The sequence below is a fragment of the Nannobrachium achirus genome (assembly GCF_963921795.1).
Source record: "Nannobrachium achirus genome assembly, chromosome: 19".
In the NCBI taxonomy this organism is placed as follows: domain Eukaryota; kingdom Metazoa; phylum Chordata; class Actinopteri; order Myctophiformes; family Myctophidae; genus Nannobrachium; species Nannobrachium achirus.
Genome location: NC_137826.1, coordinates 8,665,821 through 8,771,665, shown reverse-complemented (window position 1 = coordinate 8,771,665; position 105,845 = coordinate 8,665,821). Strand labels below are relative to the sequence as shown.

The 105,845-nt window shown below is 43.5% G+C and overlaps 2 protein-coding genes and 1 pseudogene across 3 annotated transcripts; all 3 read left to right on the top strand.

The window, feature by feature from the left end:
- Positions 1-6,427: 6,427 nt before the first annotated feature.
- Positions 6,428-48,261, top strand: ssh2b (slingshot protein phosphatase 2b; the record flags this gene model as incomplete). The annotated part of the gene is made up of 15 exons (XM_080749203.1): positions 6,428-6,490; positions 15,672-15,715; positions 35,029-35,141; positions 36,079-36,143; positions 36,617-36,738; positions 37,456-37,521; positions 38,068-38,133; positions 38,906-39,100; positions 40,302-40,395; positions 40,782-40,910; positions 41,737-41,783; positions 42,449-42,595; positions 42,793-42,993; positions 45,137-46,247; positions 46,733-48,261. The coding sequence occupies 15 exons, from the start codon at positions 6,428-6,430 to the stop codon at positions 48,131-48,133; spliced, it is 3,864 nt and encodes a 1,287-aa protein (XP_080605329.1). The 3' UTR covers positions 48,134-48,261.
- A 14,676-nt stretch (positions 48,262-62,937) lies between these two features.
- On the top strand, positions 62,938-102,850 carry coro6 (coronin 6; the record flags this gene model as incomplete). Its single annotated transcript, XM_080749628.1, has 10 exons — positions 62,938-63,135; positions 69,969-70,091; positions 87,663-87,792; positions 89,008-89,186; positions 89,481-89,600; positions 91,585-91,689; positions 93,509-93,654; positions 95,381-95,438; positions 101,208-101,435; positions 102,728-102,850. 10 exons carry the CDS (start codon positions 62,938-62,940, stop codon positions 102,848-102,850), a joined length of 1,410 nt encoding a protein of 469 aa, XP_080605754.1.
- On the top strand, positions 77,620-80,022 carry LOC308304052 (von Willebrand factor A domain-containing protein 5A-like; annotated as a pseudogene). The gene is made up of 3 exons: positions 77,620-79,180; positions 79,733-79,834; positions 79,945-80,022. The product of its transcript is annotated as a von Willebrand factor A domain-containing protein 5A-like (transcript).
- Positions 102,851-105,845: the final 2,995 nt, after the last annotated feature.

Below are 105,845 nucleotides of genomic sequence, written 5' to 3'. Positions count from 1 at the left end.
TAGCTCTGTAAGCAAATGGAACTTTGAGCATCAGAAAGTCACTTGAGCGTGTCTGATAGGGACTAGGGTTCACATTCAACAGTGAACAAATATAAGAGGGGAGCAGTCCCGAGATTGCTTTAAAAATAAATAAAAATACCAGTGCTCATCACGCCTCTCAGACTAGATGGAGCACATGACAGTGCTCTCCCCCCCATTGCAGAGCTCAAGGACAGAGAGATATAAAAGAGGCTTTATGATCACTGAGCGTAAAAAAATGCAGGGAAAATCACACATCCAAACAGAGCACACAATCCAGACACTCTTCCTTCTGGCAAGAGTAGCTAGGCTGGAAGCACAACAATGCCTCAACCATTGAAACACATAACCACTTAAACACAAACATTTCTAAATTATTTAACCTCTCCCATTCCCTGCTGCTTTACATTTCCACCATTAATTTGTTCTGGTGACAGGAAAAAGCAAGGTAACATGCATTGAGAATGCTAAAAATACAGACGAATTCGGACATTTGTGTTTTTTTGTTTCTCAACAAACACTTGTCTGACTGAATCCTCAGAACTGGATCATCATCTGTGACACGCAAACCAAGTTTGAGGTCAAATGATCATCAGATGGTGCCAGAGTAAGTTATGCCCTAGCTGTTGCCCTCACTTGGCAGTGGTTGAGGGGTAGAGAAACCGTCATTAGAACACAGAGGGTTCCCGAAGTGTTTGATCCTGGGCTCCCCCAGAGTTAGTGTCGAGGAGTCCTTGAGCAAGACTCTGAACCCCAAGTTGCTCCCGGTGAGCAAGTTGGTGCCTTGCATGGCCATCGGTGTATGAATGTGTATGTGAATGGGTGAATCTCTGTAAAGCGCCTTGGATAAAGGTGCTACAGTATATAAATGCACCATTTACCACTCATGTAGGGGGTAAATATTTTGAGAAGCATGTTAAGGACCTAATCTGCAGAATGTTAATGCCCCCCCTCACCAATATGCTTGCCATTACCACAACACTGCACTACACTGCTTTCACCCACTTGGAGAAGAGGAATACTGTTTATAGACTAACAGCTCAGCATTCATACCATAGTCCCCTCCACTCGACACCAAGCTCAGGGTCCAATAGGGACTCAATAGGGCTGTCACGATTATGGCATTTTACATGGCGATTAATTTTCTCTCAAATAATTGTGTTTTTGTCGTTGACAATTACGTTTCTGTTTCAAACAGAAACGTAATTGTCAAACAGACTGTTTGGCTTTTAGGCTTTGAAGTTGCACATGGTAGATATGACACATAACCTAAATATACAAAGTATACAAAATTACTGACATATTTGACAACTTTATACTTAAAAAAGAACATTGATAGTGGAAATAGCCGATCTACAAGCTCACAACGCGTCGCGATGCGACGCGTTGTGAGCTTGTAGATCTGCTATTTCCACTATGTTTTACATGGAAACGATTATGACGATTATGAAAAATAATCACGATTATGTCAAATATTCACGATTAGACGATTATGTAATAATTGTGACAGCCCTAGGACTCAACCTCAGCCTGCAGCAGTAAGCTGGATCCTGGACTGCCTGTCGGGTCGACGGAACCCGGTGTCTTGCACTCTCTACTCTCTGTACAGCCATGACTGCGTTTTCATGCAAAGCTCCAACTTGGTTTGACGACAAAATGACAGTGATAGGCCCCCTGATCATCAACAACGAACGACAAGAGGGCCTACAGGAGGTCAACAACTTGACAGAGTGGTGCAAAGAGAGAACAATCTCAGCATTGGTGGGGGGAGGAATGAGACTCTAGAAGACAAAAGCAGTGGAGGAGGAATTAAGAAAGAGAATTCCATGCTGTAAAACTGACCTAACAGGCTACATGGGGCTAGAAACAGAATGCCAAAAGATGCAGGTGATGACAACAATGAGAAAAATTAGATCACTGCCCTTCTGCATGGCAAGTGTCAGCGTTCAGAGAGAGGAACGTAGGCGAGAAAGATACCAGCAAACAAGAGTAGCATGGCTGAGAAAGAGATCGGCAAACAAGAGGAACATGGCTGAGAAAGATACCAGCAAACAAGAGTAGCATGGCTGAGAAAGAGATCGGCAAACAAGAGGAACATGGCTGAGAAAGATACCGGCAAACAAGAGGAGTGCGGCTGAGAAAGAGATCTGCAAATAAGAGGAACATGGCTGAGAAAGGGACCGGCAAACGAAAGGAGTGTGGTTGAGAAAGCGATCGGCAAACAAGTGGGAGACCAATAGAAAGAAGATTGTAATGATAGAGAAGAGGCTGTAACAGGCAATCCGGCAGGGAGACAAGAGGAAGGTGTGCGATTACCTGACCGTCTTCATTTCACATCTAATAGTGGAGGACAATGCAGGTGTCCTCAGACTCCTCGCCCAGGCCGGGCAAGAGAGAAAGTGAATCAAAGGAGAGAAGGACGGTGTGTTCTCTCCGCCGCGTCATCAGTGCCCACACCTTAGGTGGGGTTGGTGAAAGGGCCTTTCTGTGTGGAGTTTGCATGTTCTCCCCTGTGTCCCCTAGGGTAGGTACCCTCACAAAAACATGCAGTAATCCAGGTCTCTATAATGCCTCCCCCTGGCCAGCCGGGGCGCCTGATGGAGGGGAATGGAACTAGTTGGAATAACATGTTCCTTCCACACGCTATGTCCAACCCCTGTCAGGTGATAAGAAGTGGCCTACACACTCCTCATGCACTGAAGGAAGCATGAGCTCAGTTTGGGGCTCTCCCTAGGTTGACAGAGGGAGAGCAGTGCCCAGGATTACAGCCTAGGCAATTGGCACTGGGTGAAAAATGGGTTACAAAATCATGGGATAAAAATGTTAAGAAAAAAAAAGAAAAAAAAGGAGAGAAGGACATCTGTAAGGAAATGAACCGAAAGAAACTGAAGATGTTATGCAGGAGAGAGGTGGATGGAAAAGGAAGGACAGCTTTTACTACATGAACCCTAGCACATAATAGACGAACATTTGTAGAAAATAGGCAAACATGAAGATAGCGGATCTACAAGCTCACAACGCCTCGCAACACAATGCCTTGTGAGCTTGTAGATCTGCTATTCTTGCAGAAGAGATTTTGTTTACAGGGAAAATAAAGACCCCTGGGTAATTCATTACACCAAAGTATAGGGTTTGAAATAAAAACGGTTCAAGAAAGAAAGTTAATTATATAGAGAACACACACACTGGTGAAAGGAGAACAAACGACAGCCATAGCCTGTTTCCACTTCCTGCTGTTAAAGTGACATCATTCAACAGGATGGCCACTAGAATGTGCAACAATGCTCATTGATACCTAAAAAACAACAGCAGGCCAAGCAACATGAATCATGAAGATACCACCTTTTGTAGACAATTTGTATAATTTCAAAGTTTGTCTCTGTTACTATCTTTTGGAAGAAAAACCCTCAGTCTTCTCTTTAAATGATAACACACAGGGCATGATCATAATACTGTCGCAAGTATTTTGGGTGCATAGCAGACCTCCAATCTCACAACGCGTTGCAGCGGTATGAAGGTTCTTGATAGACAGGGTCTGGGGAATCAGGGGGAGATCTGTCTTGTTACAGCTTGTTATCATAGTTCCAATTGTGTATCAGTAGGTGGTGGCATTGTATTGTGCAATGGAGCTTTAAATGCTATTAAAATCAGGCCAAAGGCCATGTCCAACAACACAAGTAAAGAAACGGCTGCCGATCTCACATCTTGATCGTTTGCCATGACGTTGCTTTTCCAAGTAGTTTGTCAGATTGTACTGTCTTAAACCTGCAATCAGAATTTGAATCACTTCATTTGCCAAGAGCTGACATTTAGGGGTGAAATGTAGAGTGATTTCAAGAGCACTAAATCTAATTGAGAACACACACATCTATTGTGCTCATAATCATCATTCGAGTGTCCTCGAGATCTGCGACACAAGCTGCTTCCACTGGTCTCTGTTGCTCATTGCCACACCAAGTTCATTCAAGTATTGTGCTAAACCTGCTAAAGGCCATTCTCTCAGATGAGATGGGAGAGCCATGGTGACTCACCTGTGATTAAAGCCACTACTGTTGAACTGCCCATACAATCAAACACCATTATCTCTCCTGTCTCTCACAATCTTCATCTCATCTCTAATCGGATGCAGCACTCTTGATGTAGAGATGGACAGATGTAGAACATGGGCGGAAATTAGAATGCAACTGGTTCCATAAATAGTTGGATACTTAGGATGATTGATTGATTAATAGAGTGTGTGTGTGTGTGTGTGTGTGTGTGTGTGTGTGTGTGTGTGTGTGTGTGTGTGTGTGTGTGTGTGTGTGTGTGTGTGTGTTGATTGAATACTTTATTAACAGTTTGCAAAAAAGGGCACAGTGGCACAGATTCAAACAAAAATAATTCTAAAAGGAAAACCCAAAAGGCCCAGGGCTCATTTCCTTTGAGGTTGCGCTTGTGTGTGTGTGCGTGTGTGTGTGTGTGTGTGTGTGTGTGTGTGTGTGTGCCAGCATGTGTGAGTGTGTGTAAAGATGATGAAGCGTATTATTGCACAGTTCACAATCACATCTGAGTGCATGCAGGTGGGTGAGGTTGCCCCATATCTGATCTTTGCCTACAGGCAGAGAATGTGTGTACAGTAGCAGACAGTGCAAGTGCAGGTTCAGACAGGCATGTGACACCACAGGTCTCACTGAATATCCTCTGACTTTCTCCCATCATCATCGATACTACACCCACTTCAATCAATGACTCCCAGACAGTCCCAGTAATTAATCCTAGATCCTCAAACTGACCATAGAAAATGGCTGGGCAACGCTTTTCTTAAATGGACAGACAGACTTTAAAGTGAACATTCATTGCCAAAGTGACAGACTGACAGACTGCTGGGATTGTCATAAAACATTATGCAAATACTGTCACTCCTAGTAATTGGGTCCAAAGGGTCAGAACTAACAGTACACTGCAAAATCCTCAGTGTTGTATGTATCCATTTGCAGTCCTCAGACTGTGACTGTGTACAAATACCTGTATAACCAAAGGGATCCTCGTTCCATTTGGTAATTTTGGCTACATGATACATCTATATAGCCTAGTTCCAGACCCTGAATCGCTAGCCACACCCCTTTAAATTTTTTGTTTTGGCGATTCAGGTCTAGCATCGCTCTCATAAGAAGAGGCCTGCCTCGGTTGAAAATCCGATCGGCGAATCAGCGTCGTGAATCAGCGTCTTGTGATCAGCGTGGGTGGGGGTTTCCCAGAACTCATGTGTGTTTCCAAGTACACCAGCGCCGCCGCCGTACCGTACCGCGCATCGCGATAAAATGCGGTAAAATGCGATCGTATCGATCTCGCTATGAAACACCAGTAGCAGGCATGTTATGTTGTGTTTGATAACTAGTTCGTATTACTTACTCCTATTCTGACTGTTTCTTTGGTTAGCAAGTAGCACTAGCAAGCAACAGGCTAGCCACTAGCCAGCCACAGTGAACCAATCGCTGAAGACTGCCTTTTTTTTTGGCAACGCCCATCCCTGCAATCGCCTTCGGTGGAAGTGAGTTCAGACTGAATAATGGAGTGAAACGAAATGTCAATTCAGGCTGAGTGTCAGGCTAGTGACTGTGTACAAATACCTGTATAACCAAAGGGATCCTCGTTCCATTTGGTAATTTTGGCTACATGATACATCTATACACTGTCAGAGAAAAATGACCAGAGTATTTGACTGTGCAATAGAGGCCCTAGTATGCTTCCTTGTGGAACTGCACAGTTTACTGGGGGGGGAAGGGGGGGACAGGGTTCCGCTCACCTCCACTATCTGTTCTCTCCCCACCAAGTAAGACTGCATCAATCTCACTGCTGTGCTGTCAAGACCGATAGCTTTTGTCAATCAGAATAGAGTGATCTACGGTGTCAATACGGGTCCAGCATGACCATGCCGCATTATTTGCCCGAGTCGACCTCAGGTTTGATGCAGTCATTCAAATAGAGGAGGCATGTGTCTGTGGAATGGGATTCTCTGGTTGGTTCCTCACGACTTGGGTGCTGAGAAAAATGTACAGAGCTGAGCCTGAGCAGCCCTAGACCCGTCACCCTATCTGCTGCCCGGCAATGACAGATATTAGTCTAGCTAAGCTGGGCTACAGTCTTTGCCCCTTGTCTCCGGCACACACACGGTTAATGGGAACTGACAGCGAGGGCACCGTTGCGCACGCGCAGACGGCTCGGCAGAGAGAGAGAGAGCGGAACCAGCCGGGGAGGAGAGAGAGAGAGAGAGAGAGAGGCAGAGAGAGAGTAGACAGTTTTTTTTGACGGAGAGAAGAAGCGTTCCAACCCGCGCCGCCGGGGCTTCCTAAAACACAAACCATTATGTCCGTCTCTTGGTCGTCGCTTTCTCTCAGGTACCCGTCGTGGTTTCCCGGCCGCTGAATGAATGGCGCTGGTTACCGTGCAGCGTTCGCCGACCCCCAGCACCAGCTCCAGCCCCTGCGTCTCGGTAAGCAAAGAAGCGCCTATCATAATAATAGCCGACATTCAAGTCAACGTCAACCGGCGTCAACCCCCACCCTTCAGCCCCGGGTGGTGTAGGGCCCCAGTCCGTCCGTCCGTCTGTCTCTTCGACGGACGGACGGACAGACGGACGGACGGACGGACGGGCTTTTTTGGGGGGTTTGATTTCCGCTGTTTTCGCTTTGCTGTCATAAAGCTGTTGCCTTTCTTTTGCCTTTGTACTCTTTGCGCATGCGTGTTCGTTTTTGAGTTTTTTTTGACAGTTGCAACTGTTAAAACACGTATATCAGTGCTTCTCAATTCCTTTTTTATATTTCAAGGACCCCCGTATTCTCAGTGGTACCATTGTGTACACTCTATGAGTTACAGACTAGTATAGGGTCCATTTGGTTCCATTTGTAGGCCTACACTCTTGAGTGACTGACCGGTATAGGGTCCATTTGGTTCCATTTGTACACTCAGTGTTACACACCTTTTTTTAGGGGACATTTAGAAACCTCCTCAAGGAACCATGAGGGTCCCTGGACCCCCATTTGAGACCCACTGATGTATGTAATATGGTCCAAAGTTCAGCTACATTGTAACCAGTCCGTTGTTATGTCTGTCTGTCTGTCTTCCTGCTGGGGAGGACAATAGACACTTGTCACTAGTATTCATATCCTCAAGGTGGTCAGGGGGTTATTTTTTTTATTGTGGTATGATCTTCATATGACACATACTGTGCATATTTTATACCCGGCGCACGAGGAGGTTGAACTGGAAATGCACCCTCTCCAAGAGAGTGAGAAACACTTGGTATTTGTATGCACAGATGGTCAGAGGGATGGGACGATAAGAGATATTATCGTTTGTCGTGATAAAAAAACACTCACGATAATCGCACTGTGGAGTCTGAGATTTACTTTATCGTGATATCGTCCTCTGTCATGCACTGGGATCAAGTCACCTTTTATTTGCTGAGCTGCATATCCAGTACCATTTAAACCCTTTATTCGGCTTTTTTTAATACCTTTATTGGATAGGACAGTAGACTGACAGGAAATGGGGAGAGATGGGGAGAGACACGCGGCAAAGGTCGTCCGGATCGGGAATCGAACAAGCGACAAGCCAGGCATCCATGCCTGGCTTGTGGTATGCGCCTGGACCAATAGGCCAGTGGGCGCCCCATTTAAACCCTCTATTTGGTAAAACATACGTAGGCCTACTTGATACAATCTTTTTTAGGCTATTTTTGATAATGTATGTTGGGGATATTTTGATTATCGCGATAATATTGTAAATCGCTATTTCTTTGGTCACAATATTCGTGATATGACATTTTCATATCGTCCCATGCTCCCATCCTTTACATATAACGTGCATATTTATACCCTGGGCACGAAGAGCTGAATTGGAAATGCACCCTCTCCAAGAGTGAGAAACACTTGGTATTTGTATGCACAGCGCGATCATAATGGTTATTATAATGTAAATCAATTCAATGTAGGGGTGGGTGATATGGTGATAATTATCGTGGAGACGATACAATGCCTTTTCAGAGATATCGTATATATCGTGATACAATTGAGGGAGCCTTTTAACTTTGGTAGCCGCGGCAGAACCCCCTGAACAGAGGTACTGCCGAAGAAATAAGCTATTTATTTACAAACATGTTTTAAAAAAACAAAGCCCACATGATAACAACACGTAATGGAGTGCTCGGTACAGCGTGTATATTCATCCTGGAGAGGCCGACGTTCTTACTTTGAGGACGCGGCGGGGAGACCTCTTCCATTCGTTTCCGTGCGGCGAAGCAGGGAAAGGAGCGATAGGGAAGCAGCGCCCGAGCGTGATTGAGACCGCGATCAGAAACATAAACGCTTGTAATCCAGCCATGTTGTTTCTACTTCTTGTTGATTTTCAACACCGTGGAGTGGAGGAGGGGCTCCAGAGCCAACCATCCAGCTAGTTAGTAAGTGAACGGCGCGGCCTGCTGGATGCTACGAGTAGCACACCCACGTCCAGAAAATGATTGAGAGAGGATGTTAACCGTTTCAGATGGCTCCAAAAAGACACAGAGAAGAACGGCCGATCATTTTTTTTTGGATAATTATCATTTATATCAAAAGTCCGAGAATGTACGTGCTGGCGCACTGGGTGGTCCGGACAAGTACGGGCAAGTACGGCCAGGCTAACAAAGTGTTAAAAAAGTCCTGTTTAATCGTTAATACATTGCAGAATTCAATTTAAAAAAGTGCATTTTGGTCTAAATCAGCAGTTCTGAAACTTTAAAATGTCAAGGTCTCCACTTAACTCTGACAGTAAGGTTTCATTTGTATACCGTCAGAGTTACATACTTGTAAAGTTCAATTTAGACCTCCCAAAAGGAACCCAGAGAGTGGTGTTTTTGTCAAGTAACTTGAAAAATAACCATAAAAACCAACGTGAAAAAGAATCGTGATAAAATCGTGTATCGTGATACAGCTTGGGAAAATATCGTGATATTGTATTTTTCCATATCGCCCACCCCTAATTCAATGGCTATGTTGTTGCAAGCACTGACCTGAAGGCATGTGTTTTCATAACCTAAACAGGCTTCTAGTGTGGCTAAAAGTTCTGTACAGTAAAGATGCTGCCAAGAAACATTTCCTGCTCCTCCACTAGTAATAAGCACCTTGTGACTGAATGCGGGTGTCTGCTGGTCCTTCCTTGCGTTATTGTAGGTATTGTTGTCTTTCGTTGGTATGTAAACAACTTATGTACCGGTACTAAACTGTGTGTGTGCGACTGTGCGTGCGTGTGTGTGAGAGAGAGAGATGTCGACATCTGTACCTTTTTATCTTTGAACTGAATCGGTCTCTCTCTGAAATGGAGGGGACTGGGAGGTGTGTCTGTGGTGTGTGTGTGTGAATGCAAAACAGGCGCAGGTGGCAGTCCTGTTGTGACTTTGTCCATGTTCTACAACAGAAACACCCCAGGGCAGTGAAAATAATGAACAGACACTGTGTGTGTGTGTGTGTGTGTGTGTGTGTGTGTGTGTGTGTGTGTGTGTGTGTGTGTGTGTGTGTGTGTGTGTGTGTGTGTGTGTGTGTGTGTGTGTGTGTGTGTGTGTGTGTGTGTGTGTGTGTGTGTGTGTTTCCCCCCACACAACTTCTTCCACTTCCTGTTAGTTGTCCCATGTGTGACGTTGAATGTCTGTCTGTCTGTCTGTCTGTCTGTCTGTCTGTCTTTTTATAGGTCACTCTGACAGCATAGTTTATCGCTTCTTGTTAACGAGGACCAAAGTGCCGTGTACGAAACGATATGGACCGACCTGAAGCCAGCCTATCTTCTGTTATAAGCAGAAGTCCTGTATTCAAAATGTACTTGAGTAAAAGTGCAAAAGTATCGGCATCGGAATATACTTAGTACCAAAAGTAAAAGGAATCATTGTGCAGAATGTCTGAAAATAGCTGATCTACAATCTCACAATGTGCCACATAGCGATGCATTGCTCATATGGCCAAAACACTGTATACAGTATATTAAAAGTTAGTAAGTGACTAAAGTTAAGTAAAGTTTTATATAATTGTAGTGGAGTACAACGTTTTCCTCAGAGATGTCCTGGGGAAGAAGTAAAAGTACTGAAAATTGTAAATACTGAAGAAAGTAAAAAAATACCTCAAAAGTAAAGAAAATACCTCAATTGTACTTAAGTACGGTACTTGAGTACATTCACTTAGTCACTTTCCGCCCCTGTCCAAGTCCAATATGTCACAACATGTTGTGTGTTATCATCTTCATGGATGGCATCCTGTCATTGACATGTCGCGGCATTCTTAGAGCCAAACGGGTTCCACCAGTTTGTTTCTTTCTTGGTGACTATTTTGCGCTTGACCTTACAGCCGCGCATTTGACAGATGCTTATTAGCGATGGAGAGACGACGGAGGGCAGGCAGAGCGGCAGGATGGGATTCTTGGGGGTAGTGGGCGGCTTTCTTGGAAGTGAACTTAAGGCTTTACCGGTTACTAGTTACGCCACATGATTATGAACATTACAGTACACAAGTACACAGGCCAAATGTTTTCCTGGGTGGTGGTGTTGTGTAATGTCATGATGTATGGTTGAGGTCTCTCTCGTGAGGTGTCTCATGTGATGTCTGCTCTGGCTGATTAGTTTACCTTGTGCTGAACCTGTCTAACAACACTGGTATGTGTGACTGTCAGCTTGACAAGAAGGCCCTTCTTTAGCCACTTGAACTCCAGGATGGAAGAATGCTAACCTGGTGAATGTTAACCTGCAGACACTGGTGAATGCTAACCTGGTGAATGTTAGCCTCGGAAAGCCAGGCTTATTTTGGCAATCGGAAGAAAAATAACTATAACTGTCCTGGTTCATGACATTTTAATTGTATATAAAATAAATGTAGCCGTTCAGATATCTTATATTACATCAGTATTGTTCATGTGAACTGTTTTGTTTAGGCATATCCATTATAATTATAAAATTGCTATGATTTATCACTCGTTTTCCACCGCGAATCACTTCCTCATTTACTCAAAACGGACAGTAGCAGGAGTCATGTCCCCCTCCGTGTCATTTCGAGACGCCGGAGGACCCGGTGAGATCTGCCGGGCCGCTTAGAATGTCTGCGTTAGGTTAGACTAGGTGAATGTTAACGTGGTGAATGCTACTATGCCTAAAGCTAACCCTAAAACCTAACCCTAACCCTAACCAATGTAGGACTAATGAGATGTCGGACTTATGGGCAGTCCCCCAATGGGAACAAATAGGACTTTTTGGAGGGGGGTTTTCTGCTTTTGGTGATAGTACTACACAGTGGAGAGAGAGAAAGGAAACAGGGTGAGACACACAGCAAAGATCGTCGGAATTGGGATTCGAACCTGCAACGCTCTCGTCAGGCTGCTTCAGAGCTCGTATGCGCCCTGAACCGCTAGGTCAGCAGGGGCCCATTTCGGACTAATAAAGTAATCAATCAGTCAATCAAGTGTCCCTATTCTGGGGGATAACTTGCAGTGAAAATAGCCGATCTACAAGCTTGCAATGCATTGTGAGCTTGTAGGGGCCCTGGTATAGATCCCTAGGGGTCACCAGTCTACACATTTAATATATAAAGCCTACGGTTTAAATGGTTAAAAACACACACACACACACACACACACACACACACACACACACACACACACACACACACACACACACACACACACACACACACACACACACACACACACACACACAGTGAGAGAGAGAGTTTTGGCCTGAAGGGGAGAATCTTGGCTAGTCTTAACCTGATGTTCCTTCATATTCTGGAGAACTTGTGACTACAACAAGTGCAGGGCTGACTAATCTCCACACCTCAGGCTGGCCTGCAGGATGCTGCCGTTCCCTTGCCAGTTCCATGAACCCTCATATTATTTCCATAAAGTTTGTAAAAAGCCCTTTCAGATATTTTGCATGCAATGCAAAAATCTGTCCACCCGAAGAATCACTGGCTCTTCTCGGCTACGCCTAATACTATCTGAGCTACAGTAGCACGATGGGGATCGTAGCCTACTAGTACCACGTTTTAAGGTAGACTTCTATTGAGGATGGAATACACAAATATTCACTGACCCAGCCCGCTGTTTGTAGGCCTACCGATGCAAAACAAGAGCCCATGTCTGAACAGAACGAAACATGGCATCGTGTCAGACAGCTCAACATCATTGCTTCATCACGATCAGCCTTTCAGCCCGCAAGCTTCCTTTCTGTAGGGCAGGTGATTGGTTTGGTAAAAAAAAAAAAAAAGAAGAAGAAAGAAACCGTTAAATCATGCCAATTTACAGCACACCCACTAAAAGTAGTAGTTCTCTAAACAATCTGCCAGTAACCCTACACAGTAAATCCTCAGTGTTTGCTTATCCATTTGTAACTCAGAGAGTGTACAAACGTTACGAATGTGTGGTTACATTTTGTACACTCTCTGAGAAATCAACGCTCAAGATTTTACTGCCTGCGACGTGTGAATCTGAGAGAGGCCTTTATTTTGCAGTTTCCTGAAATGCGGTCATATCTTGTTCTCTCTGTCTGTCTCCTCTTGCACATTCCCTCCCTCTCCCCCTTTTTTGTTTTGTTTGTGTGTGTGTGTGTGTGTGTGTGTGTGTGTGCATGTGTGAATATATTTTTCTCTGAACGGCCACACCTTAAAAACAGACTGAGGTCATTTTCCTGGAGAGAGTGAGTGCACTAAGTTGTGTTGCTCTTCTCTTTGTGGCCCTCCTCTTCCACTGGTGCCCTCTGCTCTGGCCCATTTAGACCTGCTATTATTTTATACTTTAGTTCAGGGGTCTTCAACGTTTTCAGGGCAAGGACCCCTTAGTGGAGAGAGAGATGAAGCAGGGACCCCCACAACCTTTTCATAGATTCCATATAGTTTCATTGTTAGACAGCACGATCATCAGTGTATTTTGGATTCATGTCAGTTTGTGTTATCAGATATTGAACCACTTGAACCATCAATACTTAATAAACATGACCTTAACTCTGTACTGGTCTGCTCTTTCCCCCCTCTACACCAAACATTTTTGCCGAAAATGGCCGATCACGCCTCGCGCTGCGAGCTTGTAGATCTGCGATTTTCTTTTTGACACTAAATATAGAAAATAATTTAGAAAAGGAGAAAGTTTCTACCACACAAAGATTTGGAGGACCCCCTGTAGTAACTCTGAGGACCCCCTAGGGATCCCGCACCCACCTGTTTAAGACCTTTGCTTTAGCTATTGAAAAATAGCAGATCTACAGCGTGGCACTCGGTGCCGCGCTGCGAGCTTGCAGATCTGCTATTTCTTACAAAAAACGTGAAAATGTGTGCAAATCTTGAAATATATATATTTTTTAAGGCTGGGACTTTAACTGATTAATTGCGATTAATTAATTACAGAAAATTAACGCGATGGAATAACATATTTTGAGACTGGGTCCAAATACATGTAATTTTGGGGGTCCTTGACATGAAAAGGTTTGAGAACCACTAATTTAGAAGACATTTATAGAATCGGGTCAATTTGCACACATTTTCATGAGTGACACAGATTTGCGTTCCCGGTCTAAATGGGCCTCGGTGCACTGTGCTCTGTAGTTAGTAGAGATCTGCTTGCTTCCACCTCGGTGTGCAGTCTGTGCACGTATACCTGCATGTGTCTCTGTCTGTGTGTAGACTTGTTTTGTTTTGATGGGATGATTATTTTGCTGTAAGACCAGGTTCCAAACTCACAACAAGAACCCCTTTATCTAATTTGTTGAAATCAAATGAGTGTTCACATGAATAGTTTCTGACCGGTTATATGAATGATTATATGAATGATTATATATACTTTTTGTTTCACAAGTTAATGTATTGGGTCTGATTTTTATGATAATAATTATTACTAGTGTATATATATATGTATTCAGTTTTTGAACTTGATTGGGGTTTAGACTAGTGTTATTCTATTTTAGAAAAACCTCCTGTGGACAGGTGTTGAAAACTAGAACTTGAGCTAAATGCATCTGGTTCTTCCAATCATGTGATTGTAACATCCACGTCAGATAAATAATACATTTAAAACATGTGGCCTACGGTAGAATCCTCAATCAAAGAGAATGCCAACCCACGCAGAAATGTCCTTTAAGGCACTTTGATTTAGTTGGCACGGGCAGCAGCAGCATACATGTAAATATACGCGTTCCAGCACTAAAGCCTTCCTTAGCATTTGCTGGCTTTTGTGCCAAAATGTGTACAATTATTGTACATATATGCTGCCCATGCCAACTGAATAACATTGCCGTAAGGACATTCTTGTCTGTGCTGGCATCACGTGAACCTTTCACCCGGTAAGAAACTATTAAATTAAGTTAAAAGAAAGGAGTTGTGTTCGCATTATCTTCCAACTAAAGTCAAATCCTGTCATTGTGCTGTAAAATTGTGAGTGTTCATTTACCTCTTGAAACTAAAGACCTCTTGAAACTACAAATGTAACCAAAGTGATCCCTAACGGGTCCATTTGGTTACATTTGTACACTCTTAAAGTAAAATGTGCACAGAGGGTTTTACTGTGTGGCTTCCTTCTGGACTTCCCCTTTCTAAAACGAAACCATTCATTAGACTACAGTATTTGAAGTTGTCAAACTAGCAATATGTTCACACCCATATTCCATAAAATCTTAATCTGATATTTCATACGAAAGCCAAAGGTTAAAGCAGGTTACTGCAGGAACAATATTACTAAAATATATTTTTACACATTATTCAGTTAATTGTTGATTTAACGTTGCCGGTCTGGGGGTTCCTTTCATAGTGTTTCAGAAATCACACATTGGGACTGTGAATATTTCAGCTGTGAGATTTTATTTTGCTTTAATTCATGCGCTTGGTCGAGGGAAACATGTTCAGGTTATGGGCACATTTTGTGTGCTTGGTGAGAAGTTGAAGACTTAAACCCTATATACTGTATTTTGTGCTAGGATGCTAGGCCTTATGCCAGTGGTGTATGTAATAGCATTGCGTTTACCAATACCCATCATGATGGCTGAGCATCCACTGCAAATAAAGTGTCTTTATTTCTGTGTAGCTTTCCCCTGCAACCATCAATACTGGGGTTGGTTATATTTTGAGGAAGGGTGAGCTTCCAGAGTGTCGTCGACCGCACACTGCAGACGTGTCCGCCCGCAGATTAGTCTCCGCGGACGGGATTAGACGTGTCTTCTCCGCGGACGGAACGCGGATTAGACGCGGCCTCTCCGCGGATGAGACGCTACACTCCATGGACTTGTACACAGTGGCGTACTGGCTAAGTCCCCGACTCCCAGTTTAACATCCCGTACGGGAGGACATACCACCTAAACCTAACCTTAACCCTAACCTCAGTAAAACTAACGTTCACGGGAGGACGGAGCGACGCTGGTGATGCTAACCGCTCCGTCCTCCTGTCCTAGCGTCCTCATGGGAAGACGGTGTGACACTGGTGAGATGCTGCGTGCGTGTTTTTCCCATTGAGTTTGAGCACAACGGTGGGGGCAAGGGGGTGTGGGGGGAGGACGCGTCTGCGGTCGTGGACACTATGGGAGCTCGCCCTTGCTGTATATTTTATGCTCCTATATTATAATATATATTTTGTAAAGTGTTTCTCTCTGATTGGTGTTTCTCTCTCTCCCTTGCTCTCCCCAGGAGTCCGGCAGTGGGGACGATGACCGCCGATCCCATCCAAGGAGGTAAGAGTTGTCCCTCACTGTGACATCACTGTGACATCACTGCTGAACAGGTGTTCGTCTGTGACATCACTATTGATCACTCTTTCTGACCGTCAACACAGAGCTCTGACCATTTCAAAATACCTCTGTCAACTAGGGATGTGACGATAAGCGATATTATCGTTTAATTATCGTGATAAAAAAACACAAACGATAATCGTATTGTGGAGATTTTATTTATCGTGATATCGTCCTCCGTCGTGCACTGGGATCAATTCACCTTTTATTTGCCGAGCTGCATATCCGGTACCACTTAAACCCTCTATAATTGGTAAAAGGTACTTGATACTTTTTTTTCACTCTTATCAAATGTCTTTGCCAAAAAATAGCCCATCTACAAGCTCACAGCGTGTTGTGAGCTTGTAGATCCGCTATTTTTTGGCAAATATCCCCCCCCCCCCCCCCCAGGCTAATGGATATTGATTATCGCGATAATATCGTAAATCGCAATTTCTTTTCACAATCATCGCGATATGAAATGTTCATATCGTCCCATCCCTACCCCAAACTGTTAACAAAAAAGAAAAAAGGAAGGAAACATACATTTTGACATGGCAAATGCCAGTGGTTAGTCGTGACATCCCGTCACATGACACCCACCCGGGTATCGATGTGTGGCGCCCGCACAGCGCTTGCGTTGACGGTACAAAGGGCCATCGCCGTGGCCATTGTGAAGGCCTAGGGGCTGTGGGAGCTGGCTGTGTGTGCTGAAAATCAGGTTCGTCCTGTTTCCAGTCAGCCACAGTTGCAAACCGAGTGCCGGCTCATCATCGGGCTATCAAATAACAGTTTCCTGCTGCTGCTGCACATTGTGTTTATTTGTTCTAGATACGCGTGAATCCAGTCTTTAACTCTAACGCTGCAGTCATCCTGCACTCCCATTGTTTTATTTGGCCCTGGACAACCTCATCCCGAATGCCTGCCTAACCCTTGAATGTAGGGAGTGTATTGTGTACAGTGTGACAAACCTGCAGTGCTTCCGGCTGTCCACTGGAGAGCAGCACAACCCTGTTTGTGTCAGTGATTTGATAATTGGGTCAGGGGAGTTATTGCACTGCTGATCGTGGGTCAGGGATTTGCTGGCAACGCCCTGGTTTAGAGCGGTGTCTGTCTGGCCATTGGAGCTGTTTGCTATCGAACTGAGAGAGCTTTCTGTATTTGTGCAGCTGGGAGTGAAATCCATATTCAAACAGTGGAGCTGTGTGTGTGTGCACACGGGAATGAGAAGTGAATTGGATTTCATCTTGATTTACGTTTATTCGAAATGATTGTTCTGCACTGGGCTCCTGTGTCCCTTATGATTTATATTTGGTTGCGTGCCGTGTCACACCCTGTAAATAGACGAAAATGCATTACACAAGGTCACAACGCATCGCAATGCGGGCTTGTAGATCAGCTGTTTCCGGATTGTGACACTGCACTGGTGCACAAGTATAAATCAAGCTTGTCACTGTATGTCCAGGGTCTTGTCTCTCATTGTTCAGTGTCATTTTCTCAGGTCATTATAAAATAAAACAATTTTTAAAATAACTCTTTTCATGTGTTCACGGAACAAATGTTCCTGTCCGGGGGAGATCACTACACCGTCAGAGAGGGTTCACCACTTCACAGTCACGCCTCGATTAACACTCCCCAGAGTCCACACATTTTATACACAAGCATGGGCAATACATTTTGCCTGTGTTAGTGTATATGTGATGTGTTAGGTTACATTTTGTGCATTCTTTGAGGTGCAACTGGATAAATTAACACCATTTTATTGTGAGCAATGACTTTTGAATTTACATTGATAGGGAGTGAATACGTTATTGTTATGTTATTGTATTTCCCTAATGGGAAGGTTTAGATTTTATTTTGTATACTCTTCCAGTTTATGAAGGATGAATATTAAAGAAGGTCAGTTTGCCACACAAAGTCTGGACTCTGGAGTGTCGATTTACTCTCGCCAGTGAAAAAATGGACACTGACGGGTTTTTGCACTTTCAGAGTTAAACGCACACTCCGGATTTTATGGTGTAGTTGTCAGCACATTTTGCGATGGGCATTCAGTTGCAAAGAATGTAGTTTCACATGTACGGCCTGGGGTACGTATGGAATGTACGTATAGTGTGTGTGTGTGTGTGTGTGTGTGTGTGTGTGTGTGTGTGTGTGTGTGTGTGTGTGTGTGTGTGTGTGTGTGTGTGTGTGTGTGTGTGTGTGTGTGTGTGTGTGTGTGTGTGTGTGTGTGTGTGTGTGTGTGTGTACGTGTGTGTGTACGTGTGTGTGTGTGTGTACGCATGTGGGCGAGGTGTTGCGAAGCAGACAGGCAGACACATGGCTCCAGGTGATTCAGCTGTGCCGTCGTTCTTGGAGAGCTGTAGTTTGGTGTCATTTCAAGTCAGGATCACTGACTGACACACATGCTGCTGCTGTCACCTGTAGTCAGTCACCCACACGGGTCATGGACAGGAGGACTACAGGCATGACCAATAACGACTGTTTGGCAAAGTCATGATCCAGTCATTTTTTATGATATTTATATTGGGTAACAAGTGTAATCAAATGGAACAGGCCCATTTGGTTACAGTTACACTATCAGAGTGAAATCAACACTGAAGATGTTAATGTGTGCGGCCTTTAACCCTTTTAAACCTGGTGCCACCTATCCTATATCTTGTTTTACCTTTCAAACAGGATGCTACCTCTGTGTCTCATTAGTATTTGTATAGTAGTATACAGTAATTAAACCCATTTAGAACGGGTACACAGTATTGTGTATCATTATTTTATGCTTTAACTATTGAATACATAATAGCAGATATACAAGCTCACAGCGCGGCACCGAGTGCCGCGCTGCGAGCTTGTAGATCTGCTATTTTAGAAAAATCGTGAAAATTAGAATTTTGACCCGTGTCTTTTGAATCCTTCTAAGATTTTTTGAAAAACCTGTGTTTCTATGTCAGCAATCTGGCCGGCCATCGTCAAAGAAAAGGTCCTTTTCACTTAACTGGAGCTCAGTTAGTCTGTTCTTGAGAGACTACTATGTCAGTGGTTCTCAAACTTTTCCATGTGAAGGACCCCCAAAATGATATTTATTTGGCCACGGACCCCCATCTCAAAATATTTAGTTCCAGGGACCCCCCAGAAGCAGAGATTTGAGTTACAAACGTTCGCTTTGAAAATACATATATTCAAAGATTTGCACACATTTTCATGACTTTTAGCAGAAAAAAATTAGCAGATCTACTACAAGCTCGCAGCGCTGCACTCGGACTCTCTCGTTTTTAGAATCGGCCTCGGGACTACAGTAAATGGGTTAATGGATATAAACTGTAACCACGCTGTAATCATATAATTCTGGGGAACAGGTTTGTTTACTGTGAATGACTATGATGACACACAACTCTGGAACAAGCTTGTGTGACACAAGCTGCATGATCCTAGGGAAGCTGTACGAGTCATGACCAAGTATAGAAATAATCAAACCTGGATCTTGCTAATGCTTTAGTTTGAGTATATCATTACAGCTTCATATAACAATGTTTGGGTGAAGAAATGTCACCACATAATAAATCTTGTATATATCAGGCATTGACACTAAGGCTTGCCCACCTGCCCCCGGCAGGTAGATAAAACGTCAGGGCAGGTGAAGTTGGCTTTCAGGTTGCCCGACAGGGCAAGTGCTCATTTGAGAGGGGACACAAATGTCTATAAACATGAGATATCTGTCTAAACACCTGAACGTGGCCAGTGCGCTGTGTCTTCTGGTCTGTGGAATGTAAAATAAGAGCACTATTTACCTATAATGTGCTGTTTTTACTGTTGCTACATTTAAAAATAAAAAATAACAAGTGTGAACCCATAGACATATTCAATCATAGCTAAAGTATTTGGTATTTGGATTTGGAGGTATTGAGGTATGACATTTTATCGCACAGGCCCAGAAAGTAAAGAAATAAGTGTTAAATTGAGCGGTAATTAAAATCGTACCTATCATTTTATAAAGGACGATTTACTTTTCGGGCAAGTGGGCATTACCTTCGGGCAAGTAGAACATGACCTGTACTTGCCCGATGGGCAAGTGCCTCTGAGACCATAGTGTCAACCCCTGTATATGTAAAGCGTATGCAGAATTACAGCACACCCTGTCAATGCAAAAACTCGCTATACGTTAGTAAGAAATTGCTTAGCACTGTGAAACTACGACTCTTATGTATCTACAATCCAATCTCTAATATTATGTGAGATTAGAGGATAACAGTTGGAGTGTTATTGGTGTTTGCCAATAAATAACGTGGAAATGTGAGTACTTTGTCCTCTTGATTAGAAATTTTGGGCATTTCTTTCAATTCCTATTTGTGATGTGTTTAGAGGAGAACAGTATATGCAAGATTTATGATTGTAGAGCAATATGAAAAGCAGGTGCAAAAAATGCTAAAATGTCCTACTCCAGTAAAGTAGTTACTTGACTAATATATTACTTAAATAAGAAACAAGCTAGAAAAGTAGCTTTTTTCAAGACTACTCTTTCCGTTACCTAAGTGCCTTCCCCCCAATGATTGCAACGCAACGACTTGCAACTTACGACTACTTGCAACAGAATCCTAAAACCGTGGTTTGTAACAGGACAGTTTCGGTTTGCGATTGGACAAGCTGAATCACTTGTGACGGCTGCAGCCTGCAATGTGGTAATCCAGACCTCTGTAATGGTTTTGTCGCATTGCGAATCATTGATGTGGAGATTGTGGACTGGGCTTTACAGTTACAGTAGTTACATAATGTAAACTGTGTACACAGTCAAATCCTCAGTGTTTATTATTTATCCATTTCCAAACTGATATTTGGTCTTGACTCGTTAGATTTGTAAGCTATCACACTTTTGCTGTGTAAGGGCCAATATGGCATCCTTTCCTGAGTGTCTTTTCCAATATGAATGGCTTACCATTCAACAGTCCATTCAACAGTGACCATTTGTTTATAAGAATGCTTTCTCAAATATTGACCGCAAACTTCAGAGTTATCCTACTGTACTGATTGTGCCATAACAGCATAACTGTAGGCTTCTCTGTAAGTATTAAAAGAGATGGGATATGCGCGTCCCCACAGTTCTTGATACAACTGGTGCTGAACCAAATTAAAAGTCAAAGTAAAGTAACTTTATTTTTAATAAAGCACAGGACAGCATCACTTTATGTACTGTGTTTAGACATCATTTCCTTTATTTACTGTTTAACCAAATGAACCCCAGCATCCCTATTCTAGGCATGTCATATAAGTAAAATATTGTCGATCTACGGTACATGCTCACAATGTGTTGCAAAGTGACACGTGAGCTTGTAGATAGCTATGTTCCGTGAAGTCAAGTGAGTGTGTGTGTGTGTGTGTGACAGTTTCTGTGTGTGAGACAATGAGTTAAAGGTATATTTGACATGATAAATATTCTGGCCAATGACGTGGGCACTTTGAGAACATCAGAGCACATTTCTCACTTCCACTGAGGACTGTCAGTCCATCTCTCCCACAGTGGTCAGCTTCATGTTGCAGCTTGTTGAGAGATTTACTGCTGGTTGATTTCACTTTTCCCTTTCAAGAATGAATGAAGCCATTGAGAAATAAAAGCAAATGCATAATGGATGAATAGAGGACAACAGGCCAAGAACTTTGTGCTAAACCAGTTGGAACTTAGAAGTGTGGATATTACAAGGACCCGGTTTTAAGATTTTGTTTTGACATTGCCACTCCCTTTTATTTTTATTTTTTACAAATGTCTTTATTACATTTTTGGCAGATGTACAAAAAAACAAAACATAAAACAAGTCATTCTAAAAAGTGTCTGCATTTTCAAATCGTAATAGAATAATAGAAGACAGTATGTTATAAAGATTAAACAAAACAAAACATAAAACAAGAGACAAAAACCAGCACTCCCTGTGGAGTGCCTAAGACGTCCCCCCCCCCCCCCCCCTCAGTTTCCCATGATGCCTTGCAAAATACACTTCCGCCGACATCCGGCCGTCCATTGAATTGTATTCATCCTGGCTGCAGAAAAATTTATATATCTCGGCTTCTTTTCCCATGTTGAGCGTTTGATCAAAACTGCCTGTTTTCTATGGACCTAAACGGGGCTAAACACTGAGACTGTAATCAAACATTGCAAACAAACCAGATTTAATATGGGTTCATTTTCTTAAACCTGTCATTTCATTTGCTTTGTCTTTCAATGGTGTCACGCGGCAGACATACTGTAGCCAGTGTACAAACTCGCAATGCGTCAGGCTTCACTGAAAAGAGGACATCAGTCTCACTAATGTACTGTGGCCACCACGGCTGAAGTAACACATGCCGTGTTTAAATATTGGGTTAAAGTGATCCCATGTGATTTGTACTGGACGTTCCAGCCCTTGTGAGACTGTAATCAGACATGGACAATACAGTGTAAGATATGGTTTAAATTCAGACAGGCAACCACTAATGGGATGAGATTGTTATAGGCTTTTCCTTTTTGTCTTTAGGTTGATCTCACTCTAATTTAACACGGAATGTAAATTGCACACATGTAGTTATAGGTAGTTATGTTTGTTTTTTACAGAGCATAAAATATTATAGTTTTATATTTTCCTTTAATTTTAAATGTTTTTTTTTCTTTTTATATATAATGTGGGTAATTTTTTCACGAGCAAGATTTAAGAAGTTAGTTATACAGTGTATGTAAAACAAATATCCCTTTTATGAAGGCAATTGACTCGCATTCATGTAGACATGCCAGTCTCAATGGAAATGTTCACCAATGCCTCCTCAATGCATGTATACAGACATTTTCTGTATATTTGTATTACTTTATTTTGGTAAAGTTTTACCTAACGTAGTTTCAGTTAAAAATATTATGTTTAATCTGCTGAGAGAATTGTTGACGCCAAAAGAGCTTTGTGATTAAGAATCTCACTGGCGTTATCCTATGTAGGTACTGTAGGTGTACTACAGTAGCTGTGGCAGGGTAGTGGGGAGTAGGGATGGGACGATATGAAAATTTCATATCACGATTATTGTTAGAAAATAAATCGCGATTTACGATATTATCGCGATAATCAAAATCCATTTTATCCTTGGGCGGAACATTTTGCCAAAAAATTGCAGATCTACAAGCTCACAACGTGTCGCGACACATTGTGAGCTTGTAGATCGGCAATTTTTTGGCAAAGACGTTTGATAGAGAGTGAAAGAAAAAAAGACTGTATCAAGTACGTAAATTATAAGTACCTTTTACCAATTGTAGAGGGTTGGAATGGTACCGGATATGCAGTTGGGCAAATAAGAGGTGAATTGAACCCAGTGCATGATGGAGGACGATATCACAATAAATTAAATCTCCACGATACGATTTTGTGTTTTTTATCACGATAAACGATAATATCGCTTATCGTCCCATCCCTACTCTGCGCTGACGGCAGCAGGGCCTGGCTGTCTTGTCATAGAGGTCGGTGGATTGAGCATCACCAGCGCTCAGTCAGTCACACGTCTGCAGCACTGCTGCTGTCCTGCGTAAGTGCAGAGACACTGCAGTGCATACCGATTAACATGGGTGACGTCAGAGGAACGGTGGCGTCAGCCGGAGCAGTGACGTAGTGACACTCAGTGGAGCCACTAAAGGGCAGCGGGGGAGACAGAATTAAGAAAAATAGAGTCGAGTTAACTAAAACTGAAAATGTCTTCTTCATGAGGTGCGGTGCACTGCATACAGTATGTTAATCGAGAGGATGTCTAGACTAACGGGACTTTCCAAATGGGAAGTGGTTTATTGCAGTGTTTCTCAGATACAGGAACCGAGAGGGTACCTTGATTGGTTTTCAAATGGACCCTTCAAGGTCTGTAACTCTGGTTCCATTTGTATACATGTCAGAGTTATGGGAAGTTAAAACTTTTGAAATCGATGGTGTATTTTATCGATTGCTGTACCTCGGCAGAATACAGAAGAAGGAAAAGGCTGCAAAATTGTTCTTCTTCCCTGCTGGTCTTTCTCCCAGTATTCCCTGTGGTAACCTAATGTACTGTATGTACACATTGTACAGTATGTATGCAGTCAGCATAACAATGAACACAACGTAATTTGTCACGCCACAGGGCAGCTTGATTAGGCTGTAAATAATCAAATCGAATTGACTTCCTGCTTGACTTCCAGCATGCGGCACTGTTAGCATAATTAATAGGATAGTTATTGTGTGTGTGTGTGTGTGTGTGTGTGTGCGCGTGTGTGTGTGTGTGTGTGTGTGTGTGCGCGTGTGCGTGTGTGTGTGTGCGTGTGCGTGCGTGCGTGCGTGCGTGCGCGCGAAGCTGACACATGCCCTGACAGTAGCAGTGAAACTCATACGTGTATGCTGATACTTTCTCCATGAGAAACTTGCTCGTTCCAATCTTCTGCAATGTTGATTTTAACATCATCTTGTTCACGTTCACATCCAGGTTGCACTTGATTGACAGTCATTTTAACTTTACTTTACTTTACTTACTTTATTTGTTTATTTAGACAGGACAGTACCAGTTCATGGACACAGAGATTACAGATTATGACATATTGCATTATACAACATACAAGATCCTAGTGTAAACCAGCCGGAGTTAGCTTAAAGCTAAATTTCATCTGTTGTCCTCAGAACTGACACACAGGCATCTTGTTAACACCTACGGGTGGATCTAACAACACTGGACTAGACTAAAACTTCAGGGGAAACTTGCCATGTCTTCCCCCTGCTTATGTTCTGTCTCTTACTCATTCCATATGGTGTCACATTGACAGTTGCGCGTGGCGGTTGCACACCGCAAATAGCCAATGAATCTACAAGCTCCCATCGTGTCGCAGTTGTGAGCTTGTAGACTGTCTATTTTTGTGTAATTACAAATCACAAGTATAAACCAGGCTTAAAAGCTAGACTAAGTCCTACACAGCGGTCTCAATCTCTCTATCCTAACATACCTGGGTCCCTCGTCGTTTCCATCACACTCCAGAACGGGTCACTGAAACAATGTTGCACATGTTGAATGGCTGTTACAAAGGGCTCTATATATAGTAACATATCACAACAGAATAGTCGACCTCATAGCAATGGAGTTCACATATCAAACCATTAAACCCTCCCTCCATGTTCCATCTCTGCTCTAGTAACAACAGCATTTCTTCCCCGTCTTTCTGCCATTGCACCAGATGTTGGTAGTGGTCAGTGACGAGTCCAATGAAGTGTTTGTTTTAGAGGTAGCCTGCACCATGATGACACTAGCCTAGAGGAACCTTCATGATCACGGTCAAAAATACCAACCACTTAGAAATACCATTTTAAGGTAAAGATGCAGACTGCTTGTTTTCTTAGTCACAGGTTAGTCATAAGAGGGCTTCAAAAAAGTTGGAATGCCCAAAAAAAGATCTAATCTACTTGCAGAGGTAGCCTGCACCATGACACTAGCCTAGAGGAAGCCTTCATGATCAAGGTCATGAAATACCAAGCACTTAGGAATGCCATTTTAAGGTAAAGATGCAGACTACTTGTCTTCTTAGTCACAGGTTAGTCATAAGAGGGCTTCAAAAACCTGACATGCCTAAAAAGAATCTAAACTACTTGCTAAATACTGATCTGTCTCTGCTGTCATTGGTAGCCGTCATATTGGCAATGCCTGTTGTGTTGCAACGTCTAGTACCCCTATGAACTATGTTTTGTATTGTGAAGACCAACAGTACTCTATACTGCATGCTCAATATCTTTGTCCTTGTACCATTTCTATGTGCACAATAAAATAGCTGTTCTCGATTAAAGAAATGATTAGTCGACTAATAATAGTCATAGGAATTTGGCGATTAGTTGATTTAATCAACTGATCTGTCAATACTGTGTTTGCTGCATACTGTACAATCATGCAAATACCAGTCTTTTCAGGTTGGTGAGGTTAAGATCTTAAAATTCGAATGTAGATCTCAAAATGACTACTACTGTCGGTCAACTGCTGAAAGTTGGTGACTGACAGAATTAAAGTTTATATCTAGATACAAGAGATGGCCATGGACAAAAGCATGTGTTAGTCAAATTCTTCAATATAATCGATTAATTGAAGATTGAGGAGAAAGCATTGCGGACATACATTGTGAAGTGAACTCCGTTTAGTGACGTGGACAAGGGAGCGAAGAGAATGTCCTTTGGGTGTCCCTGGCTGTGTTGTTTATGTGGTGCACTAAACTGATCACTACGGTGACTGTGTGTGTGTGAGGCTGTGGTGACACAGTTACTGTTTAGTACAACAAAAGAGTCTCCGGTGTCTGCGTGCATGTGTGCCACGGCATTCCGCGCTTCGCCAGCTGTCCCTGAACAGTTTGAATGTCAGTGGTCAAATCAGAGGACAGGAAGAGAACACCATGGAGACACGCGTTACGTTCAGCATCACACATGGTGAAGATGAGAGTGTTTTTCTGTCTGGGGCTGCATGGGGAGAGTATGGGTAGGCCTGGCCTGCTCCACTGATGTGTTTGTTTTTAAAAAGTAACTAAAGTAACGTAACTAAGCACATTTACTCAAGTCCTGTACTTGAATAACAATTTTAGGTATTTCATTTACTTTACTGGAGTATTTCCAATTCAGTACTTTTACTTCTACTCCGCTACATCTCAGACTCAAGACAAATATTGTACTTTTACTCCACTTTTATTTCACTCACAATTATATGAAAACTTTAATCACTAGTTACTTCGTAGATTTTGATTATTATTACAAAACATATATTAACCTCTTAACTCATTTAGTGCCACCCTATCACCACTAGAGGGCGCCCAGTGGCCATAGAATAATAGAGATATGCTGGTAATGCATGCCCAAGCCCTGGAGCCATGACTTGCCAGAACACTTTCCTTTGTGCATGTACAGGAAGAGAATGAAGTTAGCTTGAAGTTAGCTATTGGCTACCAAGCATTTTAGAAGATCTATTTTCGGCAATTTAGCCACGATTAAACCTTGCACACCTCATGCATGGGAAAAAAACAGAGAAGAATGAGCTCTAAAAAATCCAATGCAATCCTGGATTGCATTGGAGTGGATTTGTGCAGTTTGTTCACAGCTTTCAAACAAAAAAATCCGATTGGAAATCCGTTCAGGCATTCTTGAGATAATAGCCATTATGTTTTACATGTTATGTAAACAAAAATGGCTGCCCTGTATGTTAGATGGGGTTGTATGGGGGTGGAACATGCAAAATCGCGATTGAAATCATGTTCACTAGATTTGATGGGGTCCAAAAAAAAAAATCAAAAAAAAAATGTTTCAAAATTTTTTTTTTTTTTTTTTATATCCCGAACTAGTTCGGGATAGGCACTCTGGGATGCGATAATAATCCCGAACTAGTTCGGGATAGGCACTCAATGAGTTAAGTTCAGCTCTGTATACATTAATTTCTTTATTGAATTATATTTTTTCCATTTTTCCCAAAAAAACTAAATGAAAAAGTTATCGAAAAGCTCACGTATTAGGAGGGTAGTATGAGTCACCAGAAAAAAAGACGTTGTTTTTGATTAATCTATCATGGTTAAAAGTTACATTGGGTTTGTATAGGAATGGGCCCTGGATGGGGGGTGTCTGATAAAATTAACATCAAATATCTAAATATTGAATCAAGCAAATTAAAATCTGTCCAGGGTGTTCACAAAAGCCTGAGTAGACGATGAAATGACCAAAAGTTTTTTTGAAAGTGGAATATCCCTTTAAGTAGAACATGTGAGTTGTACCACTGCCATTTAGGCACTGCAGTTACACCAAAGTCAATTCAAAGTAGGGCAGGAAGAACAGAAAAGGCTTTAAGCCCCTCTTATGACACAGTTCCAGGCAGGGTCAGTCAGAGGCACTCCTTTTTTGACAAAAGATGTAACAAAATATGCCTGGGTTACTAGGGCGATGATTATGAAAGAGTGCAGAATGAAAAGAAAGAGGGAAATGCTGATATTTATTAAAGATTTTGTGACGTGCGAACGTGCGAGCTAAAGCGGGAGATGCCATGATGCAACATGGCTCTAAATGACATGTGCATAATCTACCTCACGGTCTAGTTCACTGGATCTCAAAGTGGGGTACGGGGAGTCGGGACTTGATTTATTCATAAATTGTGTTTTCGAAAAATGTGGACAAATGTTCTATTTTTCAAATGGCTGTCGGTCTTTGGCCAAATGCATATAATATCAGTTTTGGGGTCCTTGACATGGTAATGTTTGAGAACCACTGGACATGGGGCACCCCAGGGCCCCACTTTGCTGTGTTCTTTAACAAGAGAGGAGACCACTGTCTGGCTGCGATTGAGCAGACAGTGGGATCATGAAAATGACCTTTAGGAAAGGGAGACGAGTGAGCAGAAGAAAGAAAGAAGCTTTTTGACAGCTTCTAGGGGTCAAAAGAGAAGCTTTTGACAGACAAACAGATTAAAGACGAAGGTAAGAAAGGGAAGTAGGCTATTGTGTTGAACAGGAAGCTGAGGAGATCATCATTAGAGATTTGCTTACTGGTATGTGTGTGATGATTAGGTGAATAACGTTTAGATAAAATGGGAAAAGTCTGTTTTATGGTGATTGGTGTGATTGTCAGGAATTCTAGGCTACCTTTATTATTATCTCTTTGGAAGTGTGAAGTCATTGATTTATTGATTGATTGATTGAGACTTACTGTTAGTACTTCATCATGAAGTAGGCCTACTTACAGTTTGAAAAGATAAGTACAAGGAAGTACATTACAACAGTGGTAACCTGTAGGTTGCCCAGGGGGCAACCCCAGATTATTAACTTGAAACATTGTATTCTCACTCAATAGTAAAAAAAAACAACATAAAGTTTAAGTGAATAGAGGGTATCTGCACATTTCTAAAGTGACAATTTAAGGACTTTTTAATACCTCTACAATGACAAATTAAACATTGGCCAAATTGTCAAATATTAGAGGCAGAAATTGTGAAAATAGCCGATCTGTTGCGAGGCGTTGTGAGCATGTAGATCTGCTATTATCATAATAGAACCGTGTTGTACAAAATGTAATTCCTCAACTAACTCTTAGTGGGGGCCCCCATTTAAAATATGATTATTTTGGGGGTCGCGGCCTGAAAAGGTTGAGAACCACTGCTTTACAACACCTGCTAAAATATATTTGTTTCCCCAAGAAAGCCTATGGCTGTGTTATTTTCCATTTGTGTTGTTGTTTATCTTTTGCTATTCAGGTGGCACAGCCACTGATCATGTATGTATCCTCAGTGTGCAAATTGTGCAATCGATCCGTGCCATAAATCGAGGCCGGAGGGACACGGACAGATCGTGTTCCCGGTCACAACCACCAGGCTCACGGGGTTGTTTGTTGCCTGGAGGAATCCTGTTTGATTTCTCAATCTTGATCCCCAATGTTTTTGTGTTGTTGACATTGACACACACTCACACACCGTGATGTCCACGTCGCGGTGTTGTCACGTGTCGGGTGTCGCTGACTCCGGTCTACAGACCTAGGATCGGTTGAGTCTTATCGCTGTGGTTCTCAAAGTGGATTCCAGGGACAATGTGGGTTCCTTTATTGGCGTCTAAATAGACCCTAACAAGTCTGTAACTCTGACAGTGTACAAAATGGAACCAACATTTGGTTCCATTTGTATACTGTCAGAGTTAAGGGGAGACCTTGAAATGTAAACGTCTGAGAAACTCTGCTCTACATAGCAACACATTAAAACTGACCCTGGATCTGTGTGATCAGTTGTGCTCTCTGTGCTGTGACGCTGTGTGTCTCGGCTCTGTGATTGGCTGAGGCCTGCAGTCTCCTCCCCTCTCCAGCTGTAGATTTGTACCGCAGTCCCCGTGCACGCACATGCAGAGTCAGACATACACACACATACGGTACAACACACACACACACACACACACACACACAGAGCACCTGCTTGTAATGAGGACTCCATTCATTTAAACCTGTTCTGCGCGCTGGTTATACCTTTATTGTTGTTTATTACTTCGAGTTCGGGGAGTTTTGAAGCGCCTTTTCTTGTTTTAAAGAGAATAACACGTTTATATTTGAACATTAACTCAACGCTACGCTAAATAGGCGTGAGCGCGTGACAAACGCACCCCTCCAAGAACGTTAAACGGGGAGCGGGTTCCCATGGAGTCCTGTGTTTAGGAATATACCGTGCTTTATTTATCTGGGTTTTTGCTGACTGAGTGACAACGCAGCAGCGATGCCTCCCGGCGTTGTTACCCCGCCACGGAGCTCCACAGTCGGCTGCTGCTTCTGCGCCTGTTGCGGGATCTCGCAAGGAAGGACCGACCTGCAGTGAGTTTACAATACAAAGCAGACAGATTCGTTTAGTCTAGATGTACGTGTGTTTTTAGACTATGCTTTAGTTGCTACTTGCTGCAGTTGCTAGCATTCAGTGTTTATTTTGGACATCGTTGAGACACGACAGTCAACAGCTGACAAGAGCACAGAGGAGTTGCCATAGTAGCTATGAATAGAGTAAAAGATTTATGGTCAAAACAAAACGTTTTTGTTTGTTAAGGTTAAAGCTCTATATGCTAATAGTAATCAATGCTATATAGAGTTTGTTCAACAGGGGTCTCCTCCATCTCTCCTTAGCTCTTTAATAACCAGACATTTCATGTTCAGATGGGTTGCAAATGTCATCCAATCAGAATCGGTGTCCATTTATCAGGTTACATTTGATAGTGTTCCCGTTTCAATTTCTTTATGTCATCAGTTACAATTTCATTTGTTGATCCTCCTTGTTCCTTTATGAGTTCTCTCTCCTGATTGGACAAAATTGGCATCCCGACCTGAAAATGTATTTTCTGTTTTACTAAAGTAAAGAGAAGGAGAAACCATGCTGTTACATAACAAACTCGTCTTTAGCAATGACTACTATCTGAATATAGAGCTATTTAACACTTTAACAAAAAAAAAGCACTTACCCTGGTAACCCTACCATAAGATCTGCAATCTGTAACCTCTATGTCCTAACCAGGATTCTAACCCTGGTCTCCTGCTTATCGAAGAGACCGGGGAGATATAATGTGTCTCCATTTCTCGAAATAAGAATTGGAAGACCATCTCACCATCTAGATGTACCATACAAATTGGTTAAATACAGTTATATACCGTACTTTTGTTAATTAAAAAATAATGCCCCAGATTGTGAAATGATTGTTTTGAGTCCTATCATATGTCCTGTATTATCCAATGACTATTTAAAACCCTTTAGTCTTACAGTATTTTTCCAGTTGATTGTTTTGGACATAAGGTCAGTTACTGGCAACATATTCAATGTTTGCACACTGAGGAATTCCCAGGTATCAGACTGACTCCCAACGGTGTGAGGATGAGGAATGGTCCTCCCCTTCCTGTCCTCCTTCCAGAGAACCCTGCTCTGCCCTGTTTGTGACTCATGGCCTCACACGCAGTTGGCAGGAGGCGCCTCTGTTGTTTTTAAAAAGTGACTGACTGTTGTGGTAGAGATGCACCTGAGGGCATCATCATAGCAGAAAGACTCATTCAGAGGATGTGGTGAACGTGTCAATAGATGGATGCTACCTGATGTATTAAGTAACAAGTGAACACTTGTGAACCACTTACCCCACATTAAGAACTGCGGCCGATTCTACTACAAAGGCCTTCTAAATCTGTGGTTCTCAAACGTTTTCGTGGCATGGACCCCGAAAACGATATGCATTTGGCTGTGCCTGTGAACCCCCCCCCCCCCCCCCCCCCCCCCCCCCCCCATATGTGTGAAAATGTTTTCTGCCAGGCAACCCCAGAAGAGAAGATATGTGTTGACACTTGCAAGATTTTTTCAAAAATAGCAGATTTACAAGTGACATGCTGTGAGCTTGTAGATCTGCTATTTTGAGAACCACTGTTCTAAAGTTTAAGAGTTTTCTGAAAAACGTATGTTGCTATAAAATCTAAAATGACACGGATGCTTTCCCAGTTTTAATGAGCCATATTTGAAGATGGCCGACCTGCAAGCTCACACATTATTTATGACGCGTTGTGAGCTTGTAGATCTACTGTATTATTGAGATTTATTTTGTGTGCCTATAATGACATGCCCAACATATGGGGTTAATGTGATTAAAAACATAGTTTGTACACCCATTTTCACACCCATTTCACACGGTGGCGGCTTTCCTTGTGCTCTTTGTAAGATTGCCCGTTGCAGAAGAAGACCAGTGATTATGCTTATCTCAGCTTGAGAGAGTTCAAAGTCTAGTTCCTGTTAGCAGAGCTCTGCCTCAGCTCCATGGAAATACTGGCTGGGGAGGGCAAACAGTGTTTATTAAGGAAGTACAGAGACCGAGTTTAATTACAGCATCCTGGCAAGGTGTGTGTGTGTGTGTGTGTGTGTGTGTGTGTGTGTGTGTGTGTGTGTGTGTGTGTGTGTGTGTGTGTGTGTGTGTGTGTGTGTGTGTGTGTGTGTGTGTGTGTGTGTGTGTGTGTGTGTGTGTGTGTGTGTGTGTGTGTGTGGTGTGTGTGTGTGTGTGGTGGGAATTCCATGGAGCCAATAACATCTTATTTCCTTGTCTGCAGGCTCGCACATGTGTGGTTGGTGTTTCTGGTCTGTATAGGCTAGGCTTTAGTTGGATGGGTGTGTGTGACAGATCCATGTTGTATGTACTACATACAACAGGTGCATGATGTTAGGTGCACTAATGTAAATGCTACATGTGTTCATGCATGGGTTTACCTTGCTTATTGTAAGTCGCTCTGGCCTCTGCTAAATGCCCTAATTGTTAATAACTCGTATCACGACAAGTACTGTTGGATCTGGGCCCTGTTGACACAGGGAGTTCTGCAATAGCTGAATAAAATAACATGGGTGTTTTATTTTTCATACACAGCAGTAGCACAGGGCTAGCAATGGGTTCACAGGTTTAATTAATGCATTGATTGAGTAATTGTTTTTTATTGACAATGCATGAAAAAAAGGAATGATAAAACAAAAGTGTGAGCTTTCCATTGTGGTCCTTTATTAGTTCCAGATTCCACGCAGTCTTAAAACAAACACTGACGATGACATCTTGAAGTGTGTTTCTATTTATACTACTATTATTAACTCTTATCTCACCTATTTAAAACTAGGCGTTTGCATATTAAAAAAATAGTCTGGTGGTTTTTAAACGCCTTTTGCTGTTATGTACCGTATGTTATTGTCATTTGTCTCTCCATAGGAGAAGGTGATAGAATGCAACCCTTTCCCAACCCCTGTGCTCCCATACGGCCTTCTTGGCCTTCAGACTATATTTATCCCCTAACCCCCCACCCCAACATTTGACAGGGACAGGGCCAGCGAGAGGTCAACGCTGTTGCTGGGCTTGCACTGTAAAATCCTTAGTGCTCATTTTACTCTTAAGGTGTTTAAAGCTCCATTTGTTAAATGAACACTCCTGATTTTACTGTGTATTACGCCCATCTCCCCAAAAGTTTAAACAATAATCTCACTAGGACTTTCTGTTCCATCTTTCTTTGTTTGTGGGACATTCTTAACTACCACAACAACTTGAATTAATCTTCCCCAGGCATGGAAATAACCTCATAAATGTCAGCGCAGTTTGATGAGCGCCTAATACGCCAGGCGTCAAAGTTCCATTACCATTAGTACTGTATAATTGCATTGTTCATTTAACAGCCGTTCCAAATGTGTTGGGCTGCAGCTGCCCCGTTCTATGCCAACCTGCCAAGTTAAGCTATCTATCCATGAGCCATAAAGTTGATGTGATCTCTGCCAAAGCTTGTTAAGTCAGTATTGTTGTGAGAGAGACCCCGACTTTATGAGCTAATATAGAGATTAGCTGTTCGTTCTGTTCGGTTGCAAGAACAGTTTAAAGCTGCTATCCATAATTTTTATGTCCTTTCTGAGATCGAACCCGGTGTCCTTGGTGGGAGACCAAACATCTGCTCACTCATAGACGGGAATCCCTGCTTGGCCTGGTGGAGATATCATGCTTATGAGCACGAGGCAGTACTACTTTGTCATTCTGTTGTTTTCCTGACACCCCTCGTCTGCAATGACCCCAGAGTCCCAGTCAGTCAGTCACCCTCTTTCTGCCCCCCTCCTTGGTTCTCTCTCCTCGTGCCTCTTTCTTGTCATTTTATGACCCATGTCCAGTACAGTTAAGCCAGCACATTATTACAACCAGCTGTGTGTACACTACACACACACACTTGCATCTTTGTGCAATATGAGCACACATGCACGTAATTTCCCATTCTTGATCATGCAGGACATTATCTGTGTTTTGTAAGAAAACACGGGAGTAAATTACAATTACGGTCAAAACCTTTTTTTAGACGATATCTCCACACATGCAGTTCATGCAGTTATTGCACAGACATGGTCAATTTCTCAAGTAGCCTAAATTAAAACAAACAGGAATATTGTGTGATTAATTCAACTCCTGCCTCACGCTCACTTGGGGGGGCAAAAAAAACAACGTGACAGAAACTTTTTTGTCTGTACTTTGGGACACAAACACAGCGAAACCCTTGAGTTACTGTTAGTAACTCAAGAGTGTACATTTTATACACTGTCACACAGAATCAAGGTCAATATTCACACAGTGAAATCCTCCGTGTTAGTAACTCAAGACTGTACATTTTATACGCTGTCACAACGAAACAAGGTCAATATTTCACGGCGAGTTAAAGAAACCTGTTTGGATACTACTCAATATAAATAGTTGGATGTGGAATGTTCGCCAACGCATTTTTAGACAGTTTATCCGTCAGTAGGGCTGTCACGATATGACATTTTACATGACGATTAATTGTCACTCAAATAATTGGCGATTAACGATTTATTTGTGTTTTTGTTGTGTTGATAATTACATTTCTGTTTGGCTTTTAGGCTTTGAAGTTGTACATGGTAGATATGACACATAACCTAAATATACAAAGAAATTACTGACATATTTGACAACTTACTTAAAAAAAAAAACTTTGATAGTGGAAATAGCCGATCTACAAGCTCACAACGCGTCGCGATGCGACACGTTGTGAGCTTGTAGATCTGCTATTTCCACTATTTCAGACATTTTTCAACATTCACGATTATGGCGACTATGACAAAATAATTGCGATAATGTCAAATAATCACGATTAGACGATTATGTAATAATTGTGACAGCCCTATTCGTCAGGCTCACAGAGTGCGTCTTTGGTCTCTTGATTCACATTGATTCCCTGCCTCGGGTGTTGATATCATCTCTAGTTTTTCTTTGTTGCTCATCCTATATTTTTTTTTTGTTCTTCTCTGTCCAGCATCAGCGAGAGCTTCCTGACGGTGAAAGGAGCTGCCCTCTTCTTGCCGCGGGGAAATGGCTCATCTCCTTCATCCGCCTCTCGCTTCTCACAGCTCCGCAGCAAACACGCAGGTGAGACGATGGTTTTTCTTTGCGTAAATGTGCCTTTCCAGTGACCCACATGACCTCATATAAAAGGTGTACATGTACAAAGAAAAACCGTGTGGTAGAGCAACACAGTTGCCAAGGGTGCACTGACACACTGCCACACTTCCTTGCAATGTGCCAGCCAACGCAATATACATTGAAGAATAAAAGAGTTACTGCACTCTCGTACCTGCCGGTGCCAAAAATGTATTGCGGACACACATGGATTTAAGTTCTCAGTCGCTAGCCTACGACAGTCATTTGGATTCCATTGAAGCCAGCATGTGTTCTATGAAAGCATGTTTGCAGCAAAAATAGCCAAACTACTTATTGAGAGCTTTTTCCCCCCCGTTTTGTTTTGGTTATTTTTTTAAAGATTCAGGCATTTGATGTGGTCAGTTGAGAAGCATTTTCCATAAAACTAATGGTCACAGGTATTTCATAAAAGCAAAGGTTAAAGCCTCAGTCTGAAGGCCAGTCTCTCTCCGAAACCAAACTTTTCGTCTGAGATGTTCCCGACTTTCCGACGTGCAAAGTTGTCAGAAGTTCCAAGTGACATTTTGTAGTTGAACCGGACGAAAAGTGCGGTTTCCGAGAGAGTATGGACAGGCCTTGTGCTTTCATCACCTTGTTGGCAGTACTGTATGTAGAGCAGCAGGAACTATTACTGAATCGTGGTCATTTTACACATTGTGTTAATTTCCTAAACAATTAACACAATGTGTAAAATGACCACGATTCAGTGCTAGTTTGGGAGTCTCCTTTCACACTTGTTTCACAACTGCGTAATAGGACTTTGCCATACCCATTTTTATTTCTGTGGTGAGATTGGGAAACGGAGACTTAACGTTCTTCAGGGTAGAGAGGAGAACATGAAAGCTGAGACATAATTTGTTTCTGTGTCTGTTTATGCCTAAACCAGGAGACCTCCAGCAGCATCTGCAGACCATGTTTACTCTGCTCAGACCAGAGGACAACATCAAACTGGTGGGCATGCACACACACACACACACACACACACACACACACACACGGACACATATATGCACAAACCAATCCATTTTCAAATCCAATCCAATATTCACTCGCAGAAGGGGTAATCTACCATCCAAGGGCCTATAAGCACAACATATTTATTCTTTAAGTGAACATTTTTAACTCAAATCTTTGCTTGTGGGCGTACCTGGAACAACATTTTTTTGGGGGGATCGGCGACCAAATGCATATAATTTTGGGGGTCCTTGACAACCACTGACATAGAAAACATCAGGATTTTCGAAGATATTTGTAGAATTGGCCTTGGGTCTTATTGGGTTATAAGCCCTGTTTAATCATACGGATGATGCCTCGCGGTACAAATGGCAGATCAACATGCTCACAACCGCATCAGTGTGAACTATTGTGTTACTTTTTGTTAACTTTATGTTCTTTTCCCTACCTTCCTCCCCGTGTGTCTCTAGGCGGTGCGTCTGGAGAGCACTCAGCTCCTGGGCACTCGCTACATGGTGGTGGTCTCCACCAACGGCCGTCAGGACACAGAGGAAAGCGTGGTGCTGGGCATGGACTTCAGTCCTACAGACAGGTGGGTTTGTTTGTACTCGCCATTAACCCATTTAGGCCTGAACACATTATGACGCAATATTTTATGCTTTAAATATTTAAAAAATAGCAGATATACAAGCTCACAGCGTGGCACCGAGTGCCGCGCTGCGAGCTTGTAGATCTGCTATTTTTGAAAAATCGTGAAAATTAGAATTTTGACCCGATTCTATAAGTGTCTTTTGAATCCTTCTAAGATTTTTGGAAAAAACCTATGTTTCTATGTCAGCAATCTGGCCAGCCATCGTCAAAGAAAAGGTCCTTTTCTCTTAACTGGAGCTCAGTTAGTCTGTTCTTGAGAGACTACTATTGTCAGAGGTTCTCAAACCTTTTCATGTGAAGGACCCCCAAAATGATATTTATTTGGCCACGGACCCCCATCTCAAAATATTTAGTTCCAGGGACCACCCAGAAGCAAAATTTGAGTTACAGACGTTCGCTTTAAAAATACATATAATCAAAGATTTGCACGCATTTTCACGACTTTTTCAAAAATAGCAGATCTACAAGCTCGCGCTGTGAGCTTGTATATCTGCTATTTTTCACTGGTTAAAGCAGTCAATAATGCTAGGCCTAAATGGGTTAAATATAATCACATCAGCTTTTGTGTCATTCGGAGTTATTTGACTACTTCACCGCCCTAACAAAAACTGAACATGCTGACTAGACCTTGTTCTTGTCTGCCTTTCGCCTCTTCCAGCTCATGTTCGGTCGGGCTGGTGTTGGCGTTATGGAGTGACACGTTGATACACCTAGACGGAGATGGGTAAGCTAGCTCATGGCAACCGTGTGTGTGTGTGTGTGTGTGTGTGTGTGTGTGTGTGTGTGTGTGTGTGTGTGTGTGTGTGTGTGTGTGTGTGTGTGTGTGTGTGTGTGTGTGTGTGTGTGTGTGTGTGTGTGTGTGTGTGTGTGTGTGTGTGTGTGTATTTGTTTGTCCTGAGACAAGCCCAGGTTTGCCTTGGGATTATGTATCAACCACACATGATTGCAATATGTATATAAAAATCTATACATTAACAAACGTTACAAATTCCTGTTTTATCAATATTTCAATCATTTCCCAATACAGGGACAAACTCTTTACCCCAGGGTAAAGAATTTGTCTGAACCTTTTTTTAACCACTTTAAACCTGCTGTCTGTCACTATTTTGGGCAGTTTTTCCTATGGTGCCTCCTGGAAGCGTGACAGAAACGGGAGGCTTGGCATGTCCCCTTTGTACACCCCTTCATTCTGTCTCGTCCGTCTCTGTCACCCCTGTCTAACCTCTCCTCTTTGCCCCCTTGCCCCCCACCCCTCCCCTCCCCCCAACAGGGGTTTCAGCGTGTCAACGGATAACAGAGTCCATGTGTTCAAGCCCGTGTCAGTGCAGGCCATGTGGTGAGTTCCACTTGTTTGGTGCATTAACTGCAGCATCACGTTCTCTTTTTAACACTTGCACATGTCACATGACACGCCAGTGGTGTAAAGCAGTGTTTCTCAAACTTTAAAATGTCAAGGTCTTTGACGGGTCCATTTGGTTCCATTTGTACACTGTCAGAGTTACAGACTTGTAAGGGTAAATTTAGACCCCCCTAAAGGAACCCACAGAGTCCCTGGAATCCACTTTGAGAACCACTGGTGTAAAGTAACTAAGAACATGTACTCATTACTCAAGTACTGTGCTTTAAATACAAATTTACTGGAGTATACTTCAAGTTTCTATACTTTGTACATCTACTCTACTACATCTCAGAGACAAATATTGTACTTTTTCTCCACTATAATATTTGAAAACTTACCGTACCGTTACCATACGTTACTTTGTAGATTTAGCTAGGTCTGGCCGTGTTTACAATGTAAGCTAACGTTGGCTGTGACAGAGGCACCCGTTGGGTTTCCGACCGGAAACGGAAATGGCCGGGAACGAAATAAACATTGATCATGGTTTTAATTTTTTTATAGAGATTAAAGCATATATTACATTCTCGGGTTCCTCGCGCCTGGCGGAACGAGACAGCAGCATTTTTCCGGGTTCCTCTGGGCAGTAAATGTGTTAACAGTATTTTGCATTGTTGATTCTTTTAGTAAGAAACGTGAGTACCTTTTCCACTTAACACTTAACCACTCTGTCTTTCCCCCTCTTCCACCCTCTCTTCCACCCTCTCCCCAGGTCGGCGCTCCAGTCGCTCCACAAGGCATGCGAGGTGGCCCGTTGCCATAACTATTTCCCGGGCAGCCTGTTCCTCACATGGGTCAGCTACTACCAGAGCAGGGTCTCCTCCGACCAGACACGCATCAACGAGTGGAACGCCATGCAGGACGTCGAGTCGCACCGCGCCGACTCCCCTGTACTCTTCTCCGAAGTGTGAGTCATCTCGCCGCCTTTCAACGTAGGGAGGGGGGGAAACTTGGCGTCTTGGTTTCATTGTGGTTAAAAAGTTATACGGTTGCACATGATGGGACTGAACTCCTGAAAGTACAAATGCACTGGTCCTCGTCCGTTTCCCTTCAAAGTTGGTTCATTGGGCACGTTCTCTCTTCTAATAGAAACTGTTTTAAAATCTTATTCCTCTTCTGTCAAATCAAACCCTGTCAAAGAGAGTAGAGTAGTTTCCTTGGGGTAAACAAAGTATCCCGTGGTGTTCAGCTGGTAAACATGGAGATGACGGCAAAATGCTTATTTTTTACATCTATCGACACATTTCTTAAAATTATAAAGGCCTTTAGGGCTTTTTTAATTGATAATTAAAGGAGACCCTTAATGGCATCCCAAGCCTACTACGGCTGTACATAGTGCTAGCAAAAATGTGTACAGGAAAGCACTCTTGATGTCTTGCCCCTGTTGTGGTCGGACTCTTAGCCCAGTGAAACCACTTCAGTCCGCTGCACTCTTCACACATTCTCTCTAAAACAGTTAAAATCGGAGTTATGTAACTCCCGTACGACACATTCCTTGGTTTACAGGGCTATTAAAGGGAAAACTGTAAGATGTGCTGCTGAAGAGATCATGAATATGATGATATGATGCGCGCACACACACACTTTTGACCCACTTGTCTCAAGAAGGGATGTAGTGTACATAGTTTTATTATAAGTGCAAACACCGGGGGGCCAACGGCCTAGTGGTTGAGGCGCATACCACATTTAGGCTCTAATGACAGTCATGCGAGTCATGGGTTCGATTCCCGATTCCGACGACCTTTGCTGCGTGTCTCTCCGTTTCTCCATTTCTCCGTCTCTTTTTCCTAAATGAAAGCAGAAATGCCTATAAAAATATCTAAAAGAAAAAAAATTATAATAAGTGCAAAGATCCACAATTACAATATTATTTGTTGCGCAGTGCTCGGTCCTGTAGATGGCACCATTTTGTGGGATTAATTTAGCTTTTATTCAAACCGTTAGGATTTCACCATTTACTCAGGAACCAGTGACCACCATAACAGGACTCAGACTTATGGACCTGTTGTGTTCCTCAGTGCTCTGGTATGCAATGATGTTAAAGGCAGCCGTACACGTTAAATGGCCCTGCACGGTTCTCATGTTGCTTTCCCACTGTGTTCACACAGACCTACAGAGAGAGAACGCACAGAGCGTCTGATCAAAACCAGATTGAGAGAGATCATGATGCAGAAGGACCTTGAGAACATCACCAGCAAGGAGGTGTGTGTGTGTGTGTGTGTGTGTGTGTGTGTGTGTGTGTGTGTGTGTGTGTGTGTGTGTGTGTGTGTGTGTGTGTGTGTGTGTGTGTGTGTGTGTGTGTGTGTGTGTGTGTGTGTGTGTGTGTGTGTGTGTGTGTGTGTGTGTGTGTGTGTGTGTGTGTTGCGTGAAGTCCTGTCTGTGAATTTCACTCAAGAGTACAAATGTAACCAATTGAACCTGTGAACATGTCTGAGTTAGACATGACTCATGGACATGGACAAGGAACAAATGGTTACAATTGGATAAATGAATTTACTGTGTGTGTTTGAGTGTGAGAGAGAGAGCTAACGGTGTCTGATATCTTTGTGTGGTTTTCGTGACCGATTGTGACTTATTTTTTTCGAAAGATCCGGACGGAGCTGGAGATGCACATGACCTGCAACCTGCGGGAGTTCAAGGAGTTTATCGACAACGAGATGATTGTCATCCTGGGCCAGATGGACAGTCCCACCAAGATCTTTGAGCACGTCTACCTGGTAGGTTCAGGAGGGAAGGATCGCTGTTTTACACAGGGGTTAAAGTTCTCAGTCCTGGGGACTGATTTCACTCTTGAGGATTCCATAGGGGCTATTCCTGAGATCAGTGCAGATCTGCAAAAAAATAAATAAAGGGGAGGTGTAGCGATGACCGCGGCGTGAATGACAAAGTCGACAAAACGCTAGTCAAATGATCTCCAAACTAAAAAGCAGTTATGATTTCAAGAGTTTTTGAAATGAAGCATGGATTGGCACACACACATTCAGTGAAGGCAGTTCAGAACTTAAGGGAAACACACCAAATATTGTTTCTAAAATCACATATTTGGAACATGGTCTGAAAATAAACTTCAGTCTTGGGATTTCTTTGGCTTTAACCCCTGGTTATTGAAGGAACATTTTAGAATACTAAATTAATCCAAATACAGTGCAGTGGCTGGAGGTGGTCTCCCTGTTCTTCTTTCGAGAAGGGTCTAAAGAGCGACATCTCTCTTGCCTAGCTCCAGCCAGGTGTTTTCGTTTTAGCTCACTGGTAGAACGTTTGTGGAGACCTGAGTTCCAATCTCAGGAAGGACATAAATCCGAAGGATTTCAGATTTTAAGCGAGTAAAAAAAGGAACAGAAGGGAGAGTGATCCTGCATGACTGTTCCTCTAATCTGTGTGGTAAAGTACAGTAAGAGATAGTAGAGGTTAGGTTTTTACAAGTCACAATTTCAAGGCAGTGTTGTTAGCTTGGCTCAGAGCATGCATCATGTGTTGCATTATGAAAGACTCTGTTGAAGGAAATGAGTTAGTCTGAGGATTGCGTTTGTTTTTTCCCCGCAGGGATCTGAGTGGAATGCATCAAACATGGAGGAGCTGCAGAACAGCGGGTAAGACATACTTTACAACGTGGCATCTGTCCTTCATCCAGTATCGACACTTTCTCATTTTTGCTGTTCATTTGAGGTATAGGATATAGATCACATTGAACTAATCACTAAAACAGTTAATATGAAAAATAGTCATATTCGTTCTTGAGAAATGATAGTGTTTGACAAGCAGCGGTCTTATGATGGATCCTAACAATAGAATTTATTTTCCAAAATGTATTTGACTTTTGTGCCAGCAGTCCCTTTAGCATTGTAGCATGGTACACTAATAGTTTAGCATCCATTGAAAATGTAATAATTGTTTACAATGTCAAATGCCAAAATGGCTCCAAGGTAGATGTGCCACGATTTTGTATGTTTTTCTTTACTATGCAATGAAAAAAAATGTTTTTTTTTAATATAATTAAAAAAAGAATTTTGTCAATCAGACAAATGGTTCCAGAGATATAGCTGTTTGAATGAAAAAAAGTGTCCATCCACTAGAATGAACACACATGAACACACATTTTCTCAATTTGCTAAACGAGGGAGCGAACACACAAACAGAGAAAAGCATCTCTTTGATCTCAGGTCATTTTGACATCTTTTAAAAAAAACACAAAAACCGTCATTGGCACAGAATTAGTTAACTATCTCTCCTATCTACCTCTTGCCCCTCATCTCAGGGTTCAGTACATTCTGAATGTAACGAGAGAGATTGACAACTTCTTCCCTGGAATGTTTGAGTACCACAACATACGCGTCTATGACGAGGAAGCCACAGACCTGCTGGCCTACTGGAACGACACCTACAAGTTTATATCCAGAGCTAAGTGAGTAACAGACACTTCTACTGTACTGTAATGTCCTCTGCATTTCTGCTTTCCGTGCTTTCTTTTCCCCTGCCCTTCCCCTTTCTGTCCGGTTGCGGATCATGTTTCACAAATCTCTGCTGACTGCAAATGTGAACGCTGACCGGACTGTGGCCGCGCATCTGATCTGTGGCTTGTTTTTCAATCTCCTCTTCCAGGAAAGCAGGGGGAAAGTGCTTGGTGCACTGCAAGATGGGCGTCAGTCGCTCTGCGTCCACGGTGATCGCCTACGCCATGAAAGAGTACGGCTGGGACCTGGAGCGGGCCTTTGATTATGTCAAGGAACGGCGTGCCGTTACCAAGCCGAACCCTTCGTTCATGAGACAGCTGGAGGAGTATCAGGGCATACTGCTGGCCAGGTACACATTTTAAACATTTATTTATGTCCACATAAGGGAGAAACATACAGGGACACAAATATTATTGGTGCAGCAAGAATACAGTCACAAAATCATGCCATATGTTTTCATGATACAATAGGCATGTCACTCATTAATCTAAGGCAGGGGTGCCCAACCTTTTTTGACCCAAGGTCTACTTTGAAAATGTGCCACCTAGCTGAGGGCTACCAGCCCAAAATGTACCGTAACACCCATTCAATATACATGTGAAAAACAGAAAATATTAATAGATATTATAACATTGTACTCACTGTACTGTACTGTAATCATACTGTATAGTAGGAATTGTAATTGAATGAAACGATTGCAACTTCTCACATTGGGCATACAGACAGCATGACCATTTATTGCACACTCTGCATACATGCACTGACAACACACTCACACAAAACCTGTGGATTTATGTCAAGTCACTGATAGTTCTCTTTTTTATATAGTTTTTTTTTTTCTTTTTCTTTTTTTATAGTTTTTTTATAGTTTTTTTTTTTGTCCTTTATTCCATGTCAGTCTCTCTGCCTTAGTGGGAAACCTGGCACTGGGAAGAGGAGGCTAGCCTGTCAAAGTCAGGGTTGTATGAGCTGGTTGCAAGTTTTAGGCTAAATTAGGCAGGCCACAAGGTGCTCATCTGTGGCTCTGTACTTTGACTTGATGAACTTCATGTGAGAAAAAGCAGACTCACACAGGTAGGTTGATCCAAATAAAGCAGTTATGTTCATGGCACATCTCCTGGAGCGAGGAATTTCCTCCGCTCCATTCCTCCGCTCCGCTCCGCTCCAAGCCGACCCTATTGGGGCCGCGCGCCGCATGTTTCCAACAAAACAGAGCCGTGCGCAGTAGCCTACTAGTGCAGTGAAGCCTTGTTGGCACCGCGGAGACGGAGAGGAGAACAGACAGAGAATTCCCTTTATCACGATTTCACTCATCCACACACGTAGGCTATGTTTATAATACATAGCCTACCTTGTGTCAGTTAAGTTATATATCACCAGCCAGTCAACGGATACGAATTCAAGTGAGACTGATTGAAACACACACGCCACGAGTCGCCTCCGTCTCTCGGTTGTGGTGATTAATCAATAACCAGCTGGATTTAATATTGCCCGTCTTATTAAAAAAATACAATGCCTTAGATTAGATGGCGTCTTTTGTAACAGTGAACGCAGGTCTCCATCAAGCCGAGGCTCACGTAACGTTACCGCAGGCATTTGTGTTGGGAACACTTGTTGTGCAAAGCAAAGGAGAAAGTGTTTCGCATATGGTAGCAAAATACTTTTTTTATTTTGGCTGGTGACTCTGATTGACGACCCTGAGCGGAGCGTGGAGCGAGCGCGGAGCGAGAAATGCGAAAATCAACGTGAGCGACGGAGCGGCGGGGAGCGGAGCGGTGCGGTGGCCGACCAGAGCGATGAGCGAGCGGGACAAGAGCCCTCTGGAGCGCGGAGCGGCTTTAGTTGCCGCTCCACTCCGCTCACATGCTCTGACTACTACACGTTGAGTTGAGTTCAGTCAACATCATCCACTCGCTCGGAGTCGTTTCACTGAAACGCCCGATGTATGTCCTTCCCCCCCGAATTAATAAATTATTTATTTGAAATCATCTCGCGGTCCACTGGTAACCAGCCCGCGATCTACCGGTCGACCGCGATCGACTGGTTGGGCACCCCTGATCTAAGGGTATGAGTAATATGTGGCGAGAGCCAATTATGGCAGACACAGCACAATACTTTGCTAGCTTTTTTGCCTCCTCTATGGGCATCCCAAATTGTTGAAACCCTCTAAAGACCAGTCTATGTATGCCCTAGGCTACCAAATATAAAAACAAATAGTCTGCACCTATAACCCAGCTCTGAGATGGTATTTAGCAGAGGTTGGTATTTAATGACCTTCGTCATAAAAGCTTCCTCTACGCTAAAGTCAAAGGTCCATGCCATCTCTAATACAGACACACACACACACACACACACACACACACACACACACACACACACACACACACACACACACACACACACACACACAAATACGTATACAATACAAATATGTACACTGTACGCCCACACACGAGGCATCAACAATGTGGTCTCCTCTGTCTCCCCCTCAGTAAGCAGAGGCACAACAAGCTGTGGCGTTCGCACTCGGACAGCGACCTATCGGAGCACCACGAGCCCCTGGCCAAACCCCCCGTAGCTCAGGTGCAGAGCCTGGGCCGCTCGGACCCTCGCAACCAGGCCGGCAGCTCGGCGCCACCCTCCCTGGAGGAGCTGCTCCAGCCACTGGCGATACCCTCCCCCGAGGGCGGTCAGCCGCCACGGCCAGCAAGTGTTCCCACCGGCTGCATCCTGTCAGACGGCCTGTCGGAAGGTGGACCTTCCTCTGCGGACGGCGGTCAAGCCGCAGACAAGGACCCCATGCCCGGCGAAAGCCCGGTTCTCTCCGTCGACGCCGCAGACCACCTCCTCCAGGCAGGGGTGGCCCAGGCGGCATGTCCCGAAGCACTGGCAGCGCCTGTGTCTCCGTCTCCTCCTCCTCTTTCCAACGGCCTGTGCGATGCAGAGGAAGACCCTTCGTCGTCGTCCTCCTCGCTTCCCCTTCCCCAGCCGAGGGCGGCCACAGTGGTGCCCCAGGCGCAGAGGCCTGGCGTCTCCGCCGTCACGGAGAGCGTCCCCGTGGGGGTGCCACACCCGCCCCCGGCCATCCACCACCACGCCTCCCCGACCGCACCCTGCGTGGCTGAGGCCGCTGCACCACAGGAGCTGTGCTGCCCTACACCTGCGGTGAAACCAACCCACCAGCCACAGATGCCCCCCTCAGTGCCTGATTCCTTGAGGACCCCAAAACCAAGCACAATCCCTGCGACCCAAGGCTCGTCCGTAGTACCGGTGACTGACGCTCAGACAGCAGACTGTGAAAAGCAGCCGCCGGAGCTGGGTAGTTTAGCGGACGACCGGCCCTCCACTAGTGACGATATCGACCACCCCAGTGCCACTCAGCAGGACCTCAGGGTGTCGTCCACGCTCGCCGTGGACCACATCAACTTCTTCAGCGCCAGGGAGAAGTTCCAGGGCTTGGCTCTGGACGGGAAGGGTCAGTGCATGGCCACACAGGCAGCGCAGCAGACACCCCAGCTACGCTCTTCTGGGAAGGACCAGCAACCACTGCCTCAGGACGACTCCGCTGGGGAAGGACAGAAAGAGGAAGAAGAGAAGTTAAAGGTAACACTGCGGCTTTGTGCTTGCATAACTGAACTCCTCAGTGTTCATTTGAATTAAATTAATACTCATTTTGTATAGCAGAGCTGATCTGTTTGCAATTTTAACCAATATAAGGAAACATTCAAAAATAGCAGATAGCTGGCATGGCTATGCATTGTGAAACCTCTGCTCTGAATAGTCAGTCTTATACATTAACTTATCTGATGGGGTTAACTTGTAGCAGGTGAAATAATAGTGAAAATAAACTGTTGGCCATTTTGCTGGGAACCCACTGGAAACCCCTCAAGGACCTCTGGGGGTCCCCAGACCACACTTTGAAAACCACTGCTCTAAAGACTGCCACCCAGTGGCTTTAAAATAGGGAACCGCAAGCATGGTACCAGCCACCTAAATAACGTATTTCTGCTGTTTATTGACAATGGCATGCTAAATGTGCTGAGACTTTTCTCCTTAAACTAAATAATTGCTCTGTCCTTTGCTCTCAGGAAATCGTAGACCCTGTGCTGGTCACAGAACTGAAAGCAGCCGCGCTCGCGGTGACCCCTCCTCCCTGCCATCCAGGGCCTCTGGGCCTCCCGGAGCAGGAAGTGAGGAGGCCAAAGCAGGATGCGGCGGAAAGGGCAGCTTTACCACAGGAGGAACCCGAAGAGACCAGAGAGGAAGTGAAGAACAAAGAGGACGACGAGTCGACCCCCGTGCCTTTCTCCAGCGATTGGACGCGGGGTTCCGTGCGGCGCGTCACGCGGCAGCTCGAGCAGCGGATGAAGCAGGAGCACGACTCGCCAGCGCCCTCCCTGTCTCCCCCCTCCGCCGCCCTCAGCTCGTCGTCGTGCACTCCGCGGCGTTCCCAGTTCCTCGGGAACCCCCTCCCCGCGGCCGGACCTCCCCTGGAGACGACGGCCGACCCCCAGGACACGGCCTTCTGCTTGCAGGGGTCCGCTGTTTGCACTGTGCAGGAGGAAGACGAGGAGGAGTGCGACGCACTCGGGAAGTGTAGTCCAATGGAGGCCGAGAGCAGCGTCGCGGCGAAGGGGGAGACGCTCCACGGCGAAGGCCGGAGCACTGCCGCGCACAAACTCCCCGCCAACGGCAGATCCCTCTCTGCCTTGTCACCGTGTCTCCCTTGCCCCTCCTTCTACCCCACCGTTCAGTCCACCTTCACTCCGCTTTCCTCCGTGGACTTCCTGTGTTTGGAGGGCGTGACGGACCAGGAGTCCGGCACGGACTGGGACCACCCTGCAGAGTGTCCCCAGGGGGACATCATCATGAGGGAGACGTGGGAGACGCTGCGCGAGCTGGGGGCCTTCCTGAGGCAAGTGAGCTCTGGCGGCCCCGTGAGGGACAGGCGCGCGGACCGGGGCTGGGACCACGGTCTGGCCGTCACCCCGCAAAAGAGAGCCCACGGCATCCGGCAGAGGGCCCGAGAGGTCGAGGCCAGGATGCGCCAAGCGGGCCTCACCCCTCCCTCCACTCTGATGAAGCGCTCGGCCTCTCTGGCCAAGCTGGGATGCCTGGAGCTGCTGGCCAATGACTTGAGCGAGTGGGAGCTGAGCCACGCCTCGTCTGCCCGTTCCCCGGCCGAACCCCAAATCCACGCTTCCATCGACGAGTCCAAGAAACAGCGGGTCCACGGCTCCCAGCCGCTTCCGCCCGGAGACCTCAGGGCCGGGCCGGAGAGACTCTGTGAGGGCGGGAAAGCCCCTTTGGCACTGCCCCCGCCGCTGCACCACCAGAACCAACCGAGAGGGAAAGTCCCCGACTCTGGCCAAGTCCTGTTGCAGTCGCCCGGGCTGATCTCGGTGGCGGCGAGGCAGCAGTATGGTAGGACACATCCTCTGCGGAGACTGAAGAAACGGACTACCACCACCCTCTACCACACCATGTGATCCTCGCCATTTTCTGTATGTGTGACTGTGTGCACTTGAGAGGTGGAGAGAGATGGAACATAAGTGCATATTTTGGAGAAAAGAAATTGCCTCCTTGCCTTAAAAGATATGTTTAGTTTTGGGCCTGTAGTTTTACTAGCACACCTCCAAATGAAGCCTAATTCATGCTCTGTTGTACGATGGTGTCAAGTTAAAAAAAATGTTTAGATGTATAACCTCACAGACACAACACTGAGCTTGTACAAAGGCTATTTTTGGCACAACACCAATGTACGACAAAGTATAAATCTGGTTTAATACACAGGAGAAAGAAAAAAGGATTTCATATAAACATTTGCATGCCAAATCATTCAAAATACATCAAAATAATCCTCAAAACTATACACGTAGTATGATTCTGGTTTTATTACATTGAAGCTTTCATGTTCACTCTTTACATTATATTCTTCTCCATATTCATGTTTGCCTCAGCCCAGCATTGCAACACGTGAGCTTGTAGATTGGCAATTTGGGAATATTTCTGCAAGCTCACAATGCGTTGTGATGCCTTGTGAGCTTGTCGATTGGCTATTTTCGCCATATGTTGTACGACAAAGTTTCTAGGGCTCACGTGGTAGCAGGAAATCTGTCATAAACGACACAAAGATAGTGGTATATGGAAAATGTCATGTCTTTGTAATTTTGCAATTTATAACCCCCTCAAATCAAAAGTCCAGGAGCCATTCTTATGAATGACTTTGTTGGGGTGAGCCAGGCTTGAAGATTTGGACATCATAAGTTGAGGGTGATTTTATATGCGGATGTTTTTATTAACATAAATCTCAACTTGAAGCTCAGTTGAGCCAACGGGTTCCCGGAGGCGGTCGGTAGGTCAGCAAGGCAAGCAAAGCTTTTCTGTCATCTCTAAACTGCAAAACTGGTAGAGAGAGAGAGAGAGCTACCAAAGCAAGGCTGATCGGTTTGTCTCATGAAACGATGAATGAATACAATACGCAGGTTGAGTTAGCAAGCTGGTTGTATACTAGTGGTACACTGGAATACATGCATACAGAGGCTGGTTTGTTCTTGGTTGTTAGTTTTTCTGTTTTTAGTTTAGTTTTAACTGTCAGCTACACTTTTACCTCAGTTGGCCTGCACCAAATCTCATCAGCTGCAATATCCGGCTCTGGATCCCTGGAATGTCACTGAAGGCCATCCACAAACTCAATTTCAATTGAGTCAATTTCACAACTCAGAAAACTGAAATAAGCACTTCTCTCATTTGTAGAACAGTTTTGATGCCACTGAATCTGTTTGTGTGTGTGTGCGTATGTGTGTATGTGTAGAATGGTTGGCGAGTGGAACATGGATTTATTGGGAGCCTGTGTGTGTGTTATGTATTTCCTCCTGTGTTCTTTAGGGTATTTTTCTTTTTTCCCCTCTTTTTTTTTAAACTTTTGTAAAGGTTTATATTGTAGCGCGTTTTATCATAATATGAAATATGGTTTTATAGCTGTTGATCTGCGCCTGTGTGTGAGTGCAACTGGTGTAGCACAATGTGTGTGTGTGTGAGTGAAACTGTAGCACAACTTTCCCCATGTGGATGTGTACACACGTGTAATTGATCTGTCCCTTTTTGTACACATCAGGGGTGTGCCTATGGCGAGTGCAGTGTCCCCCTGCAGTTTTGATCAGAAATTGGACGGGGAGGTCTGTCGATCATGCACTTTACTCCCATCTTTTATTTTGTTATGTATATTGTGTGTTCTTTAAATGTATGGTTTCTACTGTTGGGGAGCATGCTTGTTAGTGAGTAGCTATGTGCGTGTGTGTATGTGTCGTTCCGTGCAAATAAGGATGTGTATTCCCCCCCCCCCCTTTCATTTTAAACTATCATTGTAAATATTCTTTTATATCACATGCTTCAACTGTGACATTAAAGATTTTTAGATTATTGCAAGTGTGAGTATTATTCATTTTTGTGTTTTAAGTTATAAACACTTAATATGTTTGGCCTACCAGCCATGAAGACAGACAAATATCATTGCAAACATTCAGATTAGTCATGTTTAAGATGATTTATTGTGTACCAACTGTTAGCATGGATTCTTTTTTACACTTTTCAAGGATACCTGTAATATGGAATGAGATATTTCATTGCCAAGAAATTGCATAAGTAGGTCAGCTACTTTCAGTAACAGTGCACCCTCCTTTCCATCTCAAGTTACAGGAGAAAGAAAAATGACATTAAGCCTTAAATGAGAAATACTGTTGAACTGTTATGAGTTATAAGTCCTCTGTCCATGTAGGCCTAATCTGCCTCAGGGAAATTCATATTCTACCACAGCTGCCTGAATCCTCCGCTCTATTGTGAAATGAATAAGGACCTGACACCGTACAAGACATCGAGAGAGAATATGATTGTTGATCTCAGTAACCACAACATATTTCCCTCTTTTATTCCTGTATCACCTGTACAAGCTCCAGGCCCGGCACCACGAGGGTCGCCGTTTTTTTATCTGCCCCTCAGCTCACAACACATTGCATCCCATGCCTATTTTTGCTGTTTTAGAAGATTTTTGAAAATTAAAGGGTGTGTGTGTGTGTGTATATATTTTTTATTGAGAAAGCACGACGCGTTTCGCCGTGTGGCTTCGTCAGGTGCTATACATATATGTATAGCACCTGACGAAGCCACACGGCGAAACGCGTCGTGCTTTCTCAATAAAAAAGAAATGAAGCATTGAATCCTGTCCATCATCCTTCATTGGAGTGTGCGGTCCCTTCCTATAAAGAGGCAGTGGGAATTTGTCTTTTTATACTTCATTTTGCCTACCAGCACCTCCACCCTAGATGTGCACGAGAGCTACCTGATTATATATATATATATATAGGGATATATATATATATATAATATATATATAGGTATATATATATATATATATAATATATATAGGGAGGGATATATATATATATATATATATATATATATATATATATATATATAGATAGATAGATAGGGATATATATAGGGATTCTAGATGGAAAGTGTTTTTATGGTTTATTTACACTAATACACTGCTGTATAAAGGAGTTAAACATGCTCCACCTACAGCATTAACATGCTGCTTAGTGCTTACACACTGATACTTCAGTATTAATGTTGTCATATAAATCAGAGGGACCAGACCATTATTTAACTACTAATACATACTGTGTACATTTCCTTAATGGTAGGCTAAGTGATATGTTTGGTTAAAACATTTTTTTTAATGTTAAAGCTATTCTGATAATCATTGCTTTAGTTAGAGTGTTTGTTCTCCAGCTTTAATAACCAGAAAATACATTTTCAGGTGGCTTACAAAATACCAACCAATTAGGAGAGAGTACCCAGTCTTCCAGTCTTGTTTGCTCATTTCTTTTTGTTATCACTTCCAATTCCAATTTTCTAATCTGTATTCCATGTGAGTTATGCTTTTTGGATCCAATTCGTATCCTGACCTGCATTTTCTGTTTAATAAAGAGCTGGAGAGACAAGGAGACTCCTGTTACTTTTAGGCCTGCCAGCAGAATATAGAGCTATTTAAGACAGTTCTTTTTTGCCACTAGGGGGACTTACTACTAAACTTTCCTGTTAACGTGATGTTTGTCGCCATCTACCGGAGGAATGAGAGGTCAACACAAAAAAAGCACGCTCTCACCCAATCATACATTGTTGAAGGGAGAGGACTCTTTTGGCCTGGTTTTAAAGCTAGGGATGAAAAATATCACTTAGCTTATAGGCCTACCTTACATTTAGTTTAAGTGTTTAACGGGGTATTTATTTAACTGGGAAACACTTCTGGTTTCTTTGTGTAAAGCGGAAAGCCAGAGCAAAGTAAGGTGCGACACCAGTCAGGTCACGCACACATGGAAAAACCAAAAACAACGCACGAGTCGGTGGGGTCGGTCGGGTACCCGATGGCCGAGGCTCTACGCACAGTGCGGCACAATGGCCCGTACGTGGACGCGCTGGCCCGGTGGCTGCTGGCTGACGCGCGCTACAGATTGCCCACAACTGACACAGTCCGTTCTAAAATAGATACCCCCCTCTCTCTCACCCCCCTCCTCTCCTACTGACTCTCTCTCTCTCTCTCTCTCTCTCTCTCTCTCTCTCTCTCTCTCTCTCTCTCTCTCTCTCTCTCTCTCTCTCTCTCGGTCCGAGGAGCGTCACGTAGTTCTCCTATGTGCGCCTGTTCCAGCAGGTCCCGCGCCGACTCTTTATCAAACTGGATCATTGAGTCTGATAAAAGAGGACTAAACCAGAGGAATCAGGGGGGAATCAATCGGGAGAATATTCGGAGGTTCAGATCTCCATAACCTGAGGTGAGTGTCTGTGTCTGCCTGTGGATTATTCATTCTCATTGTGATCACGGACTAGTGTTGTGTGGGGACAGTGGGGTGCTGCAGAGGTGGCTATACCGTTAGGTGCGTCAGTCCCGTTATGCTGCACTGCTAGGAAAAGTGCGTCTCAGTCAGAGGAATCCCCAAAGACGCAGATACAGTAGAGTGTGAGTGTTGTCACACTCACACATTCACACAGTTTGGAGACAGTTGTGACGCTGCACTTTTTCTCTCCTAGCAGCCCCACTAGGCTGCTATTAGTCCTGGTGGAGGAGTCGTGGTGGTAGGCTGGCAGCTGTCGTGCAGGCTTCTTAAACTGAGCACGACACGTTGTACACCAGCACAGGGAGACCCCCCACCCCCTCCCAATAACTATATAGCCCAGTGTTTCTCTTAACTTTCAAATTTCAAGGTCTCCCTTTAACTCTGACAGTGTACAAATGGAACCAAATGAACCCGTTAGGGTTCATTTGGTTCCATTTGTACACTGTCAGAGTTACAAACTTGTATGGGTCGATTTAGACTCCCCTAAAGGAACCCACAGAGTCCCTGGAAAGTGGAATCCACTTTGAGAACCACTGCTATAGCCTAGATACTTTCTTATGATCACCAATAACTTAGAATCTGTCTCTTTCTGTGTGTCTCTCTTTGTGTGCTTGTAATCAGGTTCTAGACACAATTGTGTCAACATTTTTGCCCTATCATTTAACTTAAAAGAGCCGGAGGGTGGAAGGGAGCAAGGGGTGATATATACTCTCTAGAATTCTGAGTTGTAGCCCCGGAGAGTGTACAAAGGGGTCCATTATTAGGTTCCATTTGGTACACTCTCTGGGTGAAATGAACACCCAGGATTCTGACAGTGTCGCCCACAGGGCAGTGTGGCATGTCTATATTAGGAAAGTGGCCGTGTCATTCTTTCACTCTGCCAGAGAGAGAGAGAGAGAGGGGGGGGGGGGGGTCTCTCAGCAGTGTGTGAGCAGAGATACAAACTTCCATTATACACAAAACACTTTATTCTGTTTGATCCTGAAGACGAGACATATTGGATTAGAAATCGATGCATATGGTGTCCGTCTGTCTGCCCATTCCATGGTGGTATATTTATCGACCAAGGGAAAGTTTAATTTGACTGACAGTGTGCCAACACAACAGCAGCCTCTCAGAAGCCATTCATGGCAATACAGTAATACACAAAATGTCGAAAGTAAACATAACATATGGACACACCGAATGTCTGCGAACATATCCAAGCAAATAATTAGTGTCGACCCATCTCTCTCATCTCACCTCATAATCCATGTTTGTTTTTGGGCAAAATAAAAGTGCACCTATGGTAGGGGAATGACAATATCTCTTCGATTATGTCAATAATACCTAAATTCCTAGATCCACATTTATTGGCAGGAAAGAGTGGGACAGTTTACTTTTAACCACTGACACCCTTTGTTGTCCGGGGTCACCCAGGGATCTATTCTTGGCCCCCTCCTTTTTCTTTTTACCTCTACTACACCATGGGCCCTATTATGATCCAGCTTATGCCATAACTTCTTTACCTTTTTTTCACTATTTTGAAAAACATTGTTAAATACTTCAAATGCTGATCTACATCTGCACGTTGTGAACTTGCAGATCAGCTATTTGAAATATTTAAAAAACAAAATAGTAAAAAAAGGCAAAGAAGTTAAGGCATAAGACCTGGATCATAATAGGGCCCCATGTCTTCACCAAAAATCGTATATGTTCAGCTATTTTTGCTGATTGCCTATTATGACATGTCCAGAATACAGACACTATATGGTTCATGTAGTTAAATATATACAGTATGTGTGTGTATATATATACCAGTATATTGTCCCCCTATTTATGAATTTGCACTTCTAAAAACGCAGATGTGCTGAAACCCATGCTGATTGGTTGCCAGGTGGTGGTGGTTTGTAGTCATCCACAGTTCCAAAAGAGGAGTTCTGACCCAGTTATCAAGTGCCTTCAGGGAGTGGAACCGGCCGGCCTACTTCTGATTTGGGCTTTTAGTGTCAACACTATATACGTCCGTGTGCTCATAAAGCCATGTTTCAGATGTGTATGTTAGATTTACCAATTGTACGTCCTGAACGCGAAGTGTCCCATCACATCACTTAGGTGTCATGATCCCATCCCATCACTATCACTGTTTGTGTTTATAACCACTCAAAGGGGTATTTCACTTTAAAACACTTCTGGGATCATTTCAACGTCTCGTGTGTGAAAACGTAATCTAATGCGTGAAAGACCACACATTAGAACAGATTATACAACAGATAGTATCGACGAAGCAATCTGATTGGTTGAAATAGCTCTCTACGTGCGAATAATGAGCACAGGTCTCATCAAACAAAGATGTCAGCAGCGCTGGTCGTGAAAGAGCTGAAGCGCTATCCTCTCCCCACACTATACTAGCGGCTAGGCTAGTAGTTTTCATGCGAAAGTTCAGGGACATAGTAGCTAAATGTGGCATTAAAAAATTACAAATCTCTATCGAATGTTTTTTTTTAAGGGCAACTGTTGTATAATCACAATATTACACGAGAGGGTGTTGGTTATGTGATTATTGTAACTTCTGCGCTGCCTACGGGCATTCGCCTTTCGGGCTCGTGCCTGTGGCAACGCAGCAGGCGTTACAATAATCACAATAACCAACACCCTCTTGTGTAATATTGCTTTAATCTAACGCAGTGTTTCTCAAATGGGGGTACGTGTACCCCTAGGGGTACGCGGAGGTACTGCAGGGGGTACTCAGAAAATGCCCCCCCAAAAGAAAAATAGTATACGTATAAATCATGATAATATTATTCATAGTTAAATAATTTACTTCAATTGAATTAGAAGAAGAAAAAACATTTACTGTTATGTTTAATGATGACACTTGGAGCCTGATAGATGCTAATAACACAAATGACATGGTACCAGGCAACTGGGATGTGTCTGAATGTAAGTTATTGACATGAAAACTGAAACGCTATGGCCACAGTGTTGAAAATACATCTGTTCAGGAGGCACCGTTTGAAACTCTCACTCCCATTCTTTTTTTTTGTGATGTTATATTCTTGAAAAGGGGGTTTAACATAGCATCATATACCAATAGTTATGGTTTTAATTGCAGTTGTATAATGAAAATGTTGTTGTCGGGTAAAGGGGGTACTTGGATTCAAAAATCAGGGAAAGGGGGTACTCAAGCCAAAAAAGATTGAGAAACACTGATCTAACGTGTGTTCTTCCAGCTACTTTTTTCAAGACGCGGTGCCCTCACACAATCGAAGGACAATATCAATCACCAGAACCACGGACGTGGGTTTCCAATGAGTGTAACGTGGTTAAAATGGAGTTTGAAGTTCGATACACTAACAGTACATAGGCAGGGGTCGTGGCTGATTAAATGAATATCAAATATCTAAATACTGAATCAAGCAACTTTAAACTGTCTGGGTTACTTACACACAAAAGCCAGAGTAGATGTTCAAATGACCACAGAAGTGTTTTCAAGTGAAATACCTCTTTAAATTAAAACCGGGGTCCCCCAGGGTTCTATATATTCATCCACTCCTTTTTTCCCTACACCAAATCTCTTTGCCGGAAATAGCCTATACAAGCTCACAGCATGTGTTGTGAGCTTGTAGTACTGCTCTTTTGACAAATGGTTTACCCGTTCGGTCCATATTTGTCTCACTTGGTTCCATTTGCGTCTAAGGCAGGGGTTCTCAAACCTTTTTAGGCTGTGACCCCCAAAATAAACATATTTGAACGGGGGACCCCCACCCTGACAAGCACTCGGAATTGTAGGTATTACATTTAATGTGACTCGGTTCCACTCGGTTCCATGTAGAGCTGCTATTTTCACAATGTTCGCCTCTCGCTTACTTAATATTTGACAGTTTGGCCAGTTTGTTATTAAAACGGTCTTGAAAATCCTTAAATTGTCACTTTATAAATGTGCAGATACCCTTTATACACTTATTATGTGTGTTGGTTTGTTTACCGTTGAGTGAGGGGAAGGAATTACATTAAAGGGGAAGACCACCCATTTTCAATATTGAACTGTGTCATTAATATACCTTAGAGGAGTTGTGTGGAAATAGAATACTGGAGGATTGATTTTGGCGTTTGTATTGTAAAGTACAATGTGTGATGTCATCAAGTTGTACTTTACAATACAAACCCCCAAATCAATCCTCCAGTTCTAGGCAACACAGAAGGGGGGGAACTTTTTTTCTATTTCCACACAACTCCTCTAAGGTATATTAATGACATATTTCAATATTGAAAATGGGTGGTCTTCCCCTTTAAGCTTATCATCTGGGGGCCCCACAAAATAATTTGGGGACCCACTTGGGGTCCCGACCCCAAGTTTGAGAACCACTGGTCTAAGGAAATGTGAAAGTGGAGCAAAGTCACAGTGTCTTTGTAACATTAGGTTGCATTCTGGTTCTGGGTTTTGTCTTGTGTCTCTTTGACATTTTGGCTCTCATCATCTCACACGGTGTTTGGTGGGACAATCGGCTATTAATATCTTCACTGTGATGGCTATCATAGTTTTAGAATGCCTCCTGTGTATTTTCTTCTTCTTTTTTTTTCGAGGCTTATAGCCCTGCTGGCCTGTTGCCGGGGACAACAGCATAACAGCAAGATGACAAGAACCACAATCCACTGTAATAGCACAGTAGAGAGTTAAAACAAACCCTCATGGATTAATAATAGCTTTTCAATTGGGTATCTATTGCAGCAAATATTAATAGATCCATATAGCGGAACAAAATGACTATAGAACAGTATCAAATGTGGCTGTGAAATGTGTTAACTGTGTTGCAGAAATGTATTAGTAAAAGTAATTAGCACAGCTCTACTACTCGTTCTGTATCCTCTGGGAACATAGTAATGACACCGCAAAAATGGAAACCATGTGTCAAAATTAAGTGTTATCTGAAATTCTGAATATGTCCAGCATCAACAAAACAAAGTTTAAGAGTTTTACTATCCTGCATAAGTTAGAAGAAGTACAGGTAACCTCCATACATTGCAGCTACTTATTCTTCAGCGTAGCAGAGATGAAAGATATCTTGTTATCCTGGAGGGGAAGGTGGATACTGTCACTATTTCAACTACAGTATTTTCTGGACTATAAGGCGCACCTGACTATAAGGCGCACTGTCAATGAATGGTCTATTTTCAAACTGTTTTCATATATAAGGCGCACCTGACTATAAGGCGCACATAATAGACGCTACCGTTGCGTTATGCATCAAACAGATGGAGCTGTGCTAAAGGGAATGTCAATGTCAATGAATGATCCATATATAAGGCGCACTGGACTATAAGGCGCACTATAGTTTTTTGAGAAAATTAAAGGCTTTTAAGTGTGCCTTATAGTCCGGAAAATACAGTATTTTGTCTTATTGGGCCTCATTCGCCAATAACTTCGTAAGTTTTCTTCTTAAATTTCTTCCAATGTGAATTTCTAAGAGAAGTCAAGTCGGATTCATGAAACGTTCTTAAAAGGCAGATTTGTTCGTAACTATGTTCTTATGATGATGAATCCCAATCCTCGTAATTTAAAGGGTTGTGCCATTTAATCCTAAGTATCATCATAGGTAGACATCCCACATATCCCAGCAGTCTCCCATACAAGGCAGGACTTCATGGCACTGCCTAGAGTCACACCTGTGTGTGATTGCGGCACACAGAAATCACAGGAAATCACACACAAAAATAAAGTTGAGAGAATGAAGTCAAGAATACTAAACTCAAGTCTAAAGGGAGGGTAGCCCTGAATACAGGACTCTCATATACATGAGAGTCCTGGTGCCGCCTCAACATGAGGAGTAGTGGGCAATCGAGCCCTTAACGGTTTGAGCTAGGAACGTCAGATTTCAAAAATAAACTGCTTACCCAAGCCAACTTTGCTAACGATTTGACGCCGCACAACGTTCATTACACGCCGCTCCCCGGTTGTTGAATAAAACGCATTTTTGTCCGAAATTATTTTGCTTAACATAGGACGTCCGCCTCTAGTGGACAGTCGCGTCAACGCATCATCTCCGTTCACTACAATGATCAACCGGAGATGACGCGACTGTCCACTAGAGGCGGACGTCCTATGTTAAGCAAAATAATTTCGGACAAAAATGCTTTTTATTCAACAATCCGGTAGCGGCGTGTAATGAACGTTGTGCGGCGTCAAATTGTTATCAAAGTTGGCTTAGGTAAGCACTTTATTTTTGAAATCTGACGTTCCTAGCTCAAACCGTTAAGGGCTCGATTGCCCACTACTCCTCATGTTGAGGCGGCACCAGGACTCTCATGTATATGAGAGTCCTGTATTCAGGGCTAAAGGGAGGGGTGAGTATGGGGCTAGGGCTTTAACTCAACCGGGTCTGTTTGGGTGGGGATGTAATTTTCAGACCTGTTGAAAACTCTAAAGCAGTGGTTGGTTCTGAACATTTTCTTGTTTTTTTGCAATTCTTTATTTTGGAGAAGAAAAAAAAAAAGTGTGTACATCCTACCACAAAGTATCAGCTATATATGTATGTGACAATGAACATTGGTAGAGGATAGAGAATAAAAATCTTCCTTAAGTACCTTCCATTTTTCTTTTTTTAATCAAATTGCAGTAAATAAAATGAATTCACACATATGGTTCTGAACATTTTCATGTCAAAATGACAAACCCCCACCTGAAAAACATCCGATCTACAAGCTCAAAATTGGCTGTAATGGTAATGCGTTGTGAGCTTGTAGATCGGCTATTTTCAAACAAAATATAAAATAGGGTTAAAGTGGTAAAACTGTTCCTCGTTTTGCAGTGGAGTGGACCCCCTGGAATTTCCTAAATGACCCCTGGGGGTCCCAGACCAGACTTTAAGAACCACTGCTCTAAAGTTACGATAACAAATATTATTATTTAAATCCTATATTATACAACTGTAGATGTAAGAGTGCTCTCCAGTGTGCGTAGATTTGTTCCTTCTTAAGAGGGCCTAATAAGACATTTCTTCGTGAGAACCGTTGGCGAATGAGGCCCATTTTCTCCACCAGGCCGAAGGTTGGGGAGACTATGTTTTACTTTTCACCCCTGTCCGTCCGTCCATCCGTCCGTGGGTGTGTGTCTGTCTGTCCGTGCGTGTCTGTGTCTGTCTGTCCGTCCACTTCGTCCATCTGTTACCAGCTAATCTCCTGTGCCGTTGGCCCGGTCGCTGCCAAACTGCCACACACACTCCCTGGATGCCAATTCAGAACCTCTGCCCCACATTTTTCACATGGGCCTGCCCTCTTCTAGTGCCAAAACTAACTTTTGACCAGTACTCCTACAGATTTTGTCCAAAAATCACGCAAATCGGTAGACAGTATCTCTATAGTCATGTGATCGACATGGATCTGTCCGATTTTCCATATCCCATCCTGATTGGCTAAGATTGGCTTCCAAAGTTTGCAGGATTGGTCTGTTTTGCACATTCCCAAAAGGCAGAGGAAGAAATGCCCTGCATTTTTCATATCTGTATTTTATAGCGCCACCAGGTGGCCGACTTATGCAAAACGATTTCTTTCCTATTATTCCTTCAGATTTTATCGAAAGATTACGCGAAAGATCTGTCTGATATTTCATATTCCATCCTAATTGGCAAACATTGGCTTCCAAAGTTAGCGGGATTGGTCCATTTTTAACAAAATGGCTTAAATCATGAACGCAGCTTGTGAAAACAGAGAAATTCTGCAAGCTCATTCCCACTAGGCAGGAATAAATGCCACTCTTTTCACATTAGCGCCACCAGCAGATTGACTTTTGCCAAACTCATTTTTGGAACAAAATGCCTCATATCATGCATGCAACATTGCCGTTAAAGGCCAAAGAAGACATGGCACCCTTCTCACATTGACGCTTCTCATATGGCCACCATGCAGGAGGCCGCAATAACATACCTGACCTGTTTGTGACCTGTGCTCTGAAGAGCACTGCTTCTAGTTTGGCTATGAAACGACAGTCATGCAGACACAAGCCATCATGCAGAACAGGAGCACTAGAAAATGAGGACGCTTTACATGAGCGGAGCAGGGCTGTAGTCTGTAGAGACTGAATGAACCACTTACACCATACTGTACATACTTATTGCGACCGAAGGTCGCAGTTTACCATGAGAAATATCACAGCTTGTCTCTGTGAGTGTGTGTGTGTGTGTACACATTTGTACAGTATGGGTTGGTTCCCTTGACACATCACTGTGACATTAAAGGTGATATCACAGGTGACATCACCTATGTAAAAGTCCATATATGGGTATTCCCCAGAATCCCTTTTATGCCCATATATGAAGATCCCTGACGCAGCTCTTCCCAGAATTTGCAGGGATTGGAGGCCGGCCCACTCTCCTGTCCCGAAGCGTCGAGGAACTCGGTGTGAACAGTGCCGGCCAGCATCCAATCCAATCCAACCTGCATGTCTTGTGCCGAGTCAGCTCCTCCTCCTCAGGGTCGTCCTCACGGTCCCCAGTTGTTTCTGGGAATGGGCATTCCCAGAAACATAATCCCTTTTATGCCCATATATGGAGATTTCTGATGTCATCAATCCCAGGCCCTCACTGGTCCAAGAGCCTGCTTTACTCTGATTTACACCCGACCTTCCCCGAAAACGGTAATATTAAGTACCATATATGTATATGGATATATATTAATAAAGTATAAAATAAATAAAATGTCCATATACAGTATGGGCATTCCCAGATGATGCCCTGTTAGGGTACCCCTTATGCCCATATATGGAGATCCCCGGGCATCAAACCCAGGCCCTAACTCGCTATGGCTCTGCTTGGCTTTACTAATTAACACATGTTTTATGCCCATATATGGAGATCCCGGTCCCAATGTATCAATATTAAGGACATATCTGGGAATGGCCATATTTGGTAATGCCCATATATGGGCATGTTTTGACATAACACTGTTGTCTATCATGCAGGGGTCGTCTCCATATATGGGTAAATGGTCCGATATACATCACTGGCCAGATGGCAAAGAATTGGCGCGCCAATTCCATGTCGCCCTGAGGTGTCTTACTAGTATGCTCTATACTAGGGCTGTTCCGCGCGCGTGCGTGCGTGCGTGCGTGCGTGTGTGTATGTTTTCGATACATTCTTATGCTGGAAGTCAATGGAGGTTGGATTGGTTTGAAGCTTTGCTCAAAAACAGAGATGAATGAATGACATCATAGTACTGACAATGATGTGACATCATATGACTGACGTCATAGATCCACATCTGAAGTCTACATGGAAGCCACGCCATGATAAGGCCCCATCTTATGCCTTACCATATTGGAATTAATGGAATCCAGTGGCCTCCTTCATATTTTACTAACTTAAAGCTGCACTTTACTAGTATTAATGGATTTTCTAAAATTCCATGATCAGTGGTGGTTCTCAAACGTTCTAATTTCAAGGACCCCCATAACTCTGAGAATGGAACTAAAGGAACCCGAGTTACAGACCTGTAAAGGGTCCATTTGGAACCCCCTCAAGGAACCCTGAGGGTCCCTGGACCACAACTTAAGAACCATTGTCCTATATTTGTTAAAATTACACAATGGTATCGGATCGGTATAGTCGGTAGGTATAGACCGATATATATTGACCAATGCAAGTTATGGATATTGGAATCGGTATCGGGAAGGATTAAAGGGAATATCTACCAATTACAGTATGGTCTGTGAAAGTCTCTCTGCTGTGAGAGATGTGTTTTTAGCTTGTGGATCTGCTACTTTTGACGTTTTTGAATTTGAATACTGAAACTTAACAGTTGTACAAGCTAGGTTTCCACCTGACAGAGGTGATTTTGTCAATCGATTACCCACCCCATTGGAGACTTGAATTCATGGATATTTTTTAGTTTTTGCTGCATTCCTAAGCCAATAATTTGATTACCCCCAGTGGTTCCGGTAGGAGACACAAAGACCCTACTTTGTGTCTCCTACCGGATACATTGGGGTCTTTATTATTATCATCAAATTATTGGCTTGGAAATGTGACAAAAACAAATAAAATATCTATGAATTCATGTCTCCAAAAGTAATTGATAGAGAACTACTCCTTTAATGGGTTAACCTCTTGTCCTCAGTTCAAGCCATAAGAGGAGACTAATGTTCATTGTTCAATGTTTCGTATTGAAAGATGTGTGTCTCAATTTGTAATGTGTCTATGCAACATGGCTTCCACCGTTGCAACTCATTTGATTGAAAGTTATTTTTTTTAGACTATCAGTTGTGATTTTCCTAATCCTGGATACAGACTGTGTTCCCCAATCCTTTTATTTATCATGCCTCACCTGACCTTTCTTTCACTATTCTTTGGCCCCTCGATTCTTCACCACTTCCTACCTTTACTTCCCTTTATGACCTGTCTCGTCTTCCTGCTTCCGACACAGCGATGAGTCGCAGCATTGTACGGCAGAGCAAGTTCCGCCATGTCTTCGGCCAGAGTGTCAAGACCGAGCAGATGTACGATGACATCCGCGTTTCCAAGGTGACGTGGGACAGCACGTTCTGCGCCGTCAACCCCAAGTTCCTGGCGGTTATCGTGGAATCCAGCGGAGGAGGGGCGTTCCTGGTGATACCCGTCAATAAGGTGAGTAGGGCTCGATATAAGGAATTCTAACAAATACACTATTCGCTTAGGCAAAAGAATCGTCTCTGAAGCGGGTTTGCAGCCTAATATTCTTTAATTTTAATTCTGTTGTTGCTATTGCATTGTTTTTAGTTTTTAGTGCAATTGTAGTAGGTAAGTGCAATTTCTTTATTTGCACTATAGGTAGGCCTATAGTGTTTATTTAGTGTTTAGGTTTATTCTGGCATGGACCTTGGTAAAACATTTTGTTCTGTACCTGTATGGAATGACAATAAAACACCTTCAACCTAATACATCAATCAATTTAGGGTATTGAAAAAGGTCTTAAAAGTCCTTAAATTGTGACTTTAGAAATGTGCATTTACCCTGGCCTGTATACACTTTTACTGTTGGTTTGTTCACTGCTGAGTGAGAAAACAATGTTGCACATTGAGCTAATCATTTGGGGACCCCCCACAATCATTTAGGGACCCCCCTGGGTCCCGACCCGCAGGTTGAGAACCACTCAACTAGGCTACCAGTCCACTGTGTAGGCTGCAGGTGAATTGCCTTTAATTGGGATAAACAAAGTAATCTTTATCTTAATCAGTTACATCCTGATTCCTGACATCTAGATATAGATACTGTAGGTTTGCGTCTCAGTTCTCTGGTTATATATTGGACTATTGATATTTTATGAGCGCAAAGAAGGAGCACAAAGATGTCCAGTCATAAATAAGAAACTTTGTACGAGTTGTCTTTCAGATTAGCTTAGGCCTACTTGTAGAACTACTGTAAGTAGCATTGTTTAGAGAACTGTAGCAAACTAAAATCCACCATTGAAAAGCATAACAGATCCATTGTTTTTATTGATATAATTGACCAATTAACTTATAGTTTAAGAAACAAGCTCTTCAAATGCTGACTCTTAAACTGAGCTCCTCTCCCCTTCTAGCTTCTAACTTTATACTGTATACAGTACACAACAGAACAATCATCACTGTTCATCAAATTAGTATGGAGATCCCTGATGCCATAGCTTGGAATGCCCATATATGGACATATTGTGTGAGTCTCATGTGGTCTATAACATATTAAGACATCTATGATGTCAGACATATAACCCAAATACATTTTGTCCAACTTAAACAACCATCCGCAACTCGAATCACACTTGCAAACTCCCTTAGGGCTTCTTACTGGTATTAGTATTATTGGTTTCAGCATTTGCTATTAGCATTTGTTAGTGTTAGTATTGGCATTAGTATTATTATGAGGCCGGGATTCAAATTGATCCATTTGTAACTCGTAGTGTGTACAAATGTAACCAGATGATATAACTTTGAGATAACTTTGTATGTGATATATATCCTATGGTCATGTACGGGTTTCCCTGCCTGTATATGATAACGTCGAGACGGCTTTAGGTTGTTTAGGACTCAGTGTTCCCTGGCCCAGTCAGTCACCTCTCTGCCCTCCCCCACCCGGCCAGCATCACGTTTCTGCCGTACAGGACTGGGGGGGCAGACAGAGAGCGCAGGGAAAATATACACCACATTTGAAATACATAGGTTGGTTTTCCTTGTAAGCACACAGGGTTACAAACAATATTTCCTTCTTGTGGCTCACAGACGTCAACCAGCTCTTGACACAAGCTCACAAGGAAGAAGCTTTCTTGTTAGTTGTTTACTTTGACACTGATTTATTCAAAGGGCCCTATTTTAAGTGCAAGGGGTCCCCTCTCTTGGCCCCGGGCCCAAGTTTTAGACACCCTGGGGAAGTGTACAGTATGACTATGTCACTGAGATAAAACTCCAATCATGGGAAGAGCAATGGGGCGAGACAGAGCAGTGCAGAGTCATTTGGAAGTTAAAGTTCCCCAGGACCTCTGATAGATCCTAACTAAAAATACACCATAGACAGACACCTGCCTGGCATAGAATCAAATATGTCCCCTGGTCACGTAGCCATTGTGTAGCTTGTGTCATGTGCTGTGTAACAGACATGGTGAAAATTATTTGTTATGCCACTCAATGGACAGTCACTAACTAAATAGCTAGCTAGCTCACAGATCACAGACAGCTGTAGTTTTGGAGCAGAGCATAGGAACAGATTGAGTACACAGTAAAGTCATACAAATGGTCTACAAATGGAACCAACTGGAGACTGTGTTGTAGGGCTTCCAGTTTGGGCCTTTGTTGAAAGTGAATAAGACACAAGTTAAGCATATTGTAGAGTTAATATATCATTGTATTTGGTTTTAAAAATGTGTTAGAAAATCTAGCAAATTCAAAAGTAAAGCAACAACATTACCAGAGAGTGTATCAAGATTACTTTTATACATCAATCATTTTAGGAAATGTTTTTATACTATGAATCAGTTTGTAAATATCACATATAGCATCTCTTCACTCCATTGTACACTTTGGATCTTTTCTAAGTAGCCTGATGTTAAAAATGGATTTCTGCCTTTTATATACATTGAAATAAAAATACAACACATAACAGTGTGAGCTTGTAGATGGTATGACAGTGCATACATGATTAAAGTCATACTGTGTAAAAAGAAAAGCACATAAGACACGACACCATTCATTTTGAGGTACTTCATATAGACAAAGGCTGTAATGACAACGGAGGTATCAGAAGTGCTACAAAAAAAGACGACAATGAAATGAACGTTACACAGATAATTAATGACTTCAAGCATTAAAACGCTGCGATGAACAAATCACAGGGTTCTGAATTAACCCTGCCATGAGCCTCACAGTTAAATCCTTGAGTGTTTAAATCAAATCAAATTGTGGAAAAAGTACTTTACTTAAAGTGATCCCTGACTAATACGACAAATATGCCTTAATACATTATAATTGTCCTCTATAACTACAATGTAAAATTAAAAACACCTCAATTATTGTATTTCTTCTAGAAATAGCTAATCTTTCACTCAATAGGGGAAATGCCCGTCGCAAGTTGATGATGTCATAAATGTCAAGTGTGATCTATCCCTATGGAATTTATGGCATGCATGTGAAAATAAAAACAAACTTAATACTTCCTATGGTTAATGAGCATCAAATCAATATTTCAAATGTGTTTGTGTTTTGTTTTTTTGCACATGCATGCCATGAAAATGACACATGACATTTATGACATCATCAACTTGCGACAGGCATTTCCCCTACTGAGTGAAAGATTAGCTATTTCTAGAAGAAATAAAATATTTAAGGTGTTTTTAATTTTACTTTGTAGTTATAGAGGACAATTATAATGTATTAAGACATATTTGTTGTATTAGTCAGGGATCACTTTAAGAAAAAGTATCAATACTGCAATGTAAATATAGGCTACTCTGTTACAAGTCCGAAATTCAAAATGTATTTGCCTCTGAGATAGTAGTGGAGTAGAAGTAAATGTATTGAATAATGGAAACACTCCACTAAAGTAAAAACACCTCAAAACTGTACTTAAAGGGGCACGGTGGCGCAGTGGTTAGCGCTTCGCCTCACAGCTAGAAGGTCCTGGGTTCGATTCCCGCCGGGGGATGCTGTGGGTGCTGGGGGGCGTGTTTCTCCCTCCGCGTCATCAGCACCCACACCCTAGGTGGGGTCGGCGATAGGGCCTTTCTGTGTCGAGTTTGCATGTTCTCCCCGTGTCTCCTAGGGTTGATACCCTCACAAAAACATGCAGTAATCCTGGTCTCAATAATGCCTCCCCCTGGCCAGCCGGGGCGCTTGATGGAGGGGAAAGGAACTGGTTGGACTCCACGCGCTACGTCCATCCCGGGGAAATCCCCCCCTGTCAGGTGAAAAGAAACAACTTGGACTACTCATGCATTGAAGGAAGCATGAGGTCAGTCTGTTGTCTCCCCAGGCGCGGCAGAGGGAGAGAGCCCAGGATTACATTGGCAATTGGCACTGGGTGAAAAAGGGGTGCAAAATCGTGGGATAAAAATTATTTAAAAAAAGGGTTAGGGTTAAAAAAAAACTGTACTTTTTAAGTACAGTACTTGAGTAAATGCACTTAGTCACTTTACACCACTGGTTAAATCCACAGTGGGATGGATGGGTTCAGTTAGGTCAAAGGAGTTGTGTAATGTACAGTAACTGTAACAGCAGGAGGAACTGGTGAGATAGTAAAGGGCAGGTTTAGCTGGAGACACAGACAGACAGACAGACAGACAGACAGACAGACAGACAGACAGACAGATGGACATAATATATTGGATGGCCTGGTGAACAGACAGGCTATTAATACACGACAGCCTGTGCTCTAGCGCCCCTGCACTGCACACGGCTCCCCAATGGGCCACAAGAAAAACTCCCCTTTCAACCACTCGTCACTAGCCTATAAATACACGCCTCTGGTGTGTGTGTGTGCATGCGCATGCACGCGCGCGTTTGTATTAAGGGCCAAATGTCCTCACAAGTAGGCCTATTGTAGAGTTTGAGAACCAGACATTGTGAGCAGCATTTTCCTGGTCCTGGCTAGGAACAGGTTCAGGTTGGGGTTAGGATTAGGCATGTTGAGGTTAGGTGAAGAGGTTGGGGAACTTGGGGTTTGAGTTATGGTTGATTTATTCTTAGTTGCTCGCCGGTGTCGCGCAACCGAAAATAGCCAATTCGTGTTGTGAGTGTGTGTGTGTGTGTGTGTGTGTGTGTGTGTGTGTGTGTGTGTGTGTGTGTGTGTGTGTGTGTGTGTGTGTGTGTGTGTGTGTGTGTGTGTGTGTGTGTGTGTGTGAAAAGAATCCTAGCCTAATAATAATACAAATGCCAATACTAACAAATAGTTCAAATGCTGAAACTAATATTAATATTAATACCTGATTCCCAGCCAAATCGCCATAGATCGCCATTTTACAGAGGGCTGAGCCAGCCAGATCGCCAAACGTCGCCATTTTGATAATTTTCTGTTTTTTTTGGTATTGTTTTGACATTCTTAGAGCAAAAACTGACCATTCTAGGTTCATATAAGCTTAAGCAATGAATTTGCGCTGGAAATGACGTCATCGATTACGTGACCCGGAAATCGTTTGCCCATAACATAGCATAGGCCTTTTTTTTAGCATTGAAAGCTAACGTTTCTTTATCAAACTTTACCATATTTAAACAGATTTTCATTCGGAAAAAAGTGGCTGGGCTGACAGAGTCACCCAGGAGCATAAACGATTGTGCACGGCGTGCGCACGGCGTGCACGGCGTGCACGATCGCTCCCGTTCGACGGACCGGCCTCTCCGTTAAAAACAATGGCAGCGTCCATCGGCGGCCATTATGGTCCACACGCGGTCCAGGCTGGTCCAGCCTGGAAGACCTAATCGTTGGGCACTCTCTAGTGGTATAGTACGTGTACTACAGTCTGCAATCATAATTATGCCTGCTTGGTTTCTGTACTCCATAACTTGGAAATTAATAATATTCCTGGCAGTATAGGCGCACAAGCATATTGTAAATGGCTGAGAATGAGGTATACTAATGCTATAATTCTATATTCCAATATAAATGACTATCTCTGATACAAATATTAACACTAATTTCCAGTGTTGGCTAGTAGCATGGCTATGTACTGTAGCTAGGCTACTAGTTAACTACATTTACCAATAGCTTGTGGGTAGCCTCACAACTTAGCTTCATGACTGATGTAGCTTGATAGCCCAACAAAAACTATGCGTAACTACATTTTCAGTGGCTCATCCACAGTCAAAAAACAGCTGAGTTTTGGGAGCAGTTTGATCATCATAAATATCCATTTCTACAATTTGTAGCTTTTGCGCAGTTTTATTAAATAACTCCTCAGCCGCATTACCAAATGCATTAGGTACAAACTAAAGTCGCTTCAATGTAGCTATCTACCTACTTTTACTAAAGTAAGTAACTTGCAGTGTACCAGCTACTTCTTTTGAAAGAGAGCTGTTAATGTAGCTCAGTATTTACAGTATTGCAAAGAGCTTCTACATTTTAAATGTAGTTTAACTTCTATACCAACACCAATATTTATGCTTACTAATATTAAGACTAATACCAATAGAACTTTGTCCAGAGCGCTGCCGTGTAGCTGCGGTGTCGGCACAGACATAGGTACCGATTGACACAGCAGTTTTGGTTGCCGCTCTGAGTAATCGGTCTATACCAATTCTAATATTGTTATACAGTTATACAGAGATATTGTAGCAAACAGCCCTAGACTGTGTGAGTTTTCACTTTGTCATGAGACTTGTAGTATCTTAGAGCAGGGGTTTTCAAAGTGGGTGACGGGGCACCCTGGGGTGCCGTGACGGCAGTCCAGGGGTGCCGCGACATATAATTTGATAATATTTGGAACACTTGGAAAAATATTTAGTATCATTTTAAACTTGAAGTAGGCCTACAAAGTTATTTTCAGTCAGTTCTAACCAAAATGGCTGTTATCTCAACGTTTTCCTCACAACATAATCACTAAAATATCGTCACTGTCAGGCAGAAACCTTGTATCTCCAAGTTTCAAATGTGTACGTCTTTTGGTAAAGCAAAGCCCTGCTTCATCATACAAGACTGTCGCACAAAACTAGTGAAAACAGCCGATCTACAAGCACACAACGCCTCGTTGTGTGCTGTTTTCACTAGTTTAGTACATTTTATAGATGACAAATACAAAACGAACGGTTTTGGACATACAGGGTTTCCACCCGACAACGACAATATGCTATAAGGTGCTGGGAGTTAAAATTATAATGTAGGGGTGCCTCGGATTAAAACAATATTCATGGGGTGCCCTGAGACAAATAAGTTTGGGAACCCCTGTCTTAGAGACTTAATGCCAGTGCAAGATAATGTACACAGTATCTAACAAGGAGTTGTGTTTCTGCTGTGTGTTGCAGACAGGTCGCGTGGATAAGGACTACCCGCTGGTGACGGGCCACTCTGGACCTGTCCTGGACATCGACTGGTGCCCTCACAATGACAATATCATAGCCAGCGGCTCCGATGACACCACTGCCATGGTAAGACTGCCTCCAAATCACTGTTGCCAGATTCTGCGAGAGAGAGATAAGCAGCCAGGTCTATGAAAACAAGCCCAAAAGAAGCGACTATTTGTTTGGTTAGCAAACCCAAATAAGCAACTACACTTTAGAAACAAGCCCAAGAAAACTCAACCCGCAACTACCAATGTTTACGACTTTACAGAGAATCGAGTGCATGTGTGTGTGCCGCGTGCGTGCGTACGTGCAGGGCCTGTGCCAGGAATTCTGGGCCTCATTAACATTGACACTTAACCACAGACTTTGCAGGGGAATAATTTCATACGAAAACAGAATACGAGCATCACTTGGTTGAGGTTCTGGGTTGGAAAAAATCATGAAGAGAAAGAATAAACCTGCACACTCATCTCTGCTCCAATTTATTTTAATTACTATTATTATTTTTCAAACCAAGGCTGTTCATCAGGTCAAACTGGGGAATATTAAAAAAAATTGAATGTTTTTAAAAATTTGAGCTTGTATGGTACTGTAGAACTGCAATTTCTTGCCATTCATCATATGACAAAGTATGTAGGGCTTAAGTGGCTACAACATTCTGGTGACATTAATAATGTGGGGCCTCATTTAACCTTGGTGGCCCACAAATCACTATCACTTCTCACTGCTTTATGACAAGCCTTGTGTGCGTGTCTCTGTGACAGAGAGGGAGAGATAGAGAGTGGCTTGCGCGTGCGGCGCGTGTGTGAGATAGCTAAAGGGAGACAGTAAAGTACGTGTGACAAATAGTTGGTGTGCAGCTGACTCCGATAATTGTCGGCCCAGTGGTCCAGTGTGTGTTCATCCAGCCTAGCCTGCCCTGGCAGATGAAGGACCCATCTATCAATACATTAGTGTGTCCACACCATGTGTCTTCTCTCCATCCCTCAGTGGGTGTCCATCATATTCCATGACGTTCACTGGTTCCTTGTCTGGCCTCCGTTTTACAGGATTAGAGCCTGCAAATCCTGTGGTTCTGACCCGTCCCATCACCGCACATCACTTGGGCGTGTGTGCGTACGTGCGTGCGTGCTTATCTGTGTGTGTTGTGACACGATCCAGAGAACAGCTGTGTCACTGTGTATACGCACTTAACTTAACGCTCATAATATTGTTGTTCGGCGACCTTGAGTGACTTGAAATGTATTATTATTATTATTAATTCAACATTGCCTATTTTACTGTGTATGTCGTATTGACTTCAACATTGACTGCATGTTTTACTGTGTATGTCTAACTCGCACTCCTAGAAGAAATTATGGTTTGTCATGTTGTTTTTCAAGTCATTCATGAAGTTGTCACAATCATGAAATGTCTTAAGCTTTCCAGCTGGGGTCGCTGTTGCATCATGTCAAGACAAGTGATTTTGGGGGCATAGATGGAAAAAGTCTAATCTAACAATATGATGCGCCTGTGTTTGGCATGCATCTGAATGAAATGGACTTTTTCTAAGGCTTCATTGAGGTTAAACAACTAAATCCTGTAGTAATGATCCCAATCCTGTGATGAATTCTGTGAGGGTTAGAATGGGCCTGTAAGTATTATATGAACACATATTATGCAAAGATAAAGATAACTAATCTCTTCCAGGAGGATGCCCCACCACCTCCCTCTTTCTGCCTGTCTGGGGCACGTGATGACAATGTTTTCATGGGGTTGGATTAAACGGCATGGAGGAAGGGATATAAAGGGCTGTCATTATGTCATGATGGTCAGGGTTTGGAGGGGGTGGGGGGGGTGGGGGCGGGGGGGGATCAAATGCCTCTCATTTTGATATTCCCTCTCTGGTAATTCTTTTTGGTAGTCAGGTTTTTTTGTTATCCTGTGGTGGTGATCCCAACTTCAATCTTACTACAAGGGCTTGGAGCGCAAAGAGCTTATTTAATTGTGGGCTCGCCTGAAAGGCGAGAACACTATGTTATCCTCATTATTTATATAATATATAGTGAGTTCCGCCGCATATTTCTGCCGCAGACAGTACAAAGGCAGGGCCCTTAGCCAATGAGGCGCAATTGGTGGAAACAAATCTGGGAGTGGTGTTAGCTGTAGTATTGGTTGAGCTTCACATGACAGTTAGCACGCTGCAGAATATAGTCATGTTGGCAAAGACAGTATAAAGGCAGATATTTATATAGTGAGTTCCGTCGCAGACAGTATAAAGGCAGATATTTATATAGTGAGTTCCGTCGCAGACAGTACAAAAGCTTCACATGACAGTTAGCACGCTGCAGAATATAGTCACAAGCGAGCCCACACTGTTTCGTAGGAACAGTATTTCTAGTCTAAAATAGAATTACACCAAATTGTCCTTAATGAGAAATCAAATCCCTACATTCGACCAACCAACATTCCAATGGTGAGACACACTTCCACACACTTCAAACTGTATCTACATTTACAATATCTGACAACACCTCTCATAAACACACACACCAGGACAGACTAACCTGGACGCTTTGCGCTGTCAACATTTTATACATTTAGTCTCTCTGCAGGACCGTATAGTTTGTGTTTTTATGCTTATTGCACAATTCGCAATTGCATCATCCATTTTGTCCTCCGACGCGATTTACCTCACAAATGGGCGTCAACAAACTAGCGCGAGAGAGAGAGAGAGAGAGAGAGAGAGAGAGAGAGAGAGAGAGAGAGAGCGAGAGCGAGAGAGGTAGAGAGAGTGTAGTACTTTTCCTACCTGTTTGCTGACAGGTCATATTCCATTGGCTATATAATATGGAACAAAATAATCCTTTAGGGGTCCATGCACGTCCCAAATTGATCCCATCATTCTCTGAAGTATAGTAAGTGTGCAGCTCTATAAAGTATAGGCACGAGTCCCGATCACATTACCATAATCTTCATGTATGTACATCCCATTACAGCCACATAACGAGTCTTTTTATTTATGCGCAGTTACTAACAGGGAGTGCGTCCGGCGGTAAAATATGTCCGACCGGAAACGTGCTGCGCCACAATAGTTCCGCCACAATAGCTAGAGAGGCACAGATAGATGGATACATCGATCATAGATGTATCTATCTATCTGCAGATAGATAGATAGATAGATAGATAGATAGATAGATAGATAGATAGATAGATAGATAGATATTACAATACAATAATAATAATAAGGGTAATAATAATAATAATAATACAAACTTTAATATCTGGATTTTAAATAGTACTAGATAGATAGATAGATAGATATTACAATACAATAATAATAATAAGGGTAATAATAATAATAATAATACAAACTTTAATATCTGGATTTTATATAGTACTTTTACACTACAGTACAGTACGGCACAGTACAGTAGTACCATAAACTACAGTACAGTACAGTACAGTACAGTACAGTACAGTGTACAGTACAGTACAGTACAGTACAGTACAGTACAGTACAGTACAGTACAGTACAGTATGGTACAGTACAGTACACTACGGTACGGTACACTACAGTACAGTACAGTACAGTACAGTAAAATAATAATACAAACTTTAATATCTGGATTTTATATAGTACTTTTACACTACAGTACAGTACGGCACAGTACAGTAGTACCATAAACTACAGTACAGTACAGTACAGTACAGTACAGTACAGTACACTACGGTACAGTACAGTACAGTACAGTACAGTACAGTATGGTACAGTATGGTACAGTACAGTATGGTACAGTACAGTACAGTACAGTACGGTACAGTACAGTACAGTACAGTACAGTACAGTACAGTACAGTACGGTACGGTACAGTACAGTATGGTACAGTATAGTACACTACGGTACAGTACAGTACAGTACAGTATGGTACAGTACAGTACACTACGGTACGGTACGGTACAGTACAGTACAGTACAGTACAGTACAGTACAGTACGGTACAGTACGGTACAGTATGGTACAGTACGGTACAGTATGGTACAGTACAGTACAGTACAGTACAATACACAGTATGGTACAGTACAGTACAGTACAGTACAGTATGGTACAGTACAGTATGGTACAGTACACTACAGTACAGTATGGTACAGTACAGTACTCTACAGTACAGTACAGTACAGTACAGTACAGTACAGTACAGTACAGTACGGATGGATGGATGTGGATGGATGGATGTGGATGGATGGATGGATGTGGATGGATGGATGGATGGATGTGGATGGATGCATGGATGAATGCATGGATGTGGATGGATGCATGGATGGATGGATGCATGGATGTGGATGGATGGATGGATGGATGGATGGATGCATGGATGGATGGATGGATGGATGGATGTGAATGGATGGATGGATGGATGGATGGATGTGGATGGATGGATGGTTGGATGGATGTGGATGGATGGATGGATGGATGGATGGATGGATGTGGATGGATGGATGGATGTGGATGGATGGATGTGGATGGACGGATGGATGGAGATGGACGGATGGATGGATGTGGATGGATGGATGGATGGATGGATGTGGATGGATGGATGTGGATGGACGGATGGATGGATGTGGATGGATGGATGGATGGATGGACGGACGGACGGACGGACGGATGGATGGATGTGGATGGATGGATGGATGGATGTGGATGGATGGATGGATGGATGTGGATGGATGGATGGATGTGGATGGATGGATGCATGGATGGATGGATGGATGGATGAATGGATGAATGGATGTGGATGGATGGATGGATGTGGATGGATGGATGGAAGTGAATGGATGCATGTATGTGGATGGATGGATTCATGGATGGATGGATGGATGTGGATGGATGGATGGATGGATGGATGTGGATGTGGATGTGGATGTGGATGGATGGATGTGGATGGATGGATGGATGGATGTGGATGGATGGATGGATGCGTGGATGGATGGATGGATGGATGTGGATGGATGGATGGATGGATGGATGGATGGATGTGGATGGATGGATGGATGGATGGATGGATGTGGATGGATGGATGGATGTGGGTGGATCACTGCTGCAACGTAGCTGTGAGCGCCTGCGAAGCAGGCGCGATCTCTAGATGTGAGCGGCCCGAAGGGCCGCGAACCTCTAGTACATATACATTTCTTTGAGACAGCCATCTTGAAAATAGAGATTTCAAGTGGCTGGAAGTGTTTTCTTGTCATATAATAATCTTTATTTATAATAATAATAATCTTTATTTATAGAGCACATTTCAGACATAAATGCATTTCAAAGTGCTTTACATTCAGGTTTAAAAAACAAAGCAAACAAGACAATAAACACTTTAAGACATTGTAAGAAGTTAAAAGAAGAAAAAACAGAAAAAGTAGTAGTTAAAATTAAATCAGTTAAAAGCAAGGTTATAAAAGTGGGTTTTTAGCTGCCTCTTAAAGTCATCGACTGAGGTTATCAGTCTAATTTGTAGGGGGAGTAGGTTCCAAATCTTTGGTCCATAGCTACCAAAGGCGGCCTCGCCATATTTCTTGCCATTTATTGACGGCTCCGTCAGAAGTCCAGCACCAAGTGACCTGAGGGGGCGGGCTGGGACATATATCTCTAACGAGTCTTTCAAATATGAGGGAGCTAAGTAGCCTAGTTCCAGACCCTGAATCGCTAGCCACACCCCTTTAATTTTTTTTGTTTCTGCGATTCAGGTCTAGAATCGCTCTCAATGAGGAGGCCTGCCTCGGTTGAAAATCCAAACGGGCGAATCAGCGTCGTGAATCAGCGTCTTGTGATCAGCGTGGGTGGGGGTTTCCCAGAACTCATGTGTGTTTCCAAGTACACCAGCGCCGCCACCGTACCGTACCGCACATCGTGTCGCGGTAAAATGCGGTAAATTGCGGTAAAATGCGATCGTATCGATCTCGCTATGAAACACCAGTAGCAGGCATGTTATGTTGTGTTTGATTACTAGTTCGTAGTGCTCCTATTCTGACTGTTTCTTTGGTTAGCAAGTAGCACTAGCAAGCAACAGGTTAGCCACTAGCCAGCCAGGCACACATAACAACACTATGTCATGTGTTGGTCGGTGAACCAATCGCTAAACAGTGCCTCATTTCGGCAAAGGCTGTGGGCGGAACTGACTTCAGACTGAATAATGAAGTGAAACGAAATGTCAATTCAGGCTGAGTGTCAGGCTAGGAGCTAAGCCCATTAAGGCTTTAAAAACAAGTAAAAGAACTTTAAAATCTATCCTAAACTTAACAGGGAGCCGGGAGCCAGTGCAAAGATGCAAGTACCGGGGTGATGTGGTCCCTTTTCCTAGTATTTGTTAATATTCTAGCAGCTGCGTTTTGGATGAGTTGTAACCGGTCTATTGTTTTCTTTGGCAGGCCTGTATAGAGACTGCTCATACCAATTTGCATGCTTGTGTCACTAACTAAACAATTATATTGCTTAACTGCTCCATTTAGGTGGTGGCAATCTTGAAAAATGGCTGCCATCTTGAAATTTAAAGTGGCTGTGGGTGGTTTCTTGTCAAATGAGCCTTTGAGACTCATGGCAATTGTCATGCTTGTATCACTTAAAGGGGCACTCCACCACTTTTCAACCTGTCTTCAAATAATAGGTCCTCACTAATGTTCATGATAAAAATTGTTCTCGTGATAATAAAAATCTAAATATTCTTTTTCAAAAATATTATTATTTTTTTTTGTCAAACGATGATGTCACCGGTAGAAGGATTTGACAGCTCTCCTATGAGACCCAGACTGAATAGAAAAAATTGTGCTATTTTATTATGAACATTAGTGAGGACCTATTATATGAAGACAGGTTGAAAAGTGGTGAACTACTCCTTTAATAAACCATTATATCACTTAACTGCTCCACTAAGGTGGTGGCCATCTTGAAAATTGCCGACCATCTTGAAATTTCAAGTAGCTGTGGGTGGCTTATTGTCAAGTGACCCACAGAGACTGTTCATGCCAATGTTCGTGCTTGTATCACCAAATGAACCATTATATTACTTAACTGCTGCACTTGAAAAATGGCCGCCATATTGTCAAGTGACCCATGGAGACTGCTCATGCCAATTTTCACGCTTTTATCATAAATTGAAAGATCATAGCACTTAAATCGTGGCCCTCATCTTGGCACAAAACGCACAAAGTTTGTTGTAGGCCCAGGGACACATTAGCCAAGCTTCGCATGACGCTTAATGAAATCAACTCAAATAGCACTGCTCACTTAGCACTAGGTGTGATTTTTGTCTTACTAATGGGTTAATGGGTTACCGCCAAGCATCATCACAATTTCCCACTTAATTAATTACACAATTACATAATTATTACATACCTAATACTAATATCTGCAAGATTAGACCTTCGAGTTGGAGACATTATCTCCAACTAAGACACCTCTTTACCCTCCGAACAAACCCCGGTAGCTGGCCTGTTACTTCATACAGATTTGTTCCCACTGATTCTCTCCCTCTAACTTAAGGGACATTTCTGTGATTCCTGCTTGGTAGCGTATCTAGACAGACCCAGCAAACTGCATTCCAACTTAAAGGTTTCCAGGTGGTACAGACAATATGAACGATATGTCAATATGGTGTTGCGGTTTGCTTTCTGCCATTAATAAAGAAGATCGGGTTCCTCTGAAAGGCATTGAGGTGGAGGTTGAGGTGAGGGACCATGTGGCGACAGTGACCTCCGTTCTGCTGTATGAGAACAAGGAGGAGAGCCCCATAGAGGCTGTGTTTGTCTTCCCTCTTCCTGGCGATGCCGCCGTCTGTCATTTCAGCGCAAGGATGGGCCAGTCAGAGGTGGTGGAAGGAGAAACAGAGGGCTCGGGAGGACTATGACGACTCGCTGAGCTCAGGCCGACAGGCCTTCCTATTGGAGGAGAGCGAGCAGAGCCCTGACGTGTTCTCTCTGAGCGTGGGCAGTCTGCCTCCGGGGGAGAGCGCCTCCGTCAGGCTGCAGTACGTCACTGAGCTGGCTGTGGAGGCCGACCACGGGCTGAGGTTCTGTCTGCCCGCTGTGCTCAACCCCCGCTACCAACCTCAAGGCGGAGGGAGCGCTCAGCCTCCTGGGCTGACCTCTGTTCCAGCTTCTCTGGTGCCCTACAGTCTGTCCTTCTCTGCCCACGTGAGCTCTCCTCGAGCCGTCTCTAAGGTAGAGTCCAACTGTTCCCTGGACCCTCTTCAGTACCTCAACACGGAGCAGACCCGGGCCACGGTCAGGCTGGCTGCAGGACACAGGTTTGACAGAGACGTGGAGCTGCTGATTTATTACAAAGACGCCCACCGGCCCACTGCCGTGGTGGAGGCAGGACAGGAGTCTGTCAAAGCTGGTTCTCTGATGGGCGACCCGGTGGTCATGCTGAGCTTGTACCCAGAGGTCCCTGACGCTGTGATGTCAGCAGTGACTACATGCGGGGAGTTCCTGTTTCTAATGGATCGTTCTGGAAGCATGCGTACCAAAATTGCCAGTGCCAGGGATACTCTGCTGCTCCTGCTTAAAAGTCTGCCCATGGGCTGCTACTTTAACATCTATGGTTTTGGGAGTCGCTTTAATCACGTCTTCCCTAAGAGTGTGGAGTACAAACAAGACACCATGGAGGAGGCTGTGAAGCAGGTTGAGATGATGGATGCCGATATGAGAGGAACGGAGATCCTTCGGCCGCTCAAACATATATATGAGCAATCCTGCGTCCCTGGTCACCCCAGACAGCTCTTTGTCTTCACTGACGGCGAGGTGGACAATACCAAGGATGTCATTGACCTTGTGAAGAAGAACGCCAGCTCCCACAGGTGCTTCGCTTTTGGGATCGGGGAGGGGGCCAGCTCTGCTCTCATCAACGGGATGTCCAAGCAGGGAGGAGGGCACGCCCAGTTCATCACAGGAACCGAGAGGATGCAACCCAAAGTGATGCAGTCGCTTGGCTTTGCCCTGCAGCCGGCGGTGGTGGATATTTCCTTCGAGTGGAACCTGCCAGAGGGAGTGTCTGCAACGCCTCTGTCTCCTCCCATCACAGCCCTTTTCCAGGGTCAGAGGTCACTGGTTTATGCCCAGCTCACCGGAGAGAGTTCAGGTGACAGTGAAGGCAGTGGAAGTGGGGAGGCGGTGCAGGGACCTCTTTTGCGCAGAAACGTTCCAGTACCAAGGACACGTGATATGTGGTGGAGCAGCCATAAAAAAAATTAAAAAACGCCTGAACCAAGGAGGCGTGATATGCCGCGGTGCAGCGCTGCAGCATCTCCATTCCTGATGGAGACATTGCAGAATTATGCCAGTCGAGAAGGCGGAAGAGAAGACGAGGAGAAGGAGAGGAATCTGAAAGATCTATTAGCGTCAAGGTCAGTAATGAAGGCAGCTTCAGGGTCAGCAATGATGGAGAGAGATAAATATTATGGCAGTCGTCATTCAACCATAGAAGACGAGGAGAAGAGGACTCTGAAAGAACTTTTAGCTTCACGGGTAATGTTGAGTAGACATGCAGCGCCTTCAGCGATGGAGACAGAGAAACATGAGTGCAGTCGTCATCCACCCAGAGAAGACCAGGAGAAGAAGAGCATTCTGAAAGTTCTTCTAGCTCCAGGGTCATTGATGTTGAGTCAACATGCAGCACCATCAGCGATGGAGACAGAGAAAGGTCTTGGCAGTCGTCATCCACCCAGAGACTCCTTGCTGCAGTTGATTTCCCTCCAGACGGCCTCTGGCTCCTGGACTCTGACGTCAGCCCTGGAGGATGTGCTGCGGAAGAGCAAGGACCAGGTGGAAGAGTCCATTTCTGCACAGGTGAACCAGGAAGTGTGGAACACTGTTTTGGCTTTGATCTGGCTCCATGGGAGCCAAGAAGGGAGCCCAGGACGAGTGGCAGTTTCTAGCTATGAAGGCGGTGTCCTGGCTCTGTGCTCTAGGTCCCACAGATGGAGTGCATTGAGGCTGGCAACGCCCTGTTGGGCTGCAAGGTGCAGAAAGAGGCCCTGGGACTGTGAGAGCTACATCCTGCCTGGCTTGCCCATCCACCAGTGTTGATTTTGACAGCAAATTCTAATTTAGTTTGAGGTAATCTTGGTAATTAAAGTTTTAGTTGTCATATTACAAAAAGAAAACAGTAAAACTATTCATTGTGGTCTCTCCTGAAAGGCGAGAACACTATGTTATCCTCATTATTTATATAGTGAGTTCTGCCGCAGACAGTTCAAAGGCGAAAACACTAAAGGTTTCGTCATTATTTCCGCCGCATATCATGTTTCGTCAGCCAATGAGGCGCAATTGGTGGAAAAAAAATCTGGGAGTGGTGTTAGCTGGAGTATTGGTTGAGCTTCACATGACAGTTAGCACGCTGCAGAATATAGTCACGAGCGAGCCCACACTGTTTCATTCACTACATTTAATTTACATAGTGAGTTCCGTCGCGTAGTGAGTTCTGAGGAGCAATTGAGGTGTGGAAAATCTGGGAGTCGTGTTAGCTGGAGTATTGGTTGAGCTTCATATGATAGTTAGCATGCTGTAGATGTAGAATATAGTCACGAGCGAGCCCACACTGTTTCGTAGGAACAGTATCGCTAATTTAAAAAATCAAATCTCGGTTCGAAGTGAAGCGGTGAATTTTTATTCTATGTGTTCTAGAGCTATGAAATCTGTGTTCTAGATGTTTACATTCTGTGTTCTAGATCTATACATTCTGTGTTCTAGATCTATACTTTCTATGTGCTTTAGTTCTATATTTTTATGAATTCTGAATTCTGAATGATTTTATCTGGAGGGCCAAATTGTCATGTGAGGCTTGACCAATCCTCAATCCTGGACGCACGGGACACACAAAGCCACTCCTTGGAAGCGGCTTTCACCGCTTCAAAAACACAATATTTTTGAGCAATCTATACTTTAATAAAGATTAGGCTTCAATGGATGTATTTTAATATATATACATATATTTCTTTTATGTTGTTTTTGAGCGGTGCTAACCGCTCCTATAGACCGCTTTTTTACCAAAACCATGATGTCACAAATGATGATGACATGAGTCCGCTAGACCAATGAAACACTTCGATTCTGTTGATCTGTCCATGATGTCATAGTCACATAGGCACCCGATTGGTTAACTTTGATTTAGAACGCGTTTAGGCCGCCTAGATACGTCATAAAAAATTATTGAGCGGTGCTAACCTTGAATTTCAAAATTGTATTAGATGAATATTCACTTATAAGCGATAGAATAACCACACTTTTAGACAGACTGTGGAAGATCTTACAGGTTATAAATGATAGCCAACTAATACAAGTTTAAAATACAAATAAACACAATATCCACTGGGTATTGCCCAGTTCTTCGGGCTCTTCGGGCCCAGCTCTTCTTGAAAGATTCAGTCAAGTCAGTGGTCTTGAACATAGCTGACAGTTGTTGTACTTGGCTGACAGCTGTTGTACTTGGTTGTACAGCTGTTGCTGCAAGGTCTGTGGTTCCAAAAAAATTAAAATACAAATAAACAGCTTTTGGAAAAAAAGATTATGCTGTCACTAATGAGGGTAACATGAGTTAACTAGACCAAATGTTCCGCCCCAGGATAACGGATGATTCTTTGGTCAAAATAATCGTGGTATGAAATTCAAATACTTCGGCTTTGCCGAAATAATCAGTATAGGGTCATAAACAAAAATCTAGAGGAAAATAAGGTCCCTGGTTGCCTAACTGACGACCACCAGAGTCATTAGGCTCTGGTGGCAGAGCTGGTTCTGTCCAGAGATGGTTCCGTCCTCTGTATGGTGTAAAGGTCATCAGGACACACGAAAACCTTATATAGTCTGAGCAGACCTCTAGACTGACATCATACACAACACAAAGAATATTGCCATGCATGCCTATCAACACTGATTCGCGCAGGCGCCCTTACAGGAATTAGTTTGCACCGCTCACTTCGCACGGGTGCGATTTTTATTTCAATCAGTACAATCAATGAGAAGCTGTCCTGTAAAAGTTTGAAAATGTCACTTAGGCCCATTGCGCTCCAAGCCCTTGATACATGCATTTCCTTTTGGGAAATGTAGACTCTCTGATATGCTTGATATGTACCCGGTATGTTTGATAGTATCGCAATGTTTGTTTTAAATTCAGAAATAGCTTGTAGATTGGCTATTCTTGCTCCACGGTATGCAGATACCGTGCATTCTTGCTCCACGGTATGCACATACCGTGCATCTGCCTGTGCCATGCTTGCATGTCTGTGCAAAAGCTCAATGTTTGTGACCCAGCATACTTTCACATACCAGCATGACTCAGCATGAAACTGTGTCATGTCGTACGTGCTCTATAGCAGTGAAAAGGTCTTTCAGCTGTCTTCAGTTCTGTCTTCAGTCTTCAGTTCTGTCTTCAGACAGGCAAATGTAATGAGCCTGACGTAAGATCTTTAGTTTTTGTCACGTACCTAAGACAATAATTTGATGACCGGCGGGAGACTCAAATGCAGGTCAATTGAGTCTCCTACTGTCAGATCTGTTACATTGGAGGACTAATAGGGCTGACAGTAATTTGCTAGCCTCGCAACAGCCAGACTCTCCAAAAAGAGAGTCTGGGAGTTCTCCATAGAGTTAGACGATGCATTACGCCAGTGTTTCTCAATCTTTTTTGGCTTGAGTACCCCCTTTTCCTGATTTCTGAATCCAAGTACCCCCTTTACCCGGGCCGGAAACAACATTTTGGTTATAAAACTGTAATTAAAATATAAATAAATAGTGGTATATGATGCTATGATAACCCCACATTTCAAGAATATAAAATCACAAATAAGAAATTGAGTGAAAGCGTTTCAAGCTGTTTTCAGGTCAATCATTTAATATATTCAAACAACTTTAAAACACATCCCAGTTGCCTGTGTACCATGTAATTTGGGTTTAGCAACTCAGGCTCATATCAAGTTTCTCCATTTGTCATCATTAAACATAACAGTTACATGTTTTTTTCACTCCTAATTCAATTGTCGTCAATTATTTAACTATGAACAATATTAGCATGATTTATACTTCTATTTTACTTTTTGGGGGGCAATTTCTGGAGTACCCCCTGCTGTACCTCCGCGTACCCCTAGGGGTACACGTACCCCCATTTGAGAAACACTGCATTACGCGATGACGTAGTTACTCACTTTGACTGACAGGTCCATTCAGTAGTCATCAGCGCATCAAAACATCGTCGGGAGAACATCAAATACGTCTTTTCCAGACAGAAATTCCAAAGGTGCAAACTGTTGTTCGTTTTTAAGTTATGAGATGCCGTTGATTTCAGATAAAACTTCGCTTAATGCAGCTTTTATTTGCGATTTGTGAACTCGCATCGGACATGGGGTCCACCATGTTTGTTTACAAAATGCGAGAGCTGTAGCAGCCGCTCGACTAATCAGGAGCGGTGTGAGGCGGGTTCGCTCGAAATGCAGCCTTTTGATTGGAAATTGAGAACCTAAATTCTCATAAAGAGACTCGATGGGAGGGACACCAGACCGAGAAAGGAAGCACATTGGTGATGACGTAACTCGGGATGGCTTGCGAGGCTAGTAATTTGCTGCCATGGGCTGTGGTTCTTATGGTAATAATTACTGTATGTGGCTGGGCACAAAACTGATTTTTGTTTGGTGGTTAGTATTTGTAGATGATACAGGGATATACAGTGATACATCAGCTTTGTTTTGTGTGTGCATGTTTCTACGTGGGCATTCATCTTTCAGTGTGTGTGAGTGAGTGAGTGAGTGTATGTAAGACTGTTTATTATGAACGTTGTATTATAGCTGTTACAACCTTATATGGAGTCTAGGGGCTAAGGAGTAACCCATACTGTAGGCCTACACAGGTAACAGGTAAAAGTGTACAGTTAAAGAGGAAGAGGCTCGCACACCGTCTTTAAAGCTCCCAGTTTTGTTTTATTTAGCAACGTTTCGACCCTGTGCGGGTCTTCTTCAGGCATGATGCCACTTCAGGCATTTGATGCCTGAAGAAGACCCGCACAGGGTCGAAACGTTGCTAAATAAAACAAAACTGGGAGCTTTAAAGACGGTGTGCGAGCCTCTTCCTCTTTTACTGTACGTATTTTTGTTCAGCAACCGGAGAATTTTTGTTAGATGTGCGTGCTACTTGGTTCTTTTTAACAGGTAAAAGTGTACATTTATTAACAACTAACCTCGCCCACCAGGCTTTCTGAGGGAAAGCCTGGTGATCGTTAACAACGGGCGGTTTGATCCGGTCTAGGCGGAAACCACAAGCCGAAGAAGCGGCGTCGCTTTGTTTTAGTTCCCTCTGTTTGTTTCCCCAATACCTATTAAAATGCTCGAGTAGCCTAGTGTAGTCTTGCCAGTCGCTACGAGTTGGAATAAAAGATGCATATCCCAGACACGTTTTTCAAAAGCAAAACTACGCCGCATCAAGGAGTTTATTAGGTAGGCCCTAAAAGTATGTCCTTGAGCGCAGGGGAATTTTTGGGTTAAAACTGAATCCGGTTGGATAGTTCCGGCAAATTGTAGTCCTTTGAGTACTACATGACGTAAAGTGGTTTCCTCTCCCGACCGGATCAAACCTCGAAAAGTGAAGTGATCCCAGACTAATTAACAACTATAAGTCCTGTGCCCGGGGAGTGTGCACGTGTGCACAGTATCTAAGGGATTGAATGTAGGAGTCTCAGAAGTTGAAGAAGAATGTTGGAGTGCCTGTTGGGCAGATCATACATGGTGTTTCGTGTCCAGGCCAGTCAGTGATGTCAATACTAAGACGTCAGAGTATGACGTCAGAGTAGCATGCAGACAGACGGTTACCATGGCGGTGAAACTGTGATAGTTAGATATTGTAGTTGAGGTTACAGGAACTGAATACAAGCATAAGATGTCAGGGTGGCCAAGGCCAAAATAACAAACAGGAGAAAAAGTGTACCAAAAAGCTACCAGAAGCTTCCCATGTCTGTACTTAAGCACAAAGCATAAAGCTACTTTAAGCACTCAGCATTAAGGCACACAGCCAACAAACAGATATGGCAGTGAGCATATAGGGTGAAGAATGGCAAAAGGGCTGTAATGGAGCTTTGCAGGCTTTTATACTGGCTGCTGGCTGTTTGGCGATGATGACCAGGTGCTGTCACTCAGCCTCCAATCACCTTTGGCACTGCAGGGAAATAAAGAAAAAAGACGCCCACACAACCTGAGGCCTCATTTCTATAGGGCTGTAAACATATAGCATTTAAAGACATTTACTTGTTTGTTTTTTGTACTGTAAATGCATGTCAGTCATTGCTACATTTTGTTGCCTGTCAGCACCGACTTTGAATGGAACCATTATTAAAAGGCTATGCATGTGATGTGGTAGAACAACGGTGTGTACTTTCATCTTTACATACTATAAGCGGACGGTAGCTTGCAGCTGTCCTGGAGTGTGGCTGTGTAGCCGTTGCAGGGCCGTGGCACGCGGCACTCCATCTGTGATATCACCCGCTTTTACTTCAGAGAGAGGGATTAATCTCCGTCTAAAGCCTGGTTTATGCTCCGTCGTACGATGACGCTGTGGACTGAAAATAGCCAATCTATAATCTCGCAACGTGTGTGTGTGTGTGTGTGTGTGTGTGTGTGTGTGTGTGTGTGTGTGTGTGTGTGTGTGTGTGTGTGTGTGTGTGTGTGTGTGTGTGTGAACTTTCAGATTGCCTATTTTCAGCGCACGACACCGTCATATGACAAAGTATAAATCAGGTTTAAAGTGGCTATCTTTAGAACGTGTTTACATGCGGGACAGTGCCAGGCGATTCCAGGGGTTTAAGAGCAGTTTGTGCGTGTGCGGCTTGTGTGTGTGTGTGTGTTTGTTTTCGAACCCCAGGGCACTCGTCCAAATAAGTGGATAAACCGTATCACGTGCAGTATGTAGAAATGTGTCTTTGTGGCGTTTACGCGTGGAATCTACTGTAAATGCCCCCTCACTTCTGGATTGAAACACTGAAGGCCTGTCCATAGTCTCTCCTCCGAAACGGAACTTTTCTTCGGAGAGTTCCGACTTTACGACTTGCAGATTTCTGAACTCTAATTAGGTGTAGTGGCTTTTCAGAAGTCACGAGTGACGTCATTTTGAAGTCGAACCACACCAGTGGCGTCAGTTCAGAAAAAGCTAAGGTATGGCAACATGACTGGTGTCTTGCACGCGCGCGACACCAGTCATGTTGCCATACCTTAGCAACAGGCATGATACATTTTATTTTTTCCCCCGTTTCTGCGGTTTCTTGGGCTGGATATGGCAGCCTGGAACGGTTGTTCAAGTGCAGCTAAACTTGGCATGTTAGTAAACGTGCCACAATTAACAATAATGCATTGCAGCTGTGCAGCTGACCTGCGGAACCTGGGAATATACCATTTTGTCAAGATGGGGAGAATACAAGTGTGGAGAATATAATTATAATACCTTGTTAAAGTGACCATGTTGTGAAATTTTGCATTTGTAGTTATTTTACTGTAATTTAACTACATAATAACCAGCACAGATAGACAAAGAAACATTCATGGATTTATATATAAAAGTAACTTTTATTTGCACCCCTGGACCCAGCGTATGGCAGCTGCATACCCCTGCCATACCCAATTGACGCCCCTGGACAGGCCTTGATAGTGTTCTAATTGTGACATTTATATTTGCTCATTAAACTATTTGATCCCCCCCCCCCCCCCCCCCCCCCCCACACACACACACAGGGCATAATTCTCAGCTACTATCAGAGGTAAATCAAAGCGGTAATCTATAACTTTTTTGAATGATTACAATGTTATTTTGACCAATGGTAGAGTATTTTATGGTGGAGGAGGACTTCCTACTTTCCCACTGAGACAATTAGAGCCTGGTGCTGGGCAACACTGCCTGAAGCTCACAAGTGCAATATTCTGGGGGAAAAGCTTGAGAATTTCTACTTGTCATTAGTTCGACCAAGGGTTAGGTTTTAGGGTTAGGTTTAAGCATAGTTTTACTGAGGTTTGGGTTAGGTTTAGGCATAGTGGTTAACATTCACCAGGTTAGCATTCACCAGCGTCGGCATGTTAGCATTTCACCAGGTTAGCACTCACCAGCACCAAACTAATGGGACGTCGAGCAAACGCTACGTCGCAATATCGACACGTCGCAATATCGACACGCTCCCATGTTCAAGCTGGGTTGACTTTGGTGTATCTTGATGGAGACCAGGGTTAGAATCTGTGGTGGTAGGACAAAAAGGTTATGGATTGTAACTTTAACAGTGATTGCGACCGTCAGGTCGCATTTACTATCAAAACCTCCACTGGCTGTCTGTCCGTCAGTCCGTCAGTCAGTCTGTCACACTTTTGCCCTGCTCATATCTCCGCCATCGTTGCCCCTATCCATGTGACATTTTCCACACACACTCCTTGCCTGCCAAACCACAACCTCCACCCATCAATTCTCACATGGCCCTCTTCTAGCGTCACCATGTGGCCGATTCTTGCAAAACACATTTTTGGACACTGCTCCTACAATTTTTGCCCTAAAATCACGCAAATCGGTACACAGTGTCTACACTCATCTCATCAACATGGTCCCATTTAGCGCCACCTTCAGGCTGATTTTTTTTTTAGTGTATACTGTAACAGTGTTTTTCTGTGTGTCCTGCTAGGTGTGGCAGATTCCAGACAAGCTCCTGAATCTTCCTATCACAGACCCCATCGTGGTGCTGGAGGGACACTCGAAACGTGTTGGCATCATCACTTGGCACCCTACCGCACGCAACATACTACTCACTGCGGGTATTCACACACACACACACACACACACACACACACACACACACACACACACACACACACACACACACACACACACACACACACACACACACACACACACACACACAATCTTGGAGGACTATCTCTGTCTGCTTACAGTAACTTACGTTATAAATAAAATGTATTATTATTATTATTGCGACCATAGGTCGCATTTAACTATAAAATCCTTCAGATCCTGTGCGTGCGTCACAGTGTGTGACACCTCATCCCAGCTCAGCAGAAGGATATAACTGACCTGTTCTGACATCACAGTGATGTGAAAACATCATTGATGACATCAGATACCTGATGTCCTGGAGATCTCTGGTGTCATCAATATTAAGCCCATGTCTGGGAATGCCCATATATCGACATATTGTGTCAGTCTCATGTGGTCTATGATGTCAGACATCTATGATGTCAGACATCAGTCATCTCCATATTTGGGAAAATATGGCCACATTTTGTCAAACTTAAACAACCAACCAGGTCTGTTAATTTTTTTGGTCAAAGTTGATCCAATGCAAAAGCGGCAGTGCTCTCCCAGCAGTCTGACCGTCACCCAGGCGGATCCGTGCACGCGCCCATGTGCATGCATGCGCCCTTTAGGGCGAGGTCGCTTCTCGCCCTTAGGGCGTCTTACTGGTTATTATTATTATTAAATCAGGCTTCAGTGTCCAGTCTTCTTTTGAAACCCAATTCGAAGCACTTTTCACATCAACATAAAATTGTAAATGGTGCATTTATATAGCACCTTTATCCAAGGCGCTTTACATAGATTGTGCATTACATTCACCCATTCACACACTGACACACACATTCATAGGAAAGGAAACCATGCAAGGCACCAACCTGCTCACCGGGAGCAACTAGGGGTCTTGCTCAAGGACTCTTCGACACTAACTCTGGGGGAGCCCGGGATCGAACTCGGAACCCTTCGGCAACTCTACCTTTGAGCCACTGCCGCCCCAATGTAGAATGTAGTTCAAATCTGATTCACCAAATACCTGTTTCCACGTGTTTTAGTTTATCCTTTTTAAAATTCCAATCTGGACAGGCCCAAAATCGGTGGGCTTCCATTGTAAACATATCCTAGATGTTAACATACAGTAACTGTCCCTGCAACTGAGAACGTCATCCTTTCCCTCCTTAAGTGCATGTCTCTCCCATGTGCCCTCCTCCTCCCACCCCCAGGCAGTGATAACCTGATAATCATCTGGAACGTGGGCACGGGGGAGCCCATCATCTCCATGGATGACCACCCAGACCTCATCTACAACGTCAGCTGGAACCGAAACGGCAGCCTGTTCTGCTCGACCTGCAAGGACCGGCGGTTGCGTGTGTGCGACCCCCGCAAGAGGGAGGTGGTTGCGGTGAGTCAGTCGCTTGTTTTAAGGGTGATTTATTCTTCCGGTGTTGCGCAACCAAAACATCAGATCTACAAGCTCACAGGGTGTTGGGATGCAACGCGTGTGCTTGGTGTATAGACATCTTTTTAGCGCCCTCCTGTGGGGAGGGTCATGAATCTGGGTTTTCTATTACGTTGTTTTGTCTGTTCCTTTCAAACCATTTAAAAACCTATGTGAAAAAAAAGAAAAAAAACGGCGAATGCGACGAAGTGTAATCCTATAGTGATGGCTCCTCCCCCTCCCCTGCTTGACCAACAGGAACGTCTGGCTCCACACGAGGGGATTCGACCAATGAGAGCTATCTTCACCAGAGATGGAAACATCTTCACGACAGGGTTCACGAGGATGAGCCAGAGAGAGCTGGGACTCTGGGACCCGGTAATGGACATCATGCACTGCACATTCATGGATTGATTATGCATACTTAATTAACAGTACAGAACTGTCACACACATGCAAATAGAGTTCTCAAATTCTGCCCGAACCCGACCATACCCGAACCCGACCGACATTTAGGGTAGGGTAGGGCCTAACATGTATGCTAATCAGTAGGGCTGGGTAGGGCCTCGGGCTCAATGAAAAAAGAAAATATATTACTATTACTCTGTTATAGACCCGACCATACCCGACCCAACCCGACGTTTTCGGGCCGGGTAGGGCCTAAAATGTATGCTAACTAGTAGGGCCGGGTAGGGCCTCGGGCCTGCCCAATTAGGGCCGGGCCTTAATTTGTAGGCCCGTTGAGAACTCTACATGCAAATGGTACCAGGGCTGACACCAAATAATGCTTTTTTTGTAACGGAACACCAGCTTCCACACACCTGTTAGCCGGGGACCCAGTCACCCAAAATGTGAGATGACCTGTGATGTCTTGCCGTACTTTTTATTTCAGTTTTATCTATTAGTTTGGTCATTAAAGTCCACAGAATGAGAGGCCTGCTCTGCCTCAAACATCATGAACAAATAATGGCCTAGGGGTTCTTCATGATTCTGAATCCATTGCAATCATTTGTTTTGCATGAAAAACATTCCCTGGGCTAAATTTCGGCCCCCCAAAACTGTGAAAAGTGATGAGTCATCACTTTTTTTTATTTTTATGACTTGCACACCTCTCAGCAGGTGTGTGCTGGCAGGTCGCCAAAACAAGAGCGATTACCAACAGAAGCATATTGGGGGATTTGGAAATTGGCGCTACACAGTACACACACGTTTAGCTATGTTGCTCATTCCACAAATGCACTATGCACAAGCTATACCTCACTGTAAAGGTGACTAATAAATGATAAAAAATATATAAAACAGACTGAAGGTGAGAAATAATCGACTGAAGTTAAGTTTCAGAACTTTTTGTGGGTAGTTTTATTTGTTTGATCATTTTTAAAAATTAAGTGTTCTCTTTATGCCAACATTTTGCCATTTTCCCTCCAAATATTCTATCAATATTGAATAAGACATTTTAGACTAGGTCCTCCAAAAGAATAAAGTATGTCCAAGTACGTAACTTGTATGATAATTTTCACATTTTGTTAAATTTAACGAAAGCATATGGACACAAAAGATTTACCTAAAACCAGTAAGACTCCCTAATCGGTAGATAAGCGACCGTTGGTCGCTTATCTCCACAAATAGGGCAAAAAGTGTTTTTCCAAAATCTTACTGGTCCATGTTGATGACATGAGTGTAGACATGCTGTGTAGTGATATTCGTGCATGAAAGGGATTTTGTTTCTGGAAATATTACACTGACATTAACCCATTTAGGCCTGAACACATTATGACGCAATATTTTATGCTTTAAATATAAGAAAATAGCAGATATACAAGCTCACAGCGCGGCACCGAGTGCCGCACTGCGAGCTTGTAGATCTGCAATTTTTTGAAAAATCGTGAAAATTAGAATTTTGACCCGATTCTATAAGTGTCTTTTGAATCCTTCTAAGGTTTTTTGAAAAACCTGTGTTTCTATGTCAGCAATCTGGCCAGCCATCGTCAAAGAAAAGGTCCTTTTCACTTAACTGGAGCTCAGTTAGTCTGTTCTTGAGAGACTACTATGTCAGTGGTGCTCAAACCTTTTCATTTGAAGGACCCCCAAAATGATATGTATTTGGCCACAGACCCCCATCTCAAAATATTTAGTTCAAGGGACCACCCAGAAGCGAAATTTGAGTTACAAACGTTCGCTTTGAATATACATATATCCAAAGATTTGCACACATTTTCATGACTTTTTCAAAAATAGCAGATCTACAAGCTCGCAGCGCGGCACTCGGTGCCGCGCTGTGAGCTTGTATATCTGCTATTTTTCACTGGTTAAAGCATTCAATAATTCTAAATGGGTTAATATATGTTTGTCCTCTTCACAGACTAATTTCGAGGATCCTATTGCACTGCTGGAATTGGACACAAGCAACGGAGTCATGTTACCATATTATGACCCCGATGCCAACATGGTCTACCTCTCTGGAAAGGTACCAATCACTGACAGCTTCTTTATGGACAAGGTGTTCCCTGACACCAACATTATAAATGTTTGTTAACGTATGTATGTTTATTCCAACCAGAACCTCTGAGAACATGTTTTCACCTTAAAGGGCCTACACCATGCTTTTAAAACTATATTTTTTGTATAAATATATGCTCAAAATTGAGTCTTAGACAGGTCTTAACCCTCAAACACACACTCTGACCATTCCTTTTGTTTCTACTAGCTGTCCTATAATTAGGCTCTCAAGCTGCAATACCAAAACGGCCTTTGTTTGCTCAGGGGCACATCTAGTGGGTTTTTTTCCTCTCCTCTCCAACGTTGACAACAAATATATTGGGCCAATTAAAAATAGGATAATGTTGCAGCTCTGATTATAGCCTACTGTAGGCCTATGTTGTATGATATAAGCCTACTGTCAAATGACACAGGGCGACCGTTGCTAGACCAGACATTAGAGAACGTTAATCTACATTAGACAATCAACCCCACCCGCATTGTATTTATGTATAATGTATAAAAATGTATGAAATATAACAGCCCATTTATTTATTTATTTTGGCGATAATGAACCATCTGCGCTGCAGATGAAAACGCTCCGCGAGCGGCCCGCGAGCGCAGCCCGAGACGGTGCACCTACGTCGGGCACCTACGCTCGGTCTGGTCGCTCGACCCGCTCCTCTTCCTCCTGGTTGGAGCGTTTTCATCTGCAGCGCAGATGGTTCATTATCGTCAAAAAACATTGTTCTACCGTGAGAGATACGTAGTATGCAGTGAAGAAAAGAATATAGCCTGGTTTATGGGCTGTTATATAGCCGGGGATAATGAAGGGAGGACCGGGGTGTTTTAGCTCACTCTAGCCGCGGACAGTGACAGAAGAGGCGGGCTGTGAAGCTCTCTCAAGCCGGGGACAGGGAGGGGAAAACCGGGGGTGGGACAGCGATAGGAGAGGCGGTCTATCACGGACACGGAGGAGGAGGGAAGGGGGTCCGACCGGCATGGACCCCCTGCGGGCCGGGGAGCAGCAGGAGGAGGAGGAGGCCAGCGGCGGCCGCTTAGCGGCGCTGGGGGGGGGGGGGGGACACGTGTGACGTCACATGCGTCAACTCTCAGAACAGCACTGTTCTGAGAACCCGTGGAAAGCTTTTCAACTCTGCCTTCCCAAAAACAGAGAAAGACACAATGGTCAGAAATAGGACTTTGTGAGGATAGAAGGTGCCAGTGGGACCCCAAAAAAAGGTTTTAAAATAGAAAAAGTGAAATTTCATGGTGTAGGTCCTTTAAATATAATCACAGTATACTGTATACTATGATGTATGACAAATAGGGATACCATATCGTCACTGTCGGGCAGAAACCTTGTATCTTGATGTTTCAAATTTGTATGTTTTTCCGTAAAGTAAAGCCCTGCTTCATGATAAAAGACTGTCGCACACGACTAGTGAATAACAACAGATCTACAAGCACACAACGACTCGCACCACGAGGCGTTCTGTGCTTGTATATCGGCTATTTTCACTATTTTAAATCATTTTTAAAATGATAAATACAAAACGAACGCTTTTGGAGATAGAAGGTTTCCACCCGACAACGACGATATGTGTGTCTACAATATGCAAACATATGTGCTATTTACAGTACATTTATACATTGTGCATATGCGAAATTCACGAGAGTGTGTGTGTGTGTGTGTGTGTGTGTGTGTGTGTGTGTGTGTGTGTGTGTGTGTGTGTGTGTGTGTGTGTGTGCGTGCGTGTGTGTGTGTGTGCGTGTGTGTGTGTGCGTGTGCGTGTGCATGCTTGCAGGGGGACAGCAGTATCCGTTACTTTGAGATAACAGAGGAGCCTCCGTTCGTGCACTACCTCAGTACCTTCAGCAGTAAGGAGCCACAGAGAGGCATGGGCTTCATGCCCAAGAGAGGAGTGGACGTCACCAAGTGTGAGATCGCCAGGTAACATATACTGAAAGCCTGGTTCAGACCAGAGATCTGTGACGAGATTTATAACATCGGTGTAACGGTGCCAGAATTAGCCCATCTTCATCTTCAAGCTCACAACACAAGCTATTTTCGGCACGTGACACCATCGCAATGATGTCAGTATCATGGTCAGTATCATGGATAGTAATGGTCAGTATCATGTCTGTATACTGAGTCAGTATCATGTCTATATACTAGGGGTGTAACGATACATTTTAATAGCGATTCGATACATATCACAATAAATGGTTGACAATACGATACATGGACGATATTGGTTCATTCATGGCGATACGATACGATTCGATTCAATGATTTTCAATCGATATAGTAACTATTTAGCAAAGAAATTAAATCTGTGTGAAAGGTGTGGATAGTGCAGGTTTTTAAGGGAAACATGTATTATTATGGATATAAATAAGTAAACACAGTGATTATCTGCCAAATACATGGACATTGTATATTGACAAACCTGCACCTTGACATGAACCCAGAGATTACACACATTTATTGATAGACCAGTGTAGCTATATGGAAAGGAAAAGTAATTAAACCCCTCCTTTACATTTTTTCTTCTTAAAAATGCTAAATACAATGCACAAGTAGGTAGTATCGATACATTCGATTCTTTGCACTGCCGATTCGATACGATACAAAATAAAACGATACGATTCGATTTTAGCCGTTTTCATTTCAATATACTTCGATTTTTTAAGTTAAAAACGATATTTCGATACAGTTACTATATCGTTGCACCCCTACTATATACTGAATCAGTATCATGGTTAGTAAAAAAAAATGTTATGCTAAGAAAAAATGCTAAGTGGTTTTAATAAGTGGTTTCAGACGCAACCAAGGTTTACAGCAGGAGTCTTCAAGGTTTTTCATGCGAAGGACCCCTTAGCTGAGAGAGAGACTAAGAAGGGACCACCACTACAAATTGTATAAAATTGTGCTGCAGATTATAGATTTCATAGATAAAAAAAGAAGAAAAAAAAACAGTTCCTATCACACAAACATTTGGCCCATAGTTTACTGCGATTTTAGAACTGCTAAAGACAGCTTTTAGGCATGATGCAGAGCCTCTTAGGGCTTATTGCTTAAATTGCTTTATAAAGGCCGGTTCATACTGTGCAAATATAACCAGCAATACAAATAATAAATACAAAAGAAATAGCGGTGAAGACATGGTTTTATTTGGTTTGACTTCTTCATTACTTTTTAAACGGCATTGCCTATATTATTTGGGTGCTATAATAGGCTATAATATGCTTCTTTACATTGGGAATATTTGAATACATTGGAGCAAAACGAATAAACGAGTCTGGGGCTGGGCCTTTAAAAGATGACATCAAAATGTGTTGATTATAGTGTGCTGCAGGTATACCACTTTTGGTGACTGACATATTATCTTGTTTATTATTGTGATGTTTTATCTGCTTATTGTAAATCGCTTTGGATTAAAAGCGTCTGCTAAATACCTAAACTGTAAACTGTAAACTGGTGAAAGTCAAAATGAATGTGGTTGTATGAGGCACCATTCTAGAGCCAGCTAATATGTGCACTTTCATTTGCATAAATGCTTTGAGACAGACTGTAAGATGAGAAGAGTCTGGGGAGCACTTATAAAGCATGGTACTTTCTTGTACTGGTGTTGTATGAGTGAATTTACTATGGTAACTCTCTCCTCTCCTCACAGGTTATACAAGCTCCTTGATAAGAAGTGTGAACCCATCACAATGACAGTTCCCAGAAAGGTATGTAAAATACAAACATGTTCATGCCGTGGTCTGCAGAGGACTGCCCCTTTTCCACAGGCCCAACTCCACACCACTCCACACCACACCGCCCACTTGTGTGAGGTTTTCCACTACAAGGTCCTGGGTAGAGTGCCACTCTAGAGTAGGTCTGAGCTAGGCCAAGCAGGGCCAAACACTTCATAATGACTGATCACTCACTGGGTTTTCATTTAGACCACCAGGATATAGTTGTAATACATGATAATAGATTCTATTGTGTTATAACCACTATTATAATCTATTATTGTATATTATAATTATCATAGTAATACATTAATACTTAATAATGTATTATAATCACAGTTATAATCCATTATAATTAGGATAGTTGTAATACAAATTTATTATGTATTATAATTACAGTTAAAAGGGTCAGTTCAGTTCAGTTCAGTTCAGAGTTTATTTGTCACATATTTTACAATAGTGAAATGTCATAGACGACTCCTCAAAGCATATGCCACAAAAACAAAACAAGACAGACATAGAAAACAGTAATAATGTCGGGGTTATTGCACAAAACAAATAAGGTGTTCAAAAGTGCCTTAAAAAACAAACAAACAAAAGCAAAGTGTCTTTAGTCAGTGCCATTTAGGTATCTTATGGCTTGAGGAAAGAAACTCCTCTTGAGTCTCTCTGTTTTTGCCATAAGTGACTGGTACCTCTTCCCCCCCCTCCCTGAGCTGATGAGATAGAATAGTCCGTGGTTGGGGTGACTGGGGTCTCGCAGTATTTTCACTGTTCTAGACTTGCACCGCCTTGTATAGATGGTATCGAGGCCACAGAGCTCCGCCCCTATAGTGCGCTCAGCTGAACGCACTACTCTCCGCAGCGCGCTGCGGTCCTGTACAGTGGTGTTACCGTACCAGGCGGTGATGTTCCCAGTCAGTAAACTTTCAATGGTGGATGTGTAAAAGCTCTTCAGGACGCTTTGAGAGGATCGGAATCTCTTCAGCCGCCTCAGATGGTATAGTCTTTGTTGAGCTTTCTTCACCACAGTGTCCAGGTGGGTGGACCATGTCAGATCCTCGTCAATCTGGACACCGAGGTATTTAAATGACTTCACCCTCTCCACGGGGTCCCGTCGATGATAAGAGGGGTGTAGTTCCGCACCTGCTTCCTCCCGAAGTCCACCAGCAGCTCCTTGGTCTTACCGACGTTAAGGTGGAGATTGTCTCTCTGACACCTCTGTGTCACACGCCTCACCTCGTCCAGATAGGCCGTCTCGTCGTTGTTGTGGACCAGGCCTATCACAACGGTGTCGTCGGCAAACTTGATGATGGTGTTGGAGTCTGCGGTGGCTACACAGTCGTGCGTGTACAAGGAGTACAGTAACGGTGAAAGGACGCAGCCCTGGGGGGCCCCTGTGTTGAGGGTGAGGGAAAATGAAGTGTGCCGGCCCACCTTCACCACCTGAGGTCTTCCCGTCAAGAAGTCCAGGATCCACCTGCAGAGGGCATCTCCCATCCCCAGGCTCCTGAGCTTAGTGACGAGGGTGTGGGGGAGGATCGTATTAAATGCTGAACTGTAGTCAATGAACAGCAGTCTTGCATAGTTCAACACTTTCCCCTTGCTATTCTCCAGGTGGGAAAGGACAGTGTGTAATAAATGAGCAATAGCATCCTCAGTGGATCTGTTGGGCCGGTACGCAAATTGTAGAGGGTCCAGGGTGTTGGGTAGTGAGGAGCAGATGTGGGCCTTGACCAGCTTCTCAAAACATTTCATCACCACAGAGGTGAGTGCAACTGGGCGATAGTCGTTATGACCGGCTGGTCTTGGTTTTTTGGGTATGGGGATGATGGTGGATCTCTTAAAACATGTGGGGATAATACCCTGAGCAAGGGACAGATTGAATATAACTGTGAACGCCGGTGCCAGTTGGTCCGCGCAGGCCTTGAGAACCCGCCCTACAATCTCATCTGGTCCTGCAGCCTTCCTGGTGTTCACCTCCTTAAATGTCCTCCTGACATCATGTTCAGAGAGAACAGGTAGTCCAACTCCTCTGCTCGCTCCAGCTCCGCCCCTCTCCATCCCAGGTGTGCTGGCCACCTGGCCATGCCCGGTGTCAAAGCGTGCAAAAAAAGTGTTAAGGTTATCCACCAACTCTCTGTTTGCACCACCCGAGGAGGGGGGTGGGGTTTTGTAGTCAGTCATAGTTTTCAGTCCCTGCCACACACTTCTGAGGTCACCTTGTTGGAATTTGGACTCCACCTTCTCCCCATACTCCCTCTTTGCCTCCTTCACTGCTTTCCTAACGTTATATGATGCTGCCTTGTATTCATCCATATTGCCAGTCTCCAGTCCTAACTTGTATGCAGCCGTACGTTGTTTTAGGGCATTGCGGGTGTTTTTATTTATCCAGGGTTTTTGGTTTGAATAAATCTTAACTGTCACTTTGGGTACATGCAGTTCTGTGGCTGTACAGATTACATCAATCACATGCTCAGTAAGCACATTGATGTCGGTGTTAATATCAGCAGTGTAGTTCTTGAACGCACCCCACAGTGAGTCGTGTAGTGCTCGTCGCATGCTGTCCTCTGATTGGTCGGTCCACCGTCGTACCTCTCTCGTCACCGGGGGTTCCCTTCTGAGTTTGTTTACATACGATGGCCAGAGGAAAATAGCAGCATGGTCACTATTCCCCACAGAAGCGAGAGACTGGGCCCTGTATCCGCCTTTAAACGGAGTATAACAGTGATCCAGCGTCCTCGTTCCTCTGGTAGCACAGTCAATGTGTTGATACAGGTTAGGCATAACTTTCTTTAAGTTCGCTTTGTTAAAATCCCCAGCCACCACTAAAGCAGCTGTCGGATCTCTCGCTTGATAGCTGTTCAGTGCCTCGTATAGCACTGCGAGGGCAGTTCCAGTACATACCTCGGGTGGAATATACACCACCACAACCACCACGGATGTAAACTCGCGGACCAGAAAGTGAGGTCTACATTTTATTGCGAGGAATTCCACCTCGGGGGAGCAGAAGCGCTGCAGAACGGTGATGTTCCGGGTATCACACCAGCCCTCGTTCACCATGATGGCCACCCCGCCTTGGGTCTTCTTATTGGACTCCTCAAAAGTTCTGTCGGACCGGAACACAGAGAGATTCTCCATCGGTTTTATAGCGTGGTCTTCTATGGATGGATTTAACCAAGTCAATTTGTTTCTTACCGATAGGGGTACTTTTGTGTAATGGAAAATGTAGATATTTTTATGTGGTGTGGTGTGGTGCGGTGCGGTGTGGTGTAGTGTGGTGTGGTGTGGTGTGGTGCTAAAACTGCAGTCGAAAAGGGGTATCCTGTTATGACCCTGGCCTAGGGGTGCCAGGGAACATAACAATAGGGGAGTTGCAGTTTAAAAAGTCAATTAGTATTTATTAAATAATCAAAACCAAATAAACAAACTAGGAATAAGCAATTGAAGTCAGTAGTGTAATGTAGTGTAATGAAAATCAGTAAAGTCAGTAGTGTAATGCGTGTATGTATGAGTGAGTTGTGTAGTGTGGGTGAGAATGTTGTATGTATGTAACGGAGGTGATCTGAACCTCCCCACCCGGCTTCGAACCCAGGTCTCCCGTGTGAAAGTCCAATATCTTAACCATTACTCCAAAGGGATATCCCTATGGAACGAGGGCAGATACTAGACTTTTGAGGCTTCAGGCTGGGGCTGCGACTCTCTCCGCCACACTCACCCCCCTTTGACCTCCTCCTACGGGGAAGCCCGGATCCGGGTCACGGCACCAATGTAACGTAGGTGATCCATACCTCCCCACCAGGCTTCGAACCCGGGTCTCCCGCGTGAAAGTCCAATATCTTAACCATTACTCCAAAGGGATATCCCTATGGAACGAGGGCAGATACTTAAGCAATATTACACTCCTGTGATGCCGAGCATCACTCGGCGGAACTCGCCTACGGCTCGTTCCTGACACATCACAGTCGTGCAAATAATGCAGTTATCCCACACCCTCAAGTGTAATATTGCAATTATACAACTACCAACAAACAAAACGCATCAAAGTATAGGCTATTCACACTGTGGGGCAATTCACAATTTAAACAATCGCTAATCTGATTCCTTGGAAGAGTTTGACATTAAATAGTCCCTGTTGTTGATTAAAAAGAGCTGCGCTCTGAGCGCAGTCACCGAGGCAGCAATCACCACAGCTGAGCTGTCAGTTCCAATAGGCTATGCTCCGCCGTACGACCGTATCGCGCAGCGAAAATAGCTGATCTACAACAACGCGCCGTGTCGCGCCGCGTTGTTACTTGTAGATCGGCTATTTTCGCTGCACGATACCATTGTATGACAACAACAAGTCCCGGAAACATTTCACAGCCCAAGTAGTTGTCCTGGCTGTATTGAGTTCAAACCTTGACTCTAACTTGTCACGCTCTTCCTTTGACAAAGCACAATGTCTGGTTGGTTTCGCGTTCTCCTTATCATCCTCATCTAACCATTCATCTAAAGTAAGTCCAACAAATATTTCGAAATTAACAGTGAAATCCATTTCCAACGGGATAGTAGTGTAACAAGTTGTTCTCCGAAGTTGTTCTCCGGTCAGAGTAGCTAGTTTGCACTGCAAGCTGCTACTGTGTGTTTCCCTCCAGAGGGCGCAGCTGTGCCATATATGGGATAATCAGGTGCAGTGGCAGAGTGATACATTCTTCATGTGATTAGGCCCAGGTCTAGCAGTGCATCTGTGCTCGTTTGATGCACGGTTGGAGAGCCTGTTTTCCATTGAGAGCCGGACTATACTTGTTGTATAATAGACTTTTGAGGCTTCAGGCTGGGGCTGTGACTCTCTCCGCCACATGTGTTAACACAAATGTTGGAAGGAGTGCATGTGAGTGAGGTGCAAAAATCAAGGATCTGACAAGGACTGGGGTGTGAGCCCCCGGGCCCCAGTTTCTTTAGTACAACGGTTGCGTGGCCAGAGTTGTGTTTCATTAGTACAACGGTCCGTGGCCGGAGTAATGTTTCACTAGTACAACGGTCCGTGGCCAGAGTTGTGTTTCATTAGTACAACGGTGCGTGGCCAGAGTTGTGTTTCATTAGTACAACGGTCCGTGGCCAGAGTTGTGTTTCATTAGTACAACGGTCCGTGGCCGGAGTAATGTTTCACTAGTACAATGGTGCGTGGCCGGATCTTTAAACTATAAAAACAGGGACAGATTGAGAAGACCACTGTTGCGCTCCACTTCGATTCCATTTCTTCTAGAAATAGCTAATCTTTCACTCAGTAGGGGAAATGCCTGTCGCAAGTTGATGATGTCTTAAATGTCATGTGTCATTTTTAGCATGCATGTGCAAAAAAACAAAACACAAATTTGAAATATTGATTTGATGCTCATATTAACCATAGGAAGTATTAACTTTGTATTTATTTTCACATGCATGCCATAAATTCCATAGGGATAGATCACACTTGACATTTATGACATCATCAACTTGCGACGGGCATTTCCCCTATTGAGTGAAAGATTAGCTATTTCTAGAAGAAATAAAATAATTGAGGTGTTTTTAATTTTACATTGTAGTTATAGAGGACAATTATAATGTATTAAGGCATATTTGTCGTATTAGTCAGGGATCACTTTAATGCAGGGAATTAAAGCCACCCAACATATGTAAACAAATAACAGTGCCTGCGTGTTTCGATGACACACGAAATAAAAGTGCCTCTTACTCGTTCCCCCTCCTCCGCCCTCCTCTCTTCCTCTCTCTCCCCTATAGTCGGACCTGTTCCAGGACGACCTGTACCCCGACACGGCCGGGCCGGAGCCCGCCATGGAGCCGGAGGAGTGGCTGGAAGGCCGGGACGACGACCCCATCCTGGTGTCCATGAAGCAGGGCTACGTGCCGCCCAAGAGTCGCGAACTCAAGGTGTCCAAGAAGAACGTCCTGGACTCCAGACCCTCAACCCGTCGTAGCATGTCCACCTGCGACGCCAACAGTCTGCCGGTAGGTTGTAGAGCATTCAGTCGTCTTTACACATTGGTCCATGATGCCTAGCCACTCTCCCCTCTACTTTTGAATTATTTAATGCTTTAACTATTGAAAAATAGCAGATATACAAGCTCACAGCGCGGCACCGAGTGCCGCGCTGCGAGCTTGTAGATCTGCTATTTTTGCTAAGTCTTTGAATATATTTTTCTAAAAGCGAACATTTGTAACTCAAATATTTGCTTCTGGGTGGTCCCTGGAACAACATATTTTGAGATGGGGTCTGCTGGGGCCAAATACACGTAATTCTGGGGGTCCTTGACATGAAAAAGTTTGAGAACCACTGATTTAGAAGAAGGATTTAGAAGACATTTATAGAATCGTGTCAAACATATTCAAAGACTTTCACAAATATTCGAAATCTTTCACGAAAAAAATGCAGATCTACAAGCTCAAATCTAAAGTGACACAGATTTGCGTTGAGGACTAAATGGGTTGTTAAACACACTCTCTTGCAATGTAAACCAGAACCTGCTACGAAGACTGAAGTACTGTTGCTAGGCATAATGGTCAATGTAAAAGATACAGAATACCTGTATGCACAATAATAGACATGGTAATATGTGATTTTTGTTCTGTCTAGTGTCAAGTGTACTGTGAGCCTACCCAAAGGGATAAACATGCCAGACCCCCGGTACGGTCATATATTGGCCAACATTCAATAATATGATATTGAGCTGATGTTTTATCATGCATTGCTTGTATGCATATTTCTGTCATGGTTGAACACTTTTCTGTTTATCTCTCCTCTTTTTGTACCTGTTTACTTTATCCTAAAGCTTTGCTTCAAGCTCCTCCCTGGTTTGATTTATCCTTGACCTGTCCTTTCCTCTTTTGTTCTTTTGTCCTGCCTTTGTTCCTTCCACTCTTATTTCTTCTCTTCTCCTTTCTTCTCATCTCCTTCTCATCTCTCCTGTGCCTCTTCCTTGCTCCTCTTGTCTTGTCTTACTCCTTTTCTATACTTTCCATCTAAAACTTTCAACTGTCCTTCTGGTTCTTCCTTCCTCCTTCTCATCTCCCATCTTCTTGTCTATTCTCCCTCCTCTCCTCTTTGTTTGTCTCCTCTTCTTTCCTTTCCTTTCCTCTCCTCTCCCCTCCTCTTGTCCTCACCTTTCCCCTCCCCTTCTTGTCACCTCCTCTCCTATCCTCTCCTGTCTTTTCCACTCACCTCCACTCCTCTCCTCTCCTCCAATCCAATCCACTCCTCCCATCCCTTCCTCTCCTCTCCTCTCCTATCCTCTCCTCTCCAGCCTCAGCTGATTGAGAGGTTGCTGGAGGAGATACAGAATCTGAAGGCCACAGTTTTGTCTCAGGAGAAGAGAATCTGTGACCTGGAGAATAAGCTCTCCCAGTACACCAATGGCACTGACTGACATGCACATACGCACGTGCGCACGCTCGTGCGTGCACACACACACACACACACACACACACACACACACACACACACACACACACACACACACACACACACACACACACACACACACACACACACACACACACACACACACACACACACACACACACACTGCTAAAAACCTGATCTGAAATACGGTATGTTCATATTTCTGCCAGGAACCATCATTGGCCCAGCATTAAAATTCAATAAGTCTACTGTAATCTCCAACCATCCGGCCCCATGTGGCAACTATATGACGTTATGGCTGAACTTCCCATTCAAAGCTATTGATTAACACCTTATAAGCGATTCGTAAAGTCTTCTGAAATGGTCATGAAGGATGGTGGGTGAGGAAGATGGAATGGTAATTCTTGCAAGTTAGTAACGTGCCAAACACAGTCAAATCTAAAGTTTTTTAACTTACACTCTCAGAGTTACAGATAACTAAATGAACACTAGGGAGTTTACTGTGTACAATGTATATTGAATGATAGAAATACTGTCTGTGTCAAATGACATCCGCAACATATATTTCTGAAAGTAATATAGACTCTCTGAGCCATAACGCCATAATATATATGTGCACCTCCACCAAACGCGCACATGCACACACACGCATGCATGAACGCACACACATGCAAATCCAGACTTGCGCATATCCAGACTCTCACCCACCCACCCACCCACACACACACACACACACACACACACACACACACACACACACACACACACACACACACACACACACACACACACACACACACACACACACACACACACACACACACACACACACACACACACACACACACACACACAGCCCCTTATCTGACTATCACTGACCAATGTCATAAAATACATTTCTGAGTCTCTGATAAACGTTTCAAAATGTAAATAGTGACAAAGCAAAAAAGGAAGAAAAAAAAAAGAACTTATATCAAATGTGAAAACCAAAAAAAGTGAAAAGTTTTGTGTGTTCTGTAAAGGGATATAGATGAGACATCAGTAATACAGTAAATAAATAAAAACTACCTTTTTTAAAAAGATTTGCCTCGTTCATCCTCTTGGTTTCAGGCGCACATAGACACGAAAGGGGGCTTGAGCCCCTGCCCTTTCATCCTTCTGTAAAATGTTCCCTCTCCAGACCATGAATGCAGTTTTTACTATGCAGAATAAATGCAAATGCCCCCTTTCCGTGCCATACCTGAAGGCAGCATTCAAGAGAATTGCCTTGTCTAAACTCTCCTGTACTTGAATGCAGCATTTTAAGTTGAAAGAATTGCCCTCTCTGTGTCGAAATCCATGCCGTTACGCCACATCTCCAGTATTGACTTGATTATGCTTAGTTCAGTGTGGTATCAAGTACCGACGCTTTGTGAGCTTGGATGCCTGCTATTTTCGATATTTTCACCAAAAGGCCCTTTTAGAAATGTCAGCCTCTGCCTCTCTAACATTCTCTGCTCGTCCCTGCTTGCAGGGGCGTCACAAGGGGTAGGAAAGTGGGACTGAGTTACTAGGGCCCTAGTAACTTTAGCTATTGAGAAATAGCAGATATACAAGCTCACAGCGTGGCACCGAGTGCCGTGCTGCGAGCTTGTAGATCTGCTATTTTTGAAAAGTCGTGAAAATGTGCGCAAATCTTTGAATATATGTATTTTTTAAGTGAACATTTGTAATTCAAATTTTGCTTCTGGGGGGTCCCTGGAACTAAATATTTTGAGATGGGGGGGTCCTTCACATGAAAAAGTTTGAGCATCACTGACATGAAAACGTAGGTTTCTTGGCACACATTTTCACGTTTTTTCAAAAATAGCAGATCTATAAGCTCGCAGCGCGGCACTCGGTGCCGCGCTGTGAGCTTGTATATCTGCTATTTTTCAATAGTTAACATTCATGGGGGGCCCGCAGTGAATCCTTGTACCCAGGGCCCAGAATTTGGTGTGACACCCCTGCCTGCTTGGTTTGATCATTGGTATTCTCCATCTCCTTTGGTCACATCTTGCAACAGAGACACTGTGTGACTGTGGTCCTCCAGGCAATTATACTTGGTCTGTGTTTTTCCCTCTACACCAAGTCTCTTCGCCAAAAATAGCCGCTCTACAAGCTCACAATGCGCTGCAACGCGACACGTGAGTTTGTAGATCTGATCTGCTATTTCACACTTCAATGTTTTTGGCAATATGTTGGCCTATTATGACATGCACGTAGGGCAGGGGTTCCGAAACTTTTTTGTCTCAGGGCACCACATAAATATTTTTTTTAATCCGAGGCACCCCTACATTATAATTTTCACTCCCAGCACCTTATATTTATAGCATATCGTCGTTGTCGGGTGGAAACCTTGTATGTCCAAAACCGTTCGTTTTGTATTTATCATCTATAAAATGTACTAAACTAGTGAAAACAGCAGATCTACAAGCACACTGTGTGCTTGTAGATCGGCTGTTTTTAGATCGGCTGTTTTCACTAGTTTTGTGCGACAGTCTTGTATGATGAAGCAGGGCTTTGCTTTACCAAAAGACGTACACATTTGAAACTTGGAGATACAAGGTTTCTGCCCGACAGTGACAATATTTTAGTGATTATGTTGTGAGGAAAACGTTGAGATAATAGACATTTTGGTTAGAACTGACTGAAAATAACTTTGTACTTCAAGTTTAAAATGATAATAAATATTTTTTCAACTGACCAAATAAATTCCAAATATTATCAAATGATCTCGCGGCACCCCTGGACTGCCGTCGCGGCACCCCAGGGTTCCCTGTCACCCACTTTGAAAACCCCTGCCGTAGGGACACAAGGGTTAAAGTGGTCACCACAAACACCCCCCCCCCCCACACACACACGTGTACAAAATAAAAATATTTATTATCAATCAACCACATATCAACATTTGGAAGCATTATTACAGTACGATGGATTTCACATCATTTTCTCAAATAAAAAAAGATAATGTTAACGGT